The sequence below is a fragment of the Phyllopteryx taeniolatus genome, chromosome 22 (genome assembly GCF_024500385.1).
Source record: "Phyllopteryx taeniolatus isolate TA_2022b chromosome 22, UOR_Ptae_1.2, whole genome shotgun sequence".
Taxonomy (NCBI): Eukaryota; Metazoa; Chordata; class Actinopteri; order Syngnathiformes; family Syngnathidae; genus Phyllopteryx; species Phyllopteryx taeniolatus.
In genome coordinates this window covers 2,038,258-2,181,792 of record NC_084523.1, presented here as the reverse complement: position 1 = coordinate 2,181,792, position 143,535 = coordinate 2,038,258, and the positions used below count along the sequence as shown (strand labels likewise).

The window sequence follows — 143,535 nt, the reverse complement described above, 5'->3', positions numbered from 1 at the left end:
GTGCTCTAGCACCCTTAAATTAAATCTCAGCAACCCTAAAATTTGAGTTTTTCGTTTTTTTTTTTTTTTTTTTTTTACTGTATGTCTTATTTAAACAAGATACAAGTGTATAATCATACAGTACTTGGTTGAAACATAATATTTTGACAACGAAACTCTTTGTTCCACCCAATCCCCGCCCGACTGGGCTCTGAGCACGCTGTCTACACAGAGCAGTATGCTGCCTTCCAATGATATAAAGTCATGGTCTTAAGTACCTGGCTTAAACCAGGATATATGGAAAATTTCTTAATTTCTACCGCTCAATACCAACACACTGTTATCATTAACGTTCCTCATTTTGTTGTTGCATGTAATCGTAGCTCTCTGTTGATGTTGTGAAGTAGAAGTTTGCTGACGTTTTTTCTAGCTCGGAAACTTTTCAGGTGGTCAGAGACAACACCGCTCTCCTCTGTTTGGATTGGAATGAGAGAAGCTAACTAATTAATGTGTCACCTCTGATCCTCGAATCTCCACTGTACTGTACTCTTCGTTGCTTTCCTCAGAATTATGAGCAGTTGTTGTTATTTTCACATTATGGGGTAATTTCCCGACTTTCGCTGATGTTTGCATCAAGGGAGCATGAGTCAGGGGGTCACAGGGGTTCAATCCACACACACACACACACACACACACACGCACATGCACGTGCACGTGCACACACTCTTATCCCTTTGCATGTATCACCTTGTAATGCCGTCCTGTTTTTCCCCAGTCTTGATTTCAACACTTGACAAATACACATGAAGTGAGCAGGCACAGCAGCATGAGAACATAGTGTCCCAAAAGGAGCTTACTGGCACTTACTGAAGTCACTATTTCCTGATGTGGTCATATTTGATCCTTGCTTTTCAGTTGTGCAACTTGACATTTGTTTTTGAAACTTATCAACTGGGAATGAAAAGAGAAAAAAAACCCACTTTAATTTCAAGGAGAAAGTTTGAATGGTTCTTCTTTTAACACCGTGTGCGTCACCTGTGCAGGCAGACACATTCACATATTTATTTGAAGGGAAAAATGTGAATGGAATGCGGCCCTGAAGTCAATCCGTCGCTTCCGTATCATTAAATGAGCCTACATTATAGAACACTTGCATGGACGGATTATTATTATTTTTTTTATATATTCGTCGTTTAAGCTTTCAAGTTCACACTCCTCGTCGGGGAATGCTTATAAAACATTTGCAGCTTATAGACAACTGAGAATTCGAGTCTATTTAAATAACTTTGAAAGCAGGTAAAATGGAGGTGAGACATTGTCCAGAGGTGACTGTTGGCGTCAGTGTGCTTACAGTTACTTATGCCATTGTCTTGTAATTGGGACAACCGGTGCTGAACAACATTCACTGTCAGATTGCACACGGGGGGCATCGTAATACTCCAGGGTTGTTGTGCAGTAAAGACGTCTCTGGGGGCTGCCTCGTGTTAAGCTTATCATTGAAAGTCAGTCAGGGGGTCAGCCTTACTGTATATTTCTAGTTACCTTAATCATTTTGAGAGTCAATGTCATTTAAAATCAAAGGGAAGTTTGCAATTTAAAAACAAAACCCTTTTTGTCGTAGTTGTGAAAACTAAGGTTGTCCCAATACGATCAAGTCATCAGAAATCATTGTTACCTTGATCATCTTGTGTAGATGCTGTTTGAAATTAATAGGGATCTTGCTCTAACACCCAAGGATAACAAAAAAAACTAAACTTTTTTTAGTTATTTTTTTTTTTTAACCTTAACTACATCAGTTATCTTGATTCTTCTTGAAAATCATTAACATTCTTGTGTGGAGATTCCATTTAAAATCAATAGGTTTCTTGCTCGGAGATGCAAAAATGCACGGCGGACGAGTGGTTAGAGCGTCTGCCTCACAGTTCTGAGGACCCGGGTTCAATCCTCGGCCCCGTCTGTGTGGAGTTTGCATGTTCTCCTTGTGCCTGCGTGGGTTTTCTCCGGGCACTCCGGTTTCTTCCCACATCCCAAAAACATGCATGGTAGGTTGATTGACAACTCTAAATTGGCCGTAGGTGTGCATGTGAGTGCAACTGATTGTTTGTTTGTATGTGCCCTGCGATTGGCTGGCAACCATTTCAGGGTGTATATCGCTTCCTGCCCGATGATAGCTGGGATAGGCTCCGGCACGCCCGCGACCCTAGTGAGGAGAAGCGGCTCAGAAAATGGATGGATGGATGTTTTTTTCCCCCCTATCTTCGTGTAAAAGTTATTTTTTTTAAAACAATAGGGTATGTATTGGGTGTTCTTTAAAAGCAGAAGCATTCTTGCTGTACTTGTTCTTCAACGTCACTTGGATTGGAAAAAAAACTCAAATGGTTTGGATTTTGAAACTCAGCTAGCAAGGACATCTCAAGTCACACGCCCAACAGAATGAGTAGAGTTCTCGATTTGACAATGAGAAACAACCCGTTTCATTTCAAGGCCATCGGGCAAGCCTTTTTTCTCATGAGTGCGCTGGATTGATAGGCGTACCCTTCGGCGTGCCTCGCATGCCTCTTGTCGTCACTCCTTGACGTTCCGACGCGTGTCACGGCAGGAACAACGAGTGGAAAGTGCTAATGAGTCAGTACAAACAGTACACAAGAGAGGGGATTGTTTGCTTCCTCATCTGTGGGAACGAGATGTTCATATCTGTGCTGGAAAATGATACTTTTACATGAAAGGTTCGGGCAAATAAGATAAACCTGACTTTACGCTAACACTGTTGGTCTAAGATTATTCTTGTAGTGATGCTTGGCAGCCGTGTGTTAGCTTTACTGGAATACAGTTCTTCTGTAACTGTTGTGCTTTCCACTATTTTCTGGCACACACTTTGCCAAGTAGGTAAACACGCTGACGGGTGAGGTGAGGTCAGGACCAGGAACTGATAAGAGACCATACCAGAACTTAAATAATGCACATTGTTTTGTTCCCCCCCCCCCCCGTTCTGTTAAAATACGCATTCATTCAAAGGCTATTTTTACATTATTCACGACTTGGAACAAACACACACGCTGTGAGGATGCTGACTGGATCATTAGTGCAGACACACTCAAAGTCCCACTGGGTCGCTATGGTAACTGGAGCCAAAATAAAGCAGCCGGAGAGACAGCCTCGGATGGCACCACACACACACACACACACACACACACACACACACACACACACACACACATATATACAACAACCTCTGGCATTGGAACCTAGAAACAGACACAAAATGAGCTCTATGTGAGAAGACACAGTCGATCTTACAGTACATACAGTGGACACATAACCTGTCTAACGTACTACTACTTACGTTTGTATCAACCATGCAGTACGCTGTCCCTTTAAGGGACCCAGGGATGCGCTGTAGGGCAGGGTTGCATCACCTGCGCCATGACAAGATGGTGATGTTAAGGGCATGTTGGCATGGTGACGGCAGATGACAACTGAAACCTTAAACTAAAACCCATGCTGAAAATATACCTGATCACATGTACGTCCTACACGTGAAAGTTTAAGTTTTCCAAAAAGGATTTAGATTGTATTTATTATGCATATTTTGAAATTGATTAATACATGACAATTTGTAATTTATATAGTATATCAGAACAGGTATATTTTAACATTGTATAGTTTTATTCTGATGAGGACTAAAACGATAACTATAATATGATAATAAATGGAAGAGGAATTTTATTTCCAGTATTCCGATGTCTTTCCACTTCTGTTGGGGTAGGCAAAGTTATTATTAATATTGTTATTATTATTGTTAATCATTGCATTGATTTAAAAAAGGTTTGTTGAAACATTATTTTCAAAATCAATTATCTAATTAAATTGTTTTGAATTATTTTAAATAATAACATATTTTATTTATTTTTATTGAATAATTGGTTGACTTAATATAATTAAATTTATAATCGGTAATCCAATGTAATAATGTAATGACTTATTGGATTATTAAAGCCCCTGTAAGATGAAGTCAGACATTTGCAAATACATTCTACATATTTGAAGATAATTGCTGAAGACATGCAAAGATTGAGAACTGTGGAGATATAGCATTAAAATATTTTTCACCAGTTCACTTTTCCTGATTTTGTTTGGGTGTGGCTAAAATGGCGCAATCGTGACTTGCTAGCTAGCCTACATCCTGAAAATTCATCTTCCCTTTGGATAGTCCGCCGGGGTGGCCGCTTTAGAGTGCCTCGTTGACAGCCATGAGTGGGCGCACACCATGGTGAGAAAGGCGGAAGCCCGAGGCGGGGAAAGCAAGGGAAGAAATAAAAAATAAAACTTGATGACAAGCGTGTGGACCATGGCTTCGTGCTGGTGTGGCTGCTTTAGAGCGCCTTGTTGTGGGCCGTGAGTGCACGCACGACATGGAAAGGAAGGCGGAAGAGCGTGGTGGGAGATTTTTAAAGTATGACTTGACAGCCAGCGTGTTGACCAGGGATTCGGGCTGGTGTAGTCGCTTTAGAGGGCCTCGTTGTCATGGCGTGGAAAAGCCCCGTGTCAACTCGGTGAGATATATTCATGCAGTTACGTGTATGAGTAAAAAAGTTGCTTGATGAAGTAGTATCCATTTTCCCAGGTCGGAGTGAAGGTACTTGAATGACAGTTGAGCGGGGCGTGGTTTTCAGCGCATTTAAAAGGAGATACCCGCAACGTTTGAGACATTTATTTTCATTTTTCAGGGACTTTTCATGCATATTTCACATGCACATTTAAAAAAAATGTGAGACATTTAATAGAAAGTAGACTACACATCTCACAGCATATGTATACAATGACTGAACGATGATGACGCATTGTATATTCCTTCATCGTGAATGTAAACAGTACGGTCAGGGCGGCGAGACATTTTTATTTATTTCAAGCACGTGTTCAGGAATGGGTCGACCTCAAATATAGCGTGTCAAAATCATCCACTCGCTCTCACAGTGTCACTTGATAATAATAATTATAATAATAATAATAACTAGTGTGGAGATGGCTATTCATAAATGTCACTGCATGCGATGCCAGCTGCTCTAGTGTGTTTTTATAAATAAAGGCGTGTGACTTCAGTGTGTCATTGTTGACAGTTGAACAGGAACACAGGGAGCGTTGGATGTCACGTGCTGAACACCAGGAAGTTTCTCGAATAGCCTTACTCATATTGTTAACATCTGACTTAATTGACGTTTTCAAACTGTTTCGCATCCGTGTTGGTTTTCATGTTGACACCCTAATTCCTGATCATGAGTTTCACCTTGTGTCGTCTTGCCCACCTGGTGCTGGCTTCTTGGCCACGCTTGGCTGACCAATCAGCTTCCTGCTTTCCTGCAGACACCTGTACCTTGTTGACTTGTTAGCTGGGAGTCTATATATTGTCACGCTTTTGCCTCAGACTTGAGTTTAGCGAGTTGCAATGATATGATGGTTTGCTCCCGAACAGTTTCAAGCTAAAATGGGGTTTTCTTTATGGCTGCCGTCTTCAGACAAAAGTTGAATACATGTATGTCATTTATTTATACCAATGTGATGTATGTAAACACAAATGAAACCTAAACATTGGATATTGTCATCTTTAAGACATCTTGTGTAAAACAAGACATTGTAGATGTTTAAAATTCCTATGGGTGCGTTGTCCTGTGGCATTACAGAAAAGAAAGAAATAAAGCATAGTTACTTTTATCTTCTGTCACGTCAACTCTAAACCTCTACATAACAGTACAGCAATTTACAGTCAATATTTATGTAATAACATGAAAAAACCCTAAAAACTTTCAATAAAATACATCATACTCCCCAGAGATGCTTAGTATTCAAAGATCCATCCTCTTTTGCCAGCTGTTTTGTGTCTAGTCAGATTTAGCTAGTTAGTTGGAAGCGGCGAATAAACTCTTTCCCAGGTTGAAACAAGCCGGCCAGCTACAGTCAAGGTACCGCTACATTTGTTCAGTTACAACTACATTTAACTGACTTAAAAAAGAAAATTCAATCTTCTTCTGTGTGTTGCGTTGAATTCGTATTCATTTGCATCAAGGCAGCTTTAGGGAGGGAGTTCAATGTCATCGTCACGCCTGCCAGTCACATTATAGCGGGTGAAACCTGTGCGTCACAGTGCATTTTCTGAGCTGCGAACGGCAGGAACCACCAGTGGTTTGAAACAGATGCTTTTAGACGCACGCGAACACACGCACATGCTCAAGTGTAGAACAAGTAGCAAGTCTGTCAAGAAAAGGCCCCCAGAGAGCTCTCACTTGCAGCTTGGGAGTCTTGTGCCTGATCTTTGTAGCCTGACAAACACAACACACACACGCACACGATGCTTTCAAGGCAAAAATGCACCGCTATCCATGACTCGAACACAAGCACAGCCGTGAATATTCATGCTTGTATTCCAGACATGGTCGAACAGACATTCCCAGCATGTGTGTGTGTGTGTGTCTACTATCGGTTCGACCTTGAAATGATCGATCCGAGTCACACTTTCACGTGTCTGCAGAGCCTATAAAATGATCCACGCCTTTCTCTTTCGCATACTCATAAACACACACACACATACATGTTGGGTAACTTGAGAATTCCAGTGACAATCAGCTTTCCTGTCCCACCTCCGACAATAAACAAGCATAATTATTATATGACACAACTGGACTTCGCACCTGCCTGGGTGTACAAATGTTGACGTGTGAATATTTTCTTCTACGTCTGTTATTGACAACAAGAATGACACTAAATCATGCTTCTGAGTCACGCAGCTTTCAGTTTACGTAATCATTTGGGAGCCATTGATTCAGCCGCCTTCCGCACATTCCGAGCAGTTAAAGTTGATGGCTGAACGCCCCTTGGTCAATTCCAACATCTTTTATCAATTATTGGTAATCAATGGACACATTAACTGCGGTCGTTTACTCTTTCGATATGCAATACCTCAATGCTTAATGTAAATTGAGCTTTAAATAGCTTACTTGGTTCGAACGACTATTGTTCAAATGGATATACAGTATGTAATTTATGTCATTCGATGTTGTGCAATGTCCAGGAACTAATCTGACATTGTAATTCTTTTAAAATAAATATTGTTTTTATCATTTACTCTAACTATTATAAGTAGGGCCCAACACTTTTTTTTTAGGCTGATGCGGATTCTGATATTTGGCAAAATAAAATTCCGATAACCGATTAATTGTCCAATTAATAACAAAATATATCATAAATACCTTCTTTGTGGGTCCCTTAATGCTTACAACAATAAAGATGAAGATGAAGGACATTTGACTTTTTTTTTAAATACATTGTCCATTAGTATTTTTTTCACTTTACGGGAGAAAAATTGGCCGATTTCTTTACTTTTTTGCTGATTTTTGTCAATTTTATTGTTTGTTTGAATGTCATGATCGTTGTCTGATTAAACAAAAATAATAATAATGTTTTGGTTTTTTTGGGGGGGGAGGCATTTTTGCCAATTTGACCAGGGCTAATATCAGCTGGCCGATTAATCGGTCATGCCCTAATCATAATACACTTTTTTATATTCTTTTGTTTTGACTGTCATATTTTTTTGTAATATTCAAAAAAATATTTGTAATTTGTAGCATTTTTATTTATGCTTTTTTATTAAGCTAAAAAAGAAAAAAACACATCTTTCCACATAAAACTATATTTGCAGGCTTTGAAGCACATGCCAAAGCGAAAGGTGAGACTATAATGTCCAACTGCAAGGAATCAAGAAGAAAGTCATTCCCAAACTGGAAAAGGCACATAATAATGAAAGTAAATGGGTAGTGGAGGTCGATGGCAAAACAAGTACTTGGACATTCACACACAAAGAACTAACCCCACATAACACCATGTCAAATCTATATCTATAGAAATACCCATGGACTGAATGTAATGCAAACAAAGATTCTGTACATATATACAGTCTTTTTTTGCTTGGTGCAAGTTATTGCAAGCACCATTAGATACATTTGTCAGCTTGTAATGACAGCGCAAAAGTGTTTGTGCTGGTGTTTGAGTGTGTGAGCTATGCCCACGGGTCAAGTGGGGTATTGATAAATGTTTGAAAGTGGGCCAATGTGCTCTGAAGCACAACGGTCCACCATCAAGCATCCCTCCTAACAGGGAGGAGGCTGCTGGCTGGGGCCTGCTGGGAATGACGGCGAGCGGGGTCAATTTCTCTCTAATGGCTTCTCATGCAGTGGCACTAATGATGAGAGATGATGTGCTGAGGCAAAGTAAGACAAACACCGGGGAGGAAATCGCTGATAAACAGCAGCCAGGGCTGAAAAATAGCGATTAATTCTTTTCCAAGAACCTTAACATGCCCTGTTCTCGTCTATCTCGGCCACAAATTCACCACACGCCTCAACATAATGGTGTGATATCGCTTCCTGTAGCTGCCCTTCTGTCTTGACAAATCTTTGACTGGACAGTTATGTTCGAGGCATCCAGAGCATTACTGGACTATCACGTCAAATGCAGGCTTTTGAAAAGCTTGAATGACTGCGCCGGCAGGTATTATGTGTGAAAGTGCAACATCCCGATGAGAGGCTTCTGTGATGGCCCTCTGTAGGATTCCCTATGAGTGTGTCTCATGTGAAATTGTGTGCAAACTTTTGGGCAAAGGGGTGGCCCAGCTGGTAATAGTCCAGCAATTTGATAACTCCAGAATCATCGTCTGAACCCCAGAACTGTTGACATATTCACTGCCATTGACGGCTTTAGAAGTCAAATATCAATGTTAACTGGGAAGGCTGGCAGTGAATGAGTTAAGCAGACGTGCCAATGACAAAATCCACCGTGGTGCCCGCATGAGACAATTTCTCTTGGTGACGTTCTAGCCAAAGGTGCAGGTACGATCATTTCTTTTCTCATAGATTGTATCGTGACCAACCAGATCCAGCAGAAGAAGCGTCACTACCAAAGTGTGGCTTTAGGATTTTTAGGTCTTGGCTGGCGGTCTTCCTTCTGAGCCGAGAATCAAACCCGGGACCTCTTAACCTTGAGGAAGATGTGCTCATCACAGTCCCAGCATGCTGTTCACATTCTGTACAGTATTGTCCGAAATTCTCAGGCCACTATTACATTTGTTTTAGGAAAACAAATTGAATGTTATTAATATGAAATACAGAAGACGTAATATATATATATATATATATATATATATATATATATATATATATATATATATATATATATATATATATAAAAAAGTTACTCTTGTATTGAAATGTTTGTCAGAAGCATTTAAGGCGAAAGACCTGTTGCATAACAATACAGCAAAGGTTGTAGGAACTGCCTCTCTGACTGCAACCTAATTACAATTACACTGGACAGTATGTCTACTATTGTTTACGGTTTAACTTCCATTAAAAAATAAGAAACCTAGTAGTTGCCTGTTAGTGTGGCAGAGAACATAGCTGGGTGCCAGGTCAAAGTGGTAACTGGTACAATGGAATACAGTCAAACAATGCCAGCTGTTATCTTTGCTTTGCTTCATTGATCGGTCAGCGGTTATGTGTCACTCACAGCTGAGCCTTTTTTGGCACCGATAAGGGGTTAAGTTAGGGTAGAGGAGTGCGTGTGTATGTGTGTGTGGGGGTTGCTTCTTAACCACTTGAAGTCTTTTTGTCACTCCTCAGACAGACAGTTTCCCGACCCAGGAATCGCCTTTTATGATGTTTCGAGTGTAAACACATTGCTCGAAAACCTTACACGGAGGTGTCAGCAGCCTGTAGGCTAAATAGAGGAAGCTTGTGACCAGAAGGTCACTAGTTCAGAAACACACAGCAAGTTGGAAACAAAATACAGCTGTAAAGAAAAAGAATTTTGCCCCATTAATCAACTATTAAAATGTCCGCAAGCTTCTCGAAAGGCTTGTTGGGTGTTAACAGGAATTTTCTCCTGTCATTTTATCATTTTAATTAATTGTTTTCGGCCTTAGCTGCCTCCTCCCTGAGTCGTCACCTTATCGTGGTAGAAGGATTTGTGTGTCCCAATGATCCAAGGAGCTTGTCTGGGGCTTTATGCCCCTGGCAGGGTCACCCAGGGCAAACAGGTCCTCGGTGAGGGACCAGGTAAAGCACAGCTTTGAACCACCTATGGTAAAGTCAATTTCTAGATCTTGTTTTCCCTTCCCCGGGTGTGGGTCACTGGAGCCTCCCTCTGGAATCAGGCCTCGAGATGGGGCTCGGGGGCGAGCACCTGGTGGCCGCTCATGTAGCCATGGATTCACAAACGGTGCAAGGGGGCAAAGAGGGTCGGTGCATAGAGAGCTGGGTTCCGGCCGAAGTTGGGGACCTTGGTGTTCCGATCCCTGACTACAGAAGCTGTCTCTAGGGACATGTAATGTCGCTCCTCTAGCATTGAAGGACTCCGAGCTGACTCTGGAGTTTCCTGCGATGAGAGGCGCTGAGCAGGTGTGGGCATACTTATTGACCCCCGTCAGATGATGTTGTTCTGCTGGCTCCATCAAGCTGCGATCTCAACTTTTGCTGGAGCGATTCTCAGCCGAGCGTTAAGCGGTTGGAATGAGAATCTGTACCTCCAAATCTGAGGTTGTGGTCCTCAGTCGTAAAAGAGTTGACTGCTCTCTCCAGGTTGGGGATGAGATCCTGCCACGAGTGGAGGAGTTCAGTATCTTGGAGTCTTTTTCACAGGTGAGGGAAGAATAGAGTGCAAGACGAAGAAGGCAGCGGATTGGTGCAGAGTGTGCAGTGATGCTCAGTCTCAGTCTGTCGTGGTGAACCAGGAGATCTCCATTCCCACCCTCACTTATGAGCTGATGATATGTGTGTCTTTCTTACACTAAATTGCCATTATCATGCTGCAAAACTCCCTTTTGTTTTGTTTTATTCTTGTCGTGCAAGGGGGCTAAATGATGCCTGAATAGTACAGCCATACGCCTGCTACATTGAAACAGTCAATGATTCAGTAAAAACTTCAACATTGAGACATGATGACCTCTCATTCTGGTCCAAAGGTCTCCTCCCACATCACCACGTGGCCCCCCTCTAGTATAGTACCTTCCTCGGGTTTTAACACGTGCACAAGAACCAAATGACTTCTGCTCCATTTTATGAAACAAACTTTAACCCACTCCTTGTTGTTGCAATGATTGTATGCAACATCCCCTCAATATTAATAATAATAACCCTTTGAAAATTGAATTTGGTGTGTCCGCTGAGCCTGGAGCCATGTCAATGCAAATCCCTAATTGACTTCCTGGACTAACAAGAGCCTCCCAACGTCTGCCCTGCATAGCTTAGAAAAAGCCTCACATTTATATATTGGATGATTGATACACTGAAGACTCTATTGGGAATGTGCTGTCAAATGCAAACATGCCTCAATGGGTCAGTCATCCCGTGTGCGTGTCTCCTTTTGGACAACTGGACGGTGAGACCTTTACAAAGGTCAATGGCTGGCGTGAGGTGGCTAAAGATAACACACATACGCGCACACACACTGAGAGGCAAGCACACACACTCACATAATCATGCATCTCAGGGGAGCGATTGAAATGCTGAGTCACCATGAGAGAGCAAAGGTAAGAAAACATGAGCAAAATGGTCACATGCCTTTATAGGCTCAACACTACGTCTTTTTTTTGGTCTTCTCTTTGCACGCACACGCACACACACACATACCAGGTGTAGGGGGGGTCACTGTTAGCTCCAATGGGGGTCAACCTTCTCACTGATCTGTCGGGGGGGGCCGTGACACGCTCCGAGTAAACTCTGTTGCAATTCAATACACCACCCGAGATGGTCCAGCCTGTTCTCGGTCCATATGCAATCAGACACTGAGTCGTGTTTGACTCACAAATAATATCAAACAAATTTCCCAAATTAAACCCACATTTGCGTGCATGTTAGGTTAATTAAAGACTCAAAATGTGTGAATGTGAGCGTGAAAGATTGTTTGTCAAGATGTGCCCTGCAATTGGCTGGTGACCAGTCGAGGGTGTACCTCGTCCCCTGTGCAGAGTTTGCATGGTCTCCAGAGCTCTCTCTTGCGTGGATTTTGTCAAGAAACTCCGACTTTCTCCCCTTGGCTCATTAAAGACTCTAAATTGTCCAATGGGTAAATTTATTAGGGCAATCTTTCTGATATTTTCAGAGGTTGAAGTGGGAATAAGTAGAGGTAAATCTACTAGAGGGTGACAATCGATTTTGCAGTTTTGATACATGACGCTACATTAAGCTTTTTCACAATAGTCTCCAAAAGTCTCCAATGAAATCGAACGTGTTCGATTTCACCGCAACTCCCTGGCAACCCGGCTTGTCTCCAGGGCGTCTCCAGGAGGAGTCGCTGAGATGTCTCCCCAACTAGAGGACACTTGAGTCGGCGTCAGGTCGCCAACTAGTCTCCAGGTCAGTGGGACCAACTCAACTCCTCGTGAGCAAGCACGAGGCGACGGAGCCAAGGAAAAAAGCAAGCAACATCGAACCGACCCGAGACTCAGCGTGGGGTGGTTGTCTGCCTTGTCCAGTTGGGTTCAGATAGAGAGATAGAGAGGTTCAATAGGCAGAGAGGGAAAGACAGGAGGGGGATTGCAGCTGAGATAAGTAACTAGCGTATACTCTTTTAATTGTATTATCAATAGTAATGGTTGTTCACATTATTAATGAGGACAAGCACCAGAGAAAATGGATCAGTGAGGCCTTACTGGACTCGGTGTCCCCCAGACTCCTGGTTGATGACAGTCTACTGTCAAGACATGGACTTGTTGCGTGTGTTTGGCCATTGGTTCATTCCGCAATTCCGAACACGTGACCCTGAACTTAATGAACAAGGGATGACTGTAGTCATGTTGTAGTGTTGACTGGCTGATTTCACATGAATTCACGATTCGCTTGGGACAAACCGCAAAGTTCCATGTCGTGGATTGCCTGTGGTGATTCCAGCTGACTTACCCGCAAAGCATTGACTTTACCAAAGATCCAGATTTGAACTGAACATCATGTGGAAATTGACTGTGGGTCCTGTATCCCCGGCTCAGTTGACTATGCAGTTGGACAACAAAATACTGTATCAAATTTAAGGGGCTTGACTGTTCCTTAGTATGGAATCCAACACTGTGGTGCACGAGAGAGGGTGTCTAGCCTGGTAGTTACACATTTAAAAAAATAAATAAATTCTCCACGAAATAAAATAGTGGTGCCTTGAGATACGAGTCCCTCAACTTACGGCCGATTTTTTTTTTTGCTTTGACTTGCAAGCACAAACTGGAGATGCGAGCGCTGTACGGTGGCAGTGAACTCAACTCACTTCACAACGAGCAGCAGCTTGGCCGATAGAATTAGTCAGCAGTTCGTCAAAAGAGGCTTCAATCTGTTTATTGCCACTCCCAGCTGTCAAACTACACATAAAACAAAAAGAAGCACACCTTGTGTATTTAAAACAACCATATAGTTTAGACTTTAACTCCGCTAGCTTAGTGCTAATGCTAACACATAATGGGAAACATGCTCACTATTAGCATCTATTTGCGTGGTTTTATGACGCAATAAGCAACGCATATTTGGACAGATATGGTGGAGCAACACATGTAAAAAGATAATATAACAATGTACACTGGCAGATATTATTTTTCCTCAGCAAAGACCAACTAATATTACATGCATATCCGTATATCTGGAGCAGCATAAAACGATTATTAAATGGAATCCAAAAGTGTGACGAAAATAGTCATTATTGTCTGTTTTTATAAAGTACAATATTATAGAGTGCTACTTTTCCTTATTAAAAAAGAACATTGAAAACAATTTTGTTTTTTGGGGGGGGGGGTGAAGGCTGGAACGGATTAACAACATTTCCATTCATTTCAATGGGGAAAGATGAATTAAGATTAAGTGTTTTGAGTTATGACCCTGGCTACTGAACAAATTAAATAGAAATAATACCAATGATAATAATTAAATTATTTGTATCTGAAGGCACCACAGTAGTTTAAACACTGCATTTCCTCTACAAAATAAAATGTTTAACCAAAAAAAAAATCAACAAAGGATCTATTGCTATGGTCACCATTTCAACACAGCAGCACTAATGTACAGTTAAAACTAATTTGCACAGTTGTAAATCAGAGAAAAACAGCTTTCCCTGAAAAGGCACAGAAACAATGGTGCACTCAAGAAAAGGGGGACAGATTGAGAGGGACATGGTGTTACTCTTGCTTTTAATACTTGAATATAAGTTCACATAAGGAGGTAACAGTGCAACCAGATAACTCAACAGTAGCCTTTAGCTCGGCAATGCCTAATCCCCACTCCCACCCACACACGCGCCTCAATGTCGCCCTTGTGCACGTGCATGTGTGAGTGCGTGCACTTGACTGTGCGTGGCTTATTTCACATGATAGCCGTCGCGCTAATGCGGGCCCGAGCGCGCGCACATTCCAGCCATAGCATTTTCCACAGCGCATTATGAAAGAATGCTGTTGTTTTTATTTTCGGGCTGGAAGCATGTGACCAGGATGTCAGTGAGTAAGTCAGTCAGTGGCTAAAAGTGTGTTCAGCGATGAATGAAAGTCAATACTTCCATGAAACAGTCCTCCTGTTAATTTGCCAGCCCTGAAGCATCGTCCGTGGATCAAACATTTGCAAAATAAAAATAAAAAGAAAGAATAAGTGGTTGTTTAGAGTCTATAAACCCGTGTGTGCTAGGACTGAGTGGACTATTGTACTGTACCCTTTTCAAAATCCCTGATTTGTGAGGGATGAAAGCAATTATTGTTTATTTCTCTTTACCTGGAACTGTTGTTAGTTGTGTTGATTGTGAATCATCTTGATAACTCATAAATCAAGATGATTGTGAATCAGTTATCAAGATGATTGTGAATCATCTTGATAACTCATAAATCAACCAACATCGGTCAAAATTATACACTGAGAAAAATTGGTCTTCAAAAAACAGGACCAAAAAAAAGTAAATAAAGAATATTACTTAATTTTGGGAAAGGTATTTGCCAATATTACAAAAAAAAATTTTTACTTGGACATTTCTTAAAACAACTAAACATAGCTAGTCAAGAAAAAAAACATTTTTAAAACTAGTGTATTTATACTAAATACACCTACAGACTGATGGTAGCAAAACTACTCATAGTTATAGTACCATATTTCGATGCAAAAAGATGTTTGAATCAAGTGAAATACAGTACACAAAAACTACCTGGGTAAAAGAAATTATATTTTGTATGTATATATATACACATGTATATATATATATATATATATATATTTATTTACTGTCAGCATTGTACAAGCCACCTTTATGATGCAGATAGATGCTGCAGAGCTTCGTCATCACTATAAATAGATTCTTGACGGAGTAGCACCGCCATGAATGGCGTGGAAAGCCAGAGTGTAAGAGTATACAGCGGCTGAAGAAAGTATTTAACACGTCACCATTTTTCTCACTAAATATATTTCCAAAGGTGCTATGGACATGGAATTTTCACCAGATGTTGGGAGCAACCCAAGTAACCCATGCATACAAAGAAAGTAGAACAAATAAGATCAGAAATTAAGTTGTGTGAAATAATGTGAAATGACACAGGGAAAAAGTATTGAACACATGAAGAAAGGGAGGTGCAAAAAGGGAGGGAAAGCCAAGACAAGACCTAAAATCTATCAATAATCAAACAGCAATCCAACCCCTTGTCAGTGCAAATGAATATCAGCTGATTCAGTCCTAATTGATGGCCTAGAAAAAGGTGTCATTGCCTAGGTGTGAGTCAAGACACATCTCATGATGGGTAAGAGCAAAGAGCTGTCTCAAAGCAAAGCAATGCAACTTTATATATATATATATATATATATATATATATATAACCCTAACCCTTCAAGATTTCAAGATTTGAAGACTGCTTGTGTGGAGGAATGGGCCAAAACCACACCAGAGCAATGCATGAGACTAGTTTCTCCATACAGGAGGCGTCTTGAAGCTGTCATTGCAAACAAAGACTTTTGTACATCCATCCATCCATTTTCTGAGCCGCTTCTCCTCACTCTGAGCCTATCCCAGCTGTCATCGGGCAGGATGCGGGGTACACCCTGAACTGGTTGCCAGCCAATCGCAGAAAGGCTTTGGTACAAATTATTAAATACCAGTTGGCGTGTTCAATACTTGTTTCCTGTGTGATTTCACATTATTACACACAATTTAATTTCTGAGCTGATTTGTTCTACTTTCTTTGTATGTATGGATTATTTGGGTTGTTCCCAACATCTGGTGAAATTTTCAGGTCAATAGTACCTTTGGAAATATATTTAATAGGAAAAATGGCGAAGTGTTTAAATACTTATTTCAGCCCCTGTATATGTGTGTGTGTGTATGTGTGTGTGTGTGTGTGTGCATATGTCATTGACTTTGCACTGACATTCACGTGCTTGAGTGGCCTGATTGTGACCCGGCGCATGTTTATTTCAGTGTAGTGTGTGTGTGTGTGTGTGTGTGGGTGGGAGGGGGCGGGGGGTGTACACTTATGGATTCTGGCTTGTCGACTAAGCCCAGTGACGCACAAGTGTGGTCATAAGATACAAGTGCGATGGCAGGAGTAGGTGATGTGAGGGGTGTGTGAGCGTGGAGGGGGTTTTAATAAGTAGGGGCCACAGGTGAGGGGGCGGGATGGTGTTTGAGTGGGGGCGCTGCATGTCACATCTTAATTAGAATTTGCATATGAATAATAACACATTTGTACTTGGGACAACTTATATATTTTTATGTTCACTGACGAGCTTCAAGATTAGGTACACATGCACAAACTTAAATGAGCAATGTACCCACTGAATATGCATCTGCATAATGGTTTACTATTATTATTATTATTATTATTATTGTCAGTGATAAATAATATTGTCTTTCGTCACCTGTTACGTCTCAGTCAAGGCCAGGCTCAAGTCTTGGTCAAACCTAGCATGATTACAAAATATGGTGTTTCTCTGTAAAGTTACGAACAAGTATTAAGTCAAACTTCCTATAAGGCAAAAATAAAAATGCCCGCACCACCAAGACCTGGAAAAATGGTTGCTGATTTGTCTAGCATCTTTCTTAAGCCCTACATATAACCACGTTTGAGCCACGAAAATATGTCCGCTTAACACTTCCGATGGCTGGAATATAACCCAAGTTGTCATTGCAGGCTTTTTGTTTTTGTTTTCCCTGGACTCCTTCACCCATACAGCGTCCCTCCCCTGAATTCCAAGGAAATCATGCCCCTGCCTTGCACTTTGCGAAAAGTAATGTTGAATAAATACTTCAGATGGGATATTTGTAAAACCAAGATGCCCAGGTCCTTCCAAGACCTATAGTGTTTTTTTTTATTGTTCAATGGTGGATTTCCTGGTGTAACTGTAGACGTTTGCTGTCGGGGATGCTGATTTATTGAGCATGTTTGTCTTTGATGGCCGGTGCAGCTGTGTGGCTTTGTCAGGCTCCAGCTGTGTGTGTGTGCTTGGATCCGTGCGTGTGTGTGTCTGACCTGTGCAGCTCTTTGTCTTAAAATATCGAAGGTGGGAGGTGAAGCGAGGCTGCCATCTCAGTACCATCTTTTGTGTAAAAATGTTGAACACTGCTCCGTGGATGCTCTCGCCTAAAAAAAAAAAAAAAACGAGGGGAGGGAGGACATGATAAGATGTGAAGTGAGAGGAGGGAGGAAGCTGCAACGAGAAGTGAAAGGAAGCGAGAGACGATGGTGGGTGGCATGAGGGGGGGGGGGGGGCAGTCAGAGCTGACAGGGTAGCGTGACATTTTCCTGTGAGGACAAATTGTTCCCAAAAATCAACAAAGAGAGGCAGGGTGACACTGCAGCTCCAACTGCAGACATTTTGGAGCCCCCTCCCCTCCCTTTCGGTCTTTTTTTGATTGGCTTGCCCTGCCTCTGCATCCAAATTGAACCCGATCAAGTCTTTCCTAATTGGCTCAGCAGCTCGGTGGTCACGTGTGGCAAGAAAACGGCACGGTTCACCTATTCCGCGCTAAATCCGTCATGTGTGTTGGATTTGCCCACATTAGATTAAATCAGCGCCATCTGTCCCGGCCCATATCTCAGTTAATCTGCTATTTTAATTCGTTGAGTCGTCGTTTGGTGAAACTGTGACTACGTGGAGAGGCTGTTATCCAATTCCGAATGGTTTACTAACCTCATTCCTGACCAAGCCGCACTGCTCATTCTCATCATCTCTTCCTCTCCCTCCAATTTCTCAGAGGCTGTTTGAGGACACGACGCGCTCCCTCTCCCCTCCCTGCTTCAGCTTCCCTCGCTTCTCCTCAGATACCCCTGCATCCCTGCTTCACATCCACTTTTTCTGTGTCTTGAATCTGCACGAGGTTTGCCCCTCTTCCTCCTGGATGTTACGCCAGCAGAATGCGGCGAGCTAGTGAGAGTCAGAAAAAAATCCCTCTCCCCACTGTGAGGGGGGAAACGGGGGTGCATTGGAAGTAGCGCCTGGCAAACACAAGGAGGACATGGAATTCCAGCACGTGCGACCATGGGGATGTGTATATTTAGATGCAATGGCCACTGTAGGCACCTGATGGAATTTGACGTCCTCTCAGCGGAACAAGCCGTCAGCTGATGCGTACAGTGGTGGGGGGAACCATGAGGAACGCACAGGAGATGCTTTCATATTTAACCACATCTAAAATTAAATAGGACCCCGGAAATCACATGTCCGTAGTCACACACATTCATTGATGAACAGATAGGACACTTCAATGTTAATCTTCAATCTCTTTTCCCCAGAAATGTTCATGGGTTGTAGTTTTGTTTGAAATGACACCATTGTTTGATGCCCATCAGAAGCAGACAGCTTTGATTTAATGTCTTGCTTTGGAAGGGGAACCGCCACTAAACATTTTCAAATAAAAAATAGTCTGGGGAAGCTCCAGTCGACGACAGCACAGTCAAAATGTGGGTGTCCAGGATCAAAGGCGAAGAATAAAAGCCTGCTTTGAGTGTAACTTTAATGTTGCCACATTTCCACTTCTTGGCAACCAGTACAAAGTGTGTCCTGCCTCTCGCCCAAAGTCAGCTGGGATAGGCGGGTCTCTCTGAGGGGTGCTCAATGAGTGTGGGGTACCTGATCCCCCAATACAGGCTGTTTAGTCCCTGTACGACCAGTACAGTTTGGTCCACATTGCTGGCAGTAAATCGGATTCGTTTTCAGTGAGGGTTGGACTCTGCCTCGGCTGCCCTTTGTCACCAATTCTGATCATAACCTTTATCAGCAGAATTTCTAGGCGCAGCTGAGGCATTAAAGGCGTCCGGTTTGGTGGCCTCAGTATTACATCACTGCTTTTTAGATGATGAAGTAGATGATGTGCTCTTTTTATTTCATCAAGATGCAATCTTTAACTTTCGCTGGAGCGGTTCACAGCCAAGAATGAGTTTGGAGGTACTCATTCTGAGGCCATGGGCCTCAATTAGACAAAAAAGGTGGTGTGCCCTTTCTGGGTAAGTAATGAGATCCTTCCCCAAGTGGAGGACTTCAAATATCTAGGGTTCTTATTCACGAGTGAGGGAAGAGAGAGAGACCGCATCAGTCTGTCGCGGTGAATAGGGAGCTGACCCAAAAGCCGAAGCTCTCAATTTCCAGCTCGAGCTACGTTCCCACCCTCACCTATGGTCATGAACTTCTTGTCGTGACCGACAAAACAAGATCCCGGATACAAGCGGCTGAAATGAGTTTCCTCCGCAGGGTGTCTGGGCGCTCTCTTAGAGAGAGGGTGATAACCTGTCTACTCTATCAGGGGCTCAGAATACGTTCAGATGTTGCTCCTCGGCATCGAGAGGAGCCGCATGAGGTGGCTCGGCTATCTGGTTAAGATACCTCCTGGACGCCTCCCTAATGAAGTGTACTGGGCACGTACCACCAGGAGGAGGCCCTGGTGAAGACCCAAGACATGCTGGAGAAACTGTCTCCGTGGTGGACTACTCGCACACTAACAGGGCTGCATGTTATCAATATGGTAGCCTATCACGGTGGTGTGCACCAATTACTCTGCCCGGAGCTGCAAATCTGCGGTCTCTGCTGGGGAGAAAATGCTACAAGCCTCCCAAACACTATTGATCAAAACCTGACACACACCGCGTGCATGTGTATGTGTGCTTGTGTAACCGTTTGTTCGATCTTCGAAAGCATGTTTGTCCAATTTCTGCTTGGAGAATGCGTGGCACATGCGAGCGCTGATAAAATGAGTATGATATATCTTAGACAAAAGGGGGAAGGGGCTTTATCAGTTGCAGTCTACGTATGTCATAGACTCAGCATGCTGTGCTCTGTCTCATCAGGTGTGCAGTGGCAAATTCTTCCATTTCACAAATTTGGTTTGAAAGTAATTATCAATGTACTCCAAATAATGTATCTTTGTTCATCTATCATATAGTGACAGGCAGACCAATGAAAAGCTCTTTCACTAGATCTTTGTAACCGCCATTATATAACTACAGCGGTACTTTGGCCCAACTTAGACTTTAGAGTAACGATACGCCTTATACGCCTTCGCTTTATTGATGTGAAACCAAAGTGAAGCAATTAATGTTGTGTAATGCCCTCGCATGTGGGCATGGAGAGCCACGGTGGCCGATGCACTCACTAGGCCACGCCCCTTAAAGGCACACATCCAACACGACTTCTACAATGTATACAGTAATTTCACTTCACCAGTTAGTTTCTTTATATTCTCCTGTTATGTTTTATAAAATACAGTGCAATATTTCTTTCATTTAAAAAAAAAAGTTGTTGTTTTTTAGGGGGCTGGAACAGATTAATGGCATTGTAATGTATTTTTTGTACACATAAATTGGGTTTGCTTGATCATGGGACAAATTGAACTCAGTAAAGGAACTATATATATAGTTTTTGTTACATTTAAGATTATGTAATGTTAACTACACGTATGTGCTTTGCCTCAGTAAATGTCAGGAAACTACTCAGCAGGGGGGGGGGGGGGGAATCTACAAAAGAATATGCATGTAATAGACATAATTTTGTGTAATTAGATTATCATAAAGGCTGGCGAGTACAGGCGGTGACCCCTGGGGGACCCCTATTGGGGTCAATCAAGGATTAAGGCTGTGTGTGCGACATTCAGGTCTCCTATGAAACAGGTATTAGCCTGAGCTGTTGGACCACTTCATAAACGTGATTTAGCCGATTGGATGCTTCTCGCGTCACAGCTTCTCGGCTGCTCGCGAACTTGAAGCGATGATAAAGAGGTTGCATGAGAAAGGATTATTCAAATCAGTGAATGCAAAAGAAGAAGAAGCTGGTGGCAAATTGAGTTTGCAAGGAGAAGCGTCTTTCCTTGATTGTCCTTTCTTTCATGTTTATGCATGCAATCAGTCATTTATACCACAGACTGCCTACGATTTGATAGGCACTAATCTGTGATGAGCGTCTCCGCTGCCTCTAACGATGATTAAAACTAAGGTTGCAGTAGTGCGCGAGTGTGATTGACAGAACAGTGTCAGTCAGCGTGCAATGTGCACGACAGTCACTGTGTGTCCAAAGAAATGTTTGCACTGCAGAAACTCAGTCATTATGATTATTATGTTTGCAATTTTGTACAGACAGTACGCAAACGGACAAATGTTTCTTCATATATTATTTGTATACTCTATGTCAGTCGACAGATGTTTGCATTTTATGCAGGGTTTGACATGAACATTTTAGGTCACCAGCCACTGTGACTACTGGTTTCCCAGATTTACTAGCCACTCAGCATTTTACATAAAACATATGTATGTACAGTATATAAATGGAAAGACTGCTGTATACATTGTGTGTCTATGTGAAAGAACAGATGGGTGCTGCTTTATTTGCTCACAATCCCTAAAGTATACAATACAATATGCTAAATTGCCAATTCTACGCCCCACCCCCTCAAAAAAAAAAAAAAAAAAAAGAACACCCTCTCTATTATATGTCTAAACCTTCGTTAAAAGGATGATTTAGCTGCATACTCTGGTAGTAAAAGCTTCAGACAGTTCTGATCTGCAGACTATTTACTATCTCTCACGCTCTCTCTCGCTCTCTCTCCCTCCCTCTCTCCCTCTCTCCCTCACACTGCTGTTGTTGTGCATCCTGTCTGACAGCTTTGGCGGTTCGTCAAGTCCACTCCGCACACACGCCAATCATAGCCCGGCCTTGCAAATAAGCAATTAATCATTAGCATTCGCAAGCAGCTTACGCAGGGAGGAAGGAAGCTGGAGGAATGATGAAGAAGAGGAGGAGGGAAGGGGTAAGAAGTTCATGTCTTAATATGACCCCACCCATCTCACACACACGCCCCCGATTCCCTGGTGAATTCTTCGGTGGAGACCATGTAACAAGGGGATTATCTTCTTAATAAGTCGGTGGCCGAATTATGGAAATGAGAATGAGCGGTGTTAAAAAAAAGGAACAAGTTGACCGCATCTGTTGACTAATAAACCAAACAATTGTCCCTGTACTCACAGTAATGGCGATTGGATGATGAGTCTGCGACTCGCGATGATTAAATGGCGCCGATGCGAGCCTCGGGGCATTGGTGTGTGTAATTCCGACAGGACGGGGGTATTTTAGGCGTCGCTAAAATAATTTTACAGCGAAGGTCAAGCAAGGGTAACGCATTAATAGCACTGATGACTGCTAAGATTATAGGCTAAGCTTTGCATTGAAAAGCAATGTCCTAAAAAGATTGCATAGCGTGGATTACTGTCATTATTAATCCAAATACTGATACATCGTGTTACTGTGGGCTTTGTATGGGCCTGTCAAATTCTTCCACGCTAAAAACTTATCCAGCCAGACCTTTAAGGGCCTTTCCCAAACTGTTAAGCATAAAAGCTCCCTCTTTTGATGCAATGTGTTCCAAGACTGCTGTTCATAGTATATGTATATGTCTAACTAAAAAGTCCATAACGTAATGTATAATGTGTTGTTTATATGTATCTTGTGTATTACGTCTCCTCCTCCTCATTCCAAGGAAAGCTAGAGCTTGCTGTTGTAACAGTGACTAATGCATATAGCGGAGCTGCAGCCTATTTCACATCCAAACCAGCAGGGAAAGACACCAGGCTACTACCTGTTCGGTCGCTTAGCAACCAGCGCCAAATATGGGCAAGCTTTTGCCGTGCTGCCGTTGTCCCACTCCCTATGCCTATTGTATGCATGTGAATGGACAGACAGGCCTCTGCATTATGTACTGTATATTTCATTTTATGCGTATGGGAATGGACAGACTGATATCTGCCATCTCTGTGTTGTGAAGCCCAACCGTTGATTAATTAATTGAAGTGTGTCTGAAATTTTTTTTTTATATTTGTATTATTTATTCATATAGACAACCAAGCTGTATTTAATATGGGTATTTGTCGTGCGAAAACCTTTTAGCACCAGCCTTTCTCCTCACTGAACATGTTTGTTTACATGCAATTCCTGAAAGTGACTTAGTAATAGGAATTCCTGTGTGGGCGTTAGCACATTTTACCACCTTGAGTCACTCTCTGCAATCTGCCTTTTTACGGCCTCTTATCACTTCCTCTTTCTGTTTGCGTGGCGTCACATTGTTCGCAGCCTTGCTGATACGAGGACCCTTCCTTAACTAAGTGACCTCTAATTGGTTGCGACGACGTGTCCTTGTCCTTGCGTGTCGCTGCGGGCTGCCATTGCCCAGGGTGCCTCAGGTGGAACTCTGACCCTTACAGATAATGTCACAGATCTAATTATATGCATCTGTCAGGTAGCCAACTGGGGATTTGATGTGACGGAGGAGGATAATGGTTTTGCTGTTGCGTCAAAGGGACGGTGGAGTGATATGGATTGCAGAGGAGGGTTTGTGGCTTTGCTTGACTATGGTGAAAGAAGTCTGTCACACTTCATTAAGTACACTGGACCAGAGCTGCTTGGTATATTACTAGATACTAGAAGAGTGACGTGATACCTCACCGCAGAATAAAATAAAAATACATGATACGTGTTTTACAGTACTGGTGTTTTAGCAGTCTGTGCATCAGCACAGCGCTCATCAATTAGACTTTACAGGCGATTTTATCGGGCTGATCGGTATCGGCCGATATTTAGCATTATATGCTGATCGGCTGATCGGGTTTAATGTCATAATTGGCCGATCCGATCAAAGACCTCATTGCTCAGCTCGGTAAAAGACATTTACTCCGCGTCGCCATCGTGCAGTGATCGGCCCCAAAAATTCTGTTCGTGGAAAGCCTATCATCGATTCCTCTGTGTCGAATGGGGGCAGAGCCTTTTTCAGCCTTTGTGCAAGACAGAAAGACATACAGAAAAGAAATTATCACGAAAGAGGCTCCCAGTGAAGTATTTTGCTCAGCCGAAAAACACGAAGGAGCCTTTGTGAAAATCGTGCTATAAAGGTACTCAAGCTAGAGGAGGGAAAACCTCCAATTGCCTTCAAATACTGTTCGTCAAACGGGTGTGAATTGTTTTGTGACAAGCAAACTTATCCCATCCCTGTCTTAGATTGTGCAGGTGCATGCCACAACAACTTTAACAGACCACCCAATCTGTTCTTGACCCACACCCCCTAACACGCATGATTAAGCAAGTGAACCAAGCGGACGTGACAATTTAGGAGAGGCAGCGATGGCTCCAGTGCTTCTTCCTTCCAGACCTTCACCGCTGCAATCATGCCTGTCAGCTATCAGGGCCAAGCTTCTGTTTGTCTGGAAAGCGAAAGTCCAAATTAATGTGAGAAAAGACACCTCTTACAACAAAAAGGAGATTATCCGTCCAGTCATTTGTCTCTCGGGTCTTATGACACATGACATAACTTTCTTTCCCAGCATTCTTAATATCAGCTTGTTTGCGGCATGCGAAGAATGAAGCCCGTCTCGTGTTTGATACTGTTTGGCTGTGATGAAGATAAGGTGGGGTGGACATTTTCTGATCTCCCCAGTCAAACATGCAGGGAGTCAATAGAATTTGCAGTGCCTGTTTTAAAATGCCCGACAAGGGCAACATGCAGCGGATTCTTCAAGGAGTCAATGTTTAGTTATGAAAGATAATTCTCTAAGTAAGTCTGAGTTTCTGAGTGTCAGGCAAAATACTTTTTGTTATCTGATAAGAGGGTATAACTCCCTCGACTTCAACCCATGTTGCTGTATTGTGTTTCAATGATTAGTGCTACCAAGTTGCCAGTTCATTTAACTTCTTCAAAAGTACATTAACGATAAAACCGTGTGTCAGCTTAAGCTACTAAAATGGAAACAAGCATGGTTATTTGATATCTTTTTAACACAACAAAGTTAATATTAGTGGTTTTTGGTTGCCCCGAAAGCTACTGAATATCTGAGTTATGCTATTGTTTTTCAAAAGTGACGCATCTTGCCAGAGCTTCAACCTTCAACTGGCTCAGAGGCTGCATGATGTGTTGACGCTCATATTTGTTAAGCCAGGCATTGAAGAGATATTTGTTTTTATCTGATGTGCATTGCATATTCGAGGTTGTTTCATTGTTTTTCAGGCCTTTATGTCGTACTATTCATGATATTACTTAGCTTAAAGCTGTACTGTTGCTAACGAGATAAGACTTCCGCTCAGGGTCCCTCTCAAAGCGCTGCAACGGAATGCAAACAAAAACTATGGCTGACAATCTTGATAAGTTAGGATTTGTATCTTTTTTTTTTTTTTCATTGCGAGTATGGACTTCAACTTTGGTGCCACTCTGTGACAAGCTCTGAAAGTCTGACATGTTGGTTTCTGGAATGTTTCAGCGAAAGTGTCATCCAAGGTAGCAAAACGTAGCATCAGCACAGCTTGCGAATGAACTTGTTCAATGGGATTTTCCCTTTCACGTTTTAATCGGAGCCAATCTGCATGGAACTCGTGACCCTGCAGACACAGCAAATTTCCATCATATCGATTGGAAATGATGAAAGACGGACGTTACGCACAAACAATGAATCAGAAGCTCCTCGCCGCACACTTTCGGTTTGCTTGAAGATGAAAGTTTTCTTTAAGAATTAACATTCAAAGGCAGCAGCCATAATATATTGGCTGCCGCTTCTGTGGTCTCTTTCCACCCCTTCGTTCTCCCTGAAGCAAAGGGGACATCTGCTTATCCCTGATAAATGCCTGGCATTTGGCGCCACAAGACAAGGGCGAGATAGGGGTGGAGGAGGAGCAAGAGAAGCTTTAGACGGGCAGGGTGCATCGATCAAGACGGCGAGGAGTGAAAAAGGCAGTGCGGGATTAAAGATTTTTGGCAGTGGTCATGGCAGGAGTGGAGGGAGGGAGGGAGGGAGGGAGGGTGGAAAAGATGAGGTTGAATCCTGACCTAGATTCCAAGATGCTCAGACATAATAGGCAGGGCCTTACCCCTCACGTAAACCTGCTCACCCCCCACCCCACCCCTGGTCCCTAAACCCAGTCAAAACAATAACAAGGGAGGAAAGGAGCTGCTGGAGGAGAAAGGGGGGCCCCTTTTGGGGATAGTTCCAAGTCACAGCATTGGCCCTTCCACGGGCCCCTCTCTCTGTCACTAACTCTCAACATCTGTATGCTGCTGTAGACCACGCAACTCTTTGGGAAAGAACTCAGGGAATCTTGGAGGAGAGTGGAACCAAAAAAAACAACTCCCAACTGTATTAGGGCTTGAAGAGACCTATGTAAAATGATGGGTCTATTTGGGATTTGGGCTCTGTCCCTTCTCTCCTCGTCACACTTCGTTTGACTATTATTTCTATGTGACAGCAAGTAACTCATTGCTTTTAAATGATATGCTACCACATATATACAACAGTAGGTTTTTACTGCTACACTATCTTCAGGTTTCTATCGGACTGAGTGTGTGTTTGTGTGTATTTTCCGCACTGCAAACATAACCTTCGGCTAATCTAGTAGGAGTCAGAGACAGACAGTAATTACACCGTCTCACTGGGACGCGTCATGTGACCAGAAGCTGGCCCTGTGAGCTGTATCCTCGTTTCGAACCCAAACAGTGGCGCTTGGACCTCGGAGCACGATGCTGAGTTGATATTCATTTTCAAACAGCCGCACCAAACTGCTCTGGTGTGTAATCCCGACAATATAACTATCACCCGCCCCTCCTTGAGTCCTTATGTTCACGCAGTACGATGTCAAAGAATATAATTACACACACATAGGTATAGAAATCAAAGCGTTCAGAACGGTTATGCAAGCGCAGCTATTTTGCTTCACAGACTATTTACTCACCCACTCACCGCCACTATGCAGCAACAACTAGTGTTGCCGCCCACTTCCTTGACAGTGTAAGCAGAAGTAGGCAACCACATAATGAAGATGGGACGAAAATGTGAGGATGTCTACTCCCCATGACCCCACCTCACGCTTTCAGAAATATCGTAGTATCGTCTACGATATGGTTTTAGCAAGGCCATTGAACAGAACTATAGTACAGTACTTCAATCAAAACTCAAGCACTTTTTAAACCTGAAAAACACCCCAAATTTACAATTTACCTATGTTAAAATGTTATGGATAAGGGATAAATATAGCTGTTTTAAGTACCAATATTTAACAAAATATTTGGGCCAGACCGATTTAATCAGCTGATATTAGCCTTTTTTAAATGGGCAAAACTGTAGCTGTAACCGTGAAGGGGACCAAAAAATAATTAATCTGCCAATTAATCGGTTGTCAGAATTTGATTCTGCCAAATATCAGAATCAGCATCAGCCTAAAAGAAAACAGTCAGTCCCTACAAAATATCATTCCAGTGGCAGGTTGTGTCTTAAATACTTCCGACAACTTAATTAAACCCAGTGTGAGACAGTGATGTGAACAATGTCTTTCAATTCATTCAAGTGGTTAAGTGGATTCCATCTTTTTGAGCAGGTCCATCTGATGGTAGCCTGAACCAAAATGTTGGTTACTGGCTCGTATGCCACGGGCGGATCAGAGGACTACGTGCAAGGCCGAGGTCAGTGGGTTGGTTTGGGGAAGAACAGAATTTGGTGTAGTGAGTCAGCGACGGGGAGTTAGCGAGTCCAGGCGTGGGAGGATTGTGGCTGTGGCGCTCCCGGAGGGGGGCGAGAGAGCCCGAGACAGTGACCAGCCATTGGATTTGCAATGTGCAATCATTCCAAATAGATGCATCCATAATAAGCACTCATGCTAAGGGATCATTTGCAAGCATTGGACAATATGAGGTTCTGTTTTTGACTTGGGGTCGCACGAGGACGCAAAGGGCTATAATAGAAATGTAGCAGTGGGTAAGATGGTGTTAATATTGTCTTTCTATACAAGAAGGATTTAAAGGTCCCATGCATCATTGTATTTTTTTCATAATCTTTGATGTCCTTTTATCGGGTTTGGAAGACAATTTGAGTTGGAAATGCCCAGGATGCCCTTTTTCAAGCTATTCGAGTTGGTCTTTTATGCCTGGCAATTGAGACAGCCGAATTTCTCATGAATATTCGACATGTAAATAAGCTTTGCTCTGATTGGATCGCTGTTATTCTTTATTTACATATGGAAGGCAGTTTTGCTCTGATTGGTCCGCGGCAATATCACGCCGTCTTGTGGCTTCTGGCGGCCAAGCGTCCATAGAGATTTCTCGTTTGGACGCCTTCGATGTGGCGTTGGATTGTTGGCCCACTAATAGGAAATGTGAGCTGAAAGAGGATGTGGGTGAAAATAAAAACAGAGGGGGCTATTTTGAGGTTAAATAAGGTTAAAATAAAGGTTACTGAAATTGAACCTGCGCGCCACGTTTTGGCGACAATGACCACAAGCTTCGCTATTTCATCCACAGTTACATTATAAATTATAAATATAGTTAAGTATTCTTGTCATACGCATACTTTATAGACTGTATTTGTATGACACTCACTTGCTTAAAACCCGGAAAAGCTGTGTTCCTGTTCGGCTGAGTGGATCTGTGGGTACCAACCACAAAGTGAGAAGGTACTTGAATAATGAATAACTATCTACGTCACAAACACACGGAAATGTAATGCGGTCGTTTTGGAAGCCTTTATGCCATTTATTGCCTTTTGAATTCAATCGACAAACCGCACAGATGTTAAACCATGTCACAGACTCATTTTGACCTATGTTTTGTTGAAAACGGTCTGGGAAAAAATAGCATTTTGATGGCATGGGACCATTAAAACCTCCACATGAGTGATGGAGCCAGCGCTCATACCTTTAAACACAGACAATTAGGCCTGTTAAGCCAGCGTGTCGTACAAAGACAGAGAGCAGAGAGGGGCATGATACAGTCAGAAAGACAAACGTGTCAAATAAAATCCAGTCTGCAGCCTCTCGTGCGAAACATCGGTAGTATTTCACTTCCAGAGGCTTCCACGGAGCACTAAAAATCATTATGCAACAGGGAGAGAGAATCTGGCACACGGGAGTCAGAATATCAAACTAAAAAGGCGAAAGATCACGAGGATTGCGCAGGGAATGGGCCAAGCTCACCCTTACAATAAAACTCTGAATAACCCCAACGAGCGCCACTCAAAGCCAAATGATTGTGAGTGTGCTCCAAACGACAAGCTCCTCAACAATCACCCGCCCATGGTTCGGATCTAAATCTGGCAGAATGGCGTCGAATATAACCCAACGACTAAATATAACTCCGTAAGAAGCTAATGTCAGGGGCACTTCCTCCCTTTGTTCAACGCTGACATGCCTTTGGGTAAAAATAGAGAGTGGGACGGGAAAGGAATAGGGAGGGAAAGAGGAGGGCACTGACTGCTAATGATGCTTGTGTCAGTTTTTGCCTCAAATAAACAGACATGGAGCCAACCGGGCCCGGGCGCACTCTTTAATTAGATGAAACAAAGGACGGTCCGAATGCTGCTGGTGGTCTGCAGACGGAGCTTGGCTGAATATGTATTATCCATTTAAAACCACATGAGCATGTCCGCTCATAAAAACAGACACGCTGGTGCTCATTTGCCTCCGCGGACAGCAAATAAAAGTGACAACATGCTGGCAGTCAGCTGACGATATAATTTGACCGGATTTGAATCCAGCCGGTCGCCAAAAATAGCGCCACAAAATAACAAACCGTGTCCACAAGTCGTGTTTCTTCGTGTGTCTTGTTTGGCCCTAATATTCCACCGTACACACAAATACTGTCGTCAACATTTAAACATGGAAATACAATGGGGTTTATTTCTTGAAAAGGGATCGACTTTGATGTATGTGTGGCATGACATAGTTTGACGTGCTTTGCAATGAGCGCTGTTATTACAGGGCGGGAGTTTGCACAGGCTGTTATTGGCTAAACAGAGGTTGGCACTGAATAATGGATGATTGCCCGCCTGTGTTCATTTTTTTTTTTAAACATAGAGTAAACGAGGGGCTGGTCAGCGCTTGCGGCCGCGGTGACATACGATCCTTGGCGAGATGTCATCACTCATCAACATACACATACATGCATGCTATGTTTTAGCTGTACACACACAAACAAAGACGATCTGTATATGCACAACCCCCATTTGAGAGTGACTGGTCAACAATTAGCAACAGGTGCAAGAAAGTTCAGTGTGCGTGTGTTGCACGACTGTGAAATCGAAAACCAGGCCACTCTTTAACCACAGTACTGCCTTCTCGCCCCCACCCATACATTATCTTCCAAGCAAGGGGACCGTGTCGGAAAAAACTGCCCACCACCACATGAAGAGAGGAAAATGTATAACTATTTTCCACCAAAATTCCCTGAAAGACAAAACGATTCTTGGAAGATGTCCATATGAAGGGCTCACGTTTCAGTATTCACTTGCTCCTGATTGGCTGTTGAGTTTGTAAAAAAAAAAAAAAAAAGCAAAGCATTGTACGGGCAGCAGTCAAAAAGTAATGAGCCTGATTTTCCTCTATCTTTATTCATTGCAATAGAAAGGCAATATACGCTTCGAAATAAATCCAAAAAAGATGGTATTTCATCACTACTTTTCCATCGGACGGTGCCAGATACGGTGAGTATATGTTACGGTTGTCCAGCCAGTGGAACTGATGACTTCATGGGCTCTTTTGCTTGTCACGGAGGTCACTCAAAGCAGGCTCTTGTTCTTCGCCTTTGATCCTGGACACCCACTTTTTGACTGTGCTGTAGCCTATTGCAGCTTCCCCATACACATTTTGCAACCTTTTGAAAATATTTAACGGAGGTTCCCCTTCCAAAGCAAGAAATTCAGTCACAGCTTTCTACTTCTGTAGGCATCCAATAATGATGTCATTTCCAAAATGGAAGACAGGAAGAGGGCAGGATTAAACAAAACTGAAAAAAATTAATAAACCTCAAAAGTTTGAGTAGCAAATTCGAGCAAAAGCTGGATTTATTTGCTGGCGAATGTTTTTCATCCCTCCAGTCCGGTCCAAAAACAATGGTTGGTAGATCTTTACATTGGAAATCCAATCGTCAACGGGGGTGGGGTTGGCCTGTCGCTGCCACCCTGTGCGGTGACGCACTTCGCACATGCCAATGTCTGCCACTGCTCTTAATGTAACCATTTTGGATATTTTTATTCAAGCTTAAGGAATGTCTACTGGATGTACTTGTGATATTAAAATATTTAATTTTTAGAAAAATCTGCAAAAAATGACATAAACCTGTTATCACTTTCTCATTATGGGATATTTTGTGAAGAATTTTGGAATAAGGCAGTGAAACAACAAAGGGAAGAAGTATGACTGATGCAATGTACAGTATATTGAATGAATGGCTGTAATGCAGGATATGGCAAAGGCACCTACGACAACACGTGGACCCATAATAATAATAATAATAAAAAACTTCAACCTTTATTTATCCAGATAAGGGACTGTACAACACATTCACATTTGCAATGCTGACCTTACACAAAGCAAAAATAAAGCAAATACATATACATGCATATATAGTTTACATAGATACAGGACGCAGTGTAATAAACAGTTTTGCTTATGTTCAGTGATAAATGCAGAATGGAATATGCTGTTTAATGTGGGAGTATTTGCAGATTTATTGAGATTTTTATTCCAAACCTGAGTTATTGCCCATTTAAACAAGGCCATTGTTTCCAAATGTTTGTTGCTGTGTTAAAACTGTAAACTATCCTCTATGGGTCATGAATTGGCCACTTTTGTATTTGAGTTGAGATGGCAACGTGTCAAACAGAGCGGTGTCACTACTCAAGAGTTCAGGTTGACCTGTCAATCAGGCACTTTTACAGCATTTTAAAGTTTACAATGGCGTGTCATAACCTTGTAAATCAGTCAGCGTGGGCCGGCTTCTGCCAAATCGAAAAGGGCCGCCTCTTGTGTCAAACCAACCTGCACTGTTTGTTTACCGCTAAACACTGGCTTTGACCAAAACCAAATGTTTGCCTTGTTGTTGACATTTAGGTGTGTTTTACGTCAAAAGTAGTTCGCAGCAGAGGATAGAATAACCAAGGCGGGAAGTACAATGGGAACAAAAGTGTTCCTTGTTGTCTCCCATTAGGAATTTCCACTGTATACTTACTCATTGCTTTCTCTTGTTGAACCAAAAATCTGAAAGGTATAATCAGAACATTATGTAAATCTAATGGAGCTTCATTAGCAAAGCCTTCCACCGTCTTCCTGGGCATGGATGCATGGATGCAGCCATGCAGCCCACCAGTCAGTGATGGATGCTGATTGAATGTCATTACTTAGCGTTGCCGCTGAACTCCTGACCTAAAAGCCCCCCTGACGCAAGGTAGAGTGGCGGTTGCCGGTGCGTTGCGCGACGGCATCGCCTCTATCCAGGCAGACGGATGCGCACGCCTGCTTGGCCAGCTTTAAACTCTCACACAATAGATACAGCCCAAAGAGGATTCAATATCATATGGCATAATCGGCCTCTAAGCCTGAACAAGGGGAGGGGGTCCCTGCGATAGATGCGCTTAAAGCACTACAATCCCATTTCATCTGCTTATATTTCCTGCACTCATAACTTTTAGGACTTATAACAAGCTTGGGTCAGTGTCAGGTCAACCTGGAGATTACCCTGTTCATAAGTGAGGCAGCGGGGCAGTGGCGGGAGGGGGGATCGTTGTCCTAATTTTATTTGCTGCCGTTTACCCGCAGGATAACATCCTCTATTGCTTTCTAATTCTCTCTCCTGAATTCTAGGATATAGTTATCAGGGGCTCCGTGTCGGAGATTTCCATTCTTCAGAGGCGGGGGGTAATAACGCACAAAACAAAACTAGTGCAGACCACACAGTCGCATGCAGAGATTCTTTTCCAAATAGCATGTACTGTCCTGGGAACCCATCCATCCATTTTCCATCCCGCTTGACTGACTCGGGGCGAGAGGCGGAGTGCACCCTGAACTGGTCGCCCGCCAATCACAGGGCACATATAAACCACCATTCGCACTCACATTCACACCTACGGACAATTTAGTCTTCAGTTAACATACCATGCATGTTTTTAGGATGTGGGAGGAAACCGGAGTACTTGGAGAAAACCCACGCAGGCACGGCGAGAACATGCAAACTCCACACAGGCGAGGCCGGATTTGAACCTGGGTCCTCACAAATGTGAGGCGGATGTGCTACCCAGTCGTCCACCGTGCCGCCCCTGGGAACCCGTTTAAACAAAACACATGAAAAGAGGGTGGGAGCTGAAAATTGGATCACAACTTCTCCTTCATTTCCTCATCTTTTCTTCTCTTACCCCCCTCTAAGCTCTCTTCACGTGAGATAGCAGGGCTCCTTAGCGGCAGGTTAATCCGACTCCAGACCCCCAAGAGTAGAGGGGAATGTGATGAGAGGGGGTTAGTCAAACATGGGAGTTGGAGCGATATCAAAAGTATCCTCCCAGAGCTTTTTTATCAAAGCCTCTCTGTGTTTCAGGAATACCTTTGCTATATCTTACTCCCGCTGCTTCTCCTCCCCCTTAATGGACTATGGGATCATTTCTTTCCCCTAAATAGACAAGCTGGCTTCCCTGCATACTCACCATTTACTCAAACACACTCATGCGGACCGCTGCATACTTAGTGGCTATATGGCCAGAGACTGTAACAACATCTCGTTTCTCTCCCATGAGACACTGCCGCTACCTTATAAGGCAGAGAGAGGTGAGCCACCCTTTCCATGATGCATCAGCCAAAACAAAACTCCCCCTATACATGTTCCACTGCTGCGCTGGTCACCCAAAAAAATATAAATAAAAAAAAAAAAAAAAGTCTTTGCAGAAATAAATCTAAGGTCCAACAGTTTCAGTGATACACGTGTGCGAGGCACTTATGCAAAAGGTAACCTCAGAGAAAGAGAGGTCCAGCAAAATATAAAATGTCTAGACTGACCAGCGGGCCGCTATTTTAATGTTTGGCGGTCATGAGTTCCAAAAGTGCGTGTCATCATGGTTATGAGCAGTGTAAACAAGAGAGTGTGTGTTCTATTCCCCTTGTATTAGTTTATTATTACTGGAGAGGGGTGTTCACTGGTCCAAAAGTGCAAGAGCCTCAAATGTATAGCTGTCCCATGCAGAACAACAAAGTCAGACCTAAATCTGTGATGTCATGCTTGATGGATGTAAATTTGAATTTGGAATTTGTGAATATCTGGAACCAAAGCACTGCTCCCAGACTTGAGAAGACCTCTCTGTCACTCAAGGTAATTTACCCCATGAGGCTACTTATTTTGTACCTTTTCCAGGACCAAAAAGGTACATCATCAAAATTTCCAAGAGTAGAAAAGCAATCGTTTGAATTCCTGTGACCAACTGTAGGTATGTGTCCTTCTCCCTCAGTCTCACTTTAACTGAAAGACAAGAATGGCCCTGATCCTGACCAAGAATACCATGTAACTTGCAAGGTGGGGGTTTGGCCACAGTGGAAAAAGAGAAGGATGGCAGCGTGCGTGCGGGAAGAAGAGGAGTCCAGAGACAACTAAATGGAGATTAAGATTCAAATAAAAGACAGAGAAAGGGAAAGACCACAGGAGGACTAGAGAGAAGAGGCTTATGTTGCACGAGGATAAGGTTGAGTAGCACCTCTGGTTAGGTGGGGTTAACTAATCCGCACCACAGTTCCTCCCCCTGGGAGCTTGACCACACTCTAACCACCCCTCTCCTGGAGATTCCAGGCGATTTCTCTCCAATTCACCCTCTCGCCCAATACATCCTGACTGACGGACGAGGGAGGGATCAGGGATGATGTTCTGACAGCCTCAGGCTTGACGGTTACCGACCTGCGTATTGATTTCAAGCCAAAACAACCTTTTCAGGCTGTTTTCACACTCTGGAAGATCAATGGAAGGTTCTAGGACATGTTTTTATACCTTAAATCACACCTAGAGAGAGACTTAATGGATCTTAAAATCTTAGCAGGCATTGTTTTTTAAATTTGCATAGATATACAGTATATTCTTACTTTTATTGTTTTAACACAGCAATCCCTTTTCATCTTCCCATGGGCTCCCCACCTGTTGGAGGGGCCATAGGGGTCGGGTGCAGTGCGAGCTGGGCGGTGGCCGAAGGCAGGGACCTTGGCGATCTGATCCCCGGCTACAGAAGCTGGCTATAGGGACGTGGAATGTCACCTCTCTGGCAGGGAAGCAGCCCGAGCTGTTGAGTGAGGTCGAGAAGTTCCGACTAGATATAGTCGGACACGCCTCCACACACAGCTTGGGCTCTGGTACCAGTCCTCTCGAGAGGGGTTGGACTCTCTTCCACTCTGGAGTTGCCCACGGTGAGAGGCGGCGAGCAGGTGTGGGTATACTTATTTCCCCCCAGCTCGGCGCCTGTACGTTGGGGTTCACCCCGGTGGACGAGAGGGTAGCCTCCCTCCGTCTTCGGGTGGTGGGACGGGTCCTGACTGTTGTTTGTGCCTATGCACCAAACAGAAGTTCAGAGTACCCACCCTTTTTGGAGTCCTTGGAGGGGGTGCTGGAGACCGCTCCCGCTGGGGACTCATAAGGGTGTCCACACGTGCACTTGGCACCAGGACACCCTTGGTCGCAGTTCGATGATCGACTTTGTGGTTGTGTCATCGGACTTTCGGCCGCATGTCTTGGACACTCGGGTGAAGACAGGGGCGGAGCTGTCAACTGATCACCACCTGGTGGTGAGTTGGCTGCGATGGTGGGGGAAGATGCCGGTCCGATGTGGCAGGCCCAAACATATTGTGAGGGTCTGCTGGGAACGTCTGGCAGAATCCCCTGTCAGAAGGAGTTTCAACTCCCACCTCCGACAGAACTTTGCTTATGTTCCGGGGGAGGCGGGGGACATCGAGTCCGAGTGGACCATGTTCCGCGCCTCCATTGCTGAGGGGGCCGACCGGAGCTGTGGCCGTAAGGTGGTCGGTGGCGGCAATCCCCGAATCCGTTGGTGGACACCAACGGTGAGGGATGCCGTCAAGCTGAAGAAGGAGTCCTATCGGGCCTTTTTGGCCTGTGGGACTCCTGAGGCTGCTGATGGGTACCGGCTAGCCAAGCAGAATGCAGCTTTGGTGGTCGATGAAGCAAAAACTCGGGTATGGGAGGAGTTCGGTGAGGCCATGGAGAAAGACTTCCGGACGGCTTCGAGGAAATTCTGGTCCACCATCTGGCGTCTCAGTAGGGGGAAGCAGTGCACCATCAACACTGTGTATAGTGGGGATGGGGCGCTGCTGACCTCGACTCGGGACGTTGTGAGTCGGTGGGGAGAATACTTTAAAGACCTCCCCAATGCCACCGACACGCCTTCCCATGAGAAAGCAGAGCCTGTGTTCTCTGAGGTGGGCTCTCCTATCTCTGGAGTTGAGGTCACCGAGGTGGTTAAAAAGCTCCTCGGTGGCAAGGCCCAAGGGCTGGATGAGATTCACCTGGAGTTCCTAAAGGCTCTGGATGTTGTGGGGCTGTCCTGGTTGACTCCTCTGCAACATTGCGTGGACATTGGGGACAGTGCCTCTGGATTAGCAGACTGGGGTGGTGGTTCCCCTTTTTAAGAAGGGGGACCGGAGTAGGTGTTCCAACTACAGGGGATCACACTCCTCAGCCTCCCTTGTAAAGTCTATTCAGGGGTGCTGGAGAGAAGGGTCTGTCGGGAAGTCAAATCTCAGATTCAGGAGGAGCAGTGTGGTTTTCGTCCTGGCCGTGGAACAATGGGCCAGCTCTACACCCTTGGGGTCTTGTTCACGAGTGAGGGAAGAATGGAACGGGAAATCGACAGGCGGATCGGTGCAGCGTCTGCAGTGCTGCAGACTTTTTTATCGGTCCGTTGTGGTAAAGAAGGAGCTCAGCCGAAAGGCGAAGCTCTCAATTTACCGGTCGATCCACGTTGCTACCCTCACCTATGGTCACGAGCTGTGGGTCAAGATCCCGGATACAAGCGGCCGAAATGAGTTTCCTCCGCAGGGTGTCGGGGCTCTCCCTTAGAGGTAGGGTGACAAGCACGGTCATCTGGGAGGATCTCAGAGGAGAGCCGCTGCTCCTCCACATCGAGAGGAGCCAGATGAGGTGGCTCGGGCATCCGATTCGGATGATTTCCGGACGCCTCCCTGGTGAGGTGTTCCGGGCACGTCCCACCGGGAGGAGACCCCGGGGGCGACCCAGGACACGCTGGAGAGACTACGTCTTTCGGCTGCCCTGGGAACGCCTCGGGATCACCCCCGGAAGAGCTGGATGAAGTGGCTGGGTAAAGCTACTGTCCCCGCGACCCGACCTCGGCTAAGCGGTAGAAAATGGATGGATGGATCCCTTTTCGTTTATCTTTACAAAATATCTCATCTGATTGACTGTAAATGGCAGACAGTTGTCAAGAAGCAGCATATCTCCAACAACCTGTTGCATTTTGTTTTGTTTGCAGTGGACTCTCTGGTTCCAAAGCCCAAAACCTTACGGATGAGCTATTGGTGGCAAAGTGGTGTCCGAAGTGTGATCACAACTACTCCTTCATTTCCTCATGACAGAATTGCTTCTGTTCAAAAAGAACATTTGGACCCAGTCCGTCAATATGGTCATCCTCGTCAGTCTCTTTTACTAATAGAGCGTTTCTTACTCAAGCCTTCCAGACTGCCAACTGTTTTAGTCTAAACAGCATTTTGATGGTGCCACTCCGCCTCCCTTATGCCATAATTTGGCCGTCTCGCTTCATCCTCCTGTTGTGAACACACACAAGTGAGAGTTGACCAGACGTGGAGTCACAGACCCAAAGCGAGACTGGGAAAATAAAGGGGAAGGGGAGTGGTAGCCGCCGGCGCCTGGTCACTTTCTGCTGTTGATCTTAGTCGTGGTCATACACAGCTAACAGCTGGCCACATACAGTATAAATGTCAGCGAGCCGCGGACATGAGCCAGTGTCATGCCTCAGTCACAAATGAGCAAAGAGCTGTTTTGACGCATTATTAGCAAAGACTTGAGTGCTCCCACAGTGGAGTCTTGTCCAACTGCTGTATTAGCTCTTCATAAAGAACCACTCGGCAAATAACATTACAAGCAAACTCGTACTTGCCCAGGAAATTCAACTTGACAGATGGCTGCCTCTCTCTACCATCCATGCTCAATAAATTGAATTGCCCCATAAATGTTTTTATTGGCACTAAACAGCCATGTAGAGCTACATAGTAAGCGTTATCTACAGCAAATTATATATATATATATATACATACACAAACACAGTATGCGTGTTCAAGTAAAAAAATAAAAAATATCCTAGCCATCCTGATTCTAAACCGAGACCGCTCAAGCCTGCCAGATGAACTTCTTATTTAACTTGTTTGGCATTGTAGCGCTTTGCATGTTTAAAAAGCATGTTTCCCGCTCTGCGAAAGACAACAACTTCTTGGCCTGGATTTGTACGCCGTGGATACACCAGGGGGGCATTAATTGGAGCATAATGATATCAGTGCAGATTTACCTGGGCAGAGTCCCGCAGTGAAATGGGTCATAGGAATGAAAGGAGGATGAAGCTTTTCGGCAGGGAAAGATTGCAAGATGTGAGAGGTGTGAGAATGGTGGTTGTGGTATGGAGTTCAGGAAGGCTTAAAAATATGATTTTATTTTGCTGGAATTGGCTCGTTTCACTTCAGAACTTTAGTTAACATGTCACCATTATGTAGAAATCGACAGCAGGTCATAAAAGAGATGATAGAAACTTTTGGGAAAATGGCTGGGATTATAAATTCAAGGAAGCTGATTGGTCAGGCCAGGTTTCACGTCAATCCAGGGTATGTATAAAATGCACAGAGGCTTAAAGTTCTACGAGCTACAAAAAGTACTGATGTACTCGAGCAATATTCACTTCATAAAAAAGCTTGAAAGAAGCTAAGTAGCATGGGGTCATTATTATCAGTATTGCACAATCTTTTGTCAAAATGCTGTTTTGATTCAACCATATTTGCCCCTTGAGTTCTGGCCCCTTTGGATTCAATTCGATTCAGCCAAGCAGATTATCAATTCGCCCTTTGATGTCAGCCAAAGATAGCATTAGTTGAGTCGTAAACTCAAGCTGTGTTAGACACAGGGGATCTTTTATGTAACAGAATCGCAGCCTCTGACTTGTTGGCATGCCTGTAAATCGCTCAGTCTATCTGTGTTCGGCCTTGTTGTGGTCCACATTGGTGCCATTCCAGACCGCATTCTCCAGGAAGACAGAGAGAGACATTGTGTGTCTAACACCGGATAAATATAGTCGTGACTTTTAAAAGCCCCGTAGTTTAGCATGTCAATTCATTTTGGCAGGCGCGGGACAATTGCAGTGTGAAAAATCCCTAAACTGAGTTCAGCAGAGTTGTTCCAGTGATAGCGGGTTTGTGCAATAGATAAAGTTGGACTCATGTAAAATGGCAATACAGCAAAGACACGGTATAGCCATAGTATACATAGTAATTATATACACGAGTAGAAACAAGGTGCATTTATAGTAAACACATCAAGGTGTGGGCTTGCCTTACAGTCAAGGGAAATCACACTCTGCTTGTACAAGCATGTGTCTGTTATGTGTTAAATTTGGAACTAGACAAGAGAGAAGCTTACATGAGAAGTTTGTGTCTTAATGAGATATGTGGGATAATTGAATACAGCTAACAGAGAGGAGACAGGCGGCTGTGAGGGGGTTGGGGTGGGGGGGGGGGGGGGGGTGCATTCCGTCTCACCCCTGCCATCATCTTACAGAACCACTTTTTCTAGGTCTATTTGGACAAGTGTCTTCTTTAGAAGGATAAAACAAGAAAAATGCTGAGGAGGTGAAAAGTTCAGGTCCGGGAAACCTGCTTTTTCTTGTTGATTGTGCAAATTCAGCACAACCTGAAAAAAACTTGGCCGCCGTCCAATTTCCCTTCACTCAATTACAGGCGCCACCTCGGAGATTCATAGAACGGCAAATAAACCTCCATGCTAATGCACTCAATCGATATGGAAAATCCTCATCAGTCTCATATTCGTGCCTGACGTCCTATCACGAATGCATAGGTAGTACAGTATGTAATGTGAGCAACACTAAGGGGTCTGAACAGAGCATGCATAATGGAGGTCAAGGCCATTTTACGCCATAGTCAAATATCCTGCCGTGAAGTTGACACTATGCTAATTTCATTTCCGCTTATGACTCATTGAGCGCATGAGTGCTCATATGTATACATTAGGCAAATAGGTAGTAGTGTGTCATTATTGGTAAAGGTGAGTCACAGCTAAGCTACTGTATGTTTATCCAGCTATGGCTGACACTCGATAGGGATATCCCCAGGAATCGGGACACTCCTTGGACCAACTTCTCCCCCCACCACCAGCCTGCAGCTTTGTTTTACTTTATTTATCCTGGGAGGGTCAACTTGAGCACGCCAAGAACACACAACAACTGCTTAGCTGCAGCCAGAGCTCTGCTATCAAGAAAATAGGATGATTAAAATAGAAATGTAGAATTTTTGGCAATTAGACCCTCTTAATCTTCATTGGGGTAATGTCATGAGCTATACAACAGGATTATCCTTCATAGAATTCTTGCTGAGAGAGCTTATTCATGTGACCCACAGCAAGAGTTGCCATAATGCCATAAATAATAATTACACAGTAAAAACAGAAGTGAAAGTAATCCAGGAGGAAGTGGTTAATCTTAGACCATAGATAAAATAGTTCAATCTCACCTCAACGTGAAATGCTTTTATATGGTTGTCAGATGACTTCCTGGTAAACAAATAACACATATTTATTTGTAATTATTTGGTTTCATTGCATCACAAAATAAGGTAAATATAGCTTTAAAAAAAAAAAAAAAAAAAAAACGTCCACTGTCAGTTGTCAGTTAGCATCATGCGATTCAAATATTCGAGTAAGGCAGGGGTGTCAAACTCTTTTTTTTTTTTTTTTTTTTGTCTCGGGCCGCATTGTAGTTATGATTTCCCTCAGAGGGCTGTTAGAACAGTGAAACCATTCATTCATTCATATAAATGTTTAATCATCACCAAAACATATTATTACCATTACACAACAAATTGAGGGATAACTAGTTTTGAAATCAGAAGACAAGGATAATAGTTTGTTCAAGTATTGTTTAAGTTTCTGTAGAAGGGTTTGGTAACAGAAAAATGCAATATCTCAACATTATTGTTTATTATTATGACAATTTTGAATTTGGGTACAGATTTTAGCAAAAATCACGGAAGTTGACGAGCATGATTTGCTTTTGCGGGCCACATAAAATGATGTGGCGGGCCGCATCTGGCCCCCGGGCCTTGAGTTTGACACCTATGTCGTGAGGCAGAAATTTTGAAAAAAATGACTGAGAAAATTAGTTAATAGAGTTTGCTCCATAAAACAATTAACATGCTCAAGAAGCGAAAAGACCTATAATAAGTCATAAAAAGGCAGATGATAAGTCACAAAAAATAATATGGGAAAACTTAATTGTGGAATGTTGTGGAATATTTCCGTAACACGTCAACATTGGCTATTGTGGCAGCAGGTCGCCTGTGGTTTGTGTCACTTGGCCCAACATTTGTGTAGTTCCTGCTTGTTTGTTGCCACATCACACAATGGTAGACTGTCATATTGACATTCAACAGAACTTGTAGTGGCTAATCGTCAATGGGTCTCTTGGGGGAAAAAAATGTCATAAACCAAAAAAAAGGTGTGACAAGATGTTGTCTTGTAAAATCCCCTTATTATGTTGGTAGACTATTTGGTGATATTGATTTTGTTTTTAGGCCGATGCTGATTACGATATTTGGCAGAATACATTTCTGATAACCGATCAATTGGCTGATTAAGTTTAAAAATGTATAAAGAATAAAATAACTTTTTTTTGGTCCCTTAAAACTTACATGTAGAACAATAAAGATATAAATTACAGGCAGAACATTTGACTATTTTACAATACTTTAGTATCTAAGTTTTACAACAGAGAGAAAAATCTGCAAAAAAATCAGCCAAGTTTTAGTTGAAAGACTGTTTTCTATGTCATTATCTTTGTCTTATGTTGTAATGTGTTAATATGTAAAAAAAAAAAAGATAAAATCGGCAAAAAGTCGGACGATTTTTGCCGATTTGAAAAGGGCTACGATCGATTAATCGGTTGGGCCCTAATTTGTAGTCACTTCTGGTATTTTGATGTTAATTGAGCTAATGCTACGCCTCTACTATTGTTGAGTGTCATGGCACGCACTTGAATGGGAGCTAAGACCATTTGGTTTGATTGCATTTACACTTTTTTTGGGGGTCCTGTTCGGCTGCTAGGTCAAGCAGAATGGAGGATCTGCATCCCTTTTACGCTGGAACAGTTTTACTGGGTCAAAGTGGAGTTTTTAAGCTTCCGCTGTGGTTTCTTAGTATTATAATTGAAGTTTATTGAGAATCAGAGTCGAACAGAACAACGAAGACAAAAGACAAAGCACCAATAGTAAATGAGGATGGGAAAAGTAAGTCATTACATTATCTACAACAATGAAACATGAAATATGAGTGTTGCATGGGGCTGTAGTGGTACACCCTGTGAGGGAAGGACAGGACAAGCTAGAACAGGACAAGGACAGGAGAAGAAGCATGCAGGACAAGGGTCGTGAACCCGGTGTACAACTCAAGTGTGGTGGGATTGACTATGTAAATTATAAAAGTCTATAGGACGAGAGTATGAGTGAGGGGCTACACAAGCAGTTTGCATATTCATGAGTTATTTGTCGCAATAAGTGAGTGGCCCCACAGCCAGTGAAAGACTCCCAGGGGTGTGTGCCTGCGGACACATGCAAGTGAATTGACACCGTTTTACATGCACAAAGACTGACGGAAGTGTCCTGTAATTGCTGTGGCCGCACCGCGGAGGCTGAGGACCCCACCCAATCAATCGAGGGCCGGGATCGGGCCCAGGGGCACTTTATAGTGCAGAGATGGGTAGTTCCAAGTCTAAGTCAAGTCGAGTCTCACGAATACAAAGTCAAGTTGAGGCAAATTTCTTAAAATTGGCGACTTACGGCTGTTCCCCATCTCTTGTTTATTGTGAGCGTTTGAAGTGCAATATGTTGACATATTTTTCTTTTAACTTCAATATTTACAGATGCTAACCAGAGGTCTTTAAGAAACCCCGTTACGTCATAAAAGCACTGCATCAAAATTACGAGGCTGTAATTTAACATGTACCGTACACAAAATGTTTTTAGTAGTATTTCAGCATACTGTAGATAATTGTCACGTTCGGGCAAAAACTAACAAGAGTCTTGTGGTTTCGAGTTCTAATCGCCTCTTTTTAATGAACTTTCTTTCAGCTGCATTCACCTTTCTCCCCATTCCACACCTTTCACCGTCTTCTCGTACATTTTGTGCTTCAGCGTACGCGTTCCATTCCCCCGAGGGTGAATAGATAGCACACAAATGCCACAGCAGCACAGTCTAAACTATCCAGTGTTGCGCCATTGCTGTTCACACCTCAAACACAAGGGCTTATGATACAGTAGTAGGTGTGAAAGGAGTTTATAGGTTTATATTGGGACATGCATCGCTTTTGAATTCCTGTTATGGATGTCTGTGTTCTATACATAGAGACATCAAGCCATAGAAGGTAGGTCACAGCTGTTGCTTTCAGGGAATCATCAATGTTGCATGTCCAACCATGGGGGTGGGGGCTCAGCCATGTTGGCCAAAATGAGCATGCCAAAAACTTGAATGTCACTCAATAGAAAGCGGACCAATAGCAATGCAAATAATCCTTATTTGGATCATTACCAGAATTCTGGATCAGAGTCATATGTTGAATCAATCTGTCCAGACCATGGATCATACCATGGGTCCTTTTTGTTGGTTTTATGGATTTTGTTCGACTACCACAACACTACAGTTCCAATGGTCAAAATAGATGAAAATAACACATTTTAATAGAGAAAAAGAATTCTCCCCGAAAAATCAGTTTCCACTATATGCAGTAGCAAATTGTTCAAAATACTACTAAAGTCAAGAGAACGGACTCCAGATAGACAGTACTAGAAGTGTCATTTGATTAATAAAAATGATTTAAAGTTACTATACAAAATGATTATGCTAAACTTGGGCCAAAAATTTGGGGGCAAATCAGCTTGCTTTTAGAAGATAGAGGTGGGGGCTATGGGTGTGGTTTAACCTGACAAAGGCCAGAAGTGACTTCTTCTTCAACTTTATCACAACAGAATATTGCCCCCCCCCCCCCCCAAAAAAAAACAAATTGTATCGACAGTACTTGATGATCTGGCAAGGTCCTAATGGATGTGATGAAAAGAACTTCCATCCAATCACCTTTTGAGTTTTCTTCCCGGTTCGAAGCCGTTGCTGCCAGTACTCCTGCTAATGCATTCATGAAACAAATCTGTCGTGAACGTTTCAATAGATTCTAGTATCATTCCAACAAATAATCATTTAAGACTCATCTCTAATTGCCCCCTGATAGTAACGGGCCCCAAATTAGCACTCAACTCTGGTCCAGCCATAATAAAATTTTCAAAGACAATCTATTGTTGCTGATTATGATTAGAAATTAGATTGATGACGCTCAGACCGCCCTCGGTGACTACTGCTCATTTTGTTCGCCAGCATCACATGCAGGGTGACCGAAGACAATGACGAGGGGACGGTGGTACAAACGCTCCCGATGCACTTGTATGTGAAAGGTCACACGTATGCCGACCCCTGTTCAATAAATGCATGGAGACTGTCGCGTATTCACGCGCTTGAAGAGCTCCACTCAGCGATACGATGGTTCACCTCCTCACGTTGTGATCTCCACAACCCCTTTATGTTAGCGTCTGAGGACTGAGCAGAGGCACATAAAGGCGGATACTGTGTTTACAATGTGTCCTTATGCAGAAGGGAGGCACCATGTTCTGTCAGATCTTCACATGATGGATAGAGGAGGCACACGAGGTTAAACACATGCGCCAGACATACAGTACACGCCTGCACAAAAATAAAACCTACAAATCATACAATGTTCTTTTTGCTCTGGTTAAAGCACAGACAAGACGTTGTTTTTTTTGTTTGTTTTTTCAAATCAACAAAAGAAAATACAGTTGTAAGTCAAGGTACTTCTGTATCATGAAGTGAGTGCTTTAAGGTTCGTGTAATCATAAGGGATCACAGAAATTCCAAAGAAAAAAAGTTGTTTTGTTTGTTTTTTTTTTTTTTTTTTTTTTTTTTTCCAAAACATTAATGGCGCGCGCACATTAGCTCCCTCCCAGGTCAATCATCCTGGTGTATTCAGTCATTGAACATCAATTGAAGCCCAGTGAGAAATGAAGCTGAAGTGGCACAGAACCAAGCATATGAATAACAACGTCAAGGGCTTTTAATTATATTTTAAGGTGTATAATCTCACTGGATCCGCCCGTTCCTATTCATCCAAATGAAATTTATTTTCCATGCAAATTTCTCTGAGGTGGGTGGAAAACAAGCAGAAATGAGCTATTGAAAAGCAGCTGTCGAGCTCCTTTTCTGGTTTTGTGACAATGAAGGTTTTCCAGATGAAAAAGGAGACTTTGAACACTGCAATACAGATGGTAGGACATCTTGTTTTCAGCAGCTTGTGAACAGAGCAAGTTCTGTACATACTGTACAGTATGATGAGGCAAGGTTTTCTCAAGACACTTTTTTAAGCAATCTATTTTTTAATGTAATTATTTTACAATGGGACTATAAAAGATACAAAGAAAGCTTTTTAAAGTAACTTGGAAAATATGTCAGTTTTCCACTAATTACAACACATTTTTTGTATTAAGTCTTACTACACTTTCATAACCACCACTTCGGTATCCTATTTGTTCAGGTTTTGGTATCATTTTTATTTTGGGAAATGGAAATTGGAATATTGTACACAATGAGATATGCCTGCAAGGTGTCATCCGCAATGGCGATTCGGCCTGTGAGGTTTTTTTTTCCATTTTAGAGGTGTTTTTTTGCGAGAAAACTTTGGTCCAATTCCCAATTGTACTGCTTCATAGCCAGATATTTTGCAAACATTACCCAAACAAATTCCCTTTTATACATCTTCAGGAGATTTTGGAGGTATTCTCCATCCCTCCACCAAGATGCTTCTTTTTTGTTGTTGTTGTTTTTTGTTTTGTTTTTGCTAGCAGGATTACAGAAATGTTTTGTGGACATTGCAAGACTCTCTATAATACATGATTTGTAATAACCCGATTCAGGCATATACAAGAGGAGGGTACCCTTGAAGGTGAACACTTTGGTGCTCATCCAATTTAAGACTGATCGGCCTTGGAACAGGTCCACTTTATTTGATCATTGATTGGTTTTGACCTCATATTTGGACGAAAAAGCCCACTTGAAGTTTATACAGCAACAAAATCATCTTGTTTCACTGTTTCATCAGGCAGGGGACTTCCAGTGGTGTCCCATCATAGTGCTTTCCTTCCCCCTGGACCCAAGAGTGGCCTGGCTTTTTTTGGGGAGCAGAACGGAAGAAGAAATCAGAACCTCTTACAGGCCCTCTTTTTTTTGCCGCAGCATCAAACGACACGGTGACGCTGCAGAAGCTTTGATCACGAGGCAGGACGGAAGGGAAAGAGGGCTTCTGGCAGGAGAACTCAACCGCAACGAGCTCATAAAAAGAAACCAACACAAAGGTGGCAGGACATACAGTGAGAGGACATAAAGACACTTTTTGACATGCTAAGAACGTGGTGCTGTTTGCTTTGAATCCCATGTGTGTTTGTGCCCGAGGCAAAGTCCTGCAGTGTAATAGTTCACTATGAAAGCCACTAAGGACTGTTGATATACCAAAGTTTGGCATGGTCTTGATAAAATGCCTTTTAAAACCATATAGTAAAGTACTTGGAAAGTACCCAGACTTTCAGAACAGTGTGGCATGGTCGTTTTGTTATCTGTTTCATAGTCTGTACGAGGGGCAGTCAAAAAGTAATAAGCCCAATTTTCCTCTACATTTATTGCAACAGAAAGGCACTGTAGGTATAGTAAAGTAAAGCCCCAAAAGTGGGGTGTTTATCGCTACTTTTCCGTATAATCTCCCTTTTTTTAACACACTGTCCATCAATGAACGAGGGAATGTATGCCAGCTTCATAAAATTCTGTAGGCCAGTTTTTACAGCTAGCTACATTTTCGTAAAGACTTCGGACGTTCCGCCGCCATGTGTTTTACGGAGACTTGGCTTTGTGAGGCTGTACCCGATGGCGCCGTTATGCTTCCCGGCTTCCATCTTCACCGGGCAGACCGCGACATGGAATCATCGGGGAAAACAAAAGGCGGCGGGATATGCTTCTATATCAACGAAAAACTGTGTACGGACGTCACGGAGCTCAGCACACACTGCAGCCCGCATTTGGAGTCGCTGTTTTTGAACTGTAAGCCATTCTACTCGCCTCGTGAGTTTGCATCATTCATTCTCGCTGGTGTCTACATTCCGCCTCAAGCTAACACGAAAGAGCGTCACAGGTCCCCTGCAGTGTGCCTACAGAGCGAACAGGTCAGCGGATGATGCAGTCAACATGGGACTGCACCTCGGGTCCTACGCGAGGATCCTGTTCGTGGACTTCAGCTCAGCGTTCAACACCATCATCCCTGAACTCCTTTCCTCCAAGCGTCTCCAACTCAGCGTCTCGCCTGCCATCTTCCAGTGGATTTACAGCTTTCTGACGGGCAGGACACAGCAGGTCAGGCTGGGGGAGGCCACCTCATCCACACGCAGCATCAGCACTGGGGCACTCCAAGGTTGTGTCCTCTCTCCACTGCTCTTCTCTCTCTTCACGAACGACTGCACCTCAACGCACCCGGCTGTCAAAGTCCCGAAGTTTGTAGACGACACCACTGTCATCGGCCTTGTGACGGGTTTGGATATCGACAGGAAGTGGAGCGGCTGGAGCTGTGGTGCGGCCGACACAACCTGGAGCTGGACACGCTCAAGACTGTAGAGATGATCGTGGACTTCAGGAGGCATCCTTCGGCACAGCTGCCCCTCACGCTGTCCAGCTGCCTTGTGTCAACCGTCGAGACCTTCAAGTTCCTGGGAATTACAGTCTCTCAGGACCTGAAGTGGGCGATCAACATCAACTCCGTCCTCAAAAAGGCCCAGCAGAGGGTGTACTTCCTGCGGCTTCTGAGGAAGCACGGCCTGCCACAGGAGCTGCTGAGGCAGTTCTACACAGCGGTCATCGAATCAGTCCTGTGTTCTTCCATCACAATCTGGTTTGGTGCTGCTACAAAAAAGGACAAACTCCGACTGCAACGGAAAATCAAAACTGCTGAAAAGATTTTCGGGACCCCCTTACCTACCCTTGAGGACTTGCACGCTGCCAGAACTAAGACAAGAGCGTGCCAAATCCTCTAGGACCCTCCACATCCCGGTCACCGGCTCTTCCGGCTCCTTCCCTCAGGTAGGCGCTACCGATCAATGCAAACTAGAACTAGTAGACATTCCAACAGCTTCTTCCCTCTTGCAATCAACTTCTTAAACAGCTCACCTACAATTCCATTGCAACATGCTGGCAATTTTTTTTGTCTTGAGTTTGTTGTCACATTTCTGTGGGGCCAATTATATATTGCTCGTGCACTCACTGTAGTAGTCTCGCCACGCTGCACTATTTGCATATCTGTTGTTGACCAATACTGGTCACTCATGCCAGAGTAGCATCTGCTCCACTTGCACACTGACTGAGGAGTATCTGCAACATTTGCACAATCCACATTGTCCCAGATTATCACGCTACTAGTCACTTTAAATTGCATACACTCCTTGAAGTCTCAGGCACCCTTCGCAAAATGGTCATTGCACCGGACTATTGCTATATTAGTCATTCAAACTGCTCTAAGTGCGAGAGGATTCTGCATCTTATCGGCATTACGAGATAACTAGCAACCCGTTATTGCTCAGCGACTGTTTTTCTCAATGTCTTTATGTCTCAAAAGTGTTCTCTTGTCAATTGACTGTCTGTTGTCGTACTAGAGCGGCTCCAACTACTACAAATTCCTTGTGTGTTTTTTGGACATACTTAGCAAATAAAGATGCTTGTGATTCTGATTCGGATAAGAGAAATTGGGCCAATTAACATAATTCAGAGTATCAGTTTCTTGTTCATTTGGTGCAATAAATTACTGCCCAGTATTTTTTTTTTTTTTATCTTTCTCTAACAGAGCTATTTCCAGTTCAACTGTGTTGAAAGTGACATTTATTTATTTATTTATTTTTGTGCCTTGTAATCTCAATGGAACTTAAAACTTTGCCGTGGCAGCATACCATTTATCAGACTTTCACACATGTAATGTTTTGATTGGGCTGGCGAGAACAAAGCTGCAGCTTATGTCAAAAACAGCGACAGCTCAGCAAAGATTTGTATTACTTTTCCCCGAAACCTTGTTACGGCTGCTTTCATCAATCAGCTCGCCCGCAGAGCTTCAAGAGTGCGTTGACCCCCGCCCCCCCCAAACCCCTTCGACACACACCGCAGTGCTAATCCGGGTCCGGTAATACACTGCTGATATTGCTATTTAGCTGGTTATTGGACATGTGAGGGCAGTGAGCAGCCCGGAATGATGAACGTCCGAGTGCCAATACATCCGGAACATTCAGTGCGTCTTGCCAATGGGTTTTTCCATTGACCCCAAGCACCTCTTCTTCCTGAAACTAACCTAATAATACTTGATGAAAGCACAGATTTTAAATCTTCTATACAACCTTTTCCAAAGTGTGTGTGGGTGTGTATCCTGACTTTTTTTTTTTTTTTTTTTTATATAATGTTCCCCACCCGCACAGGTGACATGTGGCAGCATTCCCAGCAGAGTTGTGTGCTGATCCGCAACGATCGAACATCGCCTCCAATTCAACGCTACGCCAGGCAATTCCTTTTTTTCCATTACAGGTACATTAATTGATAGGGATTTATTTTCATATAAATTAATACGGGCAGTCCCAGTGGAAAGCACACACAATGATGACAATAGCCGATGTTTAGGCTTCTTTCGTGTTTACGTATATCATATTTGTATAAATAAATGATATACATGTATTTAACTTTTTCCCTGAAGACACCAGTCATAAATAAAACAAAATTTTAGCAAAGTCAACTTCGAACCATCACGTCATAAAAGCTCGTTAGTATAACATACACAGGAAGTCCGCGAACCTGTTTTCCAGGTTTGGTCATATAGTGCTCCGCATATAGCGGATTTCCATTTTGCTGAGGTCTAATTTGAACATATTTGAGGTAAGCCCAACTCACAATAAATCCCTTACAAATGTGGATTTTGGGCTTGTAACAGTTAGCAGTCCCATTCAAAATCTCCATGGAAATATTTCGACTTATATCCAGAGCTCCATGGAGACCACCAGAAACATCCTCTCCTTGCATGATTTTTTTTCTACATACTATTTACCCTATCATTGTTTATTATTTGTTGCCCACTTGTGTGTAGTAACTCTTTTTTTTTTTTTTTTTATCTGTATTTTAAATACATTCTATAAAGGTGTCAGTGCAATAACAACACTTGTTTCAATGGAAAAGTCAAATGAGAGTTAGTGTTTGTACGGTTGTTGCAAGCAGTGGGTGTTTTAAGGCGGGCCAGGCCTCTGAAATGGAAAATTAGTCAAATAGATGTGAGCGAGCGGGAGTGTTTACCCCCCAAGTCGGTGCGGCTGAAAGACAAACACAAGTCGTGCATGTCAAGGTGTTTTCCGTGTCGGAGGAAAGTTTGCGATAACCTTACTCGTAGTTTCCTAATCAGCTGAGAGGGGGACAGAACGGCCCCCATTTGGGAAGAGTTGGCCTCAGTCAGCTTGGTCACACACCCCTACTGGTTTTGATGGGTTTGTGTGACTTTCCATGTGTGTGCGTGTTGTCGAGTCCTGCACAAATAGAGGCAGGGGGTCCTGTTGACGAACCAATTAAAGAGCAGGAAGAATGGGGGTGGACACGGGCGGCCAACGTGTTTTGCCCATCACTCAAATTAAACATGGCAAGCAGAGTAAAAACAATCTGGTTGTTATTGAGTGATGAAAGGAAAATCTATTGGAATTATGAACAGAGTTTGGATCTCATTTACTTGAACAAAAGACAATGTAAATAAATTTAGGTGTAATCCAAAATAGTTTGAAAATACAAACCAGCACGTTGTGATAGCTAAGAGTTACAACTCACTGGGGGTCTTACATTTTTTCATGGTCATAACCATCCCATTTATATGCTTCTAAACCAAAACGATTTGAGTCGTAAATTGGAGAAAAAGGTCAAGCGCTAAATTCAAATGCCTCCTCTGACGCAAGATGTCAAACGCACTTGACAAAGTGGACATTGAAAATTTGATATTTTGCCACGATTACACACATTGATTTCAAGTAACCCAACGATGTTGATCTCCTACTGTACATTACTTTTGGATGAAATGTCACTATTCGTGACAACAGGCTCCAGCCACTGTGCGCTCCAATACAAAAGCAAGGCGGCGTCCTGAAACGCTGCATTCATACTGTGGACCCCTCCCTCACCTGCATCATAATTGCATTCCCCCAAAACCATTGTGGCATGTGTCATAGCTCGACAGCCAAGTAGGTGTTGTCCAAACCCAACCAGTTCTTCCGCCTTGGAGAAGATCAATGGAACAAAACATTTTTGGAACGTTCTTTCCCCATCATTAGGGCCCATTTACATAGTTTTAAAACTATTTAGATGACAACAACATATCAAAACAATCACTCGACACATTTTCAAATCAACTAATAAGCTGTAATATACGTCATACCAGTAGTTGGTGAGTCGGTGATGTCACTTGCCCTCGAGGGTTTGAAGCCGAAACAATCTTTTGAATATCGTTTATCGGCGTACGTCCTCGCAGACGTTTTTTGGTTTTCGGAGACTTCCATTTCTCGCAGGCCTCCATTTGATAAGTGCTTTCAAAAACCTCAACCTCTGAGACAAAATTTGCAACATTCCAAGCCGTGTCAGCTGTGTGAACGCACACATCGGACACGGCGATGTCCCACAACTCCAACACATCGTGTAAACGCCGTTAAGCATATGTTTATTAAAATGCTTTTCAGATTTGCGACGTTAGTTTATTTGTTTTGGTTTTTTAAATCTCAGAATATCGACATTTCGACACATTTTTTGGTTTTATTCTAACAAAAAGCGCATCGAGAAGCATGTCTTATGAAGTTAAATGAAATTTTATACAAATAAAAAAATAGTTCAAGTACAAATAAGCACCATGCTAAAACTGCTGCAGTATCAGTACAAGAACAAGCTAATAATCTCCATATGGCAAGCCACAGTGGCTGTGTGAACGCACGTGTTGGTCTCATTTCGGTGTGTTCTGTCTGAAAGGGGACGCTGAAGCAAAGCCCTGCTCTATCGTTAACGCCTCTGATATACCAATTTACCCGGAATACCTCGAGTGCGAAAGAGTGATCAGCTGGAGTGGGGATGACTCAAGGGTTCAGGGGTGAGGCGAGAAGAAGATGTGAAGTGGAAATGGGGAGAATGGGGAACGGAAAAAGGTTGTGAAAACACAGGGAACCAGCAGAGGCAATAAAAGAAGAAATTGGAGGTGGGGGTTTGACTCGCAGGTGTTTGTTCCCTTTGAAGAGGGGATTCCTCCCTTGCCTTCGAGGAAGAAAATAATTAACACCTTGGTGGTTGCCATGCCAACACAGGGCTTCTCATTGGCTTCTCAGCAATGCGCATTCCTGGCCGTAATTACCCACAGTCCAAGGGCCGACAATCTATCTGCTCCATCGTTGGAGGAATGAGGCGGCAGTGTTGGTTTGCATACAATGCGGCGCTTTGAACGACGGCACAGAAGTAGCGGCGGGCGTGGCGAGCGTACGGCCTTGACGCTCCCAGGTAACTCCTCCTCCAAGAACGCTTTGGGCTCCAGAGATAAAGCTTCACCGTTGACATGACGATTAGATTACCGCTGCTAATATTGACAAGGCCGGTGCACAGGGAATAATTGGACATTTTGCATATAATTGTTACATAAGCGCCAAGTCTTGTTTTGATTGCGACCAATTACAGCAGTAAAAAGGGCAGTCTTGTATTTCAAACTGCTGAGTGTGCAACGCCCATCGACGCGCAATGAGTTGGCTCTTCGTTAGGAGACATTTCATCACTGGGGCTGACGCTTCTCGGTGTATTCTCATTAACTCTGTGTGTGTGTGTGTGTGTGCGTGTGTGTGTGGCCGTGGGCTTTTGTGAGGACAAGACAGAGAAGAGTGTGGCTTTTCAAAGCGGAAGGTCATTGTGCTAATCAGCATCATTAGCCCCAGTGACCCAAATGAAGTATTACAAAGAGGATGCCACACATGCAGTGAAAGCAATGCACCTTTCGCACCTCCGCTTTAAATCCAGCCGCTCACCAGGCAACACGACTCAACACCGCTAAAGTAGCGTCGTGCGTTTCTCGGGGTTCTGCCGCAGGTGCTCACAAGTTGCTGACCGTCTGCAACGAGTTTAGCTACGATTCCAAATGTCGAATGGCAAGTGAATGAAGCATGAAATGGATCGAAAATACTCTGTTTTTGTGTCTACGTGATAGCTATGTGCCTTTAAAAGGCGGGGCCTGGTGGGCAGGGGCACCAACAGCGGGTGGCCACGGCCGCCCATGTGAATTTTTTGGCCACCCCCATTGGCCAGTCAGTCACATCAATTTACACATTTAAAAAAAACAACAACAAAAAAAACATTCTTATAAACTGCGATATAATGGAGATATCCGCGACACACAGGCAGATAATGTACTATCCACACACACACAAAAAAATCTGTAATATAATGAGGGCGCAAACGATGAGCACGATATTGCGTGGGAATACTGTATAGGTGACGCTGCAAAAGCTTTTTTCCAGATAAGTAAGCCAAGGGTGGCATTTTGTTGTTGCGGCAATTAGCTGGAAGGTGTGCGAGGGTCCGACATCGGCGACTGTAATTTGCTGGCAATTGTCCAGTTTTGTCTAGTTCCGTCTCTGGTTTAAGGTTCGAGGCAATGATTATCGGTCGACAACAAGCGCTTACATACCATCAAATGAGGAAATTTCTGCTAGGGTTAGCCCAGATGAACTGTCAATCACACAAGCACCTTACACCCCATTAATTACGGAGATCATGTAAACCAGGCTGGGACCAAATTGAGTCAGAAGATAATGCGGAGCCCCCCCCCCCCAACCCCACCTTCGACTGTCATTGTTCACTTCACTGTGAGCGCTCAGGTGTGAAGGATTGGAGCGTGGGGGCGGAGCAGAGGGGGGGGGCGCTCTTTTTATTGTTTATTGTGCCGGCGCCGTAGGTGTCAAGGCGAGGAGCTCCGAAGCCGCTTTTTGCGCCGTTGTCACTGTGTCGTGCCGTCGGAACCTGCGGATTAAGGTCTTCAGTGTTGGGGGTTACGAGCTCGGCTGTGACATGTGGCCATTAAGCCCCGCTGTTGAATTAATAATGATGTGACCGTGAGCTTCAAATTGGGGAGCGCGTGTGTGCGTTTGGGATGTTTCTGCCAGTGTCTCCACACATTGCGGTACATTTTCTTCTGAGCCTTCTGCGCGAAGGCAAAATAGATGTGTGTTCATGTGTGCGGCGACAAGACTGCTGACCGGGCAGCTCGTGTCCAAGCTCGGGCCCTCACAGACACACAGTCAGCAGTATGCCCGTCAAAGAAGAGAGCCAATCACGTCGCTCGGAGCGCGGGTCAAAGGGCCGAAGGGAACCGACGTGAACGCACGCTGCGTTCGAGAATGCTGGGAAGTGTGAACTATCCAACCTACGAATACCAACAACAACAAAAAAAAGAATAATAAAAAAATCTATACAGCAGTTTTATTCGTTTATCTCCGTGTCTATTTTTAAACCCAAGATTACAACTGGTCCTTTTCAGGCCCTGCTGCCCACCTCCCCAGGGTTGCAGCCCGAGTGGGGGGGGATTTAAAGCTTTGGTCTCGGTATCCTCTTAAGACAGGGATGGGCAGTTAAATGGATCAAGTCAGTGAGGGGAAGTGGAGCACTGAGCTCCAACTTCTATGTATACATTTGCGTAAATTATATAAGGACGCGTTGCCGCTCAGGATTAAAAACCGACGCAGCTGCCTGGGGGGGTTACTTCTCTTCAAAGGTTGAGCAATAGACTTACAGCGTAATTACTGACGGGTAAATAACAATCTCTTAACAAGGATCAGAGGGGAAATTCCATTTAGAGAGCATTTATGTCAGCTGCAAAGTAAAACTTCGACGTGTAACGTCACTATGATCGTTACAATTGCAGACATATTCACCTTGAGGGCAATCTGTTAGAGGGACACCAGGGGGGGGGGGGAAAAAAAAAACCCAAAAAAACTCGTTTTGACTTGGGCAATGAAAAAGGAACTTGCTTTCCTTCTGGAAAATTTATATTTTACACAGTTTAGTGGCAGAGTATTTCCTAAATTATATGAAATGGGATTCTCGTTTCATTTCCTCAAAGAGACATTAAATCACATCAATATTGCACGTAGAGACTTTAAAAGGCCGCATTTTAAAGGGTGTTGGTGGAATTAAGTCTTTTTTAATGCGAAAATAAAGGGAAATACAGTACAAACGGCTCATCTAACATGAAAATAAAGTAGCTATTTTACATAACAGTAACAGTTCAATTTTATGGGAGAAAAGTCAGATTACAGTCATAATTTCATGTCACAAAAGCCGGAATACTGTAAGAATAGAGTTGTAATTCGACAGGACAAAAGTTGGAATTTTTCATTTCCAAAGTGGGACAACCTATCCATTCATTTTCGATACTCTCACAGGTGAGCTGGAGTCTCTCCCAGCTGGCTTTGTGCGAAAAGGCGGTGTACACCCTGGACTGGTTGCAAGCCAATTGTCGAAGTGGGAATATGGCAACATTACAGTTGGAATTTTCCAGGAGAAAATCTGAATACATTTTTATACTGTACGTGACAAATGTCGCAATTGGTGTGAAGACAAGGTTGTAATTTTACAGGACAAAACTCGGAATTTTGCGGAAATAAACAAGCAGGAATAAAGTCTTCATTTTTAGGGGGCAATATTGCAAAAAAATACATTTAACTGTCAAAGGTTGGACTATTGCTGTTGTAAATGTACAAGTCTGGTATTGCACAATAAAGATGTTTGAAAGCAGGGGCAAGTGTGTGTACACTTGTTATGTTTAGTTTTGTTTGTGTGGATGCTGGAAGCTGCTATTGCTCAGTCATTCACTAAGGGCATCATTAACCTGCTTGTTGGCGGTGACGCAGAAATTAAATAACCCCCGGCCGGGTAACGCAGTATTTTAATTTGTCTTTTCGCTCGATCTATTATTGTTGTGCTGGTCTATGCGGAAGGCGATAAGCAACGCAAGGACGAGAAATGTCACTTTGCCCTCCGTTTGACCCTCATGCTCGCTAAATTTACACACTGCTTCACACAGGTACAACTCCGGCTGAGTATCTGGGGTAAATATTCAAGTCAATCGATGTTATTTACTTAACACAAAATCATAACATAAGTTCTCGCCGTACGACGCGTATAAACTACATTATTCTCCGGCCAAATCTGCATACAGAGAAGGTGCGAGGAAATGTGTTAAAAGCGCTAATGAGTGGTTATGCAATGTGGCCGGCAGATTACCAGACTGACCAGGCTGACATTATTGCGTAATGTTGAGACGGGACAATAATCCATACAGGGACCCGGCTGCTAAACAGAACACATGAGGACAAATCCACAATAGTCCAACACGTGTGCATTGTCACTCCACCTGAAATGATTTTTAATCGCGAAGAATTGTGATGAAAAGGACATCCCGGTTCCGCGACTTGTTGAGGACTTTGCATGACAAACGTCCCGTCGACTCCCCTGGCAGAGAGCACCAGCGAAGCCGAGCTGGATCGATTTCAATCGCGGGCTTACCAAAACGACGTGGCCGCTACTAACCAGCGTGGTGGGGGCTAAAAATAACCACGGGCGACTCCACGACTCTGAAGTGGCCACGGACCCTCTGGTGTGTCTGGTTTTATGTGTCCCAAGTGAAAGACATCAAATTAGAGTTGCAAATGCTGTTGGACCCCTCTTGGGCCGCCTGACACCGTTTACCAAGGCAGCAATTACAGCAAAGGAAAGCGGGAGGCATCGCGGGCATGTGCAGAAATACACAGAAGACGAGAGGAGGCAGGACAGTGACAGCTCATCACAGCGCCGCAAGCCATTTTTCTTCTTCATGGCTTTGCTCTGGGAGGTGGCGCACATAAATAAAAAGAAGCCTGATGATGATTTCCCACGAGAGCTGTAAAGACTTCATAGCACGCGTTCATATCAAATCTCAGTAAAAAAAAAAAAAAAAAAAGACTCACGTCTGCCTGGCCGAGAGCCTGAAAGAGAGAGAAAAAAATAATAATAATAATAATAATAATAATAACACAACCATGAATACTTTGTGAACTTGAGAGATCCTTGTCCAGGGCAAAGATTGGATTTATCCCAACGTAATATACGCCAACATTCCGGATCACAGGATTGATAAGATGCAAACTGTCTATTAAACGTATTATTTAGTATGTATAGGTATTTTTAGCGGCTGGTAGAAGAGTTAAGCTGGGGTCTTATAAGGCCGAGCTGCACTCTTACGCTCTAATGATGTCTTTTAATGTGCTTGTTCAGTTGGAGGATCATCACCAAGGACAGGAAATTACTTTTCTGCAATTGAATTCCCAATCATGTGATTGCACGAGTAGACTGCAAGACAGTAAACACCAGTTTTGACATTAATGACATCGTATCTTGTCACGGATATCATTGCCGGCACTCCGCTTCACCTCAGTCCACCCTTGTCCCCATTTACACATTGCCCACTGTGGGCTATCCCGACCAGGGTATTATGTTGCTACTCCTCGACTGTTTATATTTATGGAGTGTGACTCCATTAGAAGTGAGGGCATGAAATCTCAACTGAAACGACTTGTAGCTCTTTGGACAATGAGCGGGATTAAGCACTGCAAAGAGACATTTGAGATAGAAATTCCAATTCTGATCCACAAAGTCATGAAAACATACTTTGTCTCGGTCTTTGAAATGGAATTCTACTTTGTAAAGCATTTTTGGGCCTGTGTGAGTCATAGAAAGGAATGCATGCACATAACTACCTTGACAAAAGCAACCATGACCTCTTTGCATTTATGGTTAACCATACGACGTACAGTATACACTTAAGATGGCATTTTAAATGTGTTTATCTGCATCAGCGCTGTAATCTTTTTTTTTTTTTTTTTTTTTTTTCTCTCCTCTCCTTCTCTCTCTCTCTCTGCCCTTGCCTTTTACACAGAACCTGATGAAAAGATGCGCAGCTAATTGAATTAGATCGCCGGACAGTAACAATTTCTTTTTCAATTACATTACATTACATTACAAAAGACATTCCGAAAGACAAAGAACAAAACTTGTATGCATTTTCAGAGGACATAAAGCAATGCATAACTTGTCTTGGTATGAATTTCGTTGATCAATATATTCCTGAAAACATAGAGCATCAAAGCAGGTTACAGCCTAGACGCTGTTTTCTTGTTTGCGGTGTGCATTTACATAAGTTTGCGCTGGCTGGGCCTGTCCTGATAACGTTCTGTGGAACTTTTCAAACGCTTCTTGTTTGGTTAGCGGTCAGAAATACACACATACACGCACAGGTTATCGGAGGATGGAGGAGATAAACAGTGGAAAGTTCACAGCGAGCCAAGGTCACGTTGCCATGTGTGACGGTAAGCGTGGAAAGTTTGAACTCCGAAGTCGGACAGCCAACTTTGCAAACTTCAATCTGAGCGTGTTTTCATCTCACTAACTAACCTATTTTGATCCCAAACAGTAAATTGTGTGTCAACCAGTCTATTGCAATATCGTCATTGCACTCTTGAGCGCTCAACTCCAGGCTTTTGGATTACATCTTGGTAAGCAGAAGTGTGGCAAAAGTTGATTTATGGTTTGCATTGGAATATTCACGTGACTAATAAACACATTTGTACACCTCAAAGGTGCGAGCTATTGTTACTGACAATTACTGACTAGTTGGTGTTGCTAAGTAGTACAAGTAGTGCACTCCATTTTGGAAACACCCTCCTGAACAAAGAACAGTGGAGACATGTTCATGAGTAATTTGCTATGGGTTGTCTACTAAATGAGCTTTTCTTTTCCAACCAGACAGTCTGTCTCTTGCTGCAGAGCTGCATAAGGGAGGGTGCAAGTACAGGGGGAGGGTCATCTCAAAATTGCCGCCACGTGCACTCAAATGTCTGCTTTATTACAACAACTTTTACCTGATTGGCCGATGCCCAGAAGCGAGTATTTATATACGACATCTGATTGGTTGCCGCCTTGGAGGCTATAGTGAACGGAGTGCAGACCTCCCAGACGAGATTCGTCCGCGTCTCGTACTATGAGAAAGTAGTCCCGTGATGCAAATGGATTTTTAAGTCATACATTCGATCACGAGTGTGTTTGAAAATAGATTCTGTTTTTCGTGTGTATTTCGACGCGTGCTTTGGGAACGGTGGTCTTTTATCCGCTTGATTTGAACGAGAGGGTCGCCCCGTATTGGCGGCGGAGGGATAACTAACGTCCCACTGCGCGTCAAAATATTGGCTGTGGAAGACCGCGTCAAAGCTCAGACAGCGGCAACTCCTCGGGACGTCGAGACGCTGCGGAGGACATTATAACCTACTCTTCTCGCGAGCCGTTTCCAAATAAGTCGGGAATTCTACGCTTGTCGTCGCTTCCTCGGAACATTGTTTTTTTTTTTTTTTTGTCGGCAGCACCTTGCGTGTCGAGAGCCACTCCGACCCGCTTTCATGTCGGTTTTCTCGCCACCGGTGTACCGCTTTACGGTCGTGACACGAATTTAACGGGCGCGGTGCGGCCGAGTTGGCGCACTGCTGGACTGGGTATACCCGAGACGGTCCGCACCACTATTTAGACGGCGCCCGAACCCCCAAAAGTCTCTCTCGTTGTACTCGAAACCTCGACTGGCTGCCTTGGATCACCACCACCGTTTTTTGGTTTTTTTTTTTTTTTAAACCTTTTTTTTTTTCTAATATGTTGCTGTCAAAGTTTGGTTCATTTTCGCACATTTGCAACCCTTCGAGTATGGACCACCTCCCAGTGAAAATCCAGCTTCAGCCGGGTAGGTCACACGAACGGTCGGGGTGGGGGGGGGGGGGACACACAGTTGAAAGAGGTTAACGGCTAACTGCCCGACTCTCGCCGGCGGTTTGTTGTGGAACGCCTCGGGGCGCTAATCTTCGCACCGTGTTGTCATCCAACACAGTCAAAGTGGAGAAGGAGCCGTTCGAGAAGGTGTACCAGGTGGGCTCCGTGCTGGGGAGCGGTGGCTTCGGCACCGTGTACGCCGGCAGCAGACACTCTGACGGGGCACCGGTGAGTCGCGGACGGGGTGGAGGATTTTCCCAATGAGCAAACGTATGCGACTTATGAAATGTTTTTTCTTGTTTATTTATTTGTTTTTTGTTTTTTTGTAACTGTAGGTGGCAGTGAAACACGTCGCCAAAGAAAGGGTGACCGAGTGGGGCTCAATTGTAAGTGTTTGTTTTGGTGTCATGGAGGCGCGGGGGGCTGCGTGTATTCCCCGCACTCATCATGGCTTCCCTGTGTTTTCGTCTCAGAATGGAAGCATGGTCCCGCTCGAGATCCTCCTGCTCAAGAAGGTCAGCTCGTCTTTCCGCGGAGTTATCAAATTGCTGGACTATTACGAGCGCGCCGACGGTTGGCTCCTGGTTATGGAAAGGCCGGAGCTCGTCAAGGACCTGTTCGACTTCATAACCGAGAAGGGGGCTCTGGACGAGGACGCGGCGAGGGGCTTCTTCCGCCAAGTCCTGGAGGCGGTGCGGCACTGCTACAGCTGCGGGGTCGTGCACCGGGACATCAAGGACGAGAACCTGCTCGTGGATCTCCGCACCGGGGAGCTCAAGCTTATCGACTTCGGCTCCGGGGCGATCCTCAAGGACACCGTATACACCGACTTCGACGGTAAGCAGCTGGGTTTTTTTTTTTTTCTCTCTCGTGCTTTTGGCCTTGATGCACTCGGCGCTATTTTCAGTCGCGGAGGCGGTCACTAGCCCGTGACGCAGTGGTGTATTTATTTTATTTATTTTTTTTTTTGGGGCGGAGGGCTTTCCTCGCGTCATTAATTATCTGTCCAATGTAACCGTGAGCGCTTTTTTTGACGAGTCCATGACTCATTTGATTCAGACTGGAATCGAATATTGACCACGGCCTGAGTCACGGTCGGGTCGTCGAGTGCCACGTAACGTGTTTGTTGTGAAACCTGAGCCGCAGCGTCACATGATGGGATCACGTTTCCTCCTCTGTTTGGGGGGGGGGGGGGGGGGGTTGTGGTTGTAGAGGGAGCTGTTTTTTTGCAAGGCCCACAAACACCAACCTTTTTGTGCACCCTCCATCCTCACTGTTCTTGCACCCTCTTGTGTGTGTTTTTTTTTTTTTAGGTACCCGCGTGTACAGCCCACCCGAGTGGATCCGCTTCCACAGGTATCACGGCCGCTCTGCCACGGTGTGGTCGCTCGGCGTGCTGCTCTACGACATGGTGTGCGGAGACATCCCCTTCGAGCAGGACGAGGAGATCCTGCGGGGGAGACTGTACTTCAGGAGGAGGGTTTCGGCCGGTGAGTGGGAGCCTACCAAGAGTCGACTGTCGCCCCCTAGCTGCGCTCAGTAGTACTAATGAGATCTGGAATGAACCGCAGCAAAAAAATAATTAAGTCCACAGCGATTTCCCAAGCTTTATTGAGCCAAGGCGCACATTTTATATCGGGAAAAAAATCTCCCAGCACACCACCACAGGTTAATGGCCATCTAGTGGAAGAGCATTTAATTGTTCTGCCTGTTAACTCTACGTCACTGGCATTATTACATCTCATGTGCCACAGCACACTGGTTGGGAATGACTGGTCTGGAATGTAGACCCATACACATTGATGCCTTCGGTCCCTTTGAGCTTTGTCATCCTCAATGTCGTCTCTTGATTCTGCAGAGTGCCAGCAGATGATCAAATGGTGCCTGGCCCTGCGGCCCTCCGACCGGCCCACGCTGGAGCAGATCTGCGACCACCCCTGGATGAGGGCGACGGCCGAGGCGCCCGAGTCCAATCCCGAGGAGCCGGCCGCCGGCGACATCCGCCTGCGGACCATCGCCACCGATTCGTCGTCGAGCACAACCTCGAGCAAGGAGAGCCTCTGAGGATGACTCTGAGGGACTCTAAAAGACTCGGTGGGGAAGCGAGGGGGCGGTGCCAGGTTACGAGGAGTTGATGGACTCAAGTACGGCAGCCTGCAGCCTTGCTGGCTGATCAATGGCCATAAACGTACTTTTCAGCAACTGTTTGTTGCTCATCTTAATTCACCCCCACATCTCCTTTGTTTTCATTCATTTAATCCAAGTTGTTTCCTAAACGGGAACATTTTGCTGTTTGGGTGGTCTTACCAGCATTATTTATTCCTCCTTTGCCCTTTCCCTTTTGAACTCGTTTTTTGTTAGTAGGCTGGTATATGCATCCGGCAAGGCCTTCCTATTCAGATATGGCTGCTCTCATAGAGCTTTGGAGAAATCTTTTTTTTTTTATTCAATGTTTAAAAATGTTTTCATTTTGGAGTGCCTTTTGTTGGAACGCTGCTTTTTCTGGGGGCTTTTCATCTCAACTTTTTATTTTTCTTCTTTTTTCGGACTCAACCTCAGTGATGGAGACCACTGTCACCGACAAGCCAAGTAGCCCCCAGCTGAGAGGCTGCGAGAGCATTAGAGGAGAGAAATGGAATACTTGAAACACACACACGCGACTGTGTATCACTCTTCGAAGCTGCTCACTCACTCTATAGCCTGAACAGGTGTTTTGGAAACTGGATCCTGTCTTTTCTGAATGTCAACACACACACACACACACCTCTACCCCGCTCTGCCTTTGCGCTCACTCATTCTCCCGGTCTGTTCAGCCATGCCTGTTGCGAGGTGTCGCCTCTTTCACTTTTTTGCCTCCCGCCATCTCACTGCTTGACACTTCACGGCCCCCGCCCCTGGCCTCCCTCAGGGGCTCCGTTGGGTGTGAAATGCACAATCAATGCAATATTCATCAACTATGTTGGTTGTTTTTTTTTCTTTTTTGGCAAATACTGTACAGTGTGTTCCCCCTCTTTTAGTGTGTAAAATTATTATTTTTTCCTCCCCATTTGCATTTAATTTATTTGTAAACGTGTAGACATTCCACATTCTGTGGTTATTTATTTATTTATTGTCTATGCTTAAACTCCTCCCCCTCTAAAATGATTTTTGCATATCCTACTTGGCCTTTAGTTTGCATTCCTAACTTATTTTTTTACATATCGACAATGTTTTTTTTTTTGTTTTTTTTTTTATAGATGTGGAGGATGCACTGACAGTTGTCGATGTAAAGCAGAATAAAACAAGTTTACTTAAATTTGAAAGCATTTGAATGTTATTTCACTACTTTGGAGATGGAATCCATCTGGTTTCTGTACTTTCAAGTTGAAGTTTGAGTTGTTCGGGAAGCAAAACAATTGCGGTTTTTACACAGCCTCAACACGTTCGGGCTCACTTTTGCCATTCGGGGCTCCAAAGGATGGATATTTTCAAATTATTATTATTTTTTATATACTAAATTTTCAATTAAAGTCCCATTTTTATGTACAGAAATAACTTGTGTCTTGATTATTTCAAAGTGCAAAAATGCAAGTAAAACCAAGATTTTTATTATTTGTTTTATTCGACACGACACAAGGGCCAGCATGACTGCGCCATCACAGCAGCAATTAACTGCATGACAATGTGCAGAAACCGCGCGGCTAAGAAGGTGGGTGTGTGTGTGTGTGTGTGGTTGGAAGGAGAGAGTCACAGCTGGTGTGTTAAACCAGCTTTCGCTCCGAGCTAATCTCTCGTCAATTACTATCTTCTGACCGGAAGTAGACATGTTTTTGTTATGAGGATCCTAATGTGTTAACATACCAAGTTGTGCTATCTCTAAAAGGACTGGTGAAAATAATGAAGACTCTGCTGTTAATTCATTAACACAACTCTGCCCGAGTACTTCTGAAGCACCAACCCATGTCTCATTGGCATTTTGGGATGTAAATGAGCGCCATCTTCATCAAAGCCGATGCAGATGACGGAAAGGCCTCATCCACTCTCACTGTGAAATCCTCATGAAGTGGAGCTGGGTGGGCTTATGGTTCCCTCTGCTTTTAGTCAATGTCTGACCCAACTGCGGTGTCTATTAGCATCTCGAGCGCAGGTGTCAAACTCAAGGCCAGATTCGGCACGCCACATTTTATGCAAAATAAATTTGTGTGTGTCAACTTCCATGTTTCTTACTAAAATCTGTATTTTCTAACATTTCAAGTTGTCATGTATAATAAATGTTTAGATAATGAAAAAAAAATTTTTTGTTAATAAAACCCCTTTTTACAGTAGCAAACAATCGTTAAACTATCATCTGCACTTCTGATTTCAAAACTACTCATCCATTAAATTGTTGCGTAAATGTCATACGATGATGAGGCAATTAAACATATTTATGGTTTCACAGGCGCCATGGCCCTTTGAGGGTAACCGTAACTACAATGTGGCCTGTGACAAAAATGAGTGACATGTCTGAATTCAAACATTAGAACTCAAATGGTACTGTTTCTTACTTGTAGTATTATAGCTGACAGGTGACGCCTCAAAGGGGCTACTGTTGAGATGGCAATCCGATGATATCATATGAAAAGTATGGCAATTGCCATGAGTATGCAAAGCGGTTCGGACAAGTTGGAGAGATATTCGTAAGTGATAAGTCGCCAGACACAAGAGGAAGATGCCAGATGGACTCCAGGGGCCCCGAGGGCCCCCGGTGAGCACAGATGGGACGGTGGGTGTCAACCCACACAGGCGGCACGGGCTGAGACGCCAGCACTGAGAACAGGAAAAGACGAGATGAGAGATCGCACCATTGTTGCCAGTGAGACTTACTACATTTCACACTAGGTTCTTTGTTTCTCCATGTATGCGTGTGTGAGTGTGCGTCTATGCGTCTGACCCTGTTTTAAGGACATGCGGCCATTGCAATGCATGCGTTTGCAATGGCCCATGCCATGTTGTTTGGGTCAATCCAGGGAAACCTGTTATTTTGTGTTCAGAAAAAAAAAATAATAATAAAATCAGAAAGTGAGACACCGCATTGTAATTTGAAAGATGAATTACTCTGTTGGCCAAATTATTTTAATCATGTTGATCATTTTTTAATTATCATGTTTTTAAAATGTTGTATATTGATAACATACGCGTTGGAGTTGACAAAACAGTAACCGTCATGAAAATCGGTTGAGTAATGAATATGTTACGACTTAATTTCAATGTCCATGCATTGCCTTCTATGGGAACGTCGCCCCTGCCAACATGGCTGCCACGAAGGCACGTTAGTTAGTCGGGCTCCGACAGCGCGCTGGTGTAGCTGTTCATATGTACGTGGACTGATTAACCTTTCGTTGTCTTAATTAAAAATACGCCACAACGCAATAGATAACATGCAAACTGTAAACAGCATTTTTTGGGGGGGACGAAAATAAAATGTTTTTTCTGGACTTCTCATACCACGTCAATCACAAACACTATTAGATTTGTGATTGGATGATCGTATAAAGAGGCAGAACTTCCGCTGAGAGCAGCACTGGCTTGATCCAGATTCAAAGATTGTCACGCAGCGCGAGTCGAACCAAATCATATATCCTTCCGTTCGTCCATACCAAGAATGTTCGCAAACTGAAAATAATACGCAAATAGAGGTCAGTTTTCACCCCAAAATTTTGACGTAACCTGAATTGTTCGTAAACTGGGTCGTTCGTAACCCGAGGTTCGACTGTATACTGTACTTTATATTTTTAGCTTTTGTTTCCTTGACACGTTAAATGCTAGGTAGCATATTGTAGCCCCCCCCCCCCCCCTTTGAACTGAAAAAGTATAACCGGTTTTACTGTGTAGATAAACGTATCCAGGCACACTTTTTTTCATCAAAGTTTTATCTTAATTCGACCGTTGTGGATATTGTCTGTTCCAACTTTGTGCGGAAGCTTTCCGTTCCCAGCATGTCTGTGTCCAAGTGAACAACGCGAAGGGCCGAGGTGTGCTTGCGTGGGTTTCGTTTAGTGTGGACTCGCACATACACAAGAGCTCATCAACACCTTTGAGGCGAACCAGTTTTTTTTGTTTTTTAACATCCTGTTTTGTCAATATAGTGTATGCTGACCTCCATGTTTACTCTATTGGCTGTTTTATCCAGATGTCTGGCAGTCTTGTAGTTCATTAACCCATCAGACTAAAAATAGACTCATAATGAACTGAGATTTGTATTGAACCATCATGGGATTCAATTTGAACCTTGTCGATGTGTTGTGTAGATGTCCCCCGCCCTCGAGGGGGCTTGTTGCTCCCTCTCGAGGCCTCCTGCTGTCTGCCGGGATTTACCGCCTCACGCTGCGGTCCTGGTGTTCATTAAAAGCTGCGCCGCTGCCAACAAAGGAGTACCTGGCTACGAGGTTGGAGGTACTGCCGCTCACCCTGAAGGAACTCTTTGTTCTGTGGAACACCGTGCATCGGCGCCGTTAACGTGACCAGTAAGTGTGGGCGCACGCTGCGTTGAAATGTTGAGGTGCTTATCCGAGGGCACGTGTTCAAGCACAAAGAGATCGTTGGGATTCAAACAGAGGCAGGGAGGCGAAGATCCAAAAGAACACAACAAAATGTTTGGTTATTGCGAGTTTTGTGGCGGATCTTTAAAACTGACTGTCCCCCCCCCCCATCGCCAAACGTTGGCTTAAACATGTGACTCTACTGTACTTTACTGATTTTTACTCCGTTTACTGTCTGGAATGTGCGTATGCATTATACTCTACTGCATTTGATCATTATCCATCCATCCATCGTCTTTTACCGCTCTATCCTCACAAGGGTCGCGGGCTGCAGGAGCCTATCCCAGCTATCTTCGTGCGGGAGGCGGGCTACACCCTGAACCGGTCGCCAGCCAATCGCAGGGCACATGGAAACAAACAACCATTCGCACTCACATTCACACCTACGGGCAATTTAGAGTTGTCAATGAACCTAGCACACATGTTTTTGGGATGTGGGAGGAAACCGGAGTGCCCGGAGAAAACCCACGCAGGCACGGGGAGAACATGCAAACTCCACACAGGCGGGGCCGGGATTTGAACCCCGGTCCTCAGAACTGTGAGGCAGATGTGCTAACCAGTCGACTACCGTTCTCATTATGTATGGTTTTATTTATTTATTTTTTTAACCTAGTTTGTACAAAACTAACCAAATCGATTTACAGCGGAAATAGTTTTGGTGCAAATCTGGAATCAAAGTATTATAACGCCAATTTAAAGATTTTTAATTTTTTTTTGTATTGTTAAAACTAAAAAAGTAATTTACTCAAGGAAAACGATAGTAATAGTCGGATGGGTCCTTGTTCGATGACTTCAAGCTTTCTGGTTTCATGTTTCGTTCCGACAAATGAGGGCCGTCGTCGTAGGAAGACGAACGCGTGAGTTTGTCCTTTTTGGCACAATGCATGCTGGGTCGAGCCCGTCCGTCCGTGACTTCCCAACAAACGAGTGAAAACTGATTGCTTTCACAGTTGAGAGCACTGAAGGACTCCCTGTCATCAGGCTTTGTTTTGAGGCTCCCTAAAACAACTATGCATGAGTCACGTGTGTATTAAAACTTCATCTTTGTTTTGTCCCGTTGTTTTCGTGCAACTTCATCCCATTTTGGTTCCTTTCCTGAACTACCAGAGCAAATGTCACAGCCTCGTCGGCTGACAGTTTACGCAAGTGAGTCTCGCATCGTAAACTCTTGAGATTGCAAAAGCGTTTAAGCCTCCTGTTTAAAGAGTACAGTCTGGCGGGCCTCCTCGAAGACTATGATTAAAGGGCACGCGTTGGCCACAGGTATGCAACAACCACTCGAGGCTGAGCGCGGCTACCAGGAATGTATATGGGAGCTAACTGTACTGTCACCGCTCCTTCACCACGTGAATACATGACCATATATATGACCGTGGAGAGCCTGGGAATCGGTTTGAACTTAAGAGGACGAAACAATCGTGAATGCAAATTAGCTTTCCAAGAATGTTCCAAACTAAAATCCTGAATCCCGCAAGAACTCTGTGGGAATTTATTAACTCATTCACGGCCAGCCGTCCCAGTTAACATGGATATTTGACTTCTAAAGCTGTCAATGGCAGTGAATGTGGTAAAAGTAATATTACAGACCATATTTTTCACTTACTAGCCAGTTAATCTGATCAAAGATTTCAATATCTCCTGAAATTTAGTGGGTTTGTGTCTAAATGTAGCATTTTTAGCCTACCCTGTTGGCGGAATCTTTGAGGAGTTTGTAATCGGAGGATCTTGATGTGTGTGTGGTGCTACATCCTCAGATCGCAGCAAAGCACTTTACAATTTGAAGAATTTAGTAGGATTTTGTACTAAAAGTCGTATTCCATACATTATTCTAATTTGAATGTCTATTAAGTCTTATTTTTTATTTTTGACATTACATATTGACTGTTTTTCTCAGGATTTGTGCGTTGATGTGTTTTATTGGGGAAAAAAAGTGTTTACATATGTCGTCTTGTATATATTTCACTTGTCTGTCTCATCAGTGCCTTCCAGCCTCCTCTTTGTTTTCTGCCACATGTCTTATTAGCCCTTATGTTTTTAGTGTCTTAACATCAGATTTTTTTTGCCGTGTGCGTGTGCTGTTGTGTTGTGTTTTGTTGTGTTTTTGGCCCTGTCAACATGCCGTTTTGCACATTCAACCACTAAATGTCCACTCCTAACTGTCAGACTATTACAATAAGTCAGATACAGAAACCGAGAAAGTGCAATTCAACTGCACTTCAAATCTCAGCTGTTACAATGACCGAGGGGTGACTCAGCAATGTCTCCCATCAACAACATCCGCAAGACTTTTGTCTCATTAAAGACAAACACAACAATAAAGAAAAAAAACCCAACTCTGGAACATAGCGTTCCTGTCACAGCGTGGTCATAGTTTCGTCGACCTCAAAGTCTTTGAATTGGAAGAAATGTGAGAATGTTTTGCACCCTTGGGTGTATCAAAGCAATACCAGGCGCATCAATGCAACAATTGTGTTGACTCCTCAGCACCAGTTTCACGATGACACTCGAGTCGAAGCAACACATGGGCCAAATATCATGAATTAAGCACCATTTAATTCATGTTTTAAAGTTACTGACGGTCATGGTGCCTGTACCTGCTCATCCTGGACTCCTCCCCCTCACCTTTGTTGTTTACCTGTGGCTCTGTATCCACGGCGATGGCTACAGTCGTCACAGCGATTATGTTACAACCAGGACAGCCAGTTCCCAGACAAGGGGGAAACATGGGATTCTCAGTAATAATAATAAGCCAGCAGTATTCCCATAAGGCTGCCAGTACTACTTGAATCCCAAAGCAAGAACATACAGTAACTACATGATGTACAAAGGACACCAGACACGCACACCACGTGCTGGGTGGATATAACATTGAGAACATTTATGGAATTCTGTTCAAAAGTTTGAGTCAATACAGTAGTTCCCCGCTATATTGCGGTTCATTGTTTGCGCATCCGCATTTAAAAAAAAAAGATCATTATTACAGATAAATGCAATCAGCACACTGACGCAGTAGCTGCTGTTGGCCACAGCTCACGCGCAGACACTCACACACAGGCTCGATGATGTCACCCCACCACATAGGCAATACTGTTCGTACATTATTTTCTGTATTAAAAATAAATGTTCAGATATGGTTTCAGTGTGTTTTAATATGGTCACATGTGTTTGTGTATGTGCATGTGAGAGGGGTAAAATTATTTTACATTTTTTGTATTTTTTTTAATGGTTTTTCTGTCGTGCCAATTTTCACGTATTGAGGGCGGGTCTGGAAACGCGGTTCCACTGTACTCCCATTTTGTGCTGGCTGAGTGAGAATTCCCACAGCAAAAGCGAGTGCTCCAGTTTTATTGGAGCAAGTCAAGTGCATTGCAACGTCACCTGCAGCGCAGAAACTCTGACGCGAGCCCAACACAACTAGGTCACATGCAGCATCATAACGCACACACAGAAGTGCAAATACGGGACGTGCGTGAGGAGGTCGCCGCTCTCGGCCTACTTTGCGCTGCCATCCTGCAGTGTTTGTACGGCACGTAATAAAGATGGGGAAACAGAGTCGACTAATTATGATAGCGCTGCAGCGCGCACTGTAGTACCCTTGCACAATCTGTTAATACAAGATCTGAGTCTTTACATGGAAAATAATGCTATCGTAGGATTGTTTGGTTTTGATATTGAGCTCTTAGCCATGCGAGTGAATGTGTTAGTTTTCATTGTACCCAAGTAATTTTCCGGTGACAGGGTGTCTGCTGGTTTATAGGAGCCAAATGTAAGGATTTTTAGATGGACTTCTTCACGGTTTTTGAGCTCTTTCTGAAATACCTGAAGATGATGCCAAAGCCCTGTCTAAATAGGAAGGTAATACAGTAATTGCCGGTGTAAAGGAAGCTTGGAGAAGTGACACAACTTGACTGAGAGACAAGCTTGGTACGTCCGGGAAATGGTACTGTAAGTTTAGACTGGGTTGTTCGTGAAGTTACGGAGAGTCTTTGTCGCATGTGCACTTTCAAAAAGTCATTTATTTGTAAGGGTAATGTTTTAAGATGGGTTTGAAACGATATGAAACAGTTTGAACTTTAAATAAGGCAATTATAAAACATTTTAGTGGCAACAATTTCTCATGTTTTTCGCTATCCGTGGCAGTCGGTTCCTAAAAACAAAGTGCAGCATTCAAAAAGTCAGTTCGACCAAATGTAAGACGAAGCAGTTGGCGACATGGGTTTGGTCATATCACATATTTTTGATATTCTTTATAAAATCAGTTTGAAACATTGCCGTTTTTGAGACAATTGGACATCAATGTGGAATATTTAATAGCTTTGAGCTGTGGATTCAATGACTATTGTATTTTCCAAGGATAGTTAATGCCTTTTATTTAGGAAATACATATTTCAGGATCCATTGACACTGTGCAGTGTGTGTAATTTGCAAGCCTTTTCCTTTTGAATGTTCGTAATTTGCGGTGAAACATTAAAATAGACCGCGTGAGAGGTCAGCAGATCAATAAAATGTGCTTGAAGGCTTCCTTAAAGTTGTAATTCTGTTCTCTGGCAAAGCAAAAGCTAGTGGCAGTGATCCAAACGTGGGTGGCAAGGCGCTCAGGTGGATGGCAAAGGTCCCGAAAGGACTGTGTAACTCAACAAACCGTGATGTTGCTGCTGCTGCTGCTGCTGCCAGGGATACGTTTTTGGTTGTTTTGTTTTATAAGGAAGGAGGAGGAAGCCATTAGCTCAGTAGCTTCAAAGAATGCACTCAGTGGGCAGCTGAGATTACTTCCGCTCCAGCAACTTTGAGTTCAGCAGCACGGCAACACAGGCAGCGGCCCCCCCTGATTAGCCGAGCACGCTTCGCTTCCTGTATTCGCCGCCGCTGTCTGCGTTGACAGCCGTCACGGAGTCGCGGTGTGCCACATATGGATGAGTCGCATAAGTGCATAGTGCCATTATTGCACTCTGTGTTTATTCACGTTTGCATCTCAATGGGTTATCTGCGGTGACGTCGCCACAGAAGGTTACGACTATCAGGTGACCGTTGTCATATGTCAAGTCTGCGTCGGGCCTTTTCCGTTGTGCGTAAACAATGTGCTTAATCTTGTCAATTCGTGTTGACCGCTATGCGATAAGGCCGCAGCGGGCTCGGCGTTATTGCGACCTTTAAAACGATACGGGCGGCCATCTTGGTGAGGTCGTCCCGCTGCGTGTTAGCTTGACTTCCGTCGTCGATGAATTCGTACGGAAGCTAATTTGTTGCTATGCGGTCTGACCGCGTCGGCGAGTGACATCATCTCTGGTCAACACGAGCTGAGGTTCATTTGCAAAGAGCCAGCTGTCACTGAACATACGGATGACATCATGGAGAGGCCAATTTTCTTGTTTACGCACTTTGTGGACAAAACTATTGGGGCACCTAGCCACCCACGTGAAGATGAACAATTAAGACACAATTCATACATTCTGACTGTGCCTTAATTTGTCCAAAATGATTTATGTATACAAACAGTGTACCTCTATCTATGCAAGCGAACAATTCACTGAACAATTAAATGCTTTTGGAGAAGATGGCAGATGGTAAATAATCTGTGGTTTCACCTTTTTTAGAATCAGTCAGGGCAGACGCACACTAAGTTTGTAAATTTATGAGTAAATTGAGAAGAGACCTTCATTATTTTCATATATATATATATATATTCAGGATCCATTAACACTGTGCAGTGTATATATATATATAGCTGATTATTTTTTTCTAATGTAAAATATGTGCCTTGGTTTAATAAGCTTGGGAAACACTGAATTAACCCATTCTCACCCTCATCCTCTATTTCCCCCCGAGTGAATTGTGAAGGAGTTTTACCCAGCAGGCTTTTGGGGAGGATGGGGTTCAGTGGTAGGGCAGAGCACAAGTGCCGGTCACCTTAAGCTTGGGGCTAAAAAGATTGCATCTTGGACCGTATAGGTCACTCATATATGCAGATTTAATATGGTCACGGTTGAATGTATTTCTTTGAGCGTGCTCGAAGCAGTGGAATCATGAAAGAAGTCATGTGCTGACTTAAATTGCATTGGGTACATCAAAACACAACAAGGATGGACACACTACCTGCTGATGTAATAGAGGTTAAAAATGATGACATTGTAATGAAAAAAAAAAGGAGAAATGCAGTAAATTGTACATAAACGCGCAAGAGCATGCGGGCCACCAATGACGTGATCAGACGCATCATTGAGTGCAGTGGTATGAGTACCTTGAAAAATACTTGTCTCTAAGTACCACCTTAATGACCAATTTTGCAAAACAGTAGCATATTAGGCACAAGTGTTTATCAAAAATGAGGCAGTTTTATTCCTAAAATTGAATATTAAACTATTTTAAACTTTTGTGCAAGAATGAACATTGCATGCAATTTTAAACAGTAGCGACAGCATGTGAGGTGTCCCTGCTGGTCTGCCGATGAGCCATATAGCCCGAGATTGGTGAGCCGTGGTTACCGCGGTGACCACAAAGCAGCCATTTTGCGCATTGGAAGTCGGTGCGTTTTGGGAAATTCAGTACGGACTTTCAAGAGACAGAAGCGTCTCTCTTCTGTCCAGCTGTCATCAGCTTTTATGAGTTGTTCTTTTGGTGTGTTAGCGAGTACTTTAGTTCCAGTAAAAAGAAAAATGTTCCATGGACGGCAAACGGAATCAAAGTGGTCTGTCAGTCAGTGACATTTATTGCTTTGCAGATGCTTATTTTAGAACAAAGTGAATCCGTTTTAGGAGCATGCAAAGTGTCACTAGAATGCCTCGGGGAGAAAGTCATCCTCCGATTCATGACAGTAGTCTTGTATTTGATGTTGTTTTGGCTGCGGGCGTCATGTGACATCGTGTTTGTGTTTTATCATAACACAACCGCCTCGCTCACTTGTGTATTTTACGCATGTTTGTCCAGCTCATGTTGCCCACACTGGCTAAAAATAGGTTTGTAGTGATCCACTCAGTGGCTGCTTAATTATTCAAGAGCTGGAAAAAGGCTAAACTGCTATGACTGCCATGTCTGCCCTCCCCGGACTCTTTATTTTCTTTCCAGGACGTCAAGTGGAAGTGGCAAGTGCGTGTCGCTTTTTCATTCGCTTTCCACTGCGTGATAACGATATCTTCTAGAACCCCCGCCCCCCCTCACGTCAAGCTCAGTGGCTGCATTCTGAATAACATCCCACGTCACTGGAGTAAGAGGCGTCCCATGTTCTTTCCATATTTACCTCCCTAACTGTGACAAAGCATTTATTGAGTCTAGTTTACGATGTTGTCTGCACACGCACTCAATGCTCTGCCTCATAGTTCTTGGGAACATGACATCTTCTTAAAAAATAATAAAATATGTTGGTTTTTCCTATTTTCAAGTACCCAAAAAAACACATCAACCAATCTGTGCTTAGAGCCTCCAAAAGGTTAAATAACGTCTGCATGTGTTATAAGTTAAGATAATATCAACTAGGTCATAGCAAGCATTCCAAAATATGAAAAGTAGCGAATAACGTCTGGATAAGAAATATGGGGCACATGCAAATTTACGACAAATATACTATGTATATTGTATAATATGTAACCACAAATGTGCATTTTATTGATGTCGGCTTTGCTGGGATGAATTAGGGAAGTAGTTCATGGCAATATAATATACGCTCCACAGTAAAGCATTAACATGCAGCCTGATTTAATCATCCCATTGTGACATGGAATATATTTTAAAAAGGAGAAATGAATGAGTCTTTTTTTTTTTTTTTAGTTCAGAAAAACATCATGATGTAAATTATAGTATTCCTCACCTTTATATTCAACATATTCAGATGAGCATACCATATGACGATTTTCAATTTGAATTTAAGAGCAAGTAACTCAGACCTGCATGTATCATTGTAAGGTGTATGGGAATATTTAAGACTTTTTATATGCATAACGTTTTTGCTTGCTTGCTGTGGGATTTATTTCTAAAAGAAAAAAGTGTTACAAATTATTATTATTACAAATAGGTAATTATGCAGAAAATTTAAGATAACTTTGTTTTCACTTTTGCTAACTTTGTACTTAAGCAACTAGTCCAGGCATAATTGTGCAGACATTTGCTGCATGCACATTTGCATATCTATGTATATTGTATGATCGATTTTTAGTAACGTCATCCTTGGCGGACGTTTGCACTTAAGTGAAGCAAAGCAGAGTAAATTTATTTATATAGTGCATTTCATACACAAGGTAACTCAGTGACCTTTACATTATTAAAAACATTTTAAAACAAAGAAAAACAGCTTATAAACATTTAAAATACAGATTTAAAACATTATGCAGTGCAAGAAAGAGCGTTTAAAAGTGGAAATGCTCTAAAAAGCACGAGGGGGAAAAAAGAAGAGTTTTTAACCTGGACGTAAAAACTTGCACAGTTGGTGCTGACATCACTTCTGTTGGCAACTGATTCCATTTGTGTGCAGCATAACAGCTAAATGCTGCCTCACCATGTTTGCTTTGGACTCTGTGCTCCACTATTTGACCTGAGTCTGTCGATCTCAGAGCCCTTCTGGGTAATATATTCCATTAACATTTCTTTCATGTATTCAAGACTTAAACAATTTAGTGATTTCTTGACCAGTAGCAGAACTTCAAAATGTATTCTAAAGCTGACTGGGAGCCAGTGTATACTTTGGAGTAATATGTTCTGACCTCTGGTCAGAACATGAGCTGCAGCATTCTGAATGAGCTGCAGCTATTTCATGCTCTTTTGGGGGAGTCCAGTCAGAAGACCATTACAATAGTCAAGTCTACTTGAGATAAAAGGATGGATGAGCTTCTCCTAGTCTGCTTGGCACATGCAAGCCTTCACTCTGGATATGTTCTTGAGCTGGTAGAAAGCAGTTTTAGTGATTGATTTGATATGACTGTTGAAAGTCAGGTTGCAAATCTATCAGTACATCAAGGTTTCAGACCTGGTCTTTGGTTTTTAAAGAGAGTGACTCCAGGTATTTACTAACAGCAATCGTCTTTTCTTTACTGCTAACAACAATTATCTCAGTTTTGTTGTGATTTAATTGAAGAAGGTTTTGTCTTATCCAGTTATTTGTCCGTTTTAGACAGTGACTGTCATGAACGGAACAAAGGACAGGACCCAGAATGCACGACTCCAATTCAAATGGACAGTTTCAAAAAGAGAGGTTTAATAAACGGGCAGAGGTCGGTACACAGGCAGGCGTTCCGAAAAGGCAACAGCATCCAAAAAAACATGAGGCAAAAAGGCAAGGTCAATAATCAGAACAGGGTCTAGGCTTACTATGAGTCGGTGACGTAGAAACAAGAAATGCTGGAACGTGACAACAAGGTACAAGGAACTGGCGACCAGAAAGAATGAGACACGAGGTTAAATGTATGGGGTAATTAGGGTAAAACAGGCACAGGTGGGGAAGATGCTCTCAGGAGCAGGTGTGTACGAGACAGGGGGAAGACGACAACCATAACACACACCCACGACAGTGACACAACACCTTAATTGAACTGTAGTCATCTGGAGACACTGCTACATATAACTGTGTGTCATCTGCATAGCTATGATAGTCAACATTAAGGTTCTAAAGAATGTGACCCAAAGGTATCATATACAAGCTGAACGGGAGGGTCCAGGAACTGACCCTTGAGGAACTGAATCCCATTTTTGTTTGTCTTGTTATACCACTGATACAACAAAGCTGCACTCATTATACTAATGGAATTAATATAGCAGTCACTATGTAGAGTTGTATGTTGAGGCCATTAGGAAAGTGTCGCAAGACTATGTAAATTAACATTTTTGGTATATACTGCCCCCTGTTGATTTGGAGGTAGCACTACTGTTGATAAACTGGATCGTTCTCGTGAGATTGTGTTTTGATGCGGATGCTTACAATAAGGCTATGGCGGCTTCCTGTTAAACAAAAGACAGTCTTGGGAATGGGGCCCGCTATGTAGATCCCCTCATTTACAGTTGGTTCAGCAACAAGCCTGCATGCATTCAGTTGGCGGGTTCACTCAGGTCGCTAGTTGGCACCGTCCATACAAACCGTTTGCCCTCAGTCACACGCATGCACAAATGCACGAACCCCTCTGAACCCCCCCGGGGCACGTAAACAGCGAGGCACGCCGGGAATGCCCACGTGCATTGACAGACGAGTTTTTGTGCCACCGGTGGCATTTGTTTGGTTAATCACGCCGGCCTCCTTTGTTATTGGCCGGGCTGGGGGCGGGGCCTCCTCGCTCTGCTGAAAGAACCTATGAGCATCAGCAACATACTGTATTGCTTTCAGCGGGGGTTATGGGATGCGAGCGCGGTAACACTGTAATCTCACACAAGGAGAAGCATCAACACCGTCACGCATCGCTTCCTCTCCGTAGACCTTCTGTTTTAAGGATCCTCTTTTGGAGAGAAATTCTATTTGTCAATGCGAAAAAAGGCTACACCACTTTGAGCAGTGTCTTCCTTTAGCCACAAAGTAGCCTACTTTTAACTGACAAAAACAAATTACATTCTCTCTGGACTTTGTAACTTCAGCTACCTTTTACATCATAAATCAGTCCTAACTGAAAATCAATACGTTTCTGGCCTTTAACACTGAACACTAATCTTGTTTGGGGAACACGGGTTACAAATTGGGGGGCTAGGGCACCGAATAGGGGTTATGCGCAACCAACTTCGCATAACGCAGCAAGAAACATACTCACTTTGTCTCCGTTTGTACATAGAAAATAATGAGTCACTTCTAATTGAAGATCATTTGGGTTCTTTTTTTTTTAAATTGATGGAGCATTTGAAACCTGGTTAAAATTGGTCGGATTGCTCTATAACCTCAGTTTATTTATTTATTTATTTTTTACATTAAACAATCTGTAGCTAAGCGAATTACACTTCTATAAAAGAGCGTTTGTTCGGATTGTCATTTGCATCTGATTTTTTTTTTTAATCGCAACACACCTGGATGGGTTGTGGGTAGGCAGAGGTGGTGACAGCACAATCCCCATATTTCCCTCCGGAGCAATAGTGGCAGCACAACAAGGCTATTGTGTTCCTTTCCGTGTGATGTGGCCAGGTGGGGGATTTTGGAGAGCCCAAAAAAAACCAAAAAAAGAACCTCAACAATACACACATTGTTTCACCTGTGGACAGGTGTGTGTGCAAATGTGTTACAAATCACATGGAAATTTGTCAAAACAAGTCTTTAAGATCATTCCCAGTTTCCCCATAATCTCCAAGTCGGCGTGGTTCCCCTTCAGCCAAACAGAGTTGCCAGTGTCCAGCGGAGGAGCAAGGTGTGACGCCAGCGGGCCACACTGAGGCCGTTGTTCAAAGCCGCACACGAGGAGCAGGGGGGTGCGAGAAGAGGGCCTGGGAATGTGCTGGTGGTCATGGCAGGAATTTAGGGGCGCATGAAGACCTTTTTTGGAGCGGAGGACGCCATTGAGACGCAAGGATTAGTGCGTGTGAGCACGGTGCGTGAGCGTGGGGGGTAAAAGTTACATCTGCTCCCAGTTACCCTTCTGGCCTGCAACTTCCAACTACTTTTTTTCCTGCCCACCCTCTTAGCTTGTAAATAAATGGTAGCATTCTGTGAGAGCCATGTGGGGCTCAGAGGGCTGCGAGTTTTCCCTCTTGGCGGGAGATGAGGCGTCATGCGCTGGATTAACAGTCCAATCTTGTTCAACCTTTTTTTTCTTTTAAGTTTCGCAACCACCTCCTTGTCAGTGTGAAAGTTCACATCTTTTAGTACTACGGGGATCAGCTTTTGCAACCGAGGAGGTTTGTAATGAATTACGACTTGAGTGAGCAAAGTTGGTTCTAGGGATGCGGAACTGGGCTTGCCTCCATCTGGCAGCGTCCGGAACCTCTTTCAGAGCCGGCTGTTGCTAGGATGTAAAAGCGGTCTTCTACACTCAATAGCCGTTCTTTCGGGTCTACGTTGAGTCGTGTTCAAAAAAATAATAATGCATGTGAGTATGCCCTTGCATGACAGTCTCAGGTTTGCAAAACTTTTTCAAATGTGACAAGCCTTCAGGCGGCACGGTGGCCGACTGGTTAGAGCGTCAGCCTCACAGTTCTGAGGTGCGGGGTTCAATCCCCGTCCCCGCCTGTGTGGAGTTTGCATGTTCTCCCCGTGCCTGCGTGGGTTTTCTCCGGGCACTCCGGTTTCCTCCCACATCCCAAAAACATGCATTAATTGGAGACTCTAAATTGCCCGTAGGCATGACTGTGAGTGCGAATGGTTGTTTGTTTCGATGTGCCCTGCGATTGGCTGGCAACCAGTTCAGGGTGTACCCCGCCTCCTGCCCGATGACAGCTGGGATAGGGTCCAGCACGCCCGCGACCCTAGTGAGGAGAAGCGGCTCAGAGAATGGATGGATGGATGGACAAGCCTTCAACTTAATAATAGGTATAGGCAAAATAGGTGAACCCCCAATAGGTGAAAATTCACTCTATAGAGAGACCATATAAAAAATATTTTTAGTTGTACCACTTTGAGATGCTTTAAACATTAAAACTTATTAAACAACACTTAAACTTGTTAATACACACATTGTAATCTTATTTAAATACAAACGAAATAAAATGGAAGCATAAAGTGTAAAATACTGTCAGTATTTTAGTGTTCCTGTACGTGCATGTGCCTGGTTTGGCGTGTGACGTCTGGGCGTGAGCTGTGGCCAACAACAGTATGTACTGTAAAAACCAATTGGCAATTTAAAACTATTGCTTAAAAAAAAATCTGCAATAACGCAGGGGCGTGAATAATGAACTATGATGGAACATTGTACAAATTCTACCTTCATAAAGTGAAAAATGTTGAGTTTTTAACATTCTAACAGAAGCTTTAATTATTTCTGCAGAGTGAGGCTACATTTTCATCGCATTTTGTTTATTAGCGGGGCAAGGCTAAAAAAAAAAAAAACAACAGCAACATACAAATATGTATTTTTGGTGTCAATTTGTTTGGATCATATGCGTGTGTTATTGGTTGATTTCTTTAGCCGGTCCAGTGTAACGTGTCTGTGCTGGCCTCAAGATGACAAACGCGCATCCACAAAGAGCTCAAGTTCGGAGTCAGTTACATAATTCCCACTCTGCTATATCCATCTGGGAATACTGTTTTTGGCACGTAGCAGCATGTGTGAGCGTGTGTAGGCGAGAGAAAGATGGGAAAAAGTCAAGTGAGTTGGTGTGCGTGCGTATGGGCATCAACCTCATCCGCTTTTGCTGCACGGATGTAATTTATAGATACGGTGGAGTGTTGAATAGAGTCGCCGGATGGTTTGAATAGAGTGACAGTAAAGCAACACATGAGCATCTCTGTGAATGTAAGTCCCAATGTGTGTGCGGGGGCAGCAAGCAGGCTGGTGCGTGGGCTCCTCGCTCCTTGCCTTCCATTCTCCATCGCTATGTGAGACACTTCCACTCGGCCGCACCGTTCACAGCCATTCGCTAAAGAGCTCCAGAAAAGCAGGACCGAGGCCAAGCCGGAACCGCGCTGTCGCTTTGGCCGCCGGAAAGCATCTCCGCTCCAGCGTTATGTAAACCTGCCAGATCAAGCTGCGCATTCATTTGGTCACACGCTTCATTTACATTTCAAGTGACGCGAATGGGCAGAGGAAGCTTCTCTTCCCTTTGGCCTCAGCTTGAGGGTTGTACGCTCTTGAGTGAACTGAAAATCAATCGGGTTTTTGCTTGTGATGTTAAACCCCTTAAGTACTTCTAACATGTTGAGTCAGATGTCATTTACAATCTTATTTCTTTTTGCATTGATCAATAGTCCTGGAAAGTTTGAAGAAGACTGGTTACAATTTGGGCCAGAGCGCCAAATACAACCATCTACCCTTGATCTGATCGAGCTTGTACTTTGTATTGAGCCTTAGGAAGTGTGAGCAGAAGGAGTAGTCATCCTAAAACGTTGAATGTGATAACAAAATACTTTGCATAAATTCATAGTGAGGCAGCTTGACAAACTAGACCGGTCACTGTGTGTTTATATGTGTGCTAATGAAACACACAAACAAGTGTTATCTTAGTGCAGATCACCACTTGAGGGCTTGTTCGTACCAAAGGGAACCATAATGGGAAGTCACAGTGTTGTTTATGTGACTACAGAGAAGATTTATGTCTTTTTACTGGCAGCACTGTAAACTAAAGATTGGGCTCCCGAGGCGACGGCGCTCAGGCAGGCACCGGCTCACAACATTTATCAAAGACGCCTGTCGGCCCACCGGGGGAACGAACTCTGCTGGATGAGTCCCGTCTGCAGCTGCGTGCGGCCTTTGAGCGAGTCGCTCTCGTGTCCAGATGTTTCTGGCTTTTTCGAGCCTTTGCATTTGCAGGCCACTGGGGCGTAGGCAACACCTTGTAGCTGTTGCATAATCACGTTTACTGTTTTTCCGTGAGTAGTTCCTACAATGCAATATATTCTACACAGCATTGTGTACACCTGCACATTATACTCCAATGAGATGAAGTAATACCATGGTTTGATTATCTTATAGAGCGAATCTCAGAAACATGACTGCAGTACTACATACCTGAAAATTATAAGCATAATAGTAAATGGGCATTTGTTTAATAACTTTTCAGTGCATTTCAGTTAATTAAGAGCAGGGGTGGGCAAACATTTGCGCTCAAAGTCCACATTTGATTTTTAAAACGAGCAGATGGGACAGGTTATTTGTAAATGAGCTTTTAAAAAAAGTTACAATTACAAATTTAAAATTCAAATTATTTATTCTCATTTTTTTTATATTAATTTAATTAACCTAATTAAAAGAGATTTTCTTTCAAAAGGAAAATCTATATTCAATTTACATGTCAAGGAACTTTCATTTTATTATTTCAAATAAATGAAACTATTATTGAGTAAGATGAATACATTTGAAAAATATGAACATCAATTTCAAATACCCAATTTTTAGGAAAAAGCTAAATTAATACAACAAATATTACAGTACTACATGGGCCAGATTAAATAATTAAGTGAGCTGTACTTTGCCCACCTCTGAAATATAATATCTTAGAAAAGCTCAATAATTTTAGTGAAATCAAAAAGCGAAACTCATAGATAATACAGATTCATTAAACAGAAAAATATCATTCAGAAGGATGTAATATTCTACTGGCTACTTGAGATTTGAGGATTTTGTTGGCTATAATCCAAATGATAAAAAATGAATAAGCAGTATAGAAAATGGATGGAAAGTAATGAAATATTTCACTCTGTATGTAGGAAATCTTTATAAACCAGTTAAACTGAATAAGCGAAATAGGAGTAAAACTCATTTTATGTACATTAAAATTAGAAATACTTTCAATATAATGCAAAACATTACTGAAATACACATTTAACGTTTCACTTTATAAATCCAACTGGTGAAATAAATGAAGTTTTCCCACCCTTAATTTATTCAGATGGACCTGTAGTTCTTGTGTTGGAGCTCATTAGATGTACCTAATGAAGTGGACAGTGAGTGTATAATTGATAAATGCATTATCACTTATACAGCACAATCGGTTGAACGGCGCGTGCCAATGTGGAATGAGTGGCATGTGATTGGCCAGATATACAGGATGTCCAAAAAGTGCTGAGCGGACAGACAGGCGAGGCGCTGTGGCTTATGCGCTGAGCCAGCATCCCTCATCACTGTTTGTCTGAATGTAAACTCCAGCAACACACAAAATGTCCACTCGTATCAGGTTCACCTTTTATTGGACAGTAATCCCCTGAATATTCACGGTCCACTATTCACAAATTCAACTCGTCACGTTTGTCTTTTTTCGTGGAACCTATCCCCAGCGAGTCAGTGGAAAAACTCCTATTTACGTTTTTGTGCTCTTTCTGAAGTGCTCGAAAATGTCACAAGATGGTGCAAAAGCCCTCTCTAATTGGAAAGTAGTACAATGAACTTTCCGCTCTTCGCAGGGGATTGGGACCGACCCCTGCCGCGAATATAAAAAATCTGTGAGTACCTGACGCCCGACCCCAAAAAAGTTTGTAATTGCCTATAGATACCACAGGATGGCACCAAAGCAAAGAAGAAGTCACGACACCCGCACTTGTGGAGCTTTTTTTGGCGGGGGGAAATTAAATCATCCATAAGCCATTGGCCATTGATTTTTAAGGGTAACGTTGTAAGAGTGAGTGCAAAAGTACAGTGAAACTATTTGCAGAAGAGCGAGCCCCACCACAAAAATATCAAAAGCCCGCGAGTAGTTGAGGTTTGTAATTATGTATCGGTGCCACAAGATGGCGTCAAAGTACTTTTCTTTTTTCTATTAGAGACAGCTATGGCTTGACGAAATAAAGCTTCTCCCCTCAGTTCAACATAGGTCCTTGGCACCAAGATGCCACCAGATGGTGCCAAAGTAACACTTTTATATGAGACACGGATTTGGCCTGAGCACAAAACCAGTGAATAGGTAAAATTTTCAGTGAATAACAGAGGATAGGTTCCCTCAAAAAATCTGAGAGTATGCAAACAGCTTTGGCATCATCATTTTTAATATAAACAATTATAAAAAAATTTGGAGGGGGTGTGAATTTATTGGATCACACACCAAAATAAATCAAGGAGGTGACCCAAAGTAGCCTCAGTGGTGGTGGTAAACGCTTTCATCCAGGAAAAACGAAAACCCAGACTCAGACCTGTTTCATATCTGTTACTGTAACAAGGGCACACGTGGAATTGATGCGTGTTTTTGTTGTCGTTACCCTGACGGGCCCGTTTTTTGCTCCCTTCAGGGCCTGTGTGGTTTTTCAAGCATCACAACAGTCTCATGTTCTCTCTTATTATGTCGCAGCCAGATGCCCACTGAACATCACTATCAAATAAAAGAGGGCTCAGGGAAGATGATGACCCGAGTAAGTGAGCAAGCCAGTCCAATGCAGGGGCGTGAAAGAAAAAAAATGCCGGTCTGCAATTTAAGGCTATATTAAGCAAACAATAACAACAACAGATTACCGCAAAATACAATGCGGAGAGTGATAGTTACATGCGCACATGTTATTTGCATCCCACTCATCGGCTGTCGTGCCAGGACGCATGTCTTAATTTCCAGCGCCTTCTATTTTTAAGTTCTACCCTCAGCTCATTTTGGCCCTCGGTGATCCAGAGAGTTGCACTTGAATGGACCACGAAGACAACAACAGACAAGTGTACTTCCTGTACATGTCGGTATATAAATACCTCACACCAATAGGGGGCAGAAGCCTCAAATGGTGGCGACAAACATTATCCATATTATCCACTTTTTTTGTGTTTTTGCTACTTACCCTGCCCCCGCCCCCCCAATACAAGAATCCTCTGGATTTTGAATGATGATGATGACCATTCCTACTTTTTCAGCATTTTAGCCGCTAACGTTTTTCTTATGTTCTTTCTTGAAGATCCCATGAATATTGGTCCCAGCTATTGATTTTGACTGAGACTCGGTTCAAAATGTGAGTCGTTGAACTAGACAGCGAATGAAGCATTGTTGTTTAAAAAAAAAAGGAACATTTAGTCAAATAATAGTTTATAGTTTGAACCTACAGTAGTTCTTGTTATTGTTAATTCAGGTGTAAGTAACCGGCGAGTTCATTTTTTGACTAACATTTTTACATGACTGTTCATGTTATTGTAGTGACAACCCTGCATACTCATGAGATGACACAGATGGCACAAGCGAATCCTTCAGCACAAGATTTTTGCTTTACTGTCCACAAATGCACTGGAAAATCGAACACGTGTCCTTCCAGCAACACTAATCCCCTCTGATGCCCGTCTCCTCACTGAGGCTGCGTGTGTGTATGCACCGTATTTCCCCGATTCCACCCACAGAATCCCCTTCAGACCACCATGTCCGTCCCACTCCTTGTGTGTTTACGCCCTCCGGTATCAACAAGGCCCGAGCGCCATGGCAGCGAGTGGCGACTACGTGGGGAAGCAAAACACGTGCGTCTGCTTTGCAGCCGGTTGAAGGGGAGCGAGAGTGTGGGGGGGGGGGGGGGGGGGGGGGGGGTGTTGGCGCCGTGCCTGTCGGTGAGGTCAAAAAATGCTTTTGATGTGATGGCGCCTCACTCCTGCAGGTGCTAAATGGGGTCAACAATACAGAATAATGCCTATTCATCCCAAAAATGATGGAAGTAGGTCAGAATGCTGGACTTTTAAGAACAAGAGAACAAGACTGTGAATTGTGCATAGCGGTGAATATTGCTTGAGTAGTTATTTGTCTATATGTGCCCTGCGATTGGCTGGCAAGCAGTGTACCCTGCCTCTCACCCCAAAGTCAGCTGGGATAGACCCCAACCCACCCGCGGGCCTAATGAGGACAAGCGGTTTAAAAAAAAAAAATAAAAAAATGGATGGCTGGTTATTTGTCTATATGTGCTCTGCTGGATTTGGTGGGTCATTTCTTCCATTTGGCCCCGCTGCGAGTGGACTGTAACTTGGAAAATCTGGATTTGGCTCCCATTTCATTTCAGCACACTTTCCGACTTGTTTAGCTGCGTTTCCAGCTGTAGAGTGAGCCGAAACGAGCTTGACCGCATCAAGGGCAGCAAATTGAAGGAGCGCCCGAACATCAGAGGCAACGAAGGCCTGCTGACAGCTGAGCACAAAAAAAAACAACAACAAAAAAGCGTGCGGTGCCACATCTGGCTCACAGTTTAGCCTCCGTGCACCTCGCCTCCTGTGATTATTGCGCTCTCTCTCCCACCCGCCTTACAATGGAACAAAGAGGATTGTTGTTGAAGGACAGCCATGGGAAACAAGCAGGAGAATCATTCCTGATGCCAGGGGGGAGAGGGCAAAGTGTTCTGGTTGGTTCAAGTTTAAAAAAAAAAAAAAAAAAGAAAACAAGTTCCTGAATGGAGATTAAAGGACTAACAGAGCACTTTGTTTCCCAGCATGCTTCTGGGTTTCCTCAGTAACCCCCGTCCGTTGGTGTCCTCATCCTCACCCCTCCGAAGCATGTGGTCCCCAGATGAGATTTACTGGAAACTACCACAAAGTCTTGAGAGAAGAGCCCGCCACTGTCTGTTAATGGATACAATGTGGATTCTAAAGAGTTTTACTCAACAGAAGGCAGGCCAATATGATGGCTAAGACAGGCCGGTTTCAATAAAGGCAAGCTCAGTGGTTGCAGGAGGTCTTACTCACAATAGTCGGTCAACAATAGCAGTGAAGAAAACCAGCTGATGATAGGTCACAATATTTATATTCGTTGAAGAAGGAAGAAACTCTAAATAGAACCATGTGTGCATATGACATTATAATGTAATGTAACAAAAACTAAATTCATAACTTAATAAATAAAATAGGTTGTAGTCTGTTTTGTCTACATTAAATGTAGAAATAATTCAAATATAAAATAGATGTATATTAAAATCTATTGACTATATGTGATCAAATAAAGAAATATAAATGTAACAATAATAAAACAAAATAAATAAAATTGGTTGGAGTTGACATCGATGCATGAAAAAAGCAGTATAAACCTGTCAGTTTCCTCCACATCAAATCTAAGAGTAATTTAAGTATAAGATAAATACACTTTAAAATAGATTTTATGTTTTTTATCAAATCAAAAGTAATGAATTAAAAACATTTTGAATAAAATGGGTTGAAATTTGAAGCAGGTATGTAAGTGAAGAAACAAATGAATTGAAAAGTGTATATATAATGTAAGCAAGCAGTAAAACCTGTCTGTTTTACAGTATCGAAGGTATTTTCATAAAACCAATAATGTCATATATTAACAGTAACATACATAAATGAACATAAATACAATTGGGTGCATTAAATTAAATAAATACAATTGTGGAAAAATATATAAATAGTCAAACATGTTTGTTTTGTCCACAATAAACAAATAATTTAGACATGAAATAAAATATGTAATTACATGTCTATTTGGTAAGTAAAATCATATATACATACATTAAAATGAACCCAATGTATTTCATAACATTCAAAAACATGTATGCAAAATGACAATAAAATAAATAATTGAACACACAAATACATTTTTACCACTTTTATTATTACTTAAAAGGTTCAAATCTGATCATATTTATTTTTGAGGAGCAGCACCTTCAGTGATATTGATTCTTGCCCGTGCATGGATGTTTACACAAGAAATATGGACATTTCGATATTTCATCCCACCCCTATTAAATTGGTTATAATAGGATTGTAAAAAGATGTTATTTCATCATGGTGCTGAAGTCTGTCTCACTTCCACTATCAAGATCCCATCTCTTCTTCCATCTGTTATTGCGCCACGTAACATGAGCTAATTTAACCAACGCAGACTCACGCGTTATTAGTCACTCTGCTGACTCACGGTAACTCACGCCTTCTTCTCTCGCCGTCTCCGTTTTTTCACTTCGTGTAGGCTACCCGTCCGGCGTGCTCATGCAGACAGAAATATGCTGTGATGCAACTGGGATGAGACGTGGATTTCTCCAGGTGACTATGGCGCCTTTGTTTACGTGTCTGTTTTGGAACTGTTGCTTGGTAAGATGATGTACCGTGCTGTGAAAATGTTTTTGCCCCCTACTCAAATTCTTGTTTTTGTTTTTTTTTTGCGGCGTTTCCCCACTGTAATGTTGATGATTGTCAAACAAACTTAAATATTCGATAAATATAACCCAAGTAAACATAAAATATGTTTTTTAAATGGTAGCTTTTTATTTTCAGTCCTCAAATAAGGAAAGAGACTGGTCAAAAGTGGCATCCATGGCAGAGTTCCAAGGTGAAAACCAATGCTTACTATTAAGAAATAGCATTTCAGAAAAAGAACATCACATGCACCAACAATTAGACAAACTGTGATGCGCTGGGGCTGGTTTGCCAGTTCAGGACCGGGATGACTTGCTATGATTGGTGGAACCATGAATTCAGCTCTTTACCAGAAAAGAGGAATGTTCGGCCATCCGTTTGTGACCTCGAACTGAAGCGCAGCAGGACAACGATCCAAAACACACCAGCAAGTCAACTTCTGAATGACTTGCATGTGGGTGCCACAAGATGGCGGCAAAGCACTACATTAAACTCCTCAACTCACTTCAACGTAGTTCCTTGGCACCAAGATGCCGCCAAAGCCTGCTGTGAAGCCTATTTGAATTTGCGATTGCTGCACCGTAAATACGCCGGGGTCCGCTGAAAAGTTTGATTTGTTCCGTGACCGGGGTAATACCTCCAAAATAAATGTCCGCCCTTGAAATGTATTGAAATGCCATTAATCCATTACAGGCCTTGAAAAAACACCACCATTTTTTGGGTTACTTGTTTTAATAAAGAGAATTGTATTGCTGAATTGGCATAAGGATTCTGATTCTGACATTTTTGGGCCCAAAATATTTGCGAGCCCCTTATGTACAGTAGATCATGGCCTGCTGTCCCTTTGTGTCAGTCTTCAAACAGGTCATTGTTAAGGGGGGTGTACAGTATAAGTTTGGTTACCTGTTGCAACAGCTATGGACCAGATGTCTCCCTCCCTCTTCTCAAGAACTTGCCACATTCCGAGATTCCTCCAGTCGGGAAATCCAGAAGGGTCTTGCTAAGACATTCCTGCAGGAATGGGTCAGGTGTCCGGAGAATGACCTGCGCAGTAGCAGGAAATGTTTGTTTGCATGTAATCCCCTCATTCGGTCGTGGTGTTGGGGGTGGGGGGGTCAAAGTGACTGAATGTCGTCCACTTCCTGGGGGGCTCATGAAGCGTCAGACGTGAAATTGGCGTGACATGGAGAGGATGAGGTCTAGGGGATTCGGATTCCATCTGAGTTCGGGCAGGTCTTAACTGGCTTCTCCTGCACCGCGGCGGGCCTGTCAAGTCAAAACAGATGACATCACCACGCAGGAAGGCTTATTGCATACGGGAAAACCAGGGCGAGGAAAATATGCTTTGATCCAAACAAACACACCTTGTAGCACTCCATTAGGGACACCTACACGCTGTAATGGCAACCAATAAAAGTGCTCAACTTTGACTGACACGGTGAGAGAGGTATTCATTGCATATGTTTAATATTGTGCTGGTAGCGGCACGGTGGACGACTGGTTTTAGCACATCCCCCTCACAGTTCTGAGGACACGGGTTCAAATCCGGCCTCGTCTGTGTGGAGTTTGCATGTTCTCCCCGTGCCTGCGTGGGACAATTCCAAAAACATGCACGGTAGGTTAATTGAAGACTCTAAATTGCCCTTGCGCGTGAACGTTTGTTTATATCTGCCCTGCGATTGGCTGGCGACCAGTTCAGGGTGTACCCCGCCTCTCGCCCGAAGATAGCTGGGATAGACTCCAAGCACGCCCACGACCCTAGTGAGGAGGAAAAGCGCTACGGAAAATGGATGGCTGGATTGTGGTGGTTCAGCTGCACTGCATCATACTGAGAGGTTCCAAATTCCTACATTTTGGTCACAATTTAGCACTTAATCCATCACATATCTTCTTATTTGTGTTACTGCATCCTAACAGTGCTGTCGGGTTGTCTTGTTTTGAGACTAACTGCATTAATGAATTTGGATATTTTAGCTTCACAAAGGTGGAAAATAGATTTTGTTATTTTTTCTCCGAGATGTCAGCTTTTTTTTTTTTTTTTTAAGAGCCAATGCGATGCAATCAATAGGTGGATCCTACCCCCTGGTGGACAAATGTGGTTGTGATCAAAGAGCGGGGAAATTCACGTCACTCACTAGTCAGATGAGCACAAATCCCGGAAGTAGTAGTAGTCTATTTTTTTTTTACTCGTTAGTTGTTGTTTTATTTAATGAAACAATTATTTAATACATTTCAATTGAGCTAATTATAAATGATAAGATAAAAAAAAGATTATTTTATTTCCTACTATTCCACGATTCCCACGAATGACCTGGACCGTGTGTCGTTTAAAAAAAAAATTTTTTTTAAAAAAACGAATACAGTCTGGCCCTTGTCCTACAATGGTTTTGCCACCTCTGCAAAGTTGTCTGCACGTTACTTTATTTAAAAAGTTGGTGTTTTGTCACAATTTCAACCGACCGAAATGAGGGAGGGGAGGGGGGGGGGCGGTCAGGTTTTGTCACAAAAGACTATAATAACCGGAAAAAAATCTCAGTTTCAATAAATTGAGGTGGTATTGCATGGAAGTCTATCTGTGCAATCAAAAACTGAATTTGGGCCACATAAAGAAAACAAAAGCGCTCTGTTGGTTATACGCTGTTTTTGCATTGAACCTAATACATAAGCAACAAGGTTGCTCAAGACCAATCACGATCGTCTTTGCATCCGCAAAGTTGTTCAGAGTAACAGCGTTAATTATACTTGACTTTAATGTAATCCTATTTGAAATATAAAGCATAAAGTGGACATTTGTGGCGACAGTAATAATTTAGCCACGCAGACAGTTCATTTGTGACACGTGACAATGGCGTGACGTCCTTCTTACTCGACGTCTCCATGAAATGACATCATCTCACGAGCTCCTCTTCGGCCAATCAGCACCTTCGTTTTGCGCACCAAACACTTGATGTTTGTATTGCCACCCGCTTGGATACAGACCGTCTTGACCATGGACGAGGCTTGGACAAATACGGTAATGGAACTTCTTTAATGTTTTAACAATCTTTTGTTTAACCGTTGTTAATGTTATAGCTACCTTGTAGAATCGTTTCGTCAGCCAGAAACAACCGTGACGAAACAACATACGGTGTAACCGCCGCTAGGTACTCTTACAGCTTTACGTTTAACGGGTATAAACATAAACGCCAGCAAAGTGATCTAAAAATAATAGAATTGATGCTGGTGTAGACATTTGGAACCCACCGGTGAACACACACACACACATACTCGTGGCGAGCTGTGAAAACCGGATTTTGCGTTGAACAACAGCGGTCACCATGACAACGGCGAAACCAGCAACCGTTAACCGTTCACGCTCCAACTTTGCCATCTATTAGCGTAAAGTAACAACTGCTCTGGTCATGTCCGAAATCAGGTGTGTCCGCACAAGCAGTAAGAGGCATTAGATAACTTAAGGTGTGACCTAGTTATCAAGATAACATAGACATTAACATAGCTCTACCACACTGATAAATTCTTGTTTATGGTCAAGCAAATTTGGTTCTCGTGAAAGAACATTTAATTGTTTGCCCTTCGCTGCTATAGATAAATAAACAAAGTTACATTACTTGAGTAGAATTGAACTTTATTGTCACTGTCACAGGAACAGTGAAAATCAGTTGGGGATCTCTTAATTTGCGGCATTGCGTTACAAAATTTGATATACATATATTGATATATATTCAGTATGAACGAAATGAGAAACAGAATTAGAATGAATCCTAAGTATTATTATTGTCGTAAAAAATATATTATTTTGCATTATTTTTACATTGCTTGACACATTATTTTTTATTTTTTTGACTCTCTGCTGAATGTTGCTCCAGAAGTGTCTCAGGAGAAGTTTAGGACTATTTAAAAAATGTTCTCTTGTGCATTTTCAACAATCACGAGTGGGTCTGGAACGTATCGCTTCACTGTATAGCCACATAGCCGTTCATATAATTTAGGAGGAGATTGTCCAGTACTTTGAAAAATACTATTAAATAGTATAAAATACTGCAATGAATGTTTGAATTGTCAACCAACTCTATGATTCCTAAAATACTGCAATGAATCTTTGAATTGTCAACCAACTCTATGATTCCAGGTCGTAAACAACATGAGTCCACCAGAGAGAGCGTTCAGCCAGCAACGCTGAGAAAAATCAAGACGCCGTACCGAAAACGTAGTCAAGTTGAAGGTCAGCCTGAAGAGCATTCTTCTGTTTCAACCAAAGCAGCAGCGAAGAGGCGGAGCCACCACAACGCCAGCCCTGATGAAAAGTCAAGACAAGGAGAACGCCCTATCATCTCAAAGTAAACCCAAAACGAAAACCAAAATGAAGGTGTGCAACGCTCCTCCATTGAAGAGGTCAGGGAGAAAACGTACTCCCACTCAATTTTACGCTGTTAATGACAAATTATCTGAATCTGAAACAGGGTCCAATGAGAAAACGATGCCATCTCAAAGAAAAGCCCAAAAACTATCTGTGCAGGAGCCCAAAAAGAAGGTGCTCAATGCGCCTCGATTAAAGACATCAGGGAGAAAACGTACTTCTCAGTTTTCTGCTGTTAATGACAAATTATCAGAGTCCAACTCACTGGAAGAGGAAGAGGAGGAGGCGGAGGCGGTCCCTTCTACAAAGAGGAATAAACAGGACGAAAGGAGGCCCGTGCAGCAAGGCGGGAAGCTTCAAACCAAGAGCCGCGCACCATTGATGCATGCAAAGGCTAACACGAAGTTGAAGCAGCCTAAGAAGAATTCCAGTCGAGGATGCGCCGCGTCCCCTCAAGACCAAGACGAAGGCGAGTGGACACGGGAGGAACTGGCAAAACTACAGCAGTAAGTCTCACAGTCACCCACATCAGTGTTTCTTAACCTTTATTAAGCCAAGGTACACACGGGGTGTTTCCGAAAAGTTCCAGGACTGTTGTCACCGAAGATATATTAATAGATATAAGATATATTAAAGGCGTGGCACAGAAAGCTGGGAAAGTGCTCCAGGGGGATTACTTTGAAGGAGACAATTTGTCATACCTAGTTTGGGGTTGATAGCTTTTGTGTCACCAGTGCTCGGGCTTTTCTGACACACCTCGTACACTACTCACAAAAAGTTGGCTTGAAAGTTTCGGATGAACCTAAACTACACATTTTTCTTATCTTTCTGCTTCGCTGTTCACATTTTGCCATCACGAGACTAAGGCGACCCCTAACAATTGATCAATAGTAATTCACTGGGTTTGAGGCATCAAACCGGATGTTTGAACTACTGACCCGCGGAATACTCTTTAGCCGCAACTCACATCTGTGCCCATGTACCGCTCTATGGCAGGGCTATTTCCAGGTATCCCTTGCACATGCCATTCTACTGGACAAAGGTGGCCACGATGGTTGGCACGCGCTCTGCGCAGGAGTGCCACGACCGGGACCCGGCTTTGCAGGACTTCCACACTCCTGTGAAGAGCAGCCGGAAAAAACAAAACAAAAAGGGAGAAGCGCCAAAAGCCACAGGTAATGAAAAGCAGCGTTTGGAAGATATCTTCGGAAATTGAGTTGGTTAAAACTACCCTGTTTCAATTACTTTCTCAAGGTCATATCCCTTTTTACATTTGATTACATTTTGATTACTTTTATTAATTTTGAATAAATGCATCAACAAGACTCTTGGATTTTCCCTCTAAAACAAGTGTATTAATACAATAGATGGTTATTTTTGGAATTCAGCGCATATTTGTGCTTCACACAAGTAATAAACTGAGAGAAAAAAAGGAAATATAAATACATCATGATAAATGTTTTGTCTATGCATTTTTATGTGTGCAGTGGAAAACATGACACCATTTTGCCCCTTTGAACAATATGCACAATTTAGACAATATGACTTTATATGACAAACCATATATAATTGAATGTTCCATTAAAAAAAAGTCCAAAATTATAAAGATGAAACAAATCAAAAAGCAACGCTCTATAATTTGTTCCAAAGTGTAGCTACTAACTATGAGTCAGCCTTTTCCAAATCACAGACAAACTAATAGATTGCACATTCTGTTCTTGGAAAAATACGTTTGAGACGACGGCAGAATGGCACATGACCAGAAAGAGCTAATCACAAGCGTTCATTGTCCTTGTGGGACGAGAGTGTACAAAGCGGTATCAGAGCCGTACTCGACTGGGAAAAAGTAGCAATTTCACGAGAATAAAGTCGCTATATTACGACCATAAAAATAACAGCTCCGTCGAGGACTGTCAAGGATCTTACGAGGTCCTAAATATTTAGTTATTAATTTATCGTAAACTACCAGTCCACTACAAGGTCATAGAATTACTTATTACAGAATGGTGTAATTGAGTACAAACTCTGGTGAATGCCCATTTTTCTTTTCGGACTATTTCTGTTCCAGACCTTCCCGTCATATCGGCGGGCATGAGAACCTTCAAGAGAAAGCAGCAGGTGCGTCAGTTCCAGGAGGCCATGCCCAGAGAGAACATGAATGACGCCTTCAGCGCAGCACAGAGAAATTGCTTTGAGGTGGGCATCGCTTCCTTCTTTTTTTGCAATGAGTCTGGTCTCTAGCCAACCGTAATTGAGCCAAAGCGCATATGCATCATCATATATTTTAGAAAGATCTCACAGAATTATAATTTGAACGATTATAATTATGTTGTATGAAGGGCAAGGGTGGACGCACAGGTTAATTGTACCTTATGCCATCTAGTGGAAGCGCATTTAATTGTTCTTCACGTCACTACAGTTTACCTCGCTGGCAGAGATGGATGGAATTAGATTAGAGATGAGCTAACGCCGGTCCCCCGTCTTCCTTCCCATCACAACGAGTAGATCTCGTCCATGAGTTCGTCTGGAGACCAGGACTTCATGATGGCCAACCTGGAGCCCCTGACACCTGTTTCAGCACATTTCTCTCCAGTGAAGTGTCTATACACCAGTCCTGGAATAGTGGATTCTCCAAACAGGTTCTGTCCACACAACTCAGAAAAGCGTTGTCAATATTAACTGTTTCCACCCACTAATAGCGACTATTTTTCAATAAATTTGCACTTCAAGGTTAGGCTGGTGCTCCAGAGACCCAACTAGTTGTATAAAAACCAGAAAAAGTCAATTTCCCATTGTATGTCCGCTTTAAACCATTGTATTCGTCTAGTGTCCATCAGTTTTGAAAAGTCGGTCACTGTAATGTCACATAAATTTGAATATAGACTGCCGTCGAACTTCTTATTAACCATGTTCAGAAACTGCTATTCCTGTCCAATCTCAACATGTCATAATTTGTTGAGGTAATACACTATTAAGATCCTAGATTGGTGTCCTTCAAGATAGGTCCTTGACTTTGTCTGTTCTGCTGACTAATTCGATTTTTCCTTTTCCCTATTTCAAGGAACGACGAGGAGAAGTATGTTTTTCAACTCCAGCAACTGATAAAAGAAAATCGGGTCAAAGGCCGCAAACCAGTTCCGGCGAAGGTACTAGTTACATCCTGGTGCTTAATGCTCAGTCAATTTTAAGAAGCAGGTTGCTTACGACTTTGTTTTTAACATCCCTTTCAGAACTGCGTGGCCTCGCCATCAGTCAAACGAACAAGGGGAGAATTTGAAAACCCAGGTCGGTTTCATGTGCAAGGTACTCATGGCGGAGCGGATTGCGTGAAAATCATTCCCGTCAACTTCATCTATGAAGCAAATAATACAGTGGCAACAAATATCATATACAAATATTTAAAAAAATAATAATAATTTATAAAAGAGAGAGAAATAAAAAGACCTAAAGAGAATAAATACTATTTAAAAAAAAAAAATATATATATATATATATATATATTGGCTGGATGTAGGTGTACATAAAATTTGTTTTCTTTTAATTTAATTTAAAAAAAAATTTTAAACAATGAAAATGTCATTCGCTTCTAACATAATACCAACTCGTTTAATGGGATGAATTCAAGTAATAATTTAGATTTTATATGAAATGTGTGGAAAGTGTTTTCAATGTGTTAGTTGAAAGACAGACAACTGCTTTTATACACACAAACAAGTTACTACTACATGTGAAATGCTTTATAGCTTCTTTCAGCCCTAAAGAATAAGAAAAGTATTCGTCCACTTTGAACCTCTTTTTCCCCCTCAGGAAACGATTCTTTGGCCGTTTGGGAGATGTTTCCAGAGAAAGCTGCCGCTTTGTCTGACAGTGGGGAAGAAGAGGATTTTTACTTTTCTGACAATGACTGATACTACTTGAAACATGTAAATCCAGCAGAACTATACAACTATAATATTTTCATTTTCTTTATCAAACTAAAGCAATAATAGCCATTCCCTGCATTTCACTTGAATCGGTTGATTTAGTTTAGTTTTAGTTTTGTTCGTTGAGTTTTAGTTTACCCTTGTGAATGAGTGAAATGCAGTCTTAGGTTAAGTGAAAACTCAAAAGTCTGAATTATCCTTCGGTGTGAAGGCAAGTGTGAATGCTTGCTTTTCTATATGCACGCCGTCTTGTTTTGCCATTGAAATAAAATAAATAAATATTCACACCAAAACAAGTGTAGCCAGTACAAAAGATTGCGATGAAAACATTTTTCTGTAACATTTTTCTTCAGCCTTCAGTTTTCAACTTTGGAGCACTCTATAATAATAATAAAAGCACTTTCGCCGAAAAAAGATGGACATGAAGCAATAATCTGAAGACTGACAATGCAAAACTCATAAACAATATCTTCGTATAATATTGTATTTTTAATGTCTGTCTATTTTTTACAAAGTCTGTTTCAGCACAAATACATGTTTTGGCGTCAATACGGCTTTTTCTACAAAGCCAAATGCAAATGTTTTTGGGCTGTACATGTAATGGTGGCGGACAGCAGAGGGCGCTCTACTTCCTTCTCAAAACATGAAAGCGGTTCACTTGCGCATAGCCCCTCCCTTACATGCCAAAATGCTGTCAATTAGCAAATTGAAAGAAAAAAAAATATCCTAGAAACTTAGGAAGTTGAAACTAAAATCTGATTAAAAAAATAAAATAAAAGCACTGTGACTGGAAAAAAAGAATGCATGAAACGCATCATAAAATGAAGAAATATAAATATACAATATAATACTGTTGTTTTAAAAATATATATTTTTCAGTGCACGTCCGTCAGTGTCAATCCATTTAATGTTTTCCGTGCCAATATTTAACAGCTGTGTTCTGGAGCTATAGATTTATTGCTTTTGAATAAATAGTTGCTACGGAGCTCTGAAAAGTTGCCAAATATAGCTCCAGTCATCATGATGAGGAAAACCGTACTCTGCATTTGCATGAGACAGAGCCGTCACCCCATAACCGAAGAATTTGAACCAGTACGACAAGCGGATGTTAAAAGAAAGTCTACACACCCCTGTTCAAATCCAAGGTTTTTCCATCCATCCATTTTCTGTACTGCTTATCCTCACCAAGATAAATCATTTCAAAACTTTTTCCACCAATAATGCGACCTTCAACTCAATTGAGAAAAAAATAAACATTTTAGAGAGGGGAAGTTTAAAAAGAGAAAATGTGGTTGCACAAGTGTGCACACCTTCATTACTATAACTGTTCAGAATTGTGCATCCATCCATTTTCTACACTACTTAACCTGTTCAGGGTTACGGGGAGCTAAAGCCGATCCTAGCTGACTTCACGTGAAAGCCAGACTACACCCTGATCTGGTCGCAGGACACACATAGCGAGAGACAACCATTGACACTCACACTCTTACTGAGTGGGAACTGAACCAATGCTGAGCCTTCCACTTGAAAATAAACACTTGCATGTCATTTGACCAAGGCAGCGCGATTGAAAAAACGGGGTGTAAAAGCCTTGAATGATGGGTTTAGTTCGGGTTAGCCATACTCTCTTTCTGCCACCCGGAAGTAGTACCCTGACGCATATTGTTTACACAGACAACGAAAAGGTCTGTGGAGAGAATTAGTACCCGTGTTCTCCTCCAAGTCATATTTCACAACATTACTTCAACGCTGAAGTCGGTTCTGTCAGTCATTTGCCCTCGGAATTGTTACCACCAGCGGCACTCGTGTTTACAAATAACACAAATGGGTTTGGGTTCACAGGAAAGGTAATGCGTATGTGCATTTGTGTGTGCGTGCGTGCTGGCGCCTCCCTCGAACCCCTTGGGGTTGTGTATGGGCTTGTAACAGCAACATTCCTCCTCTCAGCTGCTTCTGAGCACCACATTCCAGAAAGACAGAGCCAGGATGGATGGGAGGGGAAAGACCGGGTGCGCATGTGTGTGTGTAAGGGAGAAAGTCAAGAGGGGATGGTTTGGGAGCCATGTCAGTAGGATGTTGTTATAGCTAACTGTTGTGGGGCCCCCTCAGCACCACTGTGAGGTCAAATACAGTAAAAAGAAGGAAGCGGGTGTTGCACTCAGAAGACCACTTTCTTGTAGGAAACAAACTCGTTTGCACTGTTACGTGTGAAATAAGGGGGTTAGTCACAGAAAAGAAACCACATTCTGATGATGTCATGTGTCCGAAGGAAAAACATTTTTATTGAGGATAGCAAGTGGAAATGCGTGTGTGTGCACTGTAACAGCATCCCTTCCCACAGTCCAAATTCTGAACAGACACTTTGTTGTTGTCACGGGTAGGTCAGGAACAAGAAAAACAAAGATACTCCTCATTTGTTTTCAGTGGAAGAGGTTTAATGATGAAGAGCGGTGTATTAAGCGATCGAATTTGTCTTCTGTTTGTATCCTCTTTTCGAAACTTCCACCATTGTTGCCGCAGTCCAGAGCAGAGAAAAATATTCACTGTCAAATCAACGTAGTAAGTAATAGAAAGCGAAAGAATGTGTGCGTGATGCTTTTGCATGTTATTTCTGGAAGCTGTTTGAATCATGTACATGTACATGATGTACATGTACATGTACAGTATGACCCATTAATCTGCCTTTTAATTCTGGCCTTCACGTAATATCTAGCCACGCATCCCCACGTTGTTAGCGGTGGAGATTAAAATCCTGTACTGGATTATCTGAGCGTTTGCTTCTGATTTCAGATCGCGGGGGGATTAACCTGCTCCCTCGTCTATTCTCGAGCACCTGTTTTGTCGTCTGTCAAAGTCGGTTAACAGTTATTGTTACCGTACATGGCAATTGTCTATATGCAAATGGATTATTTTAAATCACGCTTCACCACACTGAATCACAAACTACATACATTCAATGTGTTTTTAGACAATTAACATTTTACATGCAATAAACGTTATAAATATTTTGCTAGGTTCCAGTTTTGGGGAGTCACTACTTACATGTAACAAGAATATGTAATTTAATTGCAAAATCTATGTAATTGTAATCCATTACATTACTGGGGAAAAGATGTGCGATTTAGTTACAGTTACTTTTGGAAATTTCCATGGTTACAATTTCAGTAACATTTGAAAAATAGCCACAAAAGCTCAATTTTTTTTTTTCCCGCTTCCGCCCTCTAAAACCGAGGCTTGTGATTGGCTCTCTCTGGCCATGTGCCATTCTGCGGTAGTCGCAAACATTACATATCTTCCCAAATAATGACCCGGAAGTGCCACCGTGTGGTGCAATCCCTTAGTTTGTCTGAAATTTGGAAAAGGTTACTTGTAGTTCCACTTGTCAACACATAAAAGATCACAGACTTTTGAACAGTTACACCTTCATTTTATTTTATTTTTAATGCAACATTCACTTATCTGCTTTGCCATATAGATAAATAAATTGTCTCCTCTAAAGTGTGCACATTTGTCATTTGGTCAACATGTTTTGCACACAAAAAATGTTTTATTTTATAGCTACATTTCATCACGTTTTGTTACCAGTTTATTGTTTGTGGAAAGAAATATGTTCTCATAGGGGTGCAATAATGTAAAAATTCAAAACGATGACGTAACATACCGCGTCTCAACGACAGTCTGAAATTATATCCAATCAGAATCGTCCTTTTTTTTTTTGCAGAGAGACAATGTTTTTCGCCAATGAGCTCTCAAAATGTCTTTTCATCCACCAATCACCAGACAGAATTCTCTTGGACGAGGCATGTGCGCTTTGTGGTTGGTTTAGCTCAGTCCGGATGTTCCCCAGTAGCAAGTAACGAGCAGCAGTAAATGTGGAAATCGAGCTAGACAGGGAGGGGTAGATAGACTTACTGGGCCGGGTCTCGCTGTCTCTTTTTAAAGTCTTTTTGCTGAATTTTTTTTCATTTTTGAAAATTAAATCTACAACCGAGTTTGCTTATGTAATGCTACGGTTATAAACCTCGTTGTAGTTAAAGCCCGGCGGTTGCTCCTTTTTCCTCGGGACTACTGTACAGCATTGTGAAAACAGCAAAGAAAGAAGGCGAAACAACATGGGGCGATAAATTATATAAAAGGGAGAAGAAGAAGGCTTGTGAACCGACGATGACTCCTTGGGAGGATCCGTGAAGCATATTTATTATTATTTTTATTTATTTATTCCCCCAACCCCCCGTTTCCTTTTGTCTTTTTTTTTCTTGCTTTTTTTCCGCCTCTCCTACTTTAGGGAGATTATTTTTAAGGAAGCGGGACACCTTTATAGAGAGCGGGGCACAAGCATGATGGACCAAGCCGGCATCCTGAGAAAGTTTATCCAGGGCGTGAAAGCCATGACCGAGAGGGACGACGACGGGGGAGAGGACAACTTCGGCAGCGACTTTATGGTGGGTGGAAAATGACCGACACGGCTAGCGAGCTCCCGTGGAAGCTCTTTTATCCCCGAATGGTGCCTCTCCCTCCGTGCTCTTATCTCAGCACCTCCCCGTGTCCTGGGACGCTCTGTCCCGCAGGAGGCAGGGGGCGGCCGCGCTGCCCTCTTCTTCCGATTTCCAGGCTTTCCACGGCGGCCTAGCTTTGTCTCCCGGCCGCAGACACGCCGCCGGCTCCACTTTATTTAAAACGAGCAAGCGAGCCATCCACATTGACGTCACTTTTTGGCTACTACACAGCCACTACATTGTATAGCATAGCTTGTTATGGTGGCTGTTTACTTCCTGTTGCTGTAAGATAGCTTCTGTTCACCATGACCAATAGAAAGATGGAAAGATAGATAGATAGATAGATAGATGCTTTGTTTATTCTCAAGATAATACGACTAACTAATACTCAGAGATAGGTGTTCCCCATTTAACAAGCAAAGATACAGCGGCTTGGCACTGTCTATTACCTGGAATGGCTCATGTGCGTCTACTTAAGCGGTGCTTTTCGTTGTTTTCTGATTTGTTTGTGCTGATTGTCACTTAATGAGATATAATGATGTTATAATAGTCGCTTCCTGTAATGTGGTACTTCTAAACTCATTTTTTTGCCATGTATTTGCCACTATGAGCCTAATATATGTAGTTTTCAGTGTTTCTTCAGTGCTTCTTAATAGTAATAGATATGAAAATGTAACTACGATGCATTGTTATTTAAACACATCAGGAAACGAAGTCTACCAGGGTTGGGGAATTGTTGAAATTGTCTTAGCAGAAATTCTTGTTGTCTTATGTAGGCATGAAACTGAAAATGGGAACGCTTCTGATTGCTTACTGCATGCAGCATGTTGCTCCTGGAACATCTTTGATGCACATTTTTTAATCTGTAATCTCAGTGACGAACCTGTTATTGAGTTGGTATCGCGCTTATTTCCTGTGATAGCTTGTGCGATTGAAGTGACGTGTGTGTTTATTACAATTTATTTATTGGGATGGAGGCATTAGGAACACACACACACACACACACACCCTCCTGTGAACTTCATGGAAGCTTCTTGCTTACTTGCTGGAGCTTGCAACATTCTTTCTTGGGCCTATTTCATAACATTATGTCCTGCCTTTTAAATTGCTTCACTGTTTCATTACCTTTTGGACACAGGTTTTTTTTTAATTTTTATTTTTTTAAAAGAAGTACATTTGACAGGCCACTCTAAAATTAGTCAACAAACCCAAAACAAAACAAATAAAAACTGTTTCTGTATTGCAGTCCTGTCCAGTCAGTAAATGTGTGTTTCACTTTTGTCAGCAGATGTTGCGCAAAGACTAGACAGACTACCAGGAGCATTGGGGAAGTAACATTTATCATGTTCAAGTTACTGCTTATTAGCATGCAGTAATACCTGTGCGTCGATTAAAAGTGAGCTTCGCTATGGTCGTCAGAGTTGAATGTCAAGAACCTATGCAACAAGTCATATTGACCTGAAATTGACACTCCGAGCCCTTTGCGCGACCCTCCAACAGCCCCGTTATACACGAGGAAATGCTTCAATGCTCGCATGCTAAATATTCATTAATCCGAGGCCTCTGGCTGACTTTGCTCTCATCTGGCAACATTGTGTGCCGTTCCTCTTGAATTATTTATCAGACAGCAGCCAGTCGACAAGAAAACCTAGTTAGTTCGGCCGATTGCCGGGCGCAACCAAGCGCTTTAGCAGGTTGCACTCGTTTTTCAGACCCGTACCTCAATTTCTCGGCTCTCGTCTCGACACAATAAGTGCACGTAGGGAGGTGCTCCTTTGCGCCGGCAAACCCTGACTTTAGCACCCAGTTTAACTGCCCCATTGTTGCTTATATATAGAATGTGTTTTATACACATAATTACAGTGCGCTGGAAGGTCAATGAGTCACAGATTATATGCTTGGCCAAATACTGTGGGAGAATTTGAAATATTCAGGCAGAGAATGCTTTTTTGAATCGAGAACTTCTTTTCTTCTGGCATCATCAGCACATACTGGCAATGTGTGTTGCCTGCGAGAACTTCAGTGACCCACGATGTGAACAGAAAGCCCGAAGCAGATGTGGAGTAGCACATTACCGTCATTGCTACAAATGCCGGTCAATCTACAGAATAACCCAAGAAAGAAAAAGAGGAAATGCGTGCAGTCGGAGCGCTAACCGACCGGCCTGAAGGGAAACATAAAATCGGAAGTGAATCTCATATATGCATCCAATTTATGCAAAGGTGTCCCTAAAGTCGCTAGATCCCAAACTGCATATGAACCATGAGTTTAAAAGCACTGCGATAGCCAAAATGAACACAGTGTAAGGGCAGGTTAAATACATTACATTTGTGTCTTTATGTCTGCATTGCTGCAATGTATTTCGCTGAAAGATCAAATGTTTATTTCTAGGAAGTATAGTTTACTTTAGTCTATATGCATTCTGCATGTTTGGTATTTTGGGAAAAACTGCATCATTCCCCTATTCCTTTCCAGAAATGACTTTTTTCCGTACTTCCGAGTGCAGAACTGGGGCACCTAAGTATTCCGTACATATCCAGAAAGCATGCATCCATTCCTATTTACGACTGCTTTAAAAATAGTTTCTTGTGAGATTAGCAGCTTATGGTGTCATCGCATTTATATGAAGCCTAAATGCCTTTACTCACAGAAGAGTTTGTTGTGCGTTTTTTTTTTTTTTTTAGCTAAACGCTGACTTGAGGCTTTTTTGTTTTCCGCCCACGGACTCCGGATGTTTTCGCGCCAAAGATGAAAGATATTCAAACTTTAGACTCTCCCAGGTAAAGACTAGAGACTCCCGCAGGCTGCTGAAGGCGTTTTGGCCTCTGCAGTTGTTATCTCGTTAAAGCACGATCTCCTGTCCCTGGCCTACACTTGTGGGATGTATGGATGTTTCATTAGCTTGGGGTACACAGCAGGGGGTGTGCTGTTATTCTTGCGTGTGTATTTGTGTTTAGGCCTGCCTAATGTTACTGTAAACACACGTTACAATTTCTCGAGTGTCACGCTTAACCCAAAAACACAGGCCCGTCGCCCTGGAGCTGGCTTGTTCTCACAGGAGAAGCCAACGCTTACTTCCGCTCTGCGAGTTAGCTTGTGTCAACTTTACATGATGAAAGGTACAAGAAGTTCAGCGACCCAGACCACATAGTCACGGAATGATGTGTTAATGTCTCGCGTGACGAAGGTGAAAGGAAATGGATACTCAAGGGAGACTAGGTTTGAACATGCATTTATTAGGTCCGGTGTCCACTGCGAATGGAAAATGTCTTTTCAGAAGGACAGCCGTATCAAAAAGCGTAATGGGGCTGATGACAGATGTCGCCGCGGCGAGGGCTCGACAAAAGAGCACAGCTTGCGAGCGCGAGGTCAGCGGGCCTACGCTTTATGGGTTGTGAATATCCGAGCGACTGAAGTGATGCACGCACGCCCAACACACTGTGACGCGCAACCAGCTCCCATCCCGGATAATTAGGATTACATGCGGTCGGTCCACATCTGCTTCCTGCGGTGGGGGGGAGACAATACCTAACTGTTTGTTTGCAAAGTATGACTGAGAGGTCTGCAATTTTTAATTAGAACATGAAAATTTGTACGTTCTCAGGCCTTGTAGTCAATATGTTAACCATTAGGGAACATACATAATTGAGCGGATACCTTTTCTCATAGACAAACTAACAAACCTGGATAATGCGGCTTGAGATCAAATCAAACCGATTGGACTAGTATCATTTGCACAAGCTCCAATTCCTCTGGCAAGGATCAAGTCCACGAGAAGCCAGAGTACCGGGAAGATCACGGGGAATCTCTTCATACCAAGTACAGTACTTACCGATACTCACAATTTGATCACATGATGCCAGCAAAGCGAACTCCATCTCTTCACAGATTTTCGCTTAGTTTGAATGAAAACTCAATTCGGATTTTATGGGCGTAATGGTAATGTATTTGGTTATTTTGAAAAGTCAATTGCAAAAGCCACGTTTACACCAAGGGGTACGTCTCGGTTAAGCTCACTGTGGCATGGGGTTGGTAAAAAGTGACCAGGCTTGTACTGTACCGCTTGGTGGAAACGAGGTTTGATGGTAGCGGAGGTGGACATGTATTGTTGAAGATTTCCATTTTTCTAAAAGAAGAGATCTCTGAAATCATTAGGTGTGACGCTTGATTAAGATACATTTTATGTGTGTGAAATCAGTTGTGATTGGTTATAAAAGAAACACTATTTACCTGTAATCCACGATTGGCGAGAGGAAAGACAATCCTCCCATGGTTTTATGAGTGACTTTAAGCTATTTCCCATACAGCCTCACCACAATTGCAGTTAGAAATCGCCCAACTAGTGCATTGCCCGTTAGATAATAACATTTTCATGATGTCAGAGCTTTTAGAGCCGAAGGCGACCTGAAAGTTGGCGAAGGTGGCCGCCGCAAAATTTGAAATGCGGGAAAACCCTGATCATGTATGGCCAGAAACCCATACTCGTAGTTAAGTTACAGAAAATTGTCATTGTGGGCTTCAGAGAGAAAGTCACGTAGCTGCCAGCTGAACAACAGCCCAGCTTTGTTTTATAGTATGTGTGTACATGTACAGTGTTTGCGTGTGGTCTGGCATGTCGTGCCCCACCGGAAGCGGGCACCTAGAAATGTGTGCGGTCGCGAACCATTCGAGTTAAGACAGCACGCTCGCTCCCCTTCAGTGTCACCATCGCGTGGTGGACCACACGACTGTGGCGTAGAGGTTCTCAATGAATGGGTTTTCAGGTGTGTGAATCTCACAAGGAAATCCTCTTTTTGCACCCTTTTGATTGTTGCTCACATAACACTTGCATAACAGAAAAGCCGCGGCAATTCTTTCAGACCGTCTTATGACATGAAAATTAAGAGCGACTGAGAAAGAGCAAGAAAACAAACCCCCGACGGCTCAGTCGAGGAAAGTTAATTGTGGTCCTTGCTGCAGTGCATCCTCTTGTTTGTCCGAAACAGGGCTCCACCGACCTATCTTCGCTTTCAGGGGATGCGACTCCAAGTCAGGGGGTCCGACACATTTTGTGCAATATTACTTCAAACACAGAAATGCTAAAGTCCAGACTTGGCTAGGGCGCCTTTCAGCGCGGTCACGGTGCATCTTTGCCTGCATGTCAATTTTTTTCATCCGTCAAGAATTGGAAGCGCTGCCTTATTTTTGCCGTGTGCGCGCGCACGAGAGGTGACCGTCAGACAGTGGAGCTTCTCAGCCGCTTGACGCCCCCACTTCCTGACAACACAAACACAAAACCCCTTCCCCCTCCCCTCCATGCACATGCTCTACATATGCAGGAAGAACACATGCTCTGCCAATCAGTGCTTACGGCTGAACTGAAGAAAGAGAAAGCGCCTGTGTGTGTATGTGTGTGAATTATTCAGCGTGCCAGGCAAGTACGGCGGTGCTTATTCAGCCAGGAGACAGAAAGTAGGTTAGCTCCGCAGCATCTCTGAGTCTCTCTACCTTTTTCTGTTTCTTCAGTAGCTTAGCATGTTCCCCCGCCTCCTTCACCAAGGAGCTCATTTTTGATGCTATAACTATGATTTTCACAAACGTGGTACGGTAGGCATCTATGAAGGTGTACCTTCTATTGTAAGTTCCTAATGCCTTTTCTGGTATTCATCACAGCCTTCTGCCCAGTAACGTCCCCTGTACCCGCAAGTTATTTTAGACCTGAGTAATATGTCTGTAAACGCCGGTGACTCACCCCGACGGGGGTCTGCGGAGGCGGGAAACGCCCTGCCTCTGCGTGTGTGTGTTTGTGTGTGTGTGTGTTTGTATGTCAGTGGATATGGAGCACGCACAGGAAATGTTCAGTTATTGTGGTTTGCCGCTCTGCGATTGGATGCAGGGTAGGAACCACGTCATCGCAGCTTGCGCAGGTTGTCATTTAGGAGGCCCTTATATATTCTTTTTTTAGTCCCCCTTTCAGCGGCGGAGCAGAGTGTGTCACGGGAATGTGTGAATGAATGCAGAAAGCGGGAATAAAAGAAGCCATTAGCTTTGTTCCCAGAGCATCCCTTCTTCCTTCCTGCTTATCGCCTTGTTTATCTTTTATGCCCTGGTTCGGCCCCTCCAGCTTTCCTGTTCGTTGATTGGCTCAAGAGATGGTCCAACAGGCAAAGACTCCCTCTGCTTTATTTTTCCTTTTCCGCCCTCTAGGCTTCCTCTATTATTTGTTCGAGCACACATGTGCATGTGTGCTTGATGTAACAGGATGTAAGAGTAATTAGAAGCAGGGTCTCTGCAGACGGTAGCCAGCTCAGTCGTTTAAGTGAAGTTTTCAGTACCGTGACCGATTTCCATGACTTTCTGAACGGGGTGTGGCGTGACACGGGGAATAAACCATTTCAGGATTTAAAAAATTATAATTTTTTTAATGTTGAAAACTAAACATGGCTGCTTCCCTTTTAGTTGTTTGTGATGCACTTTACTGCCAGCTGCAGGACCGGCGTGGAAGGGAGCAAACGTGGGAGCAGGGCCAGCATGTGTCGATGAATGATGGTGCTCAGTAACTGCTGGATGTGTAAATATATTCACAGAGCAGACTGAAAAACATTGTACTGTAAAACCGCAGTATTTTGTTTTTTGTAGAATTGTGGGTGGATAAATCTGTTTTGTTCCACTTCACCATCGCTGGCCTACTGCAACAATTCAACGTTTGTTTTCTACGGTCTGTGTGTTTTTGGGGTCCCACACAGAAGCAGATTTCAGTTGTCAGTGAATTCTGTTGCTGTTCGCTCGCCATACGAACGCACACCGCATACGTACCGGTATGTTACATCCCACGTGATGCCCCCGAAGACAAAATAACACACCCGCGATGACTTTCTCAGACTCTTTAAAAAAGGAAGCAAGGGGGCGTGAGAAGGGCAGATGTGTCGCGCTCCTCCCTAAATATGTCTTTTTAAATGACAACAGCAAGGAGCTTTAAATGAGAATATATGTCTTCTTCTGTATGATTCGTCATCTCATCCTGTATTGTTTATTTGCAGCGTCTACGGCGGCTATCCACAAAGTACCGCACGGAGAAGATATACCCCACCAACATTGGCGAGCGAGAGGAAAACGTCAAGAAGAACCGATACAAGGACATCCTGCCGTGTAAGTCGATGGCAACATTTGCTTTCGGCGCACCCGTGTCGGGGCGTCTGTTATGTTTGGTGCTTTGGATTAGCGCCATGGGAACTGACGTCGGCGTTGTTAACGTATTAACACCTGCGGTGCGGCGTACCTTGTGCCAAAGTTCCTCGTGATGCCACGGCGCTTTGAACACGACATCCACGACGAGGAAACACAAACCTAGAAAATTATTGGCCTACTTTAACTGTAATTTCCCTCTTAATATTTTGATTAACTCTCTTCTCTGTCATTGATACGATTTCCCACTTTGTCTGATGATGTCTCTTTTCTTCCTAGTCGATCACACTCGAGTGAAGCTGACGTTAAAAACAACCAATCAGGATACAGATTACATCAATGCCAATTTCATCAAGGTGTGAAGGGAAAAAAAACAAGACAGCTGACTTTTCTCAGAATTGTTCTAAAAATGGATGTCTGCTTTTCCAGGGCATGGATGGCCCAGAGGCCTACATCGCAACTCAGGGCCCTCTACCCAACAGTGTGGTGGATTTTTGGAGGATGAACTGGGAGTACAATGTAGCTGTAAGTATTCTGCAGCGAATGGAACTACAACGGCAAACATAATTTAACAGTCTTTTTGTTCCAATTTGTCGGAAAAACAGATTCCCTACTGCATATAAATGTCTGGCTCATTTAGTTTAAGTGTCCACTGGATTATAAGACATATGTTGTCAATAATTGAAAAAGGCTGGTAATTATATAAGTAATAAATAAATGTTTCATATGGCTGAGAGAAATTAAGAGGCAGATGGGGCGTATCAGATGGGTCCCATGCTGGGAGGGAGTGGCGATTAGGCTCAACTAGCTCGCTAAAAAGCTTACAGATGTGATAACTGTACCATCTAAGTGTGTGAGCTACTCCATTGTAGCCGTTGTATTTCTCCCTGTGTGCGTCCCTGCAGGTTATTGTGATGGCCTGTCGAGAGTTTGAGATGGGAAGGGTGAGTGTTTTTTTACCGTTTTGCTTTTATTAAAGCACATGAATTCTATCAAGTCTCTGTGATCTGCATCTGTGACATTTTGTTCTTCTTGGACTGAGCTAACTCCTCTGCACGTCTCTCCTCAGAAAAAATGCGAGCGGTATTTCCCGCTGTTCGGGGAGCCCGTGAGTTTTGGTCCTTTCAGAATCTCCTGTGTAAGTAGATAAATCCGGACCATCACAGCTGCGCTTCGCAATGACCACGCGAGGGGGCGAGTGGTGGGTGGACGGGGCGGGGGTGGGGGGCGGCGGCGCATTTCTCACATTTTGTTCTAATCACGTCGCTTGAGGTTTGTGTGAACGCTCCCGCTGTCTTATCTTCCAGGAATCGGAGCAGGCCAGGACGGACTACTCCATCCGCACTCTGGTCGTGGAGTATGAGAATGTAGGTCCGCTCACACCTACGGATGCGAAAACTAGAGCAGAAACGCATTTAAGGCAACCCTGAGCGTCATTCCTTGTGTCTTCCTGCAGGAAACCCGGAGGATAACGCAGTTCCATTACATAAACTGGCCCGATCACGACGTCCCTTCGTCATTTGATTCCATCCTGGATATGATAGGGCTAATGAGAGAATACCAAGAAAACGACGACGTCCCCATATGTGTGCACTGCAGGTGGATAAACCAACACCCACACACACATACATAAAGTACACACTCGCATATGGTATTGTGTAGTAGCGTGATGGTGTTGGCACACCAGCACATTTTGCTTATGATTGCACTATTCCCTCCAATAAAGACGCCCTCATGGTGAAAGAATGAAGCGCACACTGTGATGCTGATGACACGCACCATCTCCGCGTGTGTGCAATAAGCCGTAATGAGAAGCCCGAGGACACTTCCCGGTTGGGCGCAGCGAGGCTTCGAGTCGCGTCGCTGTGCGTGTGTTTGATGTGTGCCCGCCGCGCCGAAAAGCAGACAGCTGTATGACAGCACGAGATAAAGTTTTGCGATATTTGCGTGCGTCTCAAATGTGATGTCACATCATCTCAGCTTCTGTGGACCCCGCCGTCCGTCTCCATTATGTTTCACATATCAAATGTGTGCATGGAGATTTTGATATATATATCTAATTTTTTTATGAGAGTGAAGAGTATAAAAAGGGCATCTGTGTGAAACTTGTATGATTTTGACTGTACAGTGCTGGCTGTGGGAGGACAGGAGCCATCTGTGCCATTGACTACACATGGAACCTCCTCAAAGCTGGGGTAGGTTAATCAATGGGTCATTTTCAGATCATTTGATCAATAACGGTAAAGACGTGGCCCGCTGAATTTCCGTAATTCTACTGACACGAGTGTTTGAATTATCGGTTATCCATCAAAAGGTCATGTTTCTAAGAAAAACAAATATTGGAACTATTTTTCAAACTTTGAATGGCAAAATGTCTTGACCGTTGGGTGTACAAAATGAAGTTTGATGTATTCTGAAGACGCTAATTATATTTTGGGATATATAGGATTTTGGTCCTTTTGCTTAATACGCCTTTTCCATGAAAATAACGCACACGTCAATGCCACTGGATGGAGCCTTATGATTTTGTTGCAATACACCAGAGGGATCTGTGAGCTGTCGTGCCAGGACGAGGCAGCAATTTTCCACTTACGCAAAAGCAGACAGCAAAATGAATGGCTTTATTTGTGAGATAGGAATGAATAAGTATGAATTTGTGAAAATGTGGGATTTTGTAACGCAGGGTTGGATTAACATTAAACAATGAAGTGTTCTTCCACTAGAAGGCAGTACAATTGCCATGAAAACGTAAAGGTTGAAAGTAGAAGCACCCTTTCATTGCAAACAAGGAAACGCCTGTGTGGAGTTTGCATGTTCTTCCCGTGCGTGGGTGGGTTTTTTCCGGGCACTCCGCTTTCCTCCCACATCCCAAAAACATGTGTGCTAGGTTGATTGAAGACTCTAAATTGCCCGTAGGTGTGAACGTGAGTGCGAGTGGTTTGTTTGTATGTGCCCTACGATTGGCTGGCGACCCGTTCAGGGTGTACCCCGCCTCACGCCCGAAGATAGCTGGGATAGGCTCCAGCAGCCCGCGACCCGCGTGACGATAAGCGGTAAAGAAAATGGATGGATGGAAAACCAATTGGAATTGTCTTTACAGTTATTGATTACATTGTATGAAAATGACACATACAAATCAAATTACTTTCCAGTTCTACTTAATGTAAAAGTTTGCCTTTTTTGCATTGTGTACCCTTTAAGAAAATTCCAGAAGATTTCAACGTTTTCCGGTTGATCCAAGAAATGAGGACGCAGCGACACTCAGCTGTTCAGACTAAGGTTTGTTTGGAATTTTCTGAAAGATTTTGTACCTTTCATATATGCCCTCGAAATGTTTTTGTTTTGGTCCATCCACTAGAGCACGTCTTGGATTTAAAACTCACAGCGTATTTGTGTCAGTTCCTCTCGTCTAAATCAAAATGTCATGTTTAACACAAACTCGAAGCAGTTTCCAGGAAGCTTGTAATGAAATTTAAAAGAAAAAAAGCTCCCGCATCCACTTCCTGTCTCACTGGGGGAAGTAATGAGGTTAGCGTTCATCTGCCAGGCTGTTTTTTATTGCCTTGTAAATGAATATTTTTGAGTGCCAAAATGGGTACGTTTCGGTATCGATTAGTCGTCTCTCTTTTTATTTTCTTTCCATCTCATTAACACCTTCCATTTGGCTTTTTATGACATCGTTCTTCCTCCTCCCGGGCCTCATTCCACCTTCCTCCTCCTCCTCCTCCTCCTCCTCCTCCTGTCTTCCTCGTCATCTGTCTCATTCTTTATTCTTCCCTTCCTCAGGAGCAGTACGAGTTAGTCCACAGAGCAATAGCACAGCTCTTCCAGAAGCAACTGCAGCTCCTGGAGAGCCCCACAAATGTGCAGATACACGATGTCATGGTACGACACACAACACACACGTCCGCGCATTGGCCACAGTATTCGGTGTTAAAGAAAAACAGAATGTTGCCGAGTACCACAATGGAAGAGAGGGGAAAACACAAATAATTAGTCACGTGGGAGGCACAGTGTCGAAGTTGGCCTCCAGAAAACTCTCTGAGTTGTGACCTAAAAGAGCGTGAAAGTGGAGCCTCAGAGGACTTTCATTTAAAAGAACTCTGCGCGCTGTTGTCGTTATTTACTCCTCGCTGTCCTCCTTGAGCCCACATAACAGCTAACAAGCTCAGTGTCCCCGGTTGCTCCTTTTCCCTCCTGTGTCCCGGAAGTGCAACCAAGACGAAGAGTTTAAAGACATAACATGTTTAGAAACTTAAACATTTCATCATTCCACACTTGTAAAGTCCCTCGATATTTCATGTAATGCCAGATGGGATGCGATGGGCCTTTCTCCCTGACTACGACTGCTCGGTGTGTTTTATTAAGTCGCATTATCTATTCCGCGAGAGAGACGGTAATTATATGAGAAAGCAATGGCGAGACAAACCCGAATAGGATGAACTTGTGTAGAGACTTCCTGCCCAGGCAGCTATTACGATCACTGCGACATCCCCTGGCTTCCTGCTCCGTAATGCATTGAGGCCAGAGAATAGATCTAGAGTTTTGCAGTAGATACACGCACAGAAATCACATTTAAAAGTAATTGCCAAATCGCATGCACCGTCTAAGGGAATTGTGCAATTAATTAATTAAGAGTAGGTACACATTGAAGGTTAGGGCGTAGACGCAGCTGTGGAATTATCCTGCGCATAACTGGTTCTCGAAACATTATCAGTGGGCCTTACTCACTCACAACACAAGCGGGTGAGTCATGTCTACTCAGCCATTGTGTAGCGGCTGAAACACCCACAGAGGTGGACTGTGTATTAGTCTACACATCCTACGCGGTTTTTCCACTTTTCGCACAGGTATTGCGACTCAAATGAAATTCCCAGGGTTCACATTGCCGGACACGCATCGTTGTCCACGTACAGTCAGTCTGATGGTGCACCGAATGTGACCGAGCTCGTTCAGTCATTCTGCCTTTTACTTTAGAGGCATATTAGATGCACAAGCAAGCCCTTCTTTTATTTTCATATTCTAGAGATGTATCCTCATGCTTTTGTCTAGTGTACGAAGGTGTGGCATAATTACCTCTGAATATTGTGTGTATTTGCACACACAGAATGAAGGCAGTCCAGACAAAGTAAGCCACCAGTCAGATGACGAGCGATGGGACACACCTCCTCCTAAGCCACCTCGTATACGCAGGTAAGACTCTTTTTGTGTTTCCTTTTCAGAAGCGTCTCCTTGTCTGTGGCGTTCGCTCTCGGCCTCCCAAAACATGCGAATACAGTGGTGACGTCACAATATCAAAATTCTGAACTCGATACTATACTTGCACCTCAGTACCGGTACTGAAACGATACCACGGCAAAAAGCTAAAACAAAAACATCTTGAAATATTTATTCATTTTTCGTTTTTGTTATTTTATATATCCAACTATATACAGTATATGTATGCTATATTAGACATTAGACATCCATTTTCCATGAGTATGTTAATTATATTAATACTGTATAAGCTTTTAGTGTGCAGTAGTCTTGTATTTGACTGCATTTGATTTCACCCATTGTAAACGATACGTACACCCGCTCAGTGGCCAGCCAGTGCTGTTTTTCTTTGCGTACGGAGCTACGACACTCAAAAAGTGGACCTTTTTGCTCTGCTTGGATATGAAGTGGTTTTCCTTTGGCGGCCGGGTGGATTTTTCGCCTTCTGGAACTCCCCGATTTCCGGAGTGGTCTCTGACGTCGCGCGTGATTGGAGCGCTCCGAGCTCGGCTTCCGGGCGGTGGGCACTCGCGCTAAGTCGTCCCATGATATCGACCTATTGTGTTGTTTGTGTGCCTTTAAGAGGCTGGGCCTGGCGGGGTGGTGAGTCAGCTTTTGGGTGTCTGGGTGTGAGCTGTGGCCAACAGCAGTTCCGGAGTGTGTTTGCGTTCTACTGTTCTCCCGGCTTTCAATAACCAGCTGAAAAGTGCATGGGCAACTGTGGCTCTGCTTTAGCAGATGCGAGGGCATTACAGGAAGTATACTTTAAAAACTAGGGCTGCAAATATCAAATATTTTTACAATTGAGTATCCATTTGATTATCCCATCCAGTAATCGTATAAAAAAGAATTTCAAACATGTGCATGTGAGGTGCAGCATGTATTATTTTTGTCCAATTGGAGCCGCCGTCCTCACATTCTACGATGGTCTCTGAGACTTGAGTGTTTAAAAAGCAGGGCCTGACCTGGTGAGTGACATGGGCGTCAGCGAATGAGAGTGTAGAGTTGGCTGGCTGTTAAGTGGCAAACCTGATAGCCGGTCCGCATGGAGTGACTTGGTTTGAGTTGTGGCCATTGGTAGCTTGTGTTATGAACGTTTTTATGTTTTCTTAGGATTTGTTTAATTGAGTGATTGAAAGCGGCTATGTTTATCCTTGACCACACAGTACATTGTAACTTAGCCATGGTAGCTATATTGTTCTGCTGTGTTGGGCTGTTGTGGTACACATTGCACTTTTTCTTCCTTGTTCAGCATGAAATGATCCCAAATTTTTATGGACACCTTGCTCTTGCCTCACAGCCATCACACCAACGTATTTCTGCACCGAATGGTGCACGCGAGTGCAGTACATTAGTGTGGAAAACGATCCATGTGAAGCTTGTCGGCAGACCTTTCTTTAATCATTTGATTATTCGATTAATTGTTGCAGCACTATTAAAAAAAAACACTTAAAAAACGCGATACAGTGGGGAAACACTGTCGTGGGTATTTGTAGTCAAAAAGAAACTTGAACTCACTTCACAGAACCGCTCTTTTTGGCTCTGATAAATCCAAGCTCCCTCGAACCACCACCTCCCTGCTGACCTTCCAATGCGCGGAGCCTCCCAACTTGACTTCTGTAGAGCTGCTAACTGCTGACGCCCGAGGACCGGCTGTATTTTTAGATCATTTTGCAACACTTCGCAATCGTCTGCAACTCTTGTCGGATGTAACGCGTCCCGAGTCGAAACATTGTGGAAGCTCTCCACCTTCTCTGCAGGCATTTAAAAACACTTTACTTATCTTTCGAATAGGCGTACCCTGGCGCTTCCCCCGAACCGAGTGGCTGCCCGCTGAGCAGGAGTTGCTCAGCTTCGCTTTGCCTCCCCTCTCAGTTTTAATTTTGCTATATTGGCCCAGCAGGGGTTGCGCTCCATTTTCTCCCAGCCAGTCCATCTCCCGATTCTCATTCACTTTTATGATCTATACGCATAAATCTCAGCCCCTCTTATGATTAATGCACGTAAATATAGACGTATACTTGTATTACTGCCATGAGGGCGATAAAGCCGTTAATACCAAAGGAAGATAAAAGATATGCACGTTGAAATTATATGTGGGTCATTGGTAGTCTTTGTTACATCTCTGCACAAAAATAAACATGCTTTTCTTTTTTTATCTGATCAAGATGGTTGATGGGAAAGCAAACATTTTCGAACTAAAATACACAAACGGCCAGTTAAAAATGCCGCTAAAGTAGAACCCTGTCAACACATATGGGGATATACAGCCGTTTCCCACAAATGCATCCCTCTGCTTCCTAAATACTCACTCACGAATGCATTTTTTAAGCCTTCTAAGCCCATCCTCGGAGCTATTTTTACTGGCATAGTGCTCAGTCTGCCCAGTCACACGCACACACACAGACTCTTGTTTGAAGCTTGAACGTCAAGGTCACTGAAAGTGAGTCAGTGAATGCTCAGACACACCCCAAAGAGTCAAATCCTTTGCATGTTTTACCGTGGAGCACCTAAAGAAAGCACCGAAGGCTTTATCGAATTTGAACTGAAACACTCGTTTGCATACACACAGTATATACGAGATCCTTTACGCGCTGCTGACTTTGTCTTACGCTTTTAGATACTGTTGTTTGTTTTGCTGTGTCTTATTTGTGTTGGTTCCTTATAGCCCCTTAGCAGATCATAAAAGATTCATCTTATCTTAGAAGGACGAAGGTCTTGGATAAACCCTAGCTTCTTAATAATTCATATCCCCATGGAAACAATCCGCTCCAGTGGTGGGAATCATCTGTGCTACTGTGTAATTTCTGTTTTATTTGCTCAGCCAAGGAAGCCAATATTCAAGTTGTTTGGAGGGAAAATTCCAAATGAAGCTTGGCGAACCCTTTTTTTAAATCTGAAGGAAGAGGAATTAGTGTTGCCCCATGAATGACCAAGTCATGACTGTAACGAAGACTGCTGGACCAGGACACTAAATTAAGATTGCGCGCAATCTGATCTCCCTGTGGAAGAGAGTCACGATTCCCCTTCATCAAGTCAAATGACATCGGAAGCAGTCTTGAGAAGTCCTGTCACGTAGAATCATAAGGGCTTCGTTTAATGTTATCGGTTAAAGAAATCATCCAAAAAACGGAAGCGTCAATAAATCTGAAGAAAATAATTTGCATTCCTTTTGTAACCGAAGTAGCTCAAGCAAAGAAAGTTTGTGTTTGATCAATATTCCCTTGTTATTTTTGTTGACATATCTTCACACACATGTAAACGAATGCATGCGATCTGACGTGGAGGTGCTTCTCAACCTTCCGTGTCTGTGTGGCTAACTCGATCGCAGCCTCAATTTCCTGAAAGACGTTCTCACACGCTGTCAGAACATGCGTGGCTCACGTGCGTGCGGCCAATCCACTCACTGCAGTACTCCGATTCATTCGTTGGCTTCCTTAGAAAAATAAAGTCACATTTTGACGTGGCTCACTGGGGAAATGAAAAACAGGCACCAGAGAAAGAGGGGTAAACTCTGCAGCGGAGGTTCAATGTTTTTCTTCACATCAGTGGTTCATTTTCACTTGGAAGCCAGAAAATGTTTGAAAACAACAGGCCCTTTTACTTAGACTCTATTTGTGCCCTCTAGTGGGTGAGAAAAAAAATACAGCACACTGTAAAGGATGTGTGCTAATGGACAACAACGATGCTGCTAGATGTCAAAATTGCGCCTTACTTTGCGGTTCTCTCTTTAGTACCCAGGTGGAAGGGGACGTCAAAGAGGAGATACTGCAGCCCCCCGAGCCTCATCCTGTGCCCCCGATACTGACCCCGTCGCCCCCGTCGGCTTTCCCCACCGTCACCAACGTTCGTCAGGACAACGACCGCTACCATCCCAAGCCCGTTATACACGTCCTGGCCACCGCACAGCAGAACATCACTCAGGTGAACAACCCCGTGCAGAAGCCGTTTGCTCGCTTTTTGTGATTGCCTACAAAACGGAGCAGTTTCATGTACAGCGATATTTTGACTGATAAATAAATCAAATCAAATCATATGATACATGCCCGCAAATGGATGGATGGATGATACATTGACACCCAAAGTGTATTAATTATGTCCAGTCTACTTGGGAATGTTGTTTTGGTTGCCAAAATTGTAGAAAATACAGCTTCGCAAAGATAGGATGTAGGTATTTTTTGGGGCAGTTTTGAAGGTGGGCTTGGTGCATGGGAATCACCTGTAGCGAGGAACCTGTATTTTAAGTAGGACTGCCGATATAGTCTGAAGTCCACTTTATGTATAGAACACTTTATAAACAACCACAGCCGTAACAAAGCCGAGAGACGCCCGTTGTCTTTTAAATGCAGCTTTCATTTTCTTTACATTTTTCTTCTAGCTCATCTTTTGGCTTTTTTCTACTTTCCGAAGAAGGTCTACAACAAGTTTTTTTGTTTACGTTTTCCTGATTTTACTTTCAACTTTGTAACTACCGTATCACGTGACTTAGCTGAGCGGCTGCACTTGATCTATTAGATATCTTTTGTTCACTCTCTGTGCCAGCCCACTACCAAATGTCCTACGAACCAGCACAACAATGCATTTCTCGATTCAGGTGATTTAGCCGTCATGTCTATGCATCTTTCTTTCCAGAATGAAGGCGCGGCCAAGGAGAAGAACCTGGCAGAAGCAGGTCCCAAAACACAGACCGGTCCATCAGAACCCAAAGACCAAAATCTGCTCTGTCAAAAACAGCAGATGTCCAATCTCGATCTCAATGAAAACTACAACAACAAACTATCTGCAGCAACAGCAAAGTCTGAATCGGGCCCAAGCTCGACTCCTTCCTTGCCCGTATCCCCCGCAGCCGAATGCTGCGGCGCGCCACGCATCGAGCGGAAGCTCAGCATCGAGATTAAAAAAGTGCCTTTGCAGGAAGGACCTCGTAGCTTCGACACTTCCTCCTCCACGGGAGCGGCGAGCGGAGCGGGCGGCGGCTCGGCCAACAGCGCGGGCACGCTGCAGAGATGTCACGCCTTCAAGGCCCCCTCCGGACAGTCCGTCCTCACGTCCAGCTCCTCGCTGTCCGAGGACTCCGGCACGGAGGGCGGGGCGGGCGGGTGCGGGGAGAGCCAAGGGGACGGCGGCGTCCTCGCCAGACCGAACCACCTCCCCGTGAAGAGCGACGGCGGGGAGAGGGCGGAGCCGAAGGCCAGCCACGCGGCGTGGACTCAACCCTGCGGCAGCCCCGAGAAACCTTTCCCGAAGACCTCCTCGTCTTCATCCTCCTCCGATCGCATTGCCCCGTCTTCCTCATCTTCCTCCCACCTCTCCTCTTCCTCCTCCTCCTCCTCCTCCACTCCAGTCAGGACTGCGCTGAGCTTCACCAACCCGCTGCATTCCGACAACTCGGACGAAGACGGCGACGGCGAGATGTCGGCGGGCAGGGAGGGTTATCGCACCAGTGTTTCCACGGCGACGGTCACGTCCCTTCACTTTGGAGATCATCAGCCGGTGCGGAAAGTGTCGCCCGTGTGCATCGCGGGGCAGAGCTCTTCGTCGCCCGCTGCAGTCACAGCAAGTACGCCGACTTTATTTCTGAACAAATTCAGTTCAGTGAACCACCATTAGTTGCCTAAACCAGGGGTTCTCAAACCTTTTGGGTCCGGTGACCCCCTTACAGGGAAGACATTTTTCCCAGGGCCCGCTCATCCTCATGACAATTTAACATAACTGTGTACCAGAGGGGGAAAAAAAGGACGTTACAATAAAATATTGGTAATTTCATGAGAAGAAAGTCGTCTTTTTTTCCAAAACAAGTTGTAATTCATACAACAACAGAGATGTATTTTGTTGGATAAAAAGTTGTAATCTTGCAAGAATACAGTTGTATTTTGTCAAGATAAAGCCGTAGTTTATGACTTTAAATTAATATAATTTCAAATGAACAGTTTAACGAGAGAAGGTAGTCCTATTTTAACAAGTGAATTTCAAAAATACACCTTTACTCTTCAAATTGTATTCTAGAATAGATGCCTGTATTTGAAAAGATGTTATTCCTGTAAGAATGAGCTTTTTTTTATTTCAAAAAATATATATATACTTTATTCATGAAAAGATAAATGTTACTTAAATTTGTTTAAATGACTTTAAGAATATGTTTATTAAACAACTTTTTGTACATTTTTGTTATAATAGATGGCTCTGTTTTAAAATTATAACAGAAAGTGCAGCCTCGGCGGCGTGTCTTACAAACAGGACGGGTTTTAAAGCAAACAAACTAACAAAAACTCCAATATGTGTCAAAATGCCGAATATCGGCACCGATAATCTGTCCCGAACCCAAAGCTGACGAAAACTGGAGTAATTGCCTGATTAGGTTTGTTTTACGGGTGCGGCGGTCCCCATACGTAGGTAAACGCTTTTTAAAACGATATAACGTAATAATTCATCCCCAATTATTTTGTAGCTACCCAAGGTAATGGCTCACGGACCTGTGGGGGCCATGCGATCCAAGTTTGAGAACAACCGGTCCAAACCAGTGATTCCCAACCAGTGTGCCGTGGCGCATTAGTGTGCCGTGGGAAATGATCAAGTTTTACTTAATTGCTCAAAAATATTTTGATTTTACAATAAAGAATGTATCTTTGGCCATCTATTTATGCCAGTGAGGCATAGTGACGGACAGAAGAAATATTTGCTCTTCTGTTAGATGGCAGGAAGTACATACAGTAATTAATTTCTCCACTTTTTGGGTCATTTTTGTTTGTTGGTGTGCCGTGAGATTTTGCAATTGTAAAATATGTGCCTTGGCTCCATAAAGGTTGGAAATCACTGGTCTAAACGCATCAGTGACAGTATAAAAAGTACTTTCAGTGGACTCGGTGCACACCCCACACTTTCTGGCTCAATGAGGATTCATTATTTTCAGAACATACGTTAATCATTAAACTGTGTCTGCCTCACTGTTCTGAGGACCGGGGTTCAATTCCCGGACCCGCCTGTGAAGACTCTAAATTGCCCGTAGGTGTGAATGAGAGTGCGAATGGTTAATTGTTTCTACGTGCCCTGCGATTGGCTGGCAACCGGTTCAGGGCGTACCCCGCCTCCTGCCCGACGATAGCCGGGATAGGCTCCGGCACTCCCGCGACCCTTGTGAGGATAAGCGGCTCGGGGAATGGATGGATGGATGTATCTGCACACATACTCAAAGGAAAGTGCTTTTGATCGAAAGTGCGGGTTTTTAAATACCGTAATTAGCTTTGACTTGGTGTGCGGGATTGTGTGCGGTGGATGTCATACGCATGTGGAATGGCGAAGGATCAATAGCGCATGTCGAACACACTTTTCTGCACACTGGATTGGGGTGGCGTGATGCGGTTTTGAAGCAGCCGGGGCGTCACGGCAGCGATGTCGGGAACCACAGAGTGTGTTGGCCTCGGACACGCTCGGGAATGCTTTTGACGCGCATTGAGTTCTTGTTGCCAGAGAACTTTTTAAATATGCGGAAGACCCTGAGGGTGCACGATGTCGATCAATCGTCAGCTTTTAAGTATTGTGGGAGACTTTTTAGAAACTGGTCAGTGACCTCAAACATCATGCTCTCCTCAAGTAGTTCCCGTATTTAAAACCACCCAATGCAGATTTATTTCCATCGCATTTCCCAAAGTGGTCCCCGGAGTGTTGTTTTCTGCTTGGCTTTTTTGGAGCGTTGTTTCCATAACCGGTCACGATCGGTTGCAAAGATCTGCTTTTGGACGGGTGGCGCGCTGCTAATCTCTGCTTTGTGAGGCACAGGCTGGTGGCTGCTTGTTTACCCACTGATTGCTTCTCAATCCGCCAATCAGTCCATCCAGATTGACTCTTTTTTTTTTTTTTCCCCCCCCTCATTTTTTAACATTGCTTCTCATTTGACCTCTGACCCTTTTAACCCAGACAGCTGGGACAGTGACGACTCCCCTCCCCCCCTCCCAGAGAGGACCCCCGAGTCCTTCATACTGGCCACAGGTGCGTTTGCCTTGGTGGGGGGGGGCTCACCGAGAGGCCTCCCGGATGATCGCAGGAGCTTATTGTCATGTGCTTCTAAAAACAGATGGATCTTTTATTGATTTGAGATTTGTCGGAGTTGAAGTCGGGGCTAAATGAAGTTATTCCACACCGCGCTCATCCAAGCGCTTTTTTATGGGCCGAGCTTCGCGCACTGGGCCGTGCCCATCACGTCGGTGTTAATTGAACTAGGAGGGGGTTTTCAAATGAGAGATTCAATTGAAGTTTATGCAACCAGTTGTACAACAGATGGCGCCCTTGACCCTTGTGCAAGGGAAGAGTCCTTTTTTTGAAACACAAATAGTAGCACAATACTTGCTTTGACTTTGAACGACATTTGTCCTCAAATGAGCTTCAAGAAGTATCCGTGCCGAGTTTGAATACGTACGAACGGATGAGCGCGTGTGTTTAATCTGCAGTTTGATTTGAGCCCGTGTTGGATTACGAACTGCCTGTTTTCTCTCCGTCAGACCCTCTGGAGGTCAGGACACCAGCCTCGGCCGAGTGGAGCGGTTCGCACAAAGGTGAGTCCCGTGATTTCTGCGTCACGCGCCCAAAACGGTAAACAGACTTGCAGTGGAAGAAAAAGAGACAGTCGCTGCTCTAAGAAGGAAATGTTTCAACAGAGGTGCAATCCAAGTGTTCACTGTCTGCTCGGCTTGTCATGTGCACATTGCGACACTGCCAATTTGTCGTCTCAGTAGTTAACGCGCTTGCCTGTGTTGCAGACACAATAATGGAAAGGGGAATTATTGTCTGAACTTTTTATTTGTAACTCACTTTGTCCACACGCCAGTAAGAGGATTAAGTCTGTGATGTATTTGAAGATTGAATAGGTGTAATTCTTTTGACAGTGAACTTCAAGTGGAGTGTAAGTAAACAACTTTAAGCAAGCAACATTCGCTATTACTCCTTGCTACTACGATAGCACCTCAGCAACCGGTTGTTGCGATCACGTGGGCTCCGCGTGACAGCAGGGCGCTGTTGGAAAGAAGCGCTGGAGCGGCGCATGGAATGGACCGCTTGTACGAGAGCGGTGAAATCGGAGAGTCGAGATACAGTCCCATCCGATCCGATCCTTGTTTTTTTGTTTTGCTAATATCGGACCGATCGGGACACATTGGTAGGTTAAATTAAATTACATGACTTTTTGACTGCCCCTCGTAATAAAGTCACACAAATGATATTCAGTCGATAGTCCTACCGTGGCACAACATTCTAACATTTATTGAAACATTCTGGAGCCATGAGCAGAAAACTAGAGTTCAGAGCATATATTTGTGCTCTTCGGTCACTATAACACAAAACAACTTTCCCACCCCGCTGAGTTTGTTGCGTGCCCGCTTACTTATGCGCAGATCTGTCCGAGTGTGTCAAGAAGACCTCTCCAGCTGATCGTCTATCTCCTGGCACCACGGCAACCAACAGCAAGGCAGACCTGGGTGGGTAAGTCTGCTTTTGGCTTACCTCAGAGCAGCGGAGACGTGATCCTCCTCCGTTCGCTGTCTAATTGTCGCGTCCCTCTCGTCTCCAGGGTTCGATAACCATCGCATTCCGCCCAAAGGCCTTCGACGACGCCCCCTGGAGTGGACATGACGGACCGCTCCGCCCACAGCAATGTAATCCCTTTGGAGACGGACTAAGATCTCACCCGGGTGGTCCGAAACCGAGCTTATGAGATGCCACGCCACCGGCTGTGCGTTTTTACAAGCCGGAGCCCCTCTCCTTCCTCCTCATCCTCCTCTTCAGTTTCCCCCTCCATCGCAGGAAGACGGAGGCTCGCCCGTTCGGAACAAAGAACAGGATTGTCCTCTACAGCTTGCTGATGTCGGATGTTTCAAGGTGTTGACGTGGGATCCGTCTGCTTATTCCCTGGTTAGTTTGAAGCCCGATATCCCTGACGTGAGAGCAAATAAGAACCGCGATCTTCTCTTTGAGCTGGAGACACTTCCTCTTTGACCAAACGGAAGCCCTTCTATTAGAGGTTTTCCTTTAAGCGGTCCTTCTATAGAATGAGCAACAATCTTCAAAGCGAAGTAAGATAATCTTAGTTACCCATGATGCAACCTCCTGGGGAGTCCCCCCCTCCTTCCCCTTCACTCTTCCCTCTCTTTCCGCGTGCCGGTGCTACCTTACCGAGGACGAGCGTAGAAACAGAAAGACAGGAGCGGACCGTCGCGTCTCGTCTCTTTCACGGTTTGTGCGGGAACGTGTTAACTGCAGTACCTTATAGTTCTACGATGACCTGTTTTTAGCCAGATTCCCAGAGACCCAGGTTTGGTCCCGATGGGTCGTTACCTACGTACGAGCAGGGGAAAAAAATGGCCGAGTTTCCACCACGCGATACGGTTCAACAGCCTGTAGTGCGTCTAGCGCCACCCTTTGAGTACCGTACCACAAAGGAAGGTTGCCGAACTGTACAGCTTGCTGGAAAAGATGCTTTATTGGTAACTAAGGCTACTTGAGAGATATTAGGAGTGCCTATTTCAAAGGACAAAGTGAAGCTGCAGTACCGTGTCAGCTGATTGAACCACGAAGCAATGTGACCGCACGACGGATCTGATCAACCTTTTGTCTAAAGCTTAATCACCTTCGTCCGTTAGATAACGCTGTCAATAAGGACCAAACAACTGAGCTTAAAGACTCTGGTCGTCAGTGCTGGGACCATGAGCTGGCCTTAGTCTGTCTCGCAGAGAAGACAGTCAACCGCAGTCCTCCTCAGCTTTTCTTGAACGACCTTTTGTAATCACGCTTTGGTATTATTTGCGGCGCCTAACTGCTTGCTTCATTTTCTGCCGCTGTCCCTTGTTTTCTGTTCTTCCTCTTCCTTCCCCTCCTGGGGGAGGCCATCAGGTGAACGACCTCGCAAGTCCACTTTTGTGGCCGCGACCTCTTGTCAAAAACAACAACCTGTGTTACGTTGCACATGCGATACTCTCGTGGGAGTTGACTGACACCGGAGCATCCAAAGGATCTGAAATTTGACCCACAAGGACTAAACTTGTTTTCTCTCGACTTCTATTACAGTATATGCATTATTTTATATATTTTTTGTTTTTGTTTAAAAAGATCAAAAAAACTGTACAGGTCAGTTGAAGCTCTATTTTATTCCAGATTTCGTTCCATTTTAACAGAAGATGTAAGAAAGTCTGTGCGACCCTTCACAAAAGTGTTAATTATGTTTTGCTGCCCATTTGTTTTGTTATGTTTTTTGCCTTTGGAAGATAATTCAGGGTTGTATTTTTTAATGATGTGCTTAAAAAAAAGATTATTTTAATCGGTTGACAGAAGAAAAGAGACCTGTCGGCCCTTTTCATATAGCAGCCGCAAACGGGCTCTGAATAAGATTGTAATAATATTGTTCATGACGATAATAATATTGATGGTTGTTTTTTTGTAAATGGTTTGAAATGTTATTTTTGTATGCGCAATTGTTTGTCGCTTCATCCTATCACGACGTCTCTTTTGCGTTCACATGCACACCTCCCATCTTCTGGTGTCACTCAGCCCGGTCCATGCAGTGCATATCCATTTTTGTCTTTCTTACCTCGTGTCCATAGCAATTGCGTTTTATTTATCGTTCCTCGGTCTTCAGGTTTAGCCAGCAAACAGTATGCACACCGTCCTCGATCTCAGAACGAGCCCACCTGTGCCTTTAAGAAACAGCCTTGCCCCCCCCCCCCAGTCACCACCCACCTATAGCGGCATTGATAATTGCTGCTAACGCTTTTTGTTTGTTGACGCCTGTGTAACTCACCGTGTTGTCCCCCCTAAAAACAAACACACACAAAATGTATGTTGCAGAAATCAATCAGTAAAATGAACATTATATAAAGACGTGCCTCCCTTTTTGTTGGAATGTGTTAAATCCTGACATATGTGTGCGGTTCATGTTCACTTTGGGCTGTGCTATCACATTTCTGTTGAAATATTAACCCATTAATTAGGGCCCGACCAAATAATCGGCTGGCTGATTCATTTTGGATGATTATTATCTGTTGTAAACAAATAGAAGGGCAAAGTATTATAAAACAGTCAAATGGTCTGCCTGGAAGTCATTATTGTCGTAAGCGTTAAGGGACCCAAAAAGTTCTTCATTATATATATATTTGAATATGTTGAAATTGGCTATCTGTTAAATTTGATTCTGCCAAATTTCTGATTTGGCATCAGCCCAAAAAATCCATATTGGTGGGGCCCTAATATTAATAGAATAACCCTCTCTGACTTCTTTACAGAAATAGAAATTTGAAATGGCATACAGTGGCAAAACTCCAGGGAAGCACTTTTAAGTGTAGTTGGATGCCTTCCAATTCTTTAGCTCATGTAAAATGATAATGTCACGACTTGCTGGAAATGTGCGCGTCAGGATGTCTCCACCACCTGTGTGCGCGCGCACACACACGCTATTAGAAAGCATTAATTAATCACCGTACGTAGGTTGTAAGCGCGCATGCTGTCTTTCGCTACACTTGACAATGTCATATGTGTTGACGAGGCGCTGCTGCCGCGTGCATGAATACGACTCATCCTCACAACGCAACCATGTGTGATCACGTTAGTGTCGTTACAGCTTTGTGTACAAACGGTACCAGTGGATGAAACGTTTTTGGGCCTTTTTTGAAATGCGCGGCTGGCTGGATTAGCCGTATGGTGCGTCACACTACAGAGTACCACAAGGTGAATGCAATGGCTGCGTGTAGTGTAAATGAAACAAGGTTGTTCTCTGATAACTGATAACCACGGAGCTGTTTACATCTTGTGGAAATGTTTACATGTGTTTTATTGCAAACATGTCTGTCCGCAGTGTAGTTTGACGTCAGCGCAACTGCAGTTTGTGGCTCTATTTACACTATAATCCTCACTTTCTCGTTCTGCCGCTAATCGTCTCGTTTCCCGATTTGGCTGTCTCATACTGATGTCATAGCCAGTCTTGAATCCAGGGAATCAAAGCGTACGCAAGGGCCGGGCGGTTTAGGAGACGCTATGTAATGTGTTTTCTGTGTGTGGAAGGGAGATAAGATAATCCTTTTGGGAAGATTGGATCAAAGAGGCAAGTGGATCCCCCCGATGCGTTTTTATTTTCAGCCCACAGACACACACACACACGCGCGTACCATTATGAAGTCCTTGTCAGTGTTCAATAGGACCATTTTGGGCCAGTGAATGCTAACACAAATGATTCCTAAAAAAACTTTATGTACTGTATGTTTTATTTAGAAATGAGTGAAATAAAAAATAAAAAAACAGTATATCCCATATAACTATGATAACTATTACAAAAAATATCAATACCATAGATGCTGATAAATGAGTGCGTTTTGCTCTGACCAATCGGAGGATGGAAAAATGCTGAAGGCATTGTGTGACCCGGTGAAGACGAATTTGAAATCCAGTGATCCATTTTTGTATCTCGCTTGCCCTAATGACAATAAGCGGCAGAAATTCTGTGAATAAACTGGGTATCGGGGGGGGGGGGGGGGGGCGGTATTCAGCCAATAAGCAGTTTCGGCGGAAAAGGGGGTAAGATATATATACATGTATATTATTTTTATTTAACCAAAAAACTACGCGTACGCCGAGCCGCGAATATGCGGGAGTCCACCGTCATTGTTTCCACTGTAACCCGCCCCTCCCTTCTGGAGCTGTCAATCAAAGTGAGCCAGGCCCCGCCCCTTCCTCCCGCACGTCTCGCGCCAGTTGAGCTCAGCGAGTAAATAGCGAGAGAAGCCTCAAGATGGCTGACTCACTGAGCTCCGTCCGCCTCGGCAGCGGAGCCGCGGCGACCGCCCCCATCAAGGGCTCGCTTCCCAAGCCCTCGGAGGCGAAGAGAGCCCCCGAGAACCGCCCGCAGTCTTCCCGGGACTTGAACTCGCCGCCGCCCAAGAAGCTGCGAGTGGAGGAGAGGACCGTCAAACCAAAGAAAGTCGTCCGGGATGGAGGAGGGCTAGTGGGAGGCAACTGTAACGGGAAAGATAAACTCCAGCAGCCGACGAAGCAGCCGAGTCTCGCGACGGGTTTGTGGAGCCTCAGCCCGGCCGGTGCGAGCGCGAGTGCCGCGTTGGTCCACACAATCAGCGGAAGCCAAGCACCCGCCGCCGCCGCCGCCCACAAAATCTTGAAGCAGAGCGAATTCTTGCTCCACAAGGCGCCTTCCTTCGCTAAAAACAAGAAGCCTAGCAAGGATAAGGGAGACGTGAAAAAGAAACTATTCGTGACGCCCGCTAACAACGACATGAGCAGAGTCAGCCATATTTCTCCGGTGAAAAGGCAAAACGGGGATGTCACGTTGCCACAGAAAGGTAGGCCACGCTGTGTTTAACGGTAACATTTACTCAGCGACGTAGCCGTTCGATGAAGTTGAGCGTTCGCTATTTTGAAGTGCTACATTCAGCCGCTCGGGTTGTGTGCCCTCCCCCTTAACGAGTGTGCGCACTAGTCTGCCTTCTAATTCGTCTGGACAGTCCCGTTTTCGGACAGGCTGCCGTACCAGTGAAACTGGCTGGGCTCGAACGCAAGGGGGGCGGGGGTGTTTACGCCACAAAGTCCCCCCCCCCCCCACCTCCGGCTTCGTCGACGTTTCCACGGGGGTAATGGCTGCCAGCTCTCGCTCACCCGCCGCTGAACCCTCGCGGAGCGCTGCGTGGCCACGTAGCTTAACATTTTCGATAATTAATAATACTCCTAGGAAGAAAAAAACCCCAAAGCGAATGTGACTCGAAACGGTTGCTATTATTCCCGAAAATGAACGCGTCGACTGGGCTGTGTGTATAAAAAGTCCACGCCGCTGTCACAACACTGACAGGCGCCCGCCATTACGGACCAAGTGTTGTTTTGGTGGAGCACCACGCCCCCCTCCTCTCCATTCACGCGCGTTTGCTTGGACACTTTTAACACGTTATGTTGTTGAAAAACATCACTGTGAATTGTAAGGACGCTTAAAAATGATTTCCACCACAGTCTTTAAGTCTGACTAACAATGTAAGGCAGTTAACTAAGCTGCAATTTGGTGGCGAAAATGTTCCCATTTAAGTCTTATTCTATTATGGTAGGGTTGTCCAAAGTACGGATGTGGGCAATTTGAGGGACTCGACATTTTTTTTTATTGGCCTGCCGCGTAGTGTAATAAATAAATTAAACGTAGGCTTTATCGAGAGGTTACGAGAACTAATTAAAATGTAAATAAAATATATAAAAGTCGATGAAAATGTCTTTTTATGTTAAACTAAATTGCTTTGAATTTAACAAGATCATATTTTTTAAATAAAACAAATGTAGATTTCATATTAATAACTGCTTTATCACAGGTAACTGAGCTGCGATATATCACTTTATGTTGTTTCGTGGAAGAGCGGTTCGCACATCGCCATACAGTTCAGAGGTCGTGGGTTTGAATCTGGGCTCTGGCGTTCATGTGTGAAGTTTTAATGTTCTCCCAGGGCGTGCGTGGTAGTCAGCATCGCGAGGAGATGATTTAGTTAACCCCCCCCCCCCAAAAAATATGTTTTTTGTCAATGAAATGAATCAGGCCATTATTTTAGGAAGCGATGATATGATTGGTTTGAGCATGCTACATAAACACAAGTTGAAATGGCCCGCTCTTCCTTCCACTTTTCTGGATGTGGCCCTCAGTGGAAAAAGTTTGGACATTCCCGTATTGACCGAATGCCACGCACTTCCACCGCACGGCCTCGGCCAGCCCGATTGTTTCCCCTCTCTCTCTCTCGCCAAGATAAATGACTCCATTCATCACAAGATCATTTCAAGAGATTCTGAAAATTTTGCTAAACTACGTGAGCAAATTCGTCACGTCAGCTGCCAGGAAGAAGAAAGCCTTCAAGCTGTACGTGTCAAGTCACTCTTACAAGTGCAGAAATTCAACTCCATGTTGAATGTATCCGGTTTTTAAGATAAAAACAAATGAAAAGAAGAAACATCAATGTAAATAAAAAAAATAAAAATAAAAAAAGCAAGACTTGCTTGCACTTGACTGTATTACTGTATAAGAGCACACGTTTAGGTTTACTGGTGTTGTACTTTGGGGTACCTTATTAGAGGCTGATAGGGTGTTTACGTATGCGAGTGTTGCTGCGTGAATGATGTCACCATTTTCCAGTTGGTTTGTTTAAGAGGTCGCGCAGTGAGCAGCGACGGCAGCTGTCGAGAGAAGCGTTGTGAACACAACCGTCATCGGACACGAGATGATGTAAAAAGACGATTAAATATTCATGTGGACTGTCAGTTGGGTGTTTATTTTTTCTCCTTCTCTGTGCGGTAAACGTGAAGTCCGTAACTGCGGTCGCGCTGACACAATTTCATTCGGTTGACCTACCTTTGACATGCGTCGCATCACACGGTAATGCAACAAGAGTCGGTGTGACATGGTGGTTACAGCAGTTAAGACGAATTACATTTCACTCAAATGAAATGTGATCACGCTGCAATGTTGTGTAGTTGTTAGTCCATTTTAGTTCTTTTTTTTTTGTTGTCTTTTAAATTCGTCATACATTGTAATATTGTTGAATATTATGATTTGGATGGATAAAGGGCCTTCACCCCGTCTGCATTTATTTCTACCATTTTGACAATGGAACAAATGAGGTTATGGGTCATTTAGGAGAAGTTAGTCATGTTAATGTCTTAAGTGTAGCAATTTGCGGTTGGAGGGCATGTAAATAGATACAAAAGAAAAACAGCAAGAGAACTTGAAGACGGCACCAATAAATAAACCAGTAAACCGTCGGGACTATAATGTCATCCAAAAATGTCAAGTGACTCGTAGAGTAAACAAGTCTTGTCGCTATTAACTTACACATTGATGTTCAAATCGCCCTCAGGTATTCCGGTTTCACACAGTCGACCGATGGAAACCTGCTCCACAAGCCCACCGGCACACTCTTCTTTCTGCACATCGACCTGACCGATATCCAATAACGGCCAAGAAAGCGTCGAACTTTTTCTCGTCCTTCAATAAAATACACGCTTTTAGCTGGCCGGCGATCTCGCCGCGATCGACGCGATGACTTGTATACCTGGGTCGTTCGTGAGTGCGTGACCTTGTGATGCCTCAGAGCTCAAGTAGCGTCAATGAGCCTCATATGCACCCCCACCATTCGAAGGTCTTAAGTATGTCCTGGCGTGTCTGTCATGTTAATCTGGCCACTGAGCCCAATAAGCCTTCCTTTGTAGGCACTTTTCAGCCAGGCTAAATGGATGTTTTCAAGCATGTTTGCTGGAAGCTTACTGTGTCATTTTAGAGCAAAATTCCACAATTGGTTTGTATACGTACGTGCCATTTCCTTCGATGAAAAATGCCCCCAAAAAATTAAAAACTCCTTTTTTTTTTTTTTTTACGGAAGGAGCGTTAGGTTGCTCTGAAAAAAAGGCCGTCATTGTACCTATTCTCCTATTTCTTCTTTAAGCCTTCTTTTTTAGCCTCCCCTCCGCCCCATGAAAGCATTTTCCACTTTGATGGCGCGAGTGGCGCCCGCAACCCCGTCGCGTTCACTTTCACACTCCCCACGTCCATGCTCTCAATGAGGAGTCTGGGGGAGAAAAAAAAACGCAGCTTCCTTTCTTTTTTCCCAAGAAGGTAGACTGAAGTGGATTCAAAGAAAATGGTCCTTTGGAGAGGGAATAGAAAGAAAGTTCTAAAAAATAAATCTGCTGGAATGAAAAGTAGATTCCCTGAGAGAATACACGTAAATGCCGATTTCTGGATCAGAATATAAACAATATGTAGATATCATGGGAAATATGCTGTGGTGATGCAAAAAAAACCCCATTTTTTGTTATCTTCGGGACACTGAAAGTATCCTCTCCGCAGAGCTCCTCCACAAGGACAAGACTAAAGAGCGGGAGCGCGAGGAGAAGAAGAAGCACAAAGTGATGAACGACACTATTAAGCGGGAGAATGGAGAGGTCAAGCAGCCCATTAAAGGTATCATTTATATTTATTTTTCATTCGTTAGCCCCAAAATAGTTGCATTTGAAGGTCTTTCATACATTCGTAGCCAGCGGCCGGCCGTGAAATGAACCGCAACTCGTTCCCTCGGGCCCTTGGGCTCGTTTGACGTCATCCCCCTCCAAGTACTGTGTGAGAAGGGCATACGCCGGATGAGAAAAAAATAAATTATTGCCCATTAAACGCTGCTTCCGTCCTGCGGCGGGCGCTTGGTATTTGTCAGTTAAAAAGTCCGAGTTGTCAAACGTCAGGAGCGTAAAGAAGAAATGTTATCAGTAAAAGTTTACAGCTGAACTGGGCATCTCAGCGAGCTAGGCGGCCAGAGGAAATCAATAAGCAGCAAGCGGCTGCTTTACGACCGCTGAGGCTGTTTGTTAGTATGTTTGTGTGTGGGAACTTGTCTGAAAGCTAAAACAGATTGCCTCTGTTTAATGTCATCTTGTGGCCACACTTTAGTACTCTTTTAGTACACTAACGTACTAACGTTTGTTTTTGCACCAGCCTGCGTTTGCCTGCGGGTGAGCACCCGGCACCAGTTGCCATCGCCAGCGTGGATCGTATCGTTTGCGTCCACATATTCCATTCGGCTCTTTTGGGGCTCGGTGACACTTTAGGGATGAAAGCGTGTGTATTTGCAGAGAGGGGAATTGGGGGAGGGAGGTTGTGTGTGTGTGTGGGCTAAAGAGCTTTTGGATTAGTAGCTTGTGTGAAAATACTCGCTCTGTCGCTCTCTTTATTGTTCCCGAACACACACACACACACACACACACACACACACACACATTGTATTACAGTCCGCGCTCAGCCCGTCTCTCATTCCCGCCTTATGCGCCATCCAAAAACGTGCGTGGGGTGCAAACGAGACGGCGCAAAGATGTTACGCAGCGGCACCCACTTGTATCCTGCTACCGATCCACTTTGTGTGAGCAATTGCCACGGACGGGACCACACAGGGCGCAGTGTGAATCGTTGTCTGCAAATGTATCCTCTGATCGACTGGGTGTAATCTGCCCGTCGGCCAATGTCAGATGGGATATGCTCCAGCTCGTCGTGACCCTGAAGAGAATAAGCCTAGCGCAGTGGATCCGGACCGCTACGAGCGAAAATCTGCGAATAGTTGCGGTTATAATTGCGAGGAATAAAAAAAATACAAATTGTTGAATAAACCGCTAATAAGCGTTTTTGGAAAAAGGAAAAACAAGAAAAAATGTCAGCAAAAAAGTCAGCAAAAAAATGAAATCGATCATAAATGATCATTGTTTTCCGAAGCAAAAGCAGATGTTTGCAAATGTCTTATTTTTATCAAGCGCCAAAAAAAATAGTCAGTCCGCTGTCACTGCGGACGACAGAAATGCGATAATATTAGTGTGTTTGGAGGATTTGGCCAATTTGAACTCGATGTCTCTAAACAATGAACAGATTATCAAAATAGTTGTGGATTAATTGGAATAATTGATTAGGTTTTAATGAAGTGATTAATTGTTGCACCTCGATAATAAAGCGAATCCCAAACATGAAAAGAGGAAGCAACGAAGATAGTGAAACTCAATTTTTGAGTCACCGGTGCGACGGCGCGCCGCGCCAGAAAACATTTAGGATTTAATGATTTCTTTCCCTTGCAGATGGCGGCGTCAAAGCCAAGATCAACTCTGAGCTGCAAATCAAAAAAGTCAAGAAGAAAAAGAAGAAGAAACACAAAGAGGGGGAGAAGCACAAGCGAGTGAAAATGTACCACCGCTCGTGCCAAACCATTTGTGCCGGCCTGGTCCGCCTCCCCTCCGCCCCCCCTCAGCTCACCAATTGGTCCCGCCCCGACCCCGCCGGGGACGCCACCTTGTCTCCGTTTAAATTGCCGCTGCCCGTTGACCCTTCGCCCGGCAGCAAAAGCGCACACCTGCACCCCTCTTACGTTAACTCCTCTCCGCAGCCTTCCCCGAACAAGCACCCGGCACGCTGTATCCATCCCGGCCTGTGTGGCCTGGAGTTCGCCGCTTACATCCATATCGAGCCTCAGCCTAACGGAGGGGCTCTCGTGGCCCACGCCTTCGCCTCGCAGCTGTCCTCGCTCTCCACGGGCCAGAGGCAGAGGTTCGCCCAGGAGTTTGTCACCCTGGCGTTCAGCGAGGACTCGTCGCAGGTACGGTCCGCTGTCGATGAGGCTCTGAATCCATGATTTTTACTCTCCTTTACTTCCTGCGCCCCAGGCCGCTCATTACGTCATGGGCATCGTCCACGGAGAAGCCGCCTACCTGCCCGACTTCCTGGACTACTTTTCCACCAAGTTCTCATCGGCTCCGGTCAAAATGGAGATCCTGGGAAAGAAGGACATCGAAACCACCACGATGGCTAATTTCTACTCTCAGGTAAAAAAAAGCCCTCACGAGGGAGTTGTACGTCCGAGATTGTGGCGCGAGTGTGACGATAATAGTTAGTTAAAGCGGATTTCCCACTTTTTACTCCTATCGCGTTAAACAGAACAGATGGTATTGCCGCCAACTGTGTCGCATTAGACAGCTTTTGCCATTCACGCTAATGTCCCATCGCTCAAATGTAACGAGAGCGTAAACGACAGCGGCGGCAACTGCGCCAAAAAGCGGTAGTATTTAGCAATACGTGTATTACTGTGGTTGTAATTGGTGTGCGGCTCATTTGGAGCTGTCCACTCATGAAAAGCCTCTCGTTGCCTACCGAGTGCAGAATTCCCAATACGCGCCGACATGGGGAGAAAGTCAGGAAAATGCTATTTTTTTTTTTCCCCCCGGGCAGTTACAAAAGGGGCTACTGTCTGTTCTTTGTCAGTGAGCACAGCGTGTGTGTCTGTGTGCGTGTAGTACTACAGGGCGTACAGCAGTCGATGCGCCGTTGCTCTGGCTATTCTTTTTTTCATCCTGTTATTAAATATTCATGTTATAGTATTTGCTTCAGCCCGGTCGGCTCGTCCCACGCTACGTCAATTCCAGCGGGACGACGATAAGTTAAACCGCTATTAGCGCTGCCCCTTTAAGAGCGGCGCCGACGCCATTTTTCTCGGCGGTGACCTTGGGAAGTCGACAGAGAGTCCGCCCGCAGATAGGAGCGCGCTCATTGACGAATGCATCCAGGGCCGGGTGCGAATGCTCGCATCCATCTTCTGGAGCGGTGCCGCTCGGCCTTTTCGTTCCGCGCTGCTCCTTTCGTTCCTGTGAGAGTGAGACAAGGGAGACGTGCAAAATTGTCGGGACACCTGGCCATTCCGCCCATTATGGAGTTGGTTCCCCTCGTCTAGTGAGCTTCCATTCTTCCCTGAAAAAGACTTTGTACAAGTTTTTGGAATGTTTATGTGGGAGTTGTTGCCCATTCATCCAGAAGAGCTGTTGAATGAGAGGATTATGGAACATTGACTGCAGTCTCGCCAAACACACCCTGGCACAATAAGTGACGAGCGACTGCGCTGAGGTGGCAAAAGTACCAAAAAACAAGGAGCAGACGAAACGGAAGGGTCGGGGAGATATGTCGAGAAATAATGACTGTTTTAATCTAATTTGAAAGCATTTTTTTTTAAATCAGATTTTAAAATGTTGTATTTCTTTATTTTGTGATTAGATGTTCTATAGGCGATATCACAAAGGGGGAAAATGAAATAAAAACTTCTCAATTTCTCCAGACCCTATTTTCCAAATTTTGGGTACTCTCAGGTTGAAGTTGCCATTCCAAGCAGACTCAGCATTTTGACAATTTTTTTGGGGGGGGGAGTAGTAGTAAGAATAAAAAAGTACAGACCCTGGAATGTACTCAAGTACAACAGTACAAAAATATGTTTTGCTAACTTGGAACAAATAAAAAAAGAAGTTTGGTCAGGATTTTACGCCATCAAAACAATATGTCTCTGTAGTTGGCTAATAACGCCCACTGAAAAAATCCACTTTACCTGTATGTGCCGACAACCTCAAACAATTCTCTTGAATGAGGCTGCATTCTCCAAATCTGTTGCGTCATTTTGTTAATGCCGTCAGTGTTACGCTCGTCCGTGTTGGTGCCGTCTGGTTTTTTTTTTGCGTCTTACATATATCCCCCAAATCTCAAATCGCTCTATAAAGAGTTAATCGGTCAACGGATAAGTCAAAATCTCAACTGCGATTGACGTTACTTCTCTCTGTTTGTCTTTTTTAAGACGTCGTCGTCTGCGGATGGTTGATAAAAGTGAAGGGCCTATTTCGACAAAGTGAGGCGTGCAAAGTACCGATATGTTTTCATATGTCGGGAGTAAAAGTAAAAGGTCTCCTTTACTTCCACCACTGCTTTCTGTTTAGGCCCCGACGAGAAGAGTGTAGCGGAGCTCATTTTAAAGCTTGATTTGCGTTCATACTGTGCATTTCCAGCACTTTGTTTCTTTTCTGATTAGCTTGTGCTATTGTCGCCGGTCCTCATCCACACACGGAGGGCTCACGTCAGCATGAACTCCCCAGTCGTGTTTATTTCGACTGAAGTGCATTTGTAGAGGATCAATGAAAGGCGCCCAGTCGGCTAATGCTGCGCTTTTACTCTGCGCATTCAAGCAAGTCTTTTGTTGCCAAGCGCGGGGAGAGATTATGTAATAAAGGTGTGCCGGGCGGAGCGGCGGACACAGAGCGATGACAAGCGCGCGCATATAAAGATGTTCAAAGGATGTGGATGAGGTCATTAGTTGATGTCATCGCATGAAGTCAACAAGAGGAGGGACGGTTGGTGTTAACAGTACGCTTCGACACGCACAGAAATGTTGGGCGATGATGATTGGAAACGTACATAAACAATACATTTGTGAGGTTTGGTGAAGTAGCTATTTTGAATCTGCGCGCATACGAAAATATGATTCTTCAGTATCGCACGCTTTGTACATTCAGTTTCTATATTCAGAAAGTGAAGTACAGCGGATATCAAAATTGTATGCACCCTGTTGAAATACCAGGGTTTTGTGAGAGCAAAACATGTTCCACCATTAATGTAACTTCTAACCTGTACAGCACAATTGAGGAAAAATGAAATTGAGGGGTGGAAGTAAACATAAGCAAGTGAGATAATAATAATTTGGTAAATGGGGATGTGGCTGTGTTCAGAGGGGGCGCACTTTTAATAGTGGCAGGTGAGTGCTGGTCACACTGATGTTTTGTTGTCTTCATTCATTTTTTTATATAACACAAACTTGAAAGGGATGTGTCCACTTTATATCCACTGTAGCTTTGTTTGGATATACGATGCATCTGAAGTGACTATTTAAAGGATCTGGAGTGGACATAAGTGCGTGTTGCAGTAAAGTCGAGTAAACAAATGCACACGTTGTCGGGCTGAGCTCGAAGCTACAAAACACGTTGCTGATATTTTCCATCCGCTGTCAACCAGTCTGAACATTTCCCAAAATCTTAATGGCCATTGAAAGTGCTTTAAAATGTCCTGGCTTTCTCAAAAGCCCATCGCTGCTCCAATTGTTTTGTAGTTTACCGCACTCATGTGGAGCCAAAGCACGCAAACTTCCTACCGGTAAGCGTTGTGAGTAAAACGTGACCTCATTCTCCCGTACCGCAGGTAAAGAGGACCTACAGCCACGGCACATACCGAGCCGGGGCGATGCGGCAGATTAGCCTGGTGGGAGCCGTGGACGAGGAGGTCGGCAACTTCTTCCCCGAATTCCTCGCCATGCTGGAGGAGTCGCCCTTCCTGAAGGTGAGTCCCGCGAGTCCCTCCGAAGACCGGACGCGTGATTGAAGTCGGCGAAAAGAGCGTGTGACTGTCTGAGATTTTGCCTTTTTAACAACATTGGCCCAATTAAACTGAACGCTTAATGTTGAGCCTGAAAAGCTGGCGTGACAACCTCTGCTTGTGCGCGCTCTGTCTGTGTTGACTCTGCCCCAGCACGCAGCGTGGAAAATTGGCTTTGTATGCTGAATATCAAAAGGCGCGCATCCTCTCACATTTCACGGCTGTCGGGGCCACGGTCAGGGGAGCGCATCTGCTCTTTTCTTCGGGCGGCTCTGCAATCCGAAATGGTATTCGCGCGAGCTGGCGTTCAGCGGGAAGCGGATTTAGCGTTGCGCTTCCTCTCCCTGGCTGCAGCGCACTCTTCCGTGGGGAACGTTGTCCAGCCTGAGCCTGATGAGTCCCGACGAGAGCGACGACGGGCCCATCATGTGGGTGAGACCGGGAGAGCAGATGATACCTCTGGCGGACATACCAAAATCTCCTTTTAAAAGAAAACGGTAAGCCCCGCACGCACTGCGCAACTCTGTAAAGATTCCTACAAGTGCGCTGCTACGCTGTAGGCTTGAAATTAATAAGCCGTCGAGTGAGTGTTTTTTGTACGATGCTGAAAAATACGTAGAAAGCAGCAGCTTGAAGCTTTGTTGTTGAGGCAATTGTAGTCTGCGCGTTTGTCTACGCCCGCACGCGCACAGGAACGCTCGGATGAGACGTTGTGGTCAAAAACATGAGGCACATCATTTTGTGATCCGCACTTTTTAATCCTAGTTATTTATTGTATCTTTGACTGAATGCAACAGCGATTGACTGTGCAGACGTGGCGACGGGTGCTCGTCGGCTGTCGGGAACACTTGCGCAACAGCTGTGTTTGAGCGAAATATAGATGTCTAAATATCCCATGAGGTGATAATAAATTAGTCCGAGAGTCGCCTTGCTGCCGACCGTCACATCGCACTAAACGCTTTAAGTCGCGCGTAGTGCCGCCGAGGATGTACGGAAAGCACTGTGATCGGGCCGAACCAATCGGTTGTCCTTCAGTCAAGCTTTTTTTTTTTTACTGTCAGTAATGCCGGCGCCACTTTCTTCCTCTCCCGCCGCTCTCCTCTTGACTCGGAGCGAACGAGCCGGCGCAGGGGTCACCGGTCACCCTCACCGCTATTCTGTCCGTCTGTTCGCACTGGCGCCGCGAGGAAGCTCCCCGCAAAATAGGTTTTGACGCTCGTGAGCAGACCGCAGCTTTGACTCCGATAACAATTGGCAAGGCTGTCCTCTCGCAGGTCCACCAACGAGGTGAAGAACCTCCTCCAGTCCCTGCCCAGGACCAGCGAGCCCAGAGAGATGCTGTTCGAGGATCGGACGCGAGCCCACGCCGACCACATCGGCCAGGGTTTCGAGCGTCAGACCACGTCGGCGGTGGGCGTGCTGAAGGCAGTGTGCTACAAAGAAGGGTACGACGCGTCTCTTTCGTTTGAAGCTCTTGGTTTTACATCACCCGTCCACCGGCAGGCCGACGTGAATTCTGTGTTTTGCAGCTCGGAGCCTCCTCGCGTAACCAAAGACGTCGTGTGCTTCCACGCTGCTGATTTCCCATACGTGGTTCAGCGGCTGCAGTTGGATCTATACGAACCACCGCTCTCTCAGGTCTTGAAAGCGCACACTCCTTTTCTGGATGTTGTATGCTACCGCCTGGTGGCATAAAGTTGAACTGCATTTAATTACTTTGCATCTGCCCCCCCCCAATTGAATTGAAATGCCACTAATCTATTCCAGCCCCCCAAAACGCACCATATTGTTGTGTTTTTAATGAACCAAAACACAAAAATAGGATATAGGTAAAGGAATGAACTGGTTTTCTAAACGCAACTCAACTTTATTTATATTGCACTTTCACAACAACCGCAGCTGTAATAAAGTGCTGTAGATGGAACATAAATAAATTTTTAAAAAACATGCCGTATTTAAGAAAGTCTTCTTAGTGTTTTTTGTCGGGACAAGTGGAAAGTCTCGAGCGTCGTACGAGTGACATCAGTTGCTCAAGTCGGGCCGGCTCAATTTGACCGGTTAATCTGCGTCTGGGTGGCCTTTTGCGACTGTTACCATTTTTGTATTTGTGTTAAGGATGCACCGGTACTACTTAAAAAAAACAAAAACCAAATTCTTCAGACAAAGTACAATACTCTAACGCCCTTTTCTTGGTATTGTGATTAAAAATGTATTTAAATTTTTTTTTTAATCAGATACCTTTCTTGAACACTTTTTCGAGTAAAGACTTGTCAACACTGACTTGTTAACATCCAACTGCATGCTTTTCTAGCAGTCGTTCTCCACATTGAACTTAAAAGTAGCACGTAACACGAGGTATTGTAGTTCTCAAAGTGCTGAATATAATAAAGAGCACTTTAAGATTAGTGAAGCCTCCTAGCGCAGAATCTCCAACGACCAGTATGAATGCCCCAGGATAATAACGCTTAGTTTTAAAGGTTTTCACGAACAATGTTTACCGCAGCACAATGACGTCGTATTGTATCGCCTCTCAGTGTGTGCAGTGGGTGGACGATGCCAAGCTGAACCAGCTGCGTCGAGAGGGAATCCGCTACGCCCGCATCCGCCTGTGTCACGACGACATCTACTTCATCCCGCGCAACGTGGTCCACCAGTTCAAGACGGTGTCGGCCGTCTGCAGCCTGGCCTGGCACGTCCGCTTAAGGCAGTATGACCAGGGAAGCCAGGAAGAAGAGGTGAAGGAGGAAGAGGAGGAAGTGGGCATAATGGAAGGAAAGAAGGGTGATGAAGAAGAAGAAGAAGAAAGAAAGGAGAGGATAAAAGTGGATGAGGAGGAGTCAGGCGCAACTAGGGACAGGACGTTGCAAACACTGGAAGATCATCCTCTTCCTCGTTCATCGGCTCGCTCGGCGGACTCTGAGCTGAGAGCGAGCGACGAGCCGCAGGAGAAGCAGGTCGCAAAGGATGACGGGAGACCCGAACAGCCGCAATCACCTCCGATTGGAGTCAAAGCGGAACCTCCGCATAAGAGCAAACCCTCGTCACCTCTTGTGAACGCTCCTCATCCTCACCATCCTGATGCAAAATCAACAAAAAATGCTCCCCACCGCTTCCATCATCATCATCATCATCATCATCAACGTCCAGCAAGCGCCCCCACGCCATCTTCCAGCTCATCCTCTTTGTGTCTCGAGACTCCCTCTGCTCACTCATCGTCCTTACACCGCTCGTTAGCTGCTGCCGGCCTGTCCGCCGCCTCCTCCTCCTCCTCCTCCTCTTCATCACAGAGTCCCAAGCCTACACCGGAGTCCCGCCCGCATCCTTCCTCGGAATCTGCGTCTTCCCGGCTGGCCCCGTCCCCTCGAAAGGACGAAGACTCGCCCCGCTTCAGTCCGGAAGCGGCCGCCGACAGGCGGACTTCGTCGTCCTCGGAGTTCCACGTCGCCCGGACTCGCACGCCGGCTGAAAAATGGACTCGCGGCGTCGACGTGAGCCCCGGGACGTTCGCGCGCGGTCACCGCGTGCCGCAATATCCTCCTCCCCGTCACCTCCCCCAGATGCTCCCTCCCTCCTATTCCCCACTCCTGCCTCACTCGCACCTCCCCCGCAGACCTCCCCTCACCACGCACCAAAATCTGCCCCCCTTCCTCGGTCAGCCGCCGCCCCCCCAGCCGGTTCACATCAGCCAGCTGCACCTGCACCCTCCCACCACCCAGCCCCAGCATTACTACCCCCAAATCGCACCCCACATGCCCCCCCACCAGTTCCACCCGCACGCCAAACCTTTCTTCCCCTCGCACTTCCCCTCGCACCACTTCCCCCCCTCTCGGCCGTTCCCCCGCCACCCTCCCCCACGTTGCCAGCCCGCCGCGCCCGCCCCGCCTCCCCATCCTCCGTCTCACACCTTCATCCCGCCTCCCCCGCCACCTCCTTCCTCTTCGGAGTCTCCGCCTCCCCCGCCCCCTCCGCCCCCGCTTCCCCCGAATCACGAGGAGGAGCAGAGTTGATTGGGTTTCCAGATGAAAATGTACAGGTTTCCTTTCGGTGGTGTCGTAGAAAGGAAAGTGTTTAATTTAACCCCGTTTTATGTCACTTTTAGATGGTACTTTCACGTACAGCTCGTTTAAACACGAGAGGAGTGCACGAGTTTGGCATTTAGGAAGTCCCCGCGTGCTGTGAAAAGTGTCACAGAAGCAGGTACGTCGAGTCTGTCGTTTTGGAAGCACGCCGTTTTATTGTACAACCCGCAGCGAACGCTTCCGTTTTTGCGCCCGACAGTGTTTACGAAACACAGAGGGGTCAAAAACCGCCATCTTACACAATACTCGTATTGTCGTCCTGACGTAATACGGCGGGCGAGACGCAATATTACGTCGTACGATAAGGCTTCCTCCCGAGATGTCGCTGGTATTACACGGTGGAGTGTCGCCTACGGATTCAGCTGTCGCCACTTTGTCTTACCGGAGTGACGTCACAACCCCCTGCTGGCTCGCACTCGATAGGAAGTAGCCCGATGAGGAATGTTTCTTCTTGATTATGTTGAAACACTGAAAAAGTATTCAGTCGGCCACCGATTGTGCACGTTCTCCCACTTGTAAAGATGAGAGAGGCCTGTCATTTTCATCACGGGTGTACCTCACCTATGAGACAAAATGAGAAAAGAAAATGTGGAAAATGGCTGTCTGATTTGGAAAGAATTTATGAGCAAATGATGGTGGAAAATTAAGTATTTGGTCAACGACAAAAGTTCATCGCAATACTTTGTTATATACCCTTTGTCGGCAGTGACAGAGGTCAAACGAGGTTCTCACACGCTGTTGCTGGAATTTGGGCCCATCCCTGCATGCAGTGATGTTTTGGGGCTGTCGCTGGGCAACACAGACTTTGAACTCCCGCCGAAGATTTTCTACGGGGTTGAGATCTGAACCTTGAAACGCTTGTTTACGAAGCCACTCCTCCGTCGCCCGGGATCGTCGTCGTGCCGGAAGACCCAGCCACGTTTCATCTTCAACGCCCTTGCTGACGGAAGGAGCAAATGTCACGATACGTGGCCCCATTCATTCTTTCCTTTACGCGGACGGCTCAGTCGTCCTGGTCCCTTTGCAGAAAAACCGCCCCAAAGCATGACTTTTTCCACGCCCACGCTTCACAGTAGGTATGGTGTTTTTTTGGAAGTCAACTACAAGTTGACCAAAAAGTTGGATTTTGGTTTCATCCGACCATACGACATTCTCCCAATCCTCTTGCGGATCATCCAAATGCTCTCTGGTTGTGGGATTTTCGCTCACCGTTCTCGTGATCATTTTGACCCCACGGGGTGAGATCTGGCGTGGAGCCCCACGTCGAGGGAGGTTATCAGCGGTCTTGTACGTCTTCCGTTTTCTAACAATCGCTCCCACAGTTGATTTCTTCACACCGAGCTGCTTACCTATTGCAGATTCAGTCTTCCCAGCCTGGTGCAGGTCTCCAATTTTGTTTCCGGTGTCCTTTGAAAGCTCTTTGGTCTTGGCCATAGTGGAGTTTGGACAGGTGTCTTTTATACTGATAAGGAGTTCTAACGGGTGCCATTAATACAGGTAACGACTGGTGGACATAGGAGCCTCTTAAAGAAGTTGTTACCGGTCTGTGAGAGCCACAAATGTTTGTAGGTGAGCGAATACATTGTTTAAAAATCAGTGATTTTCTGGATTTGTTTTTTTTTTCCTCTCATTTTGTCTTTCATAGGTGAGGATGATGCAAATTACACACCTCTCTCATCTTTTCAAGTGGGAGAACTTGCACAATTGGTGGCTGACTAAATACTTTCCAGACCCACTGTAACACCGCAGCGCAATTTGAAAACATGTCCAATAGGATTAAATACCATTGCGAAGACATTAAAATGACGACGTAGATGCAGATCAAACAACAATTGGGGGGGGGGGGGAATAAAAGAATTGTAATTGGGCAACCTACATCCGTATTACACAGATTCAGCCTATCGGTGGCTGTCCCAAGGCTTTTGTACACACCACTTTTTTTTTTTCCCCCACTTTTTTACGCCTACCATGAATGTTTGTTACAGGTCACACTTCCAAAAGCACTTAATGACAGATTCCAAATGTTGAAACAATTTGTCTCGTGTGTTTGTCGCACGCCCGTCCTCAACCGTAAACTACAGAATGTTCACAGATACTTTGTTTCGTCACCCAAAGTTTCCCGCTGTGATTTATTTATTTATTTATTTTTTGTCCCCCCGCTGGAAAATTGGACCAAAGCCTTAAAAAAAAGGGTCAGCCGCTCGGCAAGCCGAGCTCCGTTTTCCGCCATTTAGTCTGACGGCTAGAACGGCAAATGTTTGTAAAATGTGAGTTTAAAGCTTCACTTCTCGTGCCCCTTTCGGCCTGGCTTCGCTTGAGAGGTGAAGGTCGTTGCGGAGCACTCTGCAGCTTTTTGATTAGATTTTTTAACACCTCCGGAGTTCAGGTGTGGTCAAACAGAAAAGAAAAAGCTGAAGCGATCTTTCTATTTTTTTTGTATAAACTGGCATTGGAGCAGAAAGTCGTCAGGGACTTGTTTTATCAGGATTTATTTATCTGGAGTTTGTGTGTTTTTGTTTTTGATTTCAGCCATTCTCGTTTCAACTGTCAGCACTGTAGTGTACATAAGATGTTTTGTAAAGACAAAACGCGTAGAAAGGTTTCTACTTTAAATAAATAAGAGGCTAAATAATAAAAGGCTCACCGGGCGAAATGTCTTACTGGTCATTCTCAGAAGGCAAATGTCTCCTTGCGGGTCATTCGTCAACGTTTCGATCTGCGTCGCACGGCCTGGAACGCTTTTACTTCCTTCTAGCGGGTTCCCCACGGCCACGCGATGTAAACCGGTGTCGCCCGATCGGACCTTAGGAAACTGACAAGTTTCAAAGCGGTGTTTACTGGAGGATCACTAATATGTTTATAATCAAGACCTTGACACAGATCAGAGCGGAG

At 44.0% G+C, this 143,535-nt stretch overlaps 4 protein-coding genes and 1 long non-coding RNA gene across 10 annotated transcripts; 4 read left to right on the top strand and 1 right to left on the bottom strand.

Annotated features, from left to right (window-relative positions):
- Positions 1-3,096: 3,096 nt before the first annotated feature.
- On the bottom strand, positions 3,097-18,485 carry LOC133471665 (uncharacterized). Its single transcript, XR_009786297.1, has 4 exons — positions 18,153-18,485; positions 17,492-17,602; positions 3,323-3,395; positions 3,097-3,224 (listed from the first exon to the last, which is right to left on the bottom strand). It is a non-coding gene; the product is annotated as an uncharacterized LOC133471665 (long non-coding RNA).
- Positions 18,486-59,983: 41,498 nt separating this feature from the next.
- LOC133472115 (serine/threonine-protein kinase pim-3-like) lies at positions 59,984-63,835 on the top strand. Its single transcript, XM_061762509.1, has 6 exons — positions 59,984-60,514; positions 60,659-60,768; positions 60,876-60,926; positions 61,014-61,377; positions 61,854-62,030; positions 62,399-63,835. The coding sequence occupies exons 1-6, from the start codon at positions 60,427-60,429 to the stop codon at positions 62,602-62,604; spliced, it is 996 nt and encodes a 331-aa protein (XP_061618493.1). The 5' UTR covers positions 59,984-60,426; the 3' UTR covers positions 62,605-63,835.
- A 2,228-nt stretch (positions 63,836-66,063) lies between these two features.
- On the top strand, positions 66,064-99,431 carry LOC133472112 (mis18-binding protein 1-like). 2 transcript variants are annotated; one of them, XM_061762502.1, is made up of 11 exons: positions 66,064-66,197; positions 66,810-67,025; positions 87,498-87,571; positions 90,584-90,677; positions 91,794-92,527; positions 93,018-93,196; positions 94,090-94,217; positions 94,527-94,660; positions 95,083-95,167; positions 95,252-95,306; positions 95,829-99,431. In XM_061762502.1, the coding sequence occupies exons 5-11, from the start codon at positions 91,962-91,964 to the stop codon at positions 95,927-95,929; spliced, it is 1,248 nt and encodes a 415-aa protein (XP_061618486.1). In that variant the 5' UTR covers positions 66,064-66,197; positions 66,810-67,025; positions 87,498-87,571; positions 90,584-90,677; positions 91,794-91,961; the 3' UTR covers positions 95,930-99,431. The 2 variants fall into 2 exon arrangements, with proteins under 2 accessions (XP_061618486.1, XP_061618485.1); XM_061762501.1 differs by having other exon boundaries at positions 95,252-95,324.
- Positions 99,432-99,828: 397 nt separating this feature from the next.
- On the top strand, positions 99,829-126,135 carry LOC133472109 (tyrosine-protein phosphatase non-receptor type 12-like). 4 transcript variants are annotated; one of them, XM_061762494.1, is made up of 18 exons: positions 99,829-100,386; positions 107,460-107,568; positions 107,884-107,960; positions 108,034-108,129; positions 108,510-108,548; positions 108,674-108,742; positions 108,912-108,971; positions 109,061-109,203; positions 109,733-109,799; positions 110,806-110,883; positions 111,391-111,489; positions 112,712-112,797; positions 116,595-116,784; positions 117,493-118,420; positions 120,775-120,846; positions 121,356-121,409; positions 122,244-122,327; positions 122,420-126,135. In XM_061762494.1, the coding sequence occupies exons 1-18, from the start codon at positions 100,282-100,284 to the stop codon at positions 122,479-122,481; spliced, it is 2,418 nt and encodes an 805-aa protein (XP_061618478.1). In that variant the 5' UTR covers positions 99,829-100,281; the 3' UTR covers positions 122,482-126,135. The 4 variants fall into 4 exon arrangements, with proteins under 4 accessions (XP_061618478.1, XP_061618479.1, XP_061618480.1 ...); XM_061762495.1 differs by having other exon boundaries at positions 99,830-100,386; positions 122,244-122,331; XM_061762496.1 differs by lacking the exon at positions 120,775-120,846 and having other exon boundaries at positions 99,831-100,386.
- Positions 126,136-126,555: 420 nt separating this feature from the next.
- On the top strand, positions 126,556-143,296 carry LOC133472106 (lysine-specific demethylase RSBN1L-like). Of its 2 annotated transcripts, XM_061762475.1 has the most exons (9): positions 126,558-127,187; positions 130,712-130,825; positions 132,472-132,986; positions 133,054-133,212; positions 136,391-136,528; positions 136,919-137,061; positions 137,839-138,009; positions 138,094-138,202; positions 139,099-143,296. In XM_061762475.1, exons 1-9 carry the CDS (start codon positions 126,623-126,625, stop codon positions 140,569-140,571), a joined length of 3,387 nt encoding a protein of 1,128 aa, XP_061618459.1. In that variant the 5' UTR covers positions 126,558-126,622; the 3' UTR covers positions 140,572-143,296. The 2 variants fall into 2 exon arrangements, with proteins under 2 accessions (XP_061618458.1, XP_061618459.1); XM_061762474.1 differs by having other exon boundaries at positions 126,556-127,187; positions 137,839-138,202.
- The last annotated feature ends 239 nt before the right edge of the window (positions 143,297-143,535 follow it).

Coding starts and splice junctions, on each gene's coding strand:
- LOC133472106 (XM_061762474.1), top strand. CDS start 126,623: ATGGCTGACTCACTGAGCTCCGTCCGCCTCGGCAGCGGAGCCGCGGCG. Junction 127,188..130,711: donor TGTCACGTTGCCACAGAAAG/GTAGGCCACGCT, acceptor TCCTCTCCGCAG/AGCTCCTCCACAAGGACAAG. Junction 137,062..137,838: donor TCTCCTTTTAAAAGAAAACG/GTAAGCCCCGCA, acceptor GTCCTCTCGCAG/GTCCACCAACGAGGTGAAGA.
- LOC133472109 (XM_061762494.1), top strand. CDS start 100,282: ATGATGGACCAAGCCGGCATCCTGAGAAAGTTTATCCAGGGCGTGAAA. Junction 112,798..116,594: donor AAGCCACCTCGTATACGCAG/GTAAGACTCTTT, acceptor TTCTCTCTTTAG/TACCCAGGTGGAAGGGGACG. Junction 122,328..122,419: donor CAACAGCAAGGCAGACCTGG/GTGGGTAAGTCT, acceptor TCTCGTCTCCAG/GGTTCGATAACCATCGCATT.
- LOC133472112 (XM_061762501.1), top strand. CDS start 91,962: ATGAAAAGTCAAGACAAGGAGAACGCCCTATCATCTCAAAGTAAACCC. Junction 93,197..94,089: donor AGAAGCGCCAAAAGCCACAG/GTAATGAAAAGC, acceptor TTTCTGTTCCAG/ACCTTCCCGTCATATCGGCG. Junction 94,661..95,082: donor ATAGTGGATTCTCCAAACAG/GTTCTGTCCACA, acceptor CCCTATTTCAAG/GAACGACGAGGAGAAGTATG.
- LOC133472115 (XM_061762509.1), top strand. CDS start 60,427: ATGTTGCTGTCAAAGTTTGGTTCATTTTCGCACATTTGCAACCCTTCG. Junction 60,515..60,658: donor GAAAATCCAGCTTCAGCCGG/GTAGGTCACACG, acceptor CATCCAACACAG/TCAAAGTGGAGAAGGAGCCG. Junction 62,031..62,398: donor CAGGAGGAGGGTTTCGGCCG/GTGAGTGGGAGC, acceptor TTGATTCTGCAG/AGTGCCAGCAGATGATCAAA.